The 125,165-nt window shown below is 35.2% G+C and overlaps 1 protein-coding gene across 1 annotated transcript; it reads left to right on the top strand.

Moving 5' to 3' along the window:
• Nucleotides 1-21,154: 21,154 nt before the first annotated feature.
• NCKAP1 (NCK associated protein 1) lies at nucleotides 21,155-117,955 on the top strand. The gene is made up of 31 exons (XM_082841330.1): nucleotides 21,155-21,505; nucleotides 37,371-37,481; nucleotides 56,461-56,553; nucleotides 56,754-56,810; nucleotides 57,539-57,681; nucleotides 57,769-57,859; nucleotides 60,427-60,564; nucleotides 61,388-61,436; nucleotides 65,475-65,631; nucleotides 68,274-68,330; nucleotides 70,760-70,856; nucleotides 71,238-71,344; nucleotides 72,087-72,219; nucleotides 74,643-74,724; nucleotides 76,693-76,751; nucleotides 83,015-83,160; nucleotides 85,233-85,365; nucleotides 89,804-89,923; nucleotides 90,568-90,707; nucleotides 91,578-91,709; nucleotides 94,020-94,238; nucleotides 94,429-94,559; nucleotides 94,792-94,889; nucleotides 102,490-102,583; nucleotides 108,395-108,477; nucleotides 108,931-109,011; nucleotides 111,229-111,322; nucleotides 113,794-113,910; nucleotides 114,504-114,613; nucleotides 115,699-115,788; nucleotides 116,822-117,955. Exons 1-31 carry the CDS (start codon nucleotides 21,398-21,400, stop codon nucleotides 116,936-116,938), a joined length of 3,387 nt encoding a protein of 1,128 aa, XP_082697456.1. The 5' UTR covers nucleotides 21,155-21,397; the 3' UTR covers nucleotides 116,939-117,955.
• Nucleotides 117,956-125,165: the final 7,210 nt, after the last annotated feature.

The following is a 125,165-nucleotide window of genomic DNA, read 5'->3' as shown; positions in this document are numbered from 1 at the left end:
AGCTAGCCTGAGTGCAGAAGAGTTGGAGTTCTGGCAGGAGAAAAAGAAGAAATAAACTGTTAGGAGACCCAGGCCAGAGGAAGAAGGTAGAAACCCACCCATGGGAGAGGCATTGCTTATCCTGGGACAGGTTTGGTAAAGGATTGTCCTGGAAGAGGGAGCACATCCTTACAAAGGACTAAGGGGTCTGGGGAAAAGGGGAACATGTGAATTGAATATATCCTGGAATTTGTTCCCATGCTCACCATATAATTTCTCTCTCCTAACAGATTTAAAGTGTCTATGCCAAATGTTATGCATTTTCCTAGTATTATCTCTAAGCATCACAAGAATCTCACTTTTGGATAAAGTACAGTTGACAGTTGAACAATACAGGTTTGAACTACAAGGGCCCCCTTATACACAGATTTTTGTCAATGAATACTGTACTATAGTACTACACAATGCAAAGTTGGTTGAATCCCCGGATATGGAACTATGGATACGGAGGGCCAACTGTAAAGTTACACTCAGATTATTGACTACTTGGTGGCTCAGTGCCCCCAACCTTGCATTGTTCAAGGGTCAACTGTAATTGAAATGCAAAGAGCTAGTAAGCAGTGACTCTTGTACTCAATCTCAGATCTGTTGGATCCCAAGGCCCACGTTCATCCCACTACATTTACACATTCTGACATATCACATAATAAAATCACCATGGAAATATTTAATCTTTATCATCTCAGATATGATTTATATGGGTAAAAAATATAGTTATAAATAATCAAAAATCCATTTTGCATTACAATTTTTGGCTGAGTTAATAGTCTCAATTCTGCATTTCACTGAGAACACAGACACAGCCTGAAATGAATACAGAAATATACAAAATTCCTTGCATGGTTATAACACTGCTCCCTTTGCAATCTTTTTAAAGACATTTTTTAAAAAAATTAGTTCAGTTAAAACAAGTTTGAATGCAAATTTTCTTTATGAATACAATGCCTCATATGAATTTGTTACTGGAGCATTTTGATTACAAAACATAGTTTGCTTATATATGCATGGTTATAGTAATAATACAAAAGAAGCAACAAAACAGAAGCAGGAACTTTCTGTATTTCCTTCCAAATATTAATTATTTATATGTCTGTGGTGATATTTAAGGATCTCATATAGCCCAAAACAAGTGAGGTCTTTTCCAAAGTCTGGAGCAAAAGAGCTTAGGATATAATTCAGAAATTCAAAGTTCAATCTTTTGTGATATACATTTTTTAAAAGGTAGGTGCCACACACTTGTCTAATTCCTTTTTACATTTTCTACCTCCACTCCAAAAAAAAAACTATTTTTGCTTTCATTTTTGAAATTAGTAACATGCTGGATATGCAGGTTATCTTTATTGCAGCCACGTCTGTGGTTCAAAACCATATAACCAGGAACTAAATTAACCAACAACCATTTATGGAGTATCTGCAATGAGCTTAATACTTCACCAACGGCTGTGAAGTTACCAAAAAATGGTATTTCATTAAATTTAAGATACCATTGATTATAAGACACACCATTATTTTATGTAACACCAGGAAAGAGGAAGTACTGCCAATTACATTGTTACAATGTTTGACATCATTGATGTTAATTAAGATGCATCTTGACTTCAGGGAAGTTAATAGTGTGAAAAAATGTGCATTTTGGAATAGATAAAATTCAATAACAATTAAAAATAGATCCTGATTTCTAAGAGCTTATAGTTCCATTTGGGAGGGGAAAAACATCAACAGAGAAAAAAATAAATCACAGAATAAGAAAACCAGTATTAGCAAAAACATAGAAGTGAAAATAATACATGTCTGGGGGGAAACTTTCTGGCTGTTTAAGAAAAGTGCTACTTGGGAATACAATTTACACGGTATGCTAGGTCTAGATTATGTAAGCCTCAAAAACCAGGTGGAGATGTTTGGGCTTGTAATGTTTATGAACAGTAAGAGTGATGCAGTAAGAAATATTACTGTACAAGCTGAAGAAAATAGGGGACCAATTAGGAAGCAAAGATAATAACCAAGGTATAAGGGACATGGCAACTTGGATTATGTTGAAGTCTGTAAGAAAAACTGATCGCTCAAAAGGTACTTTTTAAAAATAAATGAAAGTTAATGAAAGAATGAATATAGGATTGAAGAAAGAGGTTCATCAAAAATAACTTCACAGTTTCTAGCTAGTCTTCTAGCTAGTCACAGTTTCTAGTTAGTCTCATAACCTCTCTAGAGGGTTATGAGTTGTATTTTTACAGTGTTGAGGAACACAATTTATTTACTTAGTGCCTGCCACAATGTAAGAATTTAATAAATATTTCACAGATGGATGAGTGAGTGAGTGAGTGAAGCCAGAATATCTGAGTTGAGTTGAGATCATTCATGTAGAGGTGATGGCTTAAAGAGAAGAAATGAATTTCTCAAAGGAGTCACTTTAGGAGAAAACCCAGCCAAGGACAACATCATGGGGGACAAATCTTGGGGACCGAAAAAGCAAGTGAAACATGAAAAAAAAAAACACATAAGGAGAAGCTATAGGAGCCTGTAGAAAACCTGGGCCATATAATCAAAGGCTAAATAGAGTTTTAAAACAAAAAGTTGTATAAAAATCACAGAGAAGTCAGGATACAGAGAACCAAGAAGAGATAAGTTGACACAATAAAATGAAATCAACTGATGATTTTACATAGAAGAGCCTCAGTAAAGTGGTAGGGACAGCTGTCCAATTAGAGAGATTAAAGGGATTTAATAGATTGGAAGTGGGGGCAGACAGAGGTCATATTCAGAAAGTGCTAGATTGTCAATGACAGAAAATTCCATTCCAGGGTGTAAACTCAAGGAATGTTGACCTCCTCACTTTCTGTCAGGAAGTTATTCTTCTTTAAACATCTTTAACTACATTAATTATAAAAAAGGGAAAAAATAAAATATATGTGGTATTTTATTTAAAATGATAAAAAACTGAGAAGAAACATGACCAAATTATTTTAAATCAGGAATAATATGGATCATGTCAACTAAGTTAATAAAATCCTAGAACATTTAAAATACTAAAGGGACTTCCCTGGTGGTCCAGTGGCTGAGACTCTGCACTTCCAATGTAGGGGGCCCGGGTTCCATCTCTGGTTGGGGAGCTAGATTCCGCCTGCATGCCACAACTAAGAGCCCGTGTGCTGCAACTAAGACCCAGAGCACCCTAAAGAAATAAATAATAAAATAAATAAATATTTACAAAAATAAAAATACTAAAGAGTGTATCTTGAAATTTAAAAGAAGTAACTTTGAGAACTCCCTGGTGGTCCAGTGGTTAGGACTTGGAGCTTTCACTGCCAGGGCTGGGTTTGATCCCTGGTAGGGGAACTAAGATCCCACAAGCCACATAGCGTGGCCAAAAAAGTAAATAAATAAAATAAAATGAAATAAGTAATTTTATGTCAACCAAAAAAACATGATCAGTGGTAAAGCTAACTGAATATGTTGTCTAAAGCACTGGAATAAGCCAACAACAGAAAAATGGTCAAGAAGTTTATAAAACATTTGGATCTTACGTTACATGATCAAGTTTATTAAGGAAACCATCTATTTTCCTGGATTTTTAGATGGATGAATTAGAAAGCCATAGTACTTCCCCTCAAAATGTATCTTAGTGTCAACATTTAGCTGGATGACGAATTGGTCCAAAGCAAAATGACGTGTCATATTTTTATCTTCAATCCTCTCTCAATCGAGTCAGGAGTTCCACATAACATTTTTTCCCCTAGAAATGCTCCTAAAGAATATTTCTCTGGGGACTTCCCTGGTGGCGCAGTGGTTAAGAATCCACCTGCCAATGCAGGGGACACAGGTTCAAGCCCTGGTCCAGGATGATCCCACATTCCGCAGAGCAAATAAGCCCACGTGCTACAACTACTGAGCCCAGGTACCACAACTACTGAAGCCCATGCGCGTAGAGTCCGTGCTCCACAAGAAGAGAAGCTGCCGCAATGAGAAGCCTGAGCACCGCAACCAAGAGTAGCCCCTGCTCACCGTTAATCAATTAGCCCGCGTGCAGCAACGAAGACCCAATACAGCCAAAAATCAATCAATAAATTTATATTAAAAAAAGAATAAATATTTCTCTGGGAATATCCCTATAGATATTCTATGATGATGAATAGAAACTAGAATCACTACACCTATACATATAGGAGAAAGCGCTCATTCTTTGTAAACAATGTGTATTCAAAACTATATTAATTACTTTAGGATGAGACTACATAGAGTGAAAGGATTTTTTTCTCATCTTGTAGAGGTATCTCATTCTATGATAGTTAAGTCCTGTTACTTTTTGGTTTAAAAGGTCAAGATGTAAAGGCTTTAGATTTTTAAAGATTTGGATTTAAAATAATACATTATAAATAAGTATTTAACATGAACAATAAAGCATATTCAATTGATGAATTTGAGGGGAAAATACAAATTTCACAAATCTTTCAGTACTGAAATTCAAGAAAGCAGTGTGAGAAGAGCACTAAAGTGAAAGTCAGGGAATAAAGATTATATTACCAACTTTTTTGCTGATATCGGTTTTTGATTTTGTTGCTTTTCAGCTGAAGAATTTATCCCAGCTGTAAAACTACATGACGCTTCAGTTGGAAAATGGCAGCATTTTTTAAAAAAAACATTAAGAAGCTTTACATGACTATTTTTATGAAAAGACTGTGAAGGATGATGTGCTGTTTTATAGTTGTATTTTTTCGGTACTTTTTAGCAATTATAGAGTGTTTGTTTACAAATCAAATATGTTAAAATAGCTGTCTTGGGGGAAAAAAGCAAAAACATGTACTGATTTTGTTTATTTGATGTACATTTCTTATGTTTCTATAAAACAAGTCAAGGTGCATGGCTTCCTTTAAATATACTTCTAAATACATATGCACTAATTAGCCTTGAAAAAAATTAACTCTGTTATAAGAAAAGAAACACAAATGATGCTGTGTAACTTCAAAGCTAAATGTGGCTAAATCATCAGTGTATTAAATTCCTTGAATGGTTGAGGAAACAAGATTATTATTGTTATTATTCTAGCTCTAGTCATTATTACACTACTGAATTTAGTGCTTCATGTTGCACCCTATACACAATGAAACCTTTGAAATTTCCAAGAAAAGTAGAAAAAAATCCAAATTATGGAGGAAACAAAGGTTTTTTATTGGCTACTGTAATTATTCAAAATAATCTCTATCATGATGTTTTGGATTAGATTTAAAATGATGGGAGAAGGCAGGTAACCAACAGAACTGGCCTAATGGTTACAGGTATTGAAGCTGGGTGATGGGTACATGGGGGGGGTGTTTGAAAATTTGAAAATGTCCACTAAAAAAATAAACAAAAAAGTAAAATAAAAAAAAAAACTTTTAATCAAAAGTGCCTTTGTAATCCCCTGAAAGTGGTCAGTCTCTCAGGAATTTAAGCATCTTAAAAAATATATTTATTGGGCTTCCCTGGTGGCACAGTGGTTGAGAATCTGCCTGCCAATACAGGGGACACGGGTTCAAGCCCTGGTCCAGGAAGATCCCACATGCGACGGAGCAACTAAGTCCATGTGCCACAACTGCTGAGCCTGTGTTCTAGAGCCTGCGAGCTACAACTACTGAGCCTGCGTGCCACAACTACTGAAGCCCACGTGCCTAGAGCCTGTGCTCTGTAACAAGAGAAGCCACCACAATGAGAAGCCCGCGCACCACAACAAAGAGTAGCCCCTGCTCACCACAACTAGAGAAAGCCTGCGTGCAGCAACGAAAACCCAACGCAGCCAAAAATAAATAAATAAATAATTTATATATATATATATATATATATATAGAAGGAAAAGAAAAGGCAAAAAAAGGAAAGGAAACAAAAGAAAAAAAAAAAAAAGAAATGACATAGCCAACAAGATGGAGACAGAAAATCACTAGGCAAATAATTTTGCCTAGTATTATTGAAAGCTTTGGGAAAGTAACTCAGGAAACTTTCTGTAATATACTCTGGGTTTTTTTTAATGTTCTTATTTTTATATTTCCACTTGAAAGAGCAGTGACATCTAAGAAGTATATTCACACTGTTTATTTTACAAGTTATATATGTTATTAGTTTTTAAGCTTGGTTTAGACTACAATGTTCTTAAAAAGTAATTTTTATATCATTATACAATATTACTTTTTAAAATGTCTAGAATTTACAGGTTCTTCCATCACTAGAGATCAGCACTGCATGGAATTTTATTATTATTATATTACAAAAAGAGAGGAACAATGTAACTTCAGTGTGCATGTGTGCCTGGGCTCATGTGCATCTATGTGTATATATGACTATTTATGTCTTAGTAGCATAGAAGACTCTAACTGGAAAGCTATAGAGTCATACAACATGTGCTCATCTCCATGGTAACCATTTCTAAGACAAATGCACTTCTGAACAATGGTCCCGAAATAGTCTATTACCCATTTTTGTAGATTTCCATCGTAGCAGCAAAAAATAATTTTGGAAAACTTTGTTCCATTTCTAACCAACAAAAAGAGAGACAACAAACATATACCCAAAATTGCAGAGAAAATATGTTTAAATGTAATGACAATTTCTGCCGGGAAGTTATTCTTTCTGCCAGGAAGTTACTCAAGATTTCATTTGGTCTGATTTTCATTTTATGGATTATCTATACTTACTGCTTCTCTTGCAACTTTTTGGCTTCCTACATTTGAGCCATTTATCCTCTCTGAAATTTCTGTGCTATAAAATGAAAAGGAAGAACTGATTTCTCAGGTCTATTTAGCTCTCAAATTTTATGATTTTCTGATATCTCTACTCAATTTGAACCATTATGAGAACATGAGCTCAGGAAATAAAAATAATTGAAACTTAAGTCAGGCGATCTTTTCCCCTTACTAGGTTAGATAAAGGAGAGTTTTTAAACTACCATAATGACTGGATTGCCATTCCTACAAATCCTAAATATTTCAGTCTTGCTTTTCCTATGAAAATTGGCTACATTTTCTTTGCATTAGAATACCTTAACTTTCTAAAATGAGGACAGATTGAAAGGGGTTCTTACATGGGGGAAAACAACTTCTGTAGCTTTAAATATACTCATTTTGCACTCACACCTCCACATCTCCTCTGATGGAGTTTCAGAGTCAAAGCCCTCCAAGGAATTGGAAGAGTCATGATGATCCTCAGATGGGCTGGGCCAGAGCCTGTGCCAATGGAGAGAACGGTAGAAAGCAGGAGTTGGTTCTACCCAACCCTTTTCAGTTCCAGGGAAATGGAAAGCTGACTCCCTGGGTTTTGGTATCTCTACTACTTTCCCTCCCATCACAACCTCCAGTGACATTAAATTCTCTATGCTCCAAGATTTAGAGGAAGAGGGAGGAGGCAGGTGTCCTAAACCGTTATTCAAGCAGCTTTAGGCAGAATTATGGCACCATAAATTTCCTTTGAGAGCAGGCCTTACTTTAAGCCCAACTCTACAGGTAAATTCCTTTTAAATTGCTTCCTGCCTTTGGAGTTCCACATCTACTCCTACAGCATTCTTGAATGCTGACTCTTTAGCGAAGGGAAACGTCCTCTTCTTATCAGGGAAGACAGACTCCTTACACCACAATGTGGCCAGACCACTATGAGTATCACTGTCATTTTTCCCCTTAGTAAATATACTAAGTTCTCTTCTGTCTTACCCTCAGTATGAAGCTGCCTCCTGACCTAATCCATGCTTCACAAAGGAAAAAGAGGGACTGGAGAATTTGCATTTACCTTTTGACATAAGTACATTTTGAAAGCAGATCTTTGTGGTCAATGCGGCTACATTTTTGGGCTAAACTAAAGGATGATGGGGATTTTAAAAGGGTAGAGCAACATCATGGAATGCCTATGAAAGGGAGAGTTTTGACAATTGCCTTTTCAGTCTATGAAAGGGATGGTTTTGGCATTGGTTAACCATAGAAGATACAAAGAATCCAGAGTGCAAACTTCATTTTGGTCCCCAGAGGTTAGTGGATTTTAGGTTTCAAAATTCCAACTCTATCAGCCATTGTCCAAAGTCCAAGTGGCTCTTAAAGCTGCTGTGCCTGCCTTGTCCTGACCCCTTGTTAGACTACCAAGGTTTCAGGTTCCCTTATTTGAAGGCCTATTTGTCTGAATCACTTAATCTTGGATTACGACCTTTAAAGGGGACTGAAAGATAGTTTAGTATTTCACTCACTTTCTCCCTTCTGCTGTAGAATCTGAGCTGAGGAAAAGTATCACTATAATACCTTGAGTACCAAGAGCTTATTGTGTTACTCATATCACATCCAGTTGGTGATGTACTTGGTTTCAGTATAGGGCCTACTCTACCTATAAAGACATAACTTTTAGTTCTCAAAAGCTAATAGAAGACCAAGAACTTTTATCAAAAGCCCCAGCTAGCAGGAGATATACAACAGGTTTTGGTTAAGACATGGATATCCATGTTTTCTTTCATTGACATGGAATTGCTTAGAATTTTCTTGGTGTGGATGTTCTATAACTCCTGTAACTATTCCTTACCATGAGAATTTAGGTTGTGTCTCATCTAAGTTATTATAAAAATATCCTTGTGCAGAATTTTTTTTTATTTAGGATTTTTTTTCCTTAGGGAATATTTCAGGAGCTGAATATATTAGTATGTATTCATATTTAGAAGGCATGGGTATTTTGAATGTTCTTTATACATATGCCCAAATTAATCTTCAAAGGGGTTACAGCGCTGTATGAAAGTGCTCTTTTCACTACAAAAGCAGTTTCATTTTAAACTTAGTTTTTCTTCTTTTCCAAAGCATGGAGTCTTGCTGCTCTAAATTTTAGAGATTTCTTTTTTTCCCACATTGTAAATTCATGAAGAAAATACAGTTTGGACTTTTGTATGTTATAGAGAGAAAAAGGCACTTGATATCACAAACAATACAAAATTATAAAAACTAATATTTCTCTATTTTATTATAGCTTTTTTTCTTACAATGGATCTTAGGCTTAGTTTAAAATTTAATAAACAAAAATTAAATGAAGAGTATATTAATCAAGCTTATCAATATAATAAGTTAAATATCCCAAAGCTATAGCCAATACTGCCAGCAAAAATGCTCTTCTATGATTCTTTGAAAATAAAAAAAGGATAAACTATTCTTAGACAGAATCAATCAAAATGATTTTGTAATTTTTCTTGTCAATTAGTGCAAATATCTAGTAAATGTTTAATACTAGCTGAAAAAGGTTTTAATAAATAAAACACTATGATTCTGAAAATTATCTAATCTTTTAAAAATTGTTTCTGTTTACACCTACATACCAGTCAGAGAGCTTTTTACGTAATCAAATTCCCATAATCAAACTTGCCTGAGAGCAAAATATATGAAACAAGCACTGGGTGAGTATTACTGTAGACAGGACAGGTAGCACAATGCCTGGTGGCTTCATGCCTGCCAGTCTTCAAAGAATTGTGAATCACCTAGAAGAAAAAAATGTGATTGTTCAGTAGGTGGTTTATCTTTCTCTCTTTCAATCCAGTGACTCAGCACAATGAATGCACTGACTGCATTCTTCATTTGCTTCTCGAAGAAATCAAGATTTAGGAAGCCCAGCTCACACAGTGGTGTATCACATGCTATAAGCTTAGCTTCAGTTTGATAGACAGATATGTATTTAACTGATCTTAATAAGTTTGACCACTTGGTTTGGCTATTGCTAAGCATGTCACCTTGATATTTATTCTTACAGTCTCCTCTTTTAAAAATGTTTCTAAAAATTACCATCAAGCACCATGAAAATAAAATTAACTTCTGTTAAGAATTCTGTTAATAAGTCCAGTTCCTTTCTGAAGGAACAATAGTTGTCTTTATAAAATAATTCAAAATGATCTCTTCCAAGAGTTTCTAATTATTTATCATTTATATTATTTATATTCTAATTATATATTATTTATTGCATAAATAAAATAATTCTAGTTTTGATTACAGACATATTAAAACCCTTTACAGTCAAGTTTGGGTAAGTGTCAAAGCTGAGTAATGAGTACATGAGAGGTCATTATACTCTTTATTCTTTTTATGTTTGAAACAATTTGTAACAAAAGGTTAAAATAAAAAAATCTTCCCACTAAAGGTAGGAACACCTCTTGAAATAAAAGAGACATAAAAGAAAAAGAAATCTTTCACATAAATTAATCTGTCTCCCATGGAGGGAAGAAAAAAAAAACCCCTTAATCTTAATTTTTTGTTTTTGGTTTTTTTTTGCGGTACGCGCGCCTCTCACTGTTGTGGGCCTCTCCCGCTGCGGAGCACAGTCGCCATGGCTCACAGGCCTAGCCGCTCCGCGGCATGTGGGATCTTCCCGGACAGGGACATGAACCCGCGTCCCCTGCATCGGCAGGCGGACTCTCAACCACTGCACCACCATGGAAGCCCAATCTTAGTTTTTTGATTATCTTTTTCACATGATCTCATTCCACAAAGAATTTAAGCCACCTCACCTAACTCTGATAATTGTAGTCAAGTCCACTGTTTTGTGTCAAACAGTTATTTAATGTTAAATGATGGTGGTGGTATTTACTATATATTTACTTTTTGCCTACCTGAAAAAGCAATAGCAGTATGAAACTTAAGGCATATCGTACAGTGTAAAGGGAGAAGTTGCCACCAGGCATCGAGGTCAAGAGAGGGGACATTTCACTAACAAGAGTACCTTGTCAACATTCAAAGACATATAAATGTCTAGGTATTTGAAAACCTAACCAATACTGGATTTTCTTAGAATTTATTGCTTTTTGCATTTTTGTGATCCTTTCATATATCCTATGTCCCTTTCTTCTTCATGTTAAGTTTTACTTGTTATAAGTCCAGTATGAATAGAGTGTACCAGCAACAGATTTCCAAATGTGCTTCTTTATACAAAGCAGCTTTGAAAGCTGAAAAGCTGGCTGGCTCTGCTTTAGCACCAGACTTCTGAGACTAAATTTACAATTTTTCTGCAGTCATCCTGAGGCAGACTAACTATGGCTCATGTAATGTGCAGAAGCCATAGAATCCCTTTAAGTACTGTATGTTTCATTAAGGAGGCAGCCAACCCTGAATTATACATAGCAGAAAGAGAAAGGGCTACGTAGGCAAATGATAACTTGCAAGTAATTCAAAAATTTAGTGCTAAATAGCAGTTTCCTTTGCACTAAACTGTTTAGTCAAGGTATTCAATTGAAAATAAAACAACTTGGGTTGCGTGCTTTCGGTTCTCCTTCCTACCTTCTGTTGGAGGTGACAAAGGTCTGGCAGCCAGACGGAGGCAGATAAAGAGGGAACTTGAGTAATCTAACTATGGTGGGATATTTTGTCCTGATAGCATGTAGATTACAAAGTCTACCCTATCACTTCTGTGGAAAGATTTCCATAGAGTCGGTTTTAATGCATTGAACTGATCAGGAAAGAGATACTTTTTGCATCTTTGGATGATGGTCTAAAATTTTGTTTTTCAACATTTATGTCAGGTTAAACCTGGACATTTAACACATGATTACTTTGGGTATACAATTGCCCTTACTGTACCTTTTTGGATGGACGCATTACAATCCAGAATGGTTCTGAATCTTGTGTCCATGGGTCTTTATATTGGCTTTAGTGAGACAATGAACACTTTAAAATTGCACTAAAATTTTGTATATTTTTATGGATAGGATGCCTAGTTTTACTAGACTTATATAAGGTCCATGAGCCAAAGCTAATTAGGAGCCTTAGTTAGAACCAAGAATTAATTTGGCCTATAAAGACCAACATGTAAGGAAAAAATGATTGCAGCTTTGCTTTTGTTTCTGCTTCAACTCCTTGGGGGAAATGAGTAAAGATGAGTTGTTCGCTTCATTCCTTTCTTCTGATTCAATTCATGAGCTTTAAGTCTATCACACCCTCTCTTAAAACAAGAGCGTGAGCTAGGCTAACTTTGTTATTTCCAGAACTGATTGACTACCAACCTTCCCTTCTGGTGTTTGGAAGTACTGTAGTTTGTAAACTAGTGGTTGCATTTTTAGCTAATCTATTACATAACAGAATGACTACCATTTTTAAATCTAATATATTAGATAACATAAATATTTTTTATTTAAATCGACTTACAAATATCAAACCATTCTATAATTAAAAGCTGACACAAGAAATTATTTATACGTATATGCTAAAGTTTGTGGGGTTTTTTGTTTTTTTTTTTTCCGGTACGCGGTCCTCTCACTGTTGTAGCCTCTCCCGTTGCAGAGCACAGGCTCCGGACACGCAGGCTCAGTGGCCATGGCTCACGGGCCCAGCCGTTCCGCGGCATGTGGGATCTTCCCAGACCGGGGCCCGAACCCGTGTCCCCTGCATCGGCAGGTGGACTCTCAACCACTGCGCCACCAGGGAAGCCTTAAAATTTGTTTTAACATGCTCCTAATATTGTAAATGTGGAATCTATGATATGAAATAATTTAAAAATTTGATACTAGCTGGGAAACATGGCTTTCCTCTCTTCACAAACTGAAAGTTAACTGTTCATCCTATCATTTCAAATACAGCACAAATAAAGACCATTGGGAATGGGAGAAATACACAAAGTAATTGTGGAAAGTTTGAATAAATTCTGATTCTAAAGTTTTGTTGGGTAAAGAGTAACCAGTTGAACGAATTAGAAATAATGGAAGAAATGGTAAAAATGTAACATGCAAATAATCTGGGTGGGACAGTGAATGTTCATAGTTTTAAAGCAGAGAAACAGTAGCAGTTTTGTATGATGGTGGTTAAGTAACACTGGATTTGAATTTAAGTGGGAATAGAAAGTTGAATTTAAGTATCAGTGAACACTTGACTTATTGTAAACATTTAGACTTCAGTGATGTTTTAATGGAGGGAAATCATCTTATAATGCGTTTATAATATTTTAGCATAATGTATATTTTATAATAAGAAATTATTTAGTGTCCCTAACATTTGCACATAATCAACACTTAGAAGCTTAATGATTATGCTGTGTGTCTAACATGAAATAGAGAAAATGTCATTTTCAAAAATTATTACTTTGAAATAGAATTTGTCAAGCAAAGCAATGTTAATATAATTAGGTAGGTTTTAAAATTTTTTTGGTTAAGTGCTAAAATACAGAGTTAGCTATATTGTTCCCTAACCACTACTCTCAACTCCTTTGCCACTCTCTCTCTCCATGGCACTCAACTAAAAAAAAGAAAAATCTACAACCCTCCATCTCTTTTGTGCCATGTACCAATGTAGAAAATCACACAACTGGGCAGACTGAGGCAGTAATAATAATCACCATAATAGTAGTAACAACAAATATTTATACTCACTGAATTACACAAGGTACAGTCCTAAAAATTACCCCATACATTCCTCAAACAATCCAGTGAGGTAAGTACAATCATTTCCATTTAAGGTGAAAATCTGAGGTTTAGAGTGCTTTGGTCACATATCCAATGTCGACTGTACGTGGCAAAACCAGGATTCAGACCCTGTCAGTCTGACCCCAGAGCCTAGGCTTTTTTCTGTTAGACATTTAAATATATGACATCAAACTCAAATGAACATTCAACAGTTTCTGACACATCATCTCCTGTTTAGGCTGATGCACTATTTCTAATTTATTGAGAAAATACAAGATATGAGAAAACTTTCTGATCTTCCACAAACCAATTCTATTGACCTACATCAGTGTACACATCAAGTGGTTAATAGCCTGAGCTCCTCCCCTTACCAGTTGTGACCTTAGGTACAACTTCCTCATCTTTTTAATAGGAATGATATAGTGTTCCTATTTCAGAGTTTGTTATGAAGATAAAAACACATTAATACATGTAAGACACTTGGAACAGAGCATGACACATTGCAAGTACTCAACAAATGTTAGCAAGTATCATTATCCTGTCTTTTCCCGAAACACCTGGTCAACATTAGTTTGGCTGTTTATCATCAGCTTCCCCTTCATCTCTTTCCTTCCTGTTCTGTCAAGGCTTCTGTACCTTTGATTATGCTTTCTCTCTGTACTGAGTTATAATTCTCTCCCTCTCTACAGGATAATCTGACAACTACTACTGAAAATAGATGAAGAACCCTCCCTTGACCCCTCCAGCTATTGCCCTAGTCTCTGGTTCCCTTCACACTCCTGTTCAGTCTTATTTGCTGACTACTCTTCTTGTATCTGATTCCTAAAATTCAGAGTTCTTCAGGGCTTTGGACTAGGCCCTAGTTTCCTTTTTAAAATACTCTCTCCTGTGGGCTTCCCTGGTGGCGCAGTGGTTGAGAGTCCGCCTGCCGATGCAGGGGACACGGGTTCGGGCCCCGGTCCGGGAAGATCCCACATGCCAAGAGCGGCTGAGCCCGTGAGCCATGGCCGCTGAGCCTGCGCGTCCGGAGCCTGCGCGTCCGGAGCCTGCGCGTCCGGAGCCTGTGCTCCGCAACGGGAGAGACCACAACAGTGAGAGGCCTGCGTACCACCAAAAAAAAAAAAAAAAAAAAAATACTCTCCAAAACTGATCTCATCTATTGCCATGATTCCAAATACCACCCACGTTCTGATGATCCTAAATTTACATCTCTAGTCTAGAGCTCTCCTTGGAGGTCCAGTTCAGTATGTTCAACATCCTTCCCAATTTTTGAAAAACTGTTCATCTTTAAGGTAGACTAAATGTAAAATATAAATGGATTTTATGTTCAGCTGGAAGTTGGTTATCATCGTAGGCTTAGCCTGTATTGTAACTCAAGTTTTGTTCTACCATTGTTTTTACCAATTTTACATGTAGCATTCTAATATTTTAAAAATACTTAAGACCAAACTCCAAAGATCAACCAATAAGTGTATGTATACACTGATACGTCATCTACTATTTAGGTATAAGTCTAAGCACAATAAATTTCTTTAGAAAGACCCCAAAACTCACAAGTCCTTTGTACTGAGAAAAGAACCAAGAAAGTTTAAAACCAATCATAAACTGAAATTGTTCATTACATTAGAGTTTTTCCACAGAAAAAACTGAAGTTCTTTGAGTGAATTTAAAAGGAAAGATAAATCTATCTTCAGTTTGCAGAACAGAAGCGAATAAACATGTGTGAAGTGCATTATCAAGATCTGGCAGGCTGTAAGATGAATTTCATTGGATGTGAATGGTCAAGATCAAGGCTGTAATGAATTTTTCATTGTTTTCTTTTTGAACTTTTTGGATCAGTTCTATTTCTGGCATGTCTTCTGCTGACTACTGGAGACATCTTATGTTTCATTTAGACCTGTCTTGGTTACTCCTTTGCAATACCAAGTTGCAATCTCTGGCTAAGCCTTAACTCCTTATTCATTTACTACAGATACTGGGATACTGTTGCTCCATCTTTTCCCTATTCATTTTCTTAATCATTTTTAGTTGAGTAAATTTTCATACCCTGTGGTCTTTGGATATGTAGGAGAACAGAAGTTTAAGTATGGATTTAGCATATATCTTACTGTCTATCCTTTTTATGACCACAGTTAAACCACAGTGAAATCTCCTATTATCCTTTTCCACAGTTCTTCACCCAAAGTCGGTTCCTCTGTCTTTGGTATGGTCCAAATATATGCAGTCTTTATTTATTTATTTATTCATTTATTTTTGGCTGCATTGGGTCTTCATTTCTGTGCGTGGGCTTTCTCTAGTCGCCGCAAGTGGGGGCTACTCTCCGTTGCGGTGTGTGGGCTTCTCACTGCAGTGGCTTCTCTTGTTGCTGAGCACAGGCTCTAGTTGCGCAGACTTCAGTAGTTGTCGCACGTGGACTCAGTAGCTGTGGCTCACGGGCTCTAGAGTGCAGAATCAGTAGTTGTGGCGCATGGGCTTAGTTGCTCTGTGGCATGTGGGATCTTCCCAGACCAGGGATCAAACCCATGTCCCCTGCATTGGCAGGTGGATTCTTAACCACTGCACCACCAGGGAAGTCCATGCAGTCTTTAAAACAATTTAAAAAGTAAAAATTCCTTGCAACACTCCATTAATTTCTTGTTTACATATGCCTGATTGTTTTCCCCACAGCCTGACTCATTTTTTGCTTTCTGCACTCAATTTTGTCAGAAGGTAGCAGTTTCACAATAGGAAGGGATGGAAGACAGACAAAACCAATATATGTCTACTATGATATTTCTAGGCTATTTCTCAGAGAAATTTCATCATACTTTTCTAGTCATACATAGCTACCTGGTTTGAAGTCTGATGTGAGGAAAAATGTTGCATTTGTCTTTAAGAATTAGTGGAGAGAAAGAGGAAAAAAAATAAGTGGAACATTAACTTTGTCAGGAGATATCCTAATCAAAGGGCTTTACCCTAAGAACCCAGGAAGAAGCTCTTCCTCAATTTTTCTTTCTTTTTGTCTTCAATAGGGAAGGGACAGAAGGCTGGGTGATTTAAAAAGGCAAACTGAAATATACTTCATGATTAGCAAAAAGTGTTACAGAAATAATTCCCATTCTAGTTTCTGGAGGAGGCAAAGCTAAAGAAAACCACCTAAAAGACTGGTGTACCAATCTGGGAAAAATATGGCAGAGTCTAGCTGTTAACTGAAGAAACTTTAATGAAGGGACTGTTTATGAAGGTCTGGGCAGAGTTAAGGAACTCTAGCAGAAACTACAGAATCATGTTCACTGATGCATGCCAAATTTATGCCATCCAACTTGTTGTCAGTTACATCACAGTGGTTAAGAATATGCATGAACTTTGGAGTTAGACTGATAAAGAATCTAGTACCAGATTTATCACATTCTATGAGTGTGACCTTCAGTAGTTAAAAACAAAAAAACTTTCTGTATTTCAGTTTCCTCACCTATAAAATGAGGATAATAATAGCTCAAAGTATTGCTGAGAGAGGTGATGAGAAAATGTAACTCAAATAGTAGCACCTGACACAGTACAAAATCACTTAGTCAATATTAAATCTGATTATTACTCCTTGTTTTATTCCTAGTAGTGATACTATAATGTTGACCTCAAAAACTGTTATCATTTAGTATAAGGTTGGGCTGTGAGTAATTTTTTAAAGAAGTCCCAGATAAAAGAAGCTTAAATAAAACTTTCTCTTTCAAACAAAATCCAGATGTAGAAAGGGCAGGTTTAGTATGGTAGTTCTGCTCTAAGAAGCCCACTTGTACCTTCTATTTCTATGTTCTGCCATCCTTAGTGAGTGGCCATTGTCTTCATGGCCTAAGATAGTGGTCATTGCATCCTTGTTTCATGTGGAAGAACGAAGTAAGAAGGGAAGACTGGCAAAAAGAGATCACAGCAGTCTCTTAAGGAAGGTTCCTGAAAGCTTACAACCTAATGGCCAGAACATTAGTCATATGGCCATACTAGGCTGCAAGGGAGACTGGGAGATGTAGTCTTTATTCTAAGGAAGAAAGAGAAATATACTGAAGGATAATTAGGAATCCTTGTCACAGTCAGCAACTATTTCAAATTTTCTTTATTAACCTCAAATGCCCAAGAGTTACCTTTAGTTCTCCCATTTTTTTTTGGATATTTCTTCTTCTCCATTGAATTTTTTTCTCCTGCTTTAGCAATCATAGGCCTACATATTTTCTGTTCTACCTCCAGCTTTATTTCCCATTGTTTCTTTCATGTACGTAATGAGCATTCCTATTATTTTCCTGCACTTTTTAAAAATCATTTTGCATTTATTAAAGTTGCACCTTCTGCTTAGAGTGTCCTTTTCTCTAAGTTTTTTTTTTTTTTTTTTCCGGTACGCGGGCCTTTCACTGCTGTGGCCTCTCCCGTTGCGGAGTAACAGGCTCCGGACGCTCAGGCTCAGCGGCCATGGCGGACGCGCCTAGCCGCTCCGCGGCATGTGGGATCTTCCCGGACTGGGGCACGAACCCGTGTCCCTTGCATCGGCAGGCGGACTCTCAACCACTACGCCACCAGGGAAACCCTTTTTCTATAAGTTTTTAAGTCCAAGACTTACTTCTCGTTCAAAGCCCAAATGTAAGTTTTAGAATAACTCTTAGGAACTTCAGGAACTTCAGGTTGGAACTCTTCTCCCTAGGTTTCCCTTGTAGCCCTGTATCTCAGGCCTTATGTATATTTCTATTCTCACCGAGAATGTGAGCTCAAGGAGATTAAAATCTATATCTTATACAGCTTTATATCTCCTCCTAGAACAACAGCAATTTGCACAATTTAAGTATTTATTGTTCAATCAAACACATGTTTGATTATTATATAGAATAGAAAAATATTCTTTAAATCCATCCAGGATTGTTACTATGAATGATTGAACGTTTTCCTATTAGGATTTTCAAATGTTTACTTTCCTTAGAGTGGGTACCATTATACTTCTCTCAGTAAAAAAATAAAATTTCTAACATAGATATATAACTTTTAGTCAGATTTATTAAGATATACTTTATGTACAGTAAAATTCACATTTTTTAAGGTATACTGGTCTATGCTAGCTAACTTTCTATGATTACTACAAATATGAAGCTGTCTTCTACTTTCTAAATCTCGCTGAAGGCTTATGTTCTGAGCCAAACCGTGGAAATCTCTTAACTGAAGAGAAACTATTTGAAAATCTTTAGTACGAAGGGAACTGTGAAGAGCATGCTTGATATGATGAGGGAAATAAAATCTTCAATCATGCTTTTTATTTTTATTTTTTTTGCGGTACGCGGGCCTCTCACTGTTGTGCCTCTCCCATTGCGGAGCACAGGCTCCGGACGCACAGGCTCAGCGGCCATGGCTCACGGGCCCAGCCGCTCCGCGGCACGTGGGATCTTCCCGGACCCGGGCACGAACCCGTGTCCCCTGCATCAGCAGGCAGACTCTCACCCACTGCACCACCAGGGAAGCCCAATCATGCTTTTTAAAACTTACTTTCCTAATGTCTTTTTTTAACTTTCCTAATCACTCTTAAAATGTTATGCTTTTCCAGAAAACTATAGCAGGAAAAAAATCTACAAGAGGGGCAATTCTTTTAATAACTTTATAGACTGATTCACATGGTATGAAAACTGAGAGGAAATATAAAATGACACATACTAATTACACTTGCCATAAAATCATACATGCATGGCAAAATATATGATTATTACCTTAGCACTGACAGTATAGTTTATACTACACATACAGTCAAACTTCCAAAGGGTTGGCTCTTAATAACAAAATGCTTTTTGATGGAAAATGTAGAGAAATGCAAGAATTGTGAATACTTCATGTAGACCTAATATCTTTTACTCGAATAGACATGTTCCATTCAATCTAGGGCCAATATGTCTAAAAGTTGTTTATAATAAAAATTCAATAATGAGACCAGAATCCAGAGTTCTCCCTCTATTGGGTACTCTGAGTTATAAGCAGCTACAAATGTTCAAGTTCATATGGAAACATGACAGTGGCTTTTCTTGAGTGATAGTTTTAATATGGCACCATTTTCTTGTTCTCTCTATACAGGAGTTTTGAAAAAGTAGAAAATGATATAACCTTTCTTTGGTGTGATTCTGTAATTCTGCCTCTGGTTAAATTTGTCTGTGGTCCCTGAAAAGAGCACATCTTTACTCTCCAAGCCCCTCCCTGGACCTCTCCTTCCCAGGTCTGCTCTCACTATCTCAGGCTCCAGACTCTTACCTCCTCTAAATTAATATTTAAACTATCAGGTTGGAATGTAACCAGATAAATTAAATCCCCCCAACGTGCTAATGACTAATAATAGCTCAATAGGGGATCTCTCTGAGGTGTTTGCATTAAAAACCTTCATTCAAGTTAAGTTCTGTGTATAGGATTCCAAGCACAAAGGCAGGTAGGACTTTTTGGTGGACTTAGGACTCTATTTAAAGCTTCTTAAATCAAATTCAGTCCGTCTACTGCCTTTCTCTCCTTGGCATATTAAAACGAAGATTTCTGTAGGAACTGTACGTATACTAGCTTAAAAAATGTTTCAAAAGATATTCGTCAAAATTTCCTTTCCCTAAAGTGTTTTGATGAATGAAATGATATTTACTCTTACAATGTCGTTTACTGAAGGTGGCAGAATATTTTGTCATTCACTTAAAATTAATGAATATAATATAAAAGATTAATATATCAGAGGAAATTAGGGCAAAAAAAACCCATCAGAACAGCTTGACTCCTCTTTGCTGGAATTCCTCACCCCAGTCAATGACATAAATCCTTAATTTTGCTCACTTTTGGAACCACATCTAATATATTTGACCAGAGGGAGTAGCCTTCGGGTGTGACTGGGAGGAAATTGATCAGGAAAAAAGAAAAGAGAGATGGAAAAGTAGAATGCTCTCAAGAAGGGGTGGGATTTGGGGTGGAGGCCAGAAAAAAAAAAAGGGACCGTTCCTTCATTCATTGAACAAACATTTATTTCTGCCTCCCACATGCCAGGGCCTCTTCTATTGGCGTCTTCTCCGGAAGGGTGATCCTCGTCGACAAATTCCAGATTCCGATTATCTCAGGAACTTGAGCTGCCCTCACTTCCGACCTCCTCTCTCACGAACTGCCTTGAGGCAGGAGAGTCAGGATGGGATGGGGAGGGAAAGAGAGGCGAGGCCCGCCTCGCAGAGCACATCTGCTGTGTTCAGCCGGGAACGTCTGTCAAGCAGTGGGAGGGAGAAGCGCATGGAGCCACCAGCCCACTCTCGGGAGAAACTCGCCAGAAAAACACCCGCCCTGCCCCCGCCCCACTCCTCCCCGCGGGCTTCTGGTGGTTTCTTTAGGGAGGTGGTGTGGAAAGGCAACTTTTGGGAACTTGAAGGAGAGGGGTGTGTGGCGAACAGAGAAACGAGACCTCATCAGGTTCCGGCTTAGTCTCCCCTGCCGGGATCAGGGGCAGTGGGCGGGCCAGGCCGGGTCGAGACGGGTGTGGGGCCGAGGCCGCGTCCCGAGCGGCGGTAGCAGCGGAGCCGGGCGGGGAGGGCGAGGGCCCCCAGGCGCAGTTCTCTGTCCGGCCTCGCGGGGGCGCCGGCGCGGCCGATCAGGTGACCGAGCGCTCGTCCCGGGCTGCGGGAAGCGGCCTCGTTCTCAGCCGCTGGAGACGCCGCCGCCGCCGCCACACCTAGTGGAGGAGCCCGGGAAGGCGGCGCGGTGGGGGCTGGGGCGGAGAGCGCCGGGGGTGGGGACGGAAGGGCGGCGGGCGGAAGGCAGGAGGTTGCCGGGGCGCGGGCTGCTGAGGGGAAAGGGACCCCGAGGCGTCCGCCGCGGCTCGCTCTGTCACCGGCGCGGGTTAAAGGCGCGAGGGCCATGGGCGCGCTCCCCTGAGGCGGAGGTCGCGGGCGGGAGGGGAGGAGGCCCGACAGAGGTAGCTGCGGAGGCCGCGGTCCGGTGACTGGGCGCGAGGCGGCCGGCGGCGGCGGCGGCACCACCACCACCACCACCACCATGTCGCGCTCCGTGCTGCAGCCCAGTCAGCAGAAGCTGGCGGAGAAGCTCACCATCCTCAACGACCGGGGCGTCGGCATGCTCACCCGCCTCTACAACATCAAGAAGGTGCGCACGGGCCGGCGAGGCCGCGGCGGGGGCGGCGGGTGGGCTGAGGAGGGTTGGAGAGCGGGGGAGGCCCGGGCGGTGGGGGCGGCGGGCGGCTCCCGGGACAGAAATCACCGCCTCGCGGCTGCAGGCCCGGCCAGGGTCGCCGGGATGCGCCGCGGCCTATTGCGGAGTCCCGGCGCCTCTCCTGCTGGCTCGCGGGCCGGCCAGGGGCGGAGAGGAGCCATTTCCCCGCTCCCAGCGGCCAGATCCGGCCGGCCCGGCGCGGGGTGAGGGGCGCCGCCGCCGCTCTCGCCCCCTCCTCGGCGCCCCGGCTCCCGGAACGGGCTCTACGGGAAAGAGAGGAGGGTGGGTGGGCGAGAGTCTAAGAGGGGGATAAGAAAACTTGGGTGTTCAATAACTGAGGTCGGATGGTAGGAACCTGGCGGAGATGGAAGCAGTTGTTTTCTGTTTTGGGTTTGTTAAGTGTGGGAATGTGGGAAGGGAATGGCTAATCAGGATGAATCCCGCATCCCCTCCACTTTTGCCATTTTATTTTAGATTGCCAAATAAAAGCCATTAGAGAGCGTGTTGACGATTTGGAATTATTTCATTTTGAAGGTGGAGAGGAGGGGGAAGTGAGGGTGGAACCAGTTTTCTCCTGAAATACTTCTGGGTTGTGAGTCACTAGAACAGGAATAACAACCTTCTCTCCCTTCCCTCTTTACTCCTCCTCATCTTAGTTTTTCCAACTATGTCTGATAATACCAAAACATCATTTCTTAAAGTTCGGCGTCTATACAAAATAAAAACTGTGAATATGTTGCTATTACTGCTGATTTTGTAGCGTATTCTGATAATTTGAGTAGATCTAGCTAATAGGCCCATTGAAAGTCTTTACGTGGCTTCAGCAGATTAAGGAATGACGGGCTGAGTTGGAGTTAAGAAAAATAGATGTAAAGATAGAACAAATATTAATTTATCTTAGGAAAGAAAGACCAAAATCCTCTTTCTTTTAAGACAAAGTTAAAGTTTTAAATAATTTGATAAAGAGAAAGTTAAGATTTTTTGTGGCAATCTAGATCCTGACAGTTTCCAATGTGTATTTGATGTTATATCTTCGTAATTATTTTTGTTGGCTTTTTATTGCATCCTGAAGGTTTCTTTTTGGTTTAATCATAGCAGTAGAGTTGTAGCCCTTGTGAATTAGGACTCCTGAAGAAAGAATATTTTAAAAAAATTCATACATGGGGTTGTGTAAAACTGACTTATTTGAACAATTTGATGTAGACACTGAATTCTAAAGGAGGAAAAACTGTCCTGGCTTAATAGTGGTAAATTTTGTGTAAAGATAGCTATGTTCCAGTCGCTTACCTGGACGTGAGGGTTGGTTGACTTTAAACGCAGTGCAATCGGGATAGTGTAGCCTGTTCACTTTGTTACATTTTATGTGGCAGGAGCTCAGGGTCATTATAAAGAAGCCCTCTGCATTTACCAATGAGCCTTGGTTGTAAATTTATGTAAATTAGGAATAATTTAATTTTAGATAGTATTACTTATAGGTTGTATTGACCAGAACTTTTTTGTGAAATTATGCTCCTTAACAAACTTGGAAATTGGTTCCTATATGCCCTTTGTGCAAAAAACGAGCAAGTCAAACATTACTAAAAGTTTCTAGACATGTGGTATTGTGGTTAAAGGAAATGGTTATGATGGTTTCCAGAAGAGGAAGTGAGAGTAACATCAAAAGTGATTTGGGTATTTGGGCAAAATACCTTTTTTTAAAGCATTCATTGAACATTTTTATGGCATAAATACAATCAAACTTTACATATTTCATCTTCATAAATGAAATAAGGTTGGACTAAATTCTAAGCATTTGAATGCTTATAATTCCAGTTCACTGCCTTTTCTCAAAAGCATATTTTTTTTTCACTTCCTGTTTTGAGAAACTCCAGGCTCTTGTATTATTAAACTAGTAAAATTTAAAATGAGTTGAATGTGATCATTATATCCAAGTGGCTAATATTTTGAATTATTGAAATGTTATATTTCAGCACTTAACGCATTTATAATTTCTTGAGAAATATTTTTCTACCTTGCTTGATTGTGAGTTCTCTCTGGGTGGGGACAGTGTTACTTATTTTTGAATTACTGGTACTTAGGGTCCTACCTGGTCCATGAGGCCTTCAGTTAGGACTTGTTGAAAAGGATGAATACATTATGTATAGTATATTTTATATATATGCAACATATATATGAATATGTGTATAATCTTGCTCTAGTTTTAATAGTAATAGCTTTTGCTCTGCTCTCCTTGTGTGATTTTGCATACACATACATCAGATGGATTTTGAATCTTTTGCCCTGTATAGAGTTGTCTGTAAAGGCTGGCATAGCTTCCTGGCTGGCTAGGATTGAAACATTTGTTCAAAAATCTTGCCAAAAAAGTGAGTGAGATCTGTTTACCATGTGTTTATAAGGTTCCTGCTGTTTACATTTTTATGACAGTATAAACCACATAATCTTTTCAATCTCTATCTCTTATACCTCAAAAAAAACTTCTACCGCGTAATACGTGCCTGCCAGTCAATTATCACATTTTTATTAATGCATGTGTGCATTAGATTGTCTATCAGATCTGATTGCTCTGTTTCAATTGAAAGTCTGCAATGGCAATATTTTAGTGAGCATACACAGTGAAAAATACTTCAGTGACCTAAGTAAAATAACTTTTTAAGTTACTGTAATCAAGAGTAATAGGCTTTAATGCTTATTAGGGGAATGTAACATGGTTTCTGGAAAATGTTTTGCTTTTTTAAATAAAATTTCATCAATTGAAGATTTTTTGAGATCCTTATATGTACAGGTTATGAAAATTTTAAGGAATTTGTAGTCCAATCAGGGATGGAAGAACACGTAAAGGAGGATTTTAGGAAAAAAAGGTGAAGGTGGTAGATAGTTTCACATTTAAATTTATTTGCATAATTCCTTAATTTTTTTAAAATTAAAAATATGTCTTCCCTTTTCTGGACCTAATAATGCTACTCACTTATATAGTGATTTTTAACATTTTCAGGCTACTTTTATATCTGCTACTATGGCATGGCAGGCAGTGTGGTGGTGGAAATAAAGTGTACTGGGCCAGAAGTTAGGAGACCTGCCTTCCAATGTTTCAGTCTGTCTCTGAGAGATTTGTAATACTGGGTAGGTGTCTTGACTTCCCTGAGCTTCATTTTTCCTCATCTGTAAAATGGGGGGAAATTAACTGTGAAAGGAACACTAAAGTCTGTTCCAGCTCTGATTATGTTATCTTTCAAGTAGACATTAAGGCCTATTTTAAACAGGAACTGAGCTCAGTTTAGTTTTCCTTAATATAGGGATGGTAATGTGTGTGCTCTGCCTACTTTACAGAATTGTTTTTGTGAAGATAAAAGATAATAACAATGTGAAAACAGTTTAAAACTTCTCTGAATCTAAGATAGTATTTGTTTAGGAGTTTCAGTAACTTTTTGGGGCAACATTTGTTTCTCTGAAATAATTTACTACTGCTTAGCAAACACATATGCCGAAATTCCAACAGAAGACATTTTAGCTAACCTTAAAAATGTTTTTTTCTTGTTTACTCTTTCTTGTTTTTTCTATTTTTTCCTACACCATCACCAACATGAACTTGATAACAACGGATAACAAAAGGTATCAGTTAATACTTTCATATTTTTCATCTTGTTAAATTATTGCTTCAATTTTAAAGGATAGAAAAGGAGAAAAGACCTACCCAACTATTGCAAACTTCTTTTTAATGGTGTATTTTTGCAGGTTTCAATGTACTTTTACTTCTTTATTTGAGGAGTACTTTTTTCCCACAGTCTTCTCCCCGTGATTTTGGATGAATTTATTTCATGAGGAAAGAAATTAATAGAATAGCAGTGTAAAATTGCAAGTCTTTAGCTGGTATCTGCTTATCTAATGGAGGAAAAAAAATGTATGTGAAGGATGCAGTCGAGGTAAATTGAGGGGAATCAGATTTAGTCTTCCCTTTCAGTGTTACGTTTCTCTTCATTTAGGGCCTTATTTTCTGTGTTGGTTGATCAGGAGCAGAAACATGTTCCAAAGATTGGGATTCTGGCAAGTTGTAGACTAATAAACATTGTTAGTATGCATAAGATTTTTTTCCCCAGGGAGATTTCATTATCAAGATCCTTAAACGTGTTAAGAAGAAAACAGTCTCTTCATAAATCTGTATTTAAATAATATATATATTTACATAAACAAATCCTACTACATCTGTAACTTTCAAGGAAGCTGCTTGTAAAAAATGAAGATTTGATAATTCTGTTTCTTGTTATGCTGGATGGTAGGCTGAGGAGATTAAGGTCACTGAAAAATTGCGTAGGAAAAAAAATTATTTTTTTAAGTGGCAGGGGTAGATTATCCATCTTGTGTTTCCTTTGTGGAATTGTTAGATAACTTAAATATTAATTTTTTTAATGATTATAAAAGGAATACAGGTTTATTGTCAAAAACTCAAACATGACTTCAAAAATTCTCTGCCTGCTCATCTCCCACTTTTAAAAATAAGCTGTATATAGTTAAACAATTTTCTGTACAAATGCTGACATATGTGCATGCATATTTTGTATTATGATTCAATTAGGTTCTTTCCAAAAATAAAATTGAGGAAGCAGCATGGTACAGTTTATATATCAATGAAATTAGGGTTCTTAATCTATTGCTAGTATACTTATATTTTAAGAAAATTACAGGGATGGACATGTTTATCTAGCTACATCCAATGTGTTAAAAATGAGTGGAGCCAGATGAGAAAGTATGTCAGTGTTGAAAATTCTTGTCCTTAACTGGCTAGGATGATTAAAAATTTAATTTGTATTCTTTGATAATTTACTAGCAGTGTTACTGTTAAGTAAAATTCTAACAATAATTTCAGATCACGTTCAGTAGATGTACATTTTATGTGTTAGAACTAAATAGTTTTATCTCTTTATTGTTCAACAAAAATAAGGTGTAATAAAAGTAATGCTAGCTGCTATTTATTGAGACTCTATTATATGCTAAATTAAAAAAATTTTTTTCTTCATAGATCTGTGATGTAGGTACCTATTCTATAGATAAAGCAATTGAATTTGGAGAATTAAATTTGCCCAATTCTTACTTTAAAAAATAAGAATTGGATTGGCACCTTTCTTTCTTAACCCCTAAGTCTGAGCTCTTAATTTATTTTTGCCATTAGATTTATAGTCATTAGTGAAATTTTCGTGGTAGACATAATTAGATTTTGAACACACAGTAACTTTAAAGAAATATGCAGTTATATTACAGAAATAATTTTCCTCTTAGACTACTTTTGTATGAACTTTGTACGGATTTGTTATGAAAAGATCATTGAGATCATAATTATCAGTATACCAGTGATTATTAAAGACTTCTGTTTAGCTTCGTAATGTATTAAAATGAGAAATAGTTTAGAATTAGGAAATTTAAAATTCAGTTTATTAGCATTTTTGAGGACATGTATTTTGTATTTACATTTCATATTATATGCATTTTTCCTTTGTGATTATTTCTAATATTTAGTTCATGACATATTAAAATATACAAACTGAAAGGACTGACCATACAAGTAATACTAAGAAAACTAACAGGAAATTTTGCTTTAAACTGGGGGTAGAATATATATAAAGCAGGAAGGAAGCTGTAAGCTCAGAGAAACAGTGAAATAGCATTTATCTTCCTTAATTTTAAGGACGCATACAATCATTTCCTCATTGAAGATATTCTATCTTTAATTTTGAGATTTTAAATATACTTTTTCATTTTACATTTTGATTTCTGAAGTCAAATGGTAACAGTTTTTTCATTGAAAACCCCTGCATGAATTATAAGAAATGCAATTAAGAAAGTGTAACCAGTAAGTGTGTTTCTTTCTGTCTTGGAGTTTACCAAAATAGCAGTATTCTTTTCTATTCCCAAGGCATGTTTTTCTGTTGACTGTTTTTAATATTGTCTTTATTAGTAAATGTAGTAAAATCTTAACTTTGATCCTATTAAAAATTTGCAGTACTGTAATTATTAGATTTTGATTTACTTAATCTGACAGTGATGAGAGAATCTCCTACTTAATCATTTCGTCACATACTATTGTACTGACATGTTTTACTTAAATAAGTTAATAAGCTCTTGAATTGTTAGTTTGTCTATGTTGTTCAATTCCACTTGCAGTGACATAAACATCTTCTTGAGAATTGAATGGTAATTAGTAACTTTTATTTGAATCTTTAACATTTTTAATAATGAATTTTGAAATATATAATGGGTTAAAGGTTTCAAAGGAATCTCTTGTTTTAAGTAAAAGAGCCTGTACTGGAAAAACTTTCTTACTGCACAGTTGATTATTTTAGATATTTGACAGTAATAAACCTGTGTCTTTAAAACTATTTTATAAGTCACATGAACTATTCTTTTAGTCAGTACCAAAAACTGGGAGTTTCCTTTTCATTCATTCATTTACTCTTCATTTATTGAATGTCTTCCTGGACACTAGGGAAACAGATAAATTAAGATACAGTTTCCAATGCCAAGAAATTCATATTGTAGTGGGTGAGAGAGATGTATAGATAACTAACTAAAAAGCAGTGTTTAAGTGTGATTGTGGGTGTCTTGAAAAGTGAGTTAAAGATTCCTGTCTGGGAGAGATGGGAACAAGAGTTAGTGACTTTTGTGCTTGGTTTTGAAGTATCAATAGAAACTTTAGCTGGGCAGTGACAAGGAGTAGCCAGCCAGTCATTATTCAAGATTTCAGACATTTTTTCAGTGGAGTATATAAAGATACAAAATATAAAGTTATAAAATCCCCTAGTAATATCTAATGTCCTTCTTGCTGGCATGTAGCCTCTAAACTTCTCTGTTATTTTCCCATACTTGTAGCATATTCTGTGGGTTGAGAGGGCTAGATTCTAGGTAAAGCTCTGATCCTTTTTTTTTTTTTTAACTTTGGACAAGTTGTTTAGTCTTTCTGAATTAGGGTTTCTTTATTTAGAAATTGAGGGGACCAGTGGTTCTTAGTCAGGGATACACAATATAATCATTTTAGAAGGTTTTTAAAAATACATATATCTGGGTCATGACCCAAACCTACTGAATAAGAAAAAGCCCCTGAAGTGGTTTTGATGTTAAGAACCACTAAAATAAGTAAAGTGTAACTTCTTAATACTTCTGATTTCTTTTTCTGATAATCGTTCGCTATAATGATTTAATTTTGTTTTTTGGGGATAACTAAATTTCTGTAATGCTAAGCTGCACATAGACCCTATACTAGCAAAACCATCTATAGGGTACTTATTTGCTCTCAGCTTCTCTTATGCTTCAAGTTATATTTTTTGGTTTTCTAAGCCGTATTAGTTTTATTGATTCTAATTCTTGCAATCTTAGATATTCCAGTTTTCCCACATTTGTGGAATACTCTTTAATTAGCCTTATAAGGTTGAGAATTAAATGAATTAATTCACATAAAGTGCTAGTGTAGTGCCTGGCACAAGAGTAAGAAGTGAATAAATGTTAGCTATTAGTTCTACTTCTGGGGCTTGAAACATAGTGGACATTTACTAAGTGTTCATTTTTTTTCTATTAACGCAGCTCAAGACCACCTTTAGGAAACATTTCTTAATTATTCCTTTTTACTGTCTGATATTATAGTTTGATATCTACTTACTGCTAATACAAAATAACTATTTGTACTTCAGAAGTATGTTTCTCAGCAGTCCTTTAAAGAGCAACTTCTTTAGAGTAGTAGAAATGTGGCCAGATATAACACTTTTAAAAAACTATAACAGAATGCCTTTGTTTATAAACTGAAATGTTTCTGTATATGAGAAGCTGAAAAATGTTTGAGAACAAGGACATAGACATCTTCTTGAGAATTGAATGGTAATTAGTAACTTTTATTTGAGTCATTAAAATGTTTAACAGTGAATTTTGAAATATATAATGCATTGAAATATTTCTTAAGTTTATGGTTTTCCCAGAACCTGTGCTTAGGAAACAGTAATCATAATTTATATACCTTTAAATCTGCTACTGTTGACTCTAATTAAGAGGTAATGTATAAAATTACATTAATTCTAAAGCATTTCTAATAATTTCAGTATACTTTCCTATCAAGCTTCTTAATCCAAACTGTAGAAGTGGGTTACTTCTTTTTCCTTCCTTTTTTTTTTCACCTACCCCAGCTCAAGGGGGAAATTGAAAGCAGATTGGTTGGGCAAAATATAGGTGATACAAACGAGGGGAAAAAATGGAAAATTAATCAGTAATAATAGAATTTGAAGCTTGTTTTGGTCTTGATAGATTTTCCAATACTTACTGGAAAATTTCACACCGTATTTCATTATTTTTAAAATTAGAAAATAAAAGAATTATACGCAAGTTCCTTTTATGGTCCATGATCTTATTGGGTCCATTTTTCCTCTAGGCATTAATTTCAGTTTGCTGAAGACAAGGGAGAATCTTTGTCCCTTTATGCCTTCAATTTTGCAAAGCCTGCTTTAAAACAGGTTTATTATTTCTTGTTTATTGAGTAAAAGTTAAATTCCTCTTTCTAGCATAAATTGGTTACATTTTGTATTTTTCTCCTCTTTCCTGATATGATTCAGATGAGGTTAATTTCTTTCCTATGCTCTCAAAAATAGCAGTCTCACTCTGATCCCTGGGATTTTGTTCATGGTCTTTTCAATTAAGTTATTATATTAAAAGAAATCGTTTTGTTCTGTAGTATTTTGGCAAAGGAATGTGTTTTATTGCTGAGTTAGACTAGAAATTAAAAAATAAAACTTATTGAAATCATAGGAATTTTCCTTTAATAGTGATTACTCCAATAAAAGTTTTGAGCAGCTGAGGTATTGAAAGAAGGGAACTTTTTTTTTTTTTTTTTTTTTTGCTGTACGCGGGCCTTTCACTGCTGTTGCCTCTCCCGTTGCGGAGTACAGGCTCCGGACGCGCAGGCTCGGCGGCCATGGCCCACGGGCCTAGCTGCTCCGCGGCATGTGGGATCTTCCCGGAGCGGGGCACGAACCCGTGTCCCCTGCATCGGCAGGCGGACTCTCAACCACTGCGCCACCAGGGAAGCCCTGGAACTATTTTTGTATACATTTTTGGGAGCATATATTTTTATTTTTTAAATTTATGTATTTTTAATTAATTTTTTGGAGTATAGTTGATTTACAATATTGTGTTAGTTTCTGCTGTAGAGCAAAGTGAATCAGTTTTACATACACATATATCCACTCTTTTTTAGATTCTTTTCCCGTATAGGTTATTACAGAGTATTGAGTAAAGTTCCCTGTGCTATACAGTAGGTTCTTTTTAGTTATTTATTTTTTATATAGTAGTGTGTATATGTCAATCCCAGTCTCCCAATTTATCCCTCCCTCCTTTCCCCCTTGGTAACCATAACTTTGTTTTCTACATCTGTGACTTTCTGTTTTGTAAATAGGTTCATTTGTACCATTTTTTTAGATTCCACATATAAGCAATATATCTTTGATATCATATGATATGATATCATATCTTTGTCTTACTTCACTCAGTATGACAGTCTCTGGGTCCATCCATGTCACTGCAAATGGCATTATTTTGTTCATTTTATGACTGAGTAATATTCCATCGTATATATGTACCACTTCTTTATCCATTCCTCTGTTGATGGACACTTAGGTTGCTTCTATGTTCTGGCTATGGTGAGTAGTGCTGCAGTGAACATTGCAGTGCATGTATCTTTTTGAATTATGGTTTTCTCCAGATATATGTGCAGGAGTGGGATTGCTAGATCGTATGGTAGCTCTGTTTTTAGTTTTTCAAGGAACCTCCATAGTGTATGTACCAATTGACATTCCCACCAACAGTGTAGGAGGGTTCCCTTTTCTCCACACCCTCTCTAGCATTTATTGTTTGTAGATTTTTTGATGATGGCCATTCTGACTGGTGTGAGGTGATACCTCATTGTAGTTTTGATTTGCATTTCTCTAATAATTAGTGATGTACAGCATCTTTTCCTGTGCTTTTTGGCCATCTGTATGTCTTCTTTGGAGAAATGTCTGTTTCGATCTTCTGCCCATTTTTTGATTGGGTTTTGTGTTTTTGATATTGAGCTGGGAGCATATGTTTTTATTTTTATTTATTTTTTTAAAAAATTATTTATATATCTATTTATATCTTTGGCCGTGTTGGGTCTTTGTTACTGCACGTGGGCTTTCTCTTGTTGCGACAAGCAGAGATTACTCTTCATTGCTCTGCGCAGGCTTCTCATTGCAGTGACTTCTCTTGTTGCGGAGCATGGGCTCTAGGCACGCAGGCTTCAGTAGTTGCAGCACGCAGGCTCAGCAGTCGCAGCATGTGGGCTTCAGTAGTTGCAGCGTGCAGGCTCAGTAGTTGTGGTGCACGGGCTTAGTTGCTCCGCAGCATGTGGGATCTTCCTGGACCAGGACTCAAACCTGTGTCCCCTGCATTGGCAGGCAGATCCTTAACCACTGTGCCACGAGGGAAGTCCATGGGAGCATGTTTTTATTTATTTATTTATATTATTATTATTATTTAAATTTATTTTATTTTTTGGCCGTGTTGGGTCTTCGTTGCTGTGCATGGGCTTTCTCTAGTTGCGGCGAGCAGGGACTGCTCTTCGTTGCGGTGCGTGGGCTTCTTGTTGTGGTGGCTTCCCTGGTTGCGGAGCACGGGCTCTAGGTGCATGGCTTCAGTAGTTGTGGCGCGTGGGCTCAGTAGTTGTGGTGCACGGGCTTAGTTGCTCTGCGGCATGTGGGATCTTCCTGGACCAGGGCTTGAACCTGTGTCCCCTGCATTGGCAGGTGGATTCTTAACCACTGTGCCACCAGGGAAGTTGGAGCATATGTTTTTAAATAAGTGTTTTTAGTGTTTTGGAATCTTTGGGTACTCAGAGTAACTGTAAAACCCTGAGCAAGTCACTGAATTTCAGATGCTCCTTTCCTCTCTGTTGAGTGATGGTTTAGATAATTTCTAAACCAAGGTGTTTTGCACGCAACAGCTACCCAGTAAATGTTCCTTTTACTCTCTACTCTTGTGTCTTTATTGTTTTCCTTTTTAATGATTGTTGCTTAATCTCTTATGAATAGAGAGAGGACTATCTCTATCTATATATTTTTTTAACATTGTGGTAAGGCAGTTTTTGAAAAACTACGTAACATTAACCATATGAAGTTAAGCTGTGGTACGTAATCTATATTGAGACAATCTGAGGAAAGGCCTTGGGAAGGAATTTTGGTGGTAGATTGGCAGAAAGATTTGTTTTAAAGTCATATTTAAAATTACATAAAGTCTGATCTTGAGGTTTCTAATCAAAGATGTTTATTTTGTGCCCCTAATAGAATATTATGTGGTTCTTTGAAACATCTTTGTTCTTTATTTTGGGTAATAACGTTATATTTGTGTTTTGTGAAAAAACGAATTAGGAAATACTGAATTGACAATACTGATATTGAATTGGTTACATGGAAAATCTTATTTTGATAATTGGGAACTCACTATAGATATCCAGGTGTTTTGAAAAGTTTTACTTAAAAAAATAGAATTGTTTAAAAGTTATAAGTACTTGTGGGCCAGGCACCTGAAATAAGTACTTTATGTGCATTTTGTCTTTAAAAAATCTGAACAGTCTACCCTATGAAGTAGGTAATAATAGTATCCTCAGTTTATGGGTTAGAGTACTGAGGCTTAGGTTAAGCAACTTGCCTAAGGTCATATGGGTTGTGATCCACTTAGAGACAAGAGTTGTTAATTATTATGTTTAACAGTATTTCCTTTAACACTTATGTAATTTTATCTGCCACATTAGTCTTAACTTTGTTGAATTTAAAGATAATTAGAATATTCATGGGAAATAAAGTTCCAATTCTGAAAACTGGAAATTTAAGTATATAAATATTTAAATTTGCTTTAGATCTTCTGGGATTTTAAATTATAGTATTTTATGCATTATGAAATCATGCTGAGTCAAGATAAAGTAAAACATAAGGTTTTAGTGTGGTGCTTTTTAAAAAAATTCTGTAGTTCAGATATAGTTTCCTTTTTGTCTGGTGAAATAGCCCTTTTAGCCAGTTATGCAAAAAACTTTTTATTGTAGGGCTATTAAGATTCAGGGGTTTAGACACAGTTTTGCCCTCTACTCATCTTTTCTTTTTTTGGGGGTGGGGGGCAGGGGCGGCGGTTTGCAGGTTAGAAGTACTCAAGAGTTTTATTTAATTGAATTGGTAATTTATTAAACCTTTTGATTCAATCTTTTTGGTAGCGTTTCTGGAATGTATTAGTCTAAAATGAGTTGATAACTAAATATACTAGTCTATATCATTTTCTTAAATCTATTTCAAAGGGCGTTACTTTTAAGAATGAAAGATTAATTTTGTGTAATATTGTTATTGCAGTAAGATAGGGTTTTAGGTGTATCAAGTACAGGCTGTGTTCTTAAAATATAAGTTGTTATCTTATGATTCCTTTGTCCTCAATGTCATCAAAATGAAATTTTTGAGTTAGAGTGGGAAAGAAGATTAATCTTTATAAAACAAGACATCTGGTTAGTTGGAATTTTGCTGTACTCTTTCAGTATAGTAGGACATTCTTCTTAACTAAATTATTCAGTATGGCTCTTTGCCGAGATGTACTTACCTAGATGACCTTGGGCAAGTTACTTAACCTAAGCCTCAGTATTCTAACCCATAAACTGAGGATACTGTTATTACCTAGGTACTTTTAGTAGGGTTTTATTTTTTTCTTGCACTTTTTTTGGCCGGAGTATTTGCAAGTGTCTGTATGGGTGTTAAGTAAATAAATCAAGTAGGTTGATTTCAGAAAAAAATAAAATGTGCCTAGTACTTCCGTATAGTGTCTATTAATCTTATATTTTTTATTGGCCTTTTTTGAGTGCTTGTGGTATACCAGATACCTTTAAGAATTCTGCTCATGTACACACATACAGACACTCATGTAATGGGCTTAAAACCTTTTTGGGTACATTGTAATTATTATCACGTAATTAACAGATGAAGAACCTGAGGCACAGAAAATCACTTGGTTATATTACAGTTAGGAGCCAGGATTTGAACATGGACAGCCTATATCCATGTTTTTAACTACTAGGCTAATCTTTTTCTATAAGTAAAACAAATTTAGTATGTTTAGACTTGAAGTAAATAAAGAAATAAATGATTGGGGGAAGGAGTTGTAGTCATTATTACTAGTTCTGTATACTCTGATAAAGACTATTCTGTGGTTACTATTCATATGAGACTTTTACTTAGGTAATTATAATTATAGCTATTATTAACAACAGTTAACATTTTTAGAGCACTATGTGCCAGTCCTTTTGCTAAATACTGTACATAGCTTATCTGTCTTTTAATCCTCATAATTAACTCTATGAGGTAAGTACTGATGTCCCCATTTACACGTGAAGAAACTGAGATTAGGAGATGTTATGTAATATAGTCAAGGTTCGATGGATAGTAAGTGATGAAAATTGAAATTCAGCCAGTCTTATTCCAGAGTCTGTATTCTTAATCTTTATGGCATACTGCCTCCCAGTGTAGTTTGTTTAGTTATGGCTCACTGAGTAGTGTGGAAAAAGATAAATTAATTCCAAGGAAAGACTATATAACCATTTATTTTTCCATGAAATTCCATTCTTTATGTTTTCAGTGTAATAAGGAAGAGCCATTCATATATAGATATATGTTTAATTACTTGATTAAATTCTTACATAATTTGTGATCATTGGAAATGGGTGTGATAGTCTATCATATTTTCATTTGTTGATTGCACTAATATTGTTAGGATGGATAACTGAATTTTTAAGTAATTAGAGTATGAAAGATAATACATATCATTTAAAAAGAATTTGGAATCACTTTGGGATTCTTCACTGCCTCAGGCATGTTTATGAAACTTGCTTTTCATTTTATCATTGATATAAGGAAATGCTAATATGTAACTATTTCTATTGGGACAAATTCTTAGTTATGTGGTTCCTAGTTATTCTTTATAGTATAATATTTTGGGGGGAAGTAGATTAATTGGAAGATTAATTTATGAGAAATAATATTTTAAGCAAATGATAGTCTGAGGAAAAGTCAGATATATTTTAATATTTATGATGTTGAAATGGAATTTACAAAATAGCCTCTTATTGGTGTGGTTAAGGATTACAAAGTTCTAAATTTCTTATCTAATTATGTTTGAGAATTAAGATAATTCTTATTGCATTCCTATTTCCATTTGGAAAATATAGGAATGTTTGCATTGATTTTTATACTTTGGCTTGGAAAGGAGTTAGTTGATATTTGAAAAATAGTTTTAATTTGAGCTGAAGTGCAAAAGTCATCCAATAACGATTTATTTTCATTCTTGGCTACCGTTTCTTTTTAAGGTATGTAAAATTTCACTGATGGTTTTGTTCCTGTTTTTATAGTTGCATGTAGTCTTTATTTTTCCTTCTAGTATTATTTTAAGTTGATTTAGAAAGAGCACCAAGAAAGTGACATGGTTGTACACCTACACAGTAGTATTTAAATATATATAAATAATATAAACTCTATAAATCTATTGTATACTAAAACTTGCTACTTAAAATACCTTTAAAATTATAGCACCATATAGTTCTCATCTTGTTTTGTTATTCATAGTCTGCAGTGCATAAGTTCTCTACTGAAACGTGTGTCATAGTTTGACAATCATTGTTTACAAGTAATTTTCTCTCTTTTTATTACAATGCTTCCCCAGCAAGGACAAGTTTGGAAGGTTTGCAAAGCTTTTCACCTTCCCTCTGCCCGCTTGCCCGCTTTCAGATCAGTTTCATGTTTCATAACTCCTCTTTCTGCAATCCACAACATAGCCATAGTGAATGATGAAAAAACATTAAATTGCAAAACTGTATTTCTTCACACATAATAGTTAACTTTTCAAAGGACACATCCTCTTTAAAATGCAATAAAAAGAAGTTAAGTAAGAATGTTATAATTTTAGTAATTCCCTAAGAAATAGCATCTCACTAGAAAGCAGTTAATTAAATGTCACAGAATGAAACTGAACAGTATTGAAGATTATTCTGTATTGCTCATAGTTCAGATAAAAAGTTCTTTCTAATAATAATACCTTACATTTGTACAATGATTTACAGTTTACTAGAGAGAATGCTGTACTGCTGATGTGGTCAAAATGTAAACATTTCCATTTGTTCTGTGTTTAAGAGATATAGAATAGGTATAGATTTCATTGTTTGAAGTGCTGCTGGTATGATGGAAACCAATGTTGTAACTCAGATGTTCAGAGGAACAGGCAACACAGCTTTAGTGCTGTAAAGACAATTTTAGCAGCTTCCAGTTCTTTTGAACTAGGGCTCTTGTATTAAAATGTTTAAAGTGAATGAGGAAAACATTTTGGAAGAGACATTTAAACATAAGCTTTTATTATATAACACGTAGAAAGAAACATTTCCAGTACTCTACTGAATATTTAATTTTGTAATATTTTAATAGCTTCAAATGAATACAATCCTACCTCAAACCAAGAATTTCTTTTTCTTTTTCTTTTTTTTTAGGTTTGAGCTTTTTCCTTCACTGCTGTTCTGCGCTAACTGCTTTGAAACTTTCCATGCATTTTTTTCAGTAGAAGAACATCTCTGTACTGTCTCCCATTGCATATTTCAGCTGTGACAATCCCTGCACTTTGCCTATTCATTTTGTCACCTGCTCACCAAAAACAAATATCTCCTTAATTTCTGATTACAGATTTGCTATTATTCCTTGGTTTTAGAAGAAGGATGCATTTCACTTTTATTACTGTTGTTTTATAGGCTTGTGGAGACCCCAAGGCAAAACCATCCTACCTTATTGACAAAAACCTGGAATCTGCTGTGAAATTCATAGTCAGAAAATTCCCTGCTGTAGAAACCCGCAACAACAATGTAAGTCATTTAAATTTTTATATTACTTGATTTTAGCCATCTGTATTGGAAGTAGTGGTCAGTATAATGCTTGAAGTAGCTGTTATTTATCTACTTTATATTTAGACATACAAATTGCATACATTGATTAAGGGCTTTTAGAGATAATATTCTTATCTCTAAACTGGAAAAAAAATGAGCTACATTGCCATTTTATTATAGAAAACATATGATCTTAATTTCTTATATACACTTATTACCTTTCAAATTGCAACAAAGAGTAAGGTAATAGATACATGTGTATTTCAAATATTTGCATGACTAGTTGGGGAGTGTTTTCTTATAGTCATAGACTTAACTGTCTTGAAGTTAGAAAATGTCTTCATAGGGCTTGTATTGTTTTTAGTAATTAGCTGTGTTTAGCTTTAAAATGTATTTGTTTCTCTAGTTTTTTTATAATTGAGAAAAACATTTTTGAAAAATAATATAACAAGCTGATGGTGTTAGGATCTTTATTATCCCATATTACTTTTCTCTGATGGGAAAATTTTTCATAGTACTCTATTGAAATATTTAGTCTTCCCAATATGTTCACATATCTTTTGGTAATTACTTATAATAACTGCTATGAATAACTAATTTTAGGAAATTGGAGTTATTTTTCACCTTGCTTTGGCCTTTTCATTTAAATTTTGTTGACTTGGAGTCTTTCTGCATGTCTTCTCTTTTTCCTTTATTTTTTTCTTTGATAGTCTTATGTTATAATTCTTGCTATCTCTTTTTCTTAATGTACAAACTTAGTCTAGAAATTTCCTCTTACATGTGATTTCCCTACTTCTAAGAAGCTCTGCTTAAGAAATATTTTGTCATCTTTTGGTTTCCTCAAATCATGTATGTTCATTGAAGATTTGTATTAGCCTGTTGATTCATCTTTCACTTAAAAATATTTTAATATAGAGGAAAAATACCAGTCACAATTAACAAAATACATCTGATAAAGTGCTTTTTAAAGAATTAATTTTAAAAAGTTTTTATGTTTTTTGTGAGTATGGGTTAATAGAAGTCTTTCTTTGTTTCACAGAAGATTGTGTTTTATCATTGGTATATTAAGGTATCACAATTAGTTCCTGATTACAAGTGAGTGATTCAAAGCACATATCCTTAAGAACACTGTTATTTGTGTGGAGAACTCTTTTTTAGTTATTGACATTAATTAGCTAACTCATCTGAGAGATTATGTACTCACTCTAAATTAAAGAGATTTTATAATAAAATCTGTCTTATGTTTAATTTCATATACACTTCTCTTTTTCATGGCTCAAAATCTCTGTGATATGAGCTCTTCAGAGAATCTTTTCAATTTAATTTATATACATATATATGTAAATTTCTGTGTGAGAATGAGCATTTTCTTAAAAAATTAGCAAGATCTGATTAAATATATATTCAGTGTTTCATAACAGTAAAATTTTTTGTTAAAGAATAAATAGAGAATCTTTGTTCTTGATTTGCTGGGCAAGCTGTTTACAATAATGCTGTTGGGGGTTTTTTTTTTGCTTGTTTGTTTTTTAATACTTTTACTTACCTTTTTAACTTTTGCAGTACAAAATTGATTTTTTAAATAACAGCTTTATTGCAATATGATTTACATAGCATGCAGTTCACCCATTTAAAGTATACAATTCAGTGGGTTTTAGTATCTCCACACAGTTGTGCATCCAATGCCACAATCAATTTTAGAACATTTTCATCATCCCCCTAAGAAAGTCCAGACCCAGTAGCAGTCACTCCTGCCAACATCCACCCTCCCCTGCCCCCAACCCTAGGCAAACATGAATCTGCTTTCTGTATGCCTGCCTATCCTAGAGATTTTATATAAAGTCAAATAACATGTCTTTTTTGACTGGCTTCTTTCACTTAGTGTAATGTTTTCAGTCTATTCAAGTTGTAGTATGTATCAGTACTTCATTTCTTTTTATTGCCAAAAAATATTACATTGTGTGGGTATATCACATTTTATTTATCCATTCATCAGTTGATGGATGCTTGAGTTGTTTCTGCTTGACTATTATGAATAATGCTGCTACGAATATTTGTGTAAAAGTTATGTGGACATATGTTTTTTATTTCTCTTGGATATATACCTAGGAGTGGAATTGCTGGGTCATGTGATAATTCTATGTTTAACCTATAAAATCAATTATACAACGTTGTTGAATGTTATGACTACTTGTAGAATGTACTCTGGTTGTTTTGTTTGCAAAGTCTGAGTTCTGTCATATGGTCTTTACAACTATTCTATGTAATGCTATTCTTTTTTTTTTTTTAACCTCCTGAAGCACTGCGTAGTTTTTGAGTATTTGTGAAGTTTTGTGATCTTATTTTGATTTGGGCCTGCTAAAATCCTTTGAGAAGTTCCTAGCCAGTTTAGGTTAGGAAATGAGAAGTGAGGAGTTTAGTTTTATTGTTATATTTAATTCTAGAGAAATAGTTAATAGAAGCTTAAGGACAGGGAATGACAGTAGCATCTCGTATTGATAGGAGCTTGCAGATTTCTGGCTACTAAAGCACACTGAAGAAATAATATTGATATCACAGTTGGTTTTTTCTTTCTTATTCCTTACTCTTTTCTTATTCTTTGGGCCATTGTATAAATATGTGCTTCAGAACATGCTTACTTTATCTCAGGGATCAAGAAGATTACTGGTTAGCACTTTTTTGTTTTGATTTATGTTATACAAGCACCACTTGTCCCCAATTTCAGAAAAGGCAGTCACGAAAATTAAGATTTTTTCAGTGAAAAATTCAGTAAAATTTTTGCTTTCAAGTTTCTAAAATAGATCCTTACAAAAAAGCCAGTCTTGGGCTTCCCTGGTGGTGCAGTGGTTGAGAGTCCGCCTGCCGATGCAGGGGACATGGGTTCGTGCCCCAGTCTGGGAAGATCCTACATGCCGCAGAGTGGCTGGGCCCGTGAGCCATGTTCGCTGAGCCTGTGCTCCGCAGCGGGAGAGGCCACAACAGTGAGAGGCCCGCGTGCCGCAAAAAAAAAAAAAAAAAATGTTGATTTTTGATTGTTTCTTTAGTAACTGCGCCTGCTTCCAGCTCCTATACTTTGAAATCCAGTAGAAGCTGGGAGCACATAGATATCTAGTATACAATGAAGGAAGGCAGTGCCGACTAATAGCAGAATTGGTTCCTAACATGGCTTCAATAAGTGATGATGTTGCACTCTGTCGAGTCACTTTTACTGTCTTGCTTAGGCCCCTTTGTAACCAGTTATAAACTTACAAACTTTCCCCCCCAATTCTGGACTTAGGGAGAGTCTGTACCAAGGAATGTGATTCTGCTTTTTTCCTGGGTCATGGTGTTGAACTAAATGCCCTATACGCTTCAAAGCAGGTTGATTAAGTAAAATTCATATGAATAAAAGCCATCCAGTTTTATAATTATAACAGACACTTAATTGAGTGTCTAATATGTGCCAGGCTATATATTTTAATAGACTTTATAGACTTTCTTATTTAGTTTAGATTAAGGAAAGCGGTTCTGAGTTGAGAGATTATCTAATTTGCCTATAACATGATATCTTCCATTATTTTGAAAGTGTAACTGTCAAATGGATTTATGATTTGTTTCTCATAGGTTTCTTATGAGCATATAGAGGGAAATCTGTTATTTCCCTGGATGGAGAAAATAGTAGAAACTCCTTATTTTATCAGCAGGTAAAAATTGTTTTGCCCAAGAAATCCTAAAAGCTAATATTCAGGTGTATGTTAAAACTTTTCTTAAGAAATTTTTTTTTCTAAAAGTTAAAAAACTTAATTTCCCTTCCCCTTTCTTCCTACGCAGTAAAAGTATCTGGCACAAAAGTGTCATTATGGGATTTTCCTCTTTATTGTCCATTTTAGTACAAAATTTTGGACTTGATTCCCAAATTAAGGGGGAAATGATATAAATTACTGTCCTGTATATGTTAAATTAGATCTTAATGCCCTAAGAATGAAGACATTGTGAGTAGAGTGGCACAATAATAATATAGGGATTCTGGACTTAGATACAGGCCATTATTGAAATAATTTGAAATTAAGCTTTCAGACTTAGAGGAATATTTTGTGTTATAGATATTGTTTATTTCCTCTTTCAAGGAGCACAGTATTACAAATACTATGCAATTATATTTTTTATTTAAGTAGCTTACAACTGTCACTCAAGGCAAGACAAAATAAAGCAACTCTAAAGGTGTCGTCATTGCAGTAAGGTTTGTTCAGAGATACAGCATTAGAGTCTGTTTTTAGACACCATTTTATCCCTAGTGCTTGGCAGATAAGAGGCACTAAATAATGATGAGTGAATGAACCTAACTGATATGATTTAATTTAGCTAACTTTCATTTATTCAAACATTGTCTTAGAACTATGTCAGGATTCAAACTTACCAACACTTTTTAAAAAAACTTCATTATGTTATTAGCTATAAAAATAACTGTACTTTTTATTTTTAGTGGAGTCCCAGCTTCCTGAAAACGTAAATGTGTTCTGGGGGTGGGGTGGTGGTATTGGGGATGGGGATGGGGAGGCTCTTGACACATGCACTGTGGTTTAGTCAGGAGTCAGAAAGAAAGGGTAAGAAAACTTACTCATTCCTAGTCTCTAAATGGGCATTACTTGTCTTATCATGGCTTCCATTATGATGGTAGTATACTGGTTAAGAGGATGGACAACAAACCAGAATTTGAATTTTGGTCTTTCCACTTGGCTGAATAATATTGGACAGATCATTCAACATCTTAAGGTCTCTTTGTGCTTATCTCTAAAGTGGTGATAGGAACTTTCCTGGTGGACAGTGGTTAAGAATCCGCCTGCCAATGCAGGGAACACGGGTTCGAGTCCTGGTACAAGAAGATCCCATATGCTGCAGAGCAACTAAGCCCATGCGCCAGAATGACTGACCTTGCGCTCTAGAGCCTGTGAGCCACAACTGCTGAGCCCGCATGCCATAACTACTGAAGCCCGTGCACCTAGAGCCTGTGCTCTGCAACAAGAGAAGCCACCGCAATGAGAAGCCTGCGCACCACAACGAAGAGTAGCCCCTGCTTGCCGCAACTAGAGAAAGCCCGCGCGCAGCAACGAAGACCCAGCACTGCCAGAAATTAAATAAATTGATTAATTAATTTAATTAAAAATAGATTAAAAATAAATAAATGGTGATAATTCCAATCTTAAGAAGCAGTTTAATATCTCCTAAAGCACTTAGCAGATTTGTGTAACAAATTGCTTTTGAAAAATGGAAGCTGTTATTTATATTACTTCTCTGACTTTTTGGTCTACTTTACTGGCTTTTCTTCTAGCAGCTCTTTCAATGTGGGTATTTCTAAATGACCTTTTTTTCCACACCCTGCAGTATATATGTATGAAAACATTTTACTTCCATGGCTTCAACTAAGTAATATACTATCAACTAAGTAATATACTAGATAGTATACTATCTAGTAATATACTATCTGTAGTTACCCTTTGGATAGCTCCACAAGCTAAATATCAAACATTGTATCCAGTGTTGAATACATGATTATCCTCCATTTTGTTTCTCTTCTGTGTTCTCTGTTTTGAGCCATTACCATTCACTTGGTTACCTAAACTGGAACCTTTGGAAACCCCTTTAACTTTTTTTATATAAATTTATTTTATTTTATTTATGTATTTTTGGCTGCATTGGGTCTTCGTTGCTGCGCCTGGGCTTTCTCTAGTTGCGGCAAGTGGGGGTTACTCTTCATTGCAGTGCGTGGGCTTCTCATTGCAGTGGCTTCTCTTGTTGCAGAGCAGGGGCTCTAGGCACGCGGCCTCAGTAGTTGTGGCATGTGGGCTTAGTTGCTCCTCAGCATGTGGGATCTTCCCGGACCAGGGCTTGAACTTGTGTCTCCTGCATTGGCAGGTGGATTCTTAACCACTGCACCGCCAGTGAAGCCCTGTAACAGAGTTTTGTGGGGTTTTTCTGCGGTACGCGGGCCTCTCACTGTTGTGGCCTCTCCCGTTGCGGAGCACAGGCTCCGGACGCGCAGGCTCAGCGGCCATGGCTCACGGGCCCAACCGCTCCGCGGCATGTGGGATCTTCCCGGATCGGGGCACGAACCCGTGTCCCCTGCATTGGCAGGCGGACTCTCAACCACTGCGCCACCAGGGAAGCCCTGTAACAGTTTTGATGATGTACTTTTGTGAAGAAGTATGTGTGTGTATCCTAATGGCAACTTAAAGAAATATTGGTTTTGACCAATTAAACTTTACCAAAATTCAAAGAATTTTAATACAGTGAGAACTAACTTGTGTCAATATTCTTTTAAAAATGTATCTTCAACATTTAGTTAATATCTCTTCTACATGTAATAGTCTTTAATTCTGCCTTGAATAAAGAAAGTAAATATAAGAATGAACCCCTCATTAGAAGAAACAACTAAGCCTTTAATATATTTGAAAAGTATTTGAAATAGGTCAAGTGATGGCAGGGAATTGCATCAGCCCTAATGACCTACCTAAACGTTTAAATCTTTTTATTTTTATTTTTAATTTTTACCATGCTAACATGAATACATGATAATGAATTGAATAGTCTAGAAGAATTAAGGATGAAAAGTGAGTGTATGTAATCCTACCCCACTCTCTCCCACCCTGGTCATATTTCTCAGGGGGAACTTCTGCTTTTAGTGTATCTGGAGGTTACCTCCAGAACTATAAGGAATATGCTGATTCTTTTATATGTTCATTTGCCAACTTTAGACAGGATCTATTAATTCTTTGCTACAAAATATGAAGATTTAGCTCATTAGGTTTCCTCCCCTCATTTACCCTCTCCCCTCTTCCTGATGTTTGATAGTTTTTTTGCTAACATTTTTGGATCATTGGTTACTTCTTTTTAAACTTTAAATAGTATATAGTTCTTTATATTTGTACCCTTACCCTTGGTCATTTATACTTTCATGTTGTCAAAATTGTTAATGCTTTCCTTTGGTTCTGTAATCATAAAGTGTTCTGAGATTGAATTATATGCTGATTCTAAAAATTAAAATTAATAAAGACCTGAGTGTTAGGTTTGCATTGCTGCACTCCATTATCACACTTTGCACTTATTCTTATAAGTCCAAATATATAATATGTTTACATTATATGTATTTTTATATACATAATATCATATATTTATTATCAAAGTGAAATGGATTCTCTCTTCCAGAATATTTCACAGTTAAATTTGTTACATAGATATATTGACTTTCTTGAATTAGTTAAGTGCCTTTATAGAATTTTAAAATTTATCCAGTCTAATAATCATACCACCTTTCTGTAAGCTTTTTTTTTTTCTGGAGCCCACTTTCCTATAATCCTCTGTCTTCTAACTTCCCTCTGGATAATTTGCATAAGCCTGCTGCATAGCTCTCATCCTGGGACATATTTCTCTTTATTGTCCTGAGTGTAATGGTTTTCACCTGAACTTTCACACTGAGTTTCATAGTTTGGAAATCCCCTGAAATTGTGTACAGAGTTCTTGTGTGAATGTATTTTTCAGCTTTTGTCATGTTCCCAAGGGTGGTTCTTATGATCCCAAAACACATCTGTTTTAAAATCACCTTATGTTGTGAATCTTGCCCACTCTATATTCTAATCATACTAAACTGCAGTAATACCTTCTTTAGCTCAAGGATGCTGTCAGTTTTTCTGCAAATGAAATGGCCAATGAGCATTATACTGGGGTATCATAGCATAGTCCCCAAGGAGATGCATTCCTGCCATTTGCAATCATTTATCCATTTTCTTCAAATTTCCTGAAGTTATATCTTGCCAGTTTTTCAGCTATCTTCCAAACGTTGTTAGCCAATCCCTTTGGCTGCAATGGTGATAATGATTTCCTTCATAATAGCAAAGGATGTTACCAGTACCTAATCACCTGTTGATCTTTAGCTTTTGTTTTCTTGGTCATTTGTTTGAAGGGGTCTTTAGCCACTTTTAACCTGCTATCCTTTGAGTACCTTTGACATGGTATCTTATTGTTTTTCATGGCCAGTCCGGTTTTACCTGTTGTCAAATGAAAAGTTATTTGCCAAGATCCAAAATTGAAGACAGCAAAAGAAACTATAAGGGAATGAATAACAGATGTTGTAAAATACTTATTTTCTTTTGTTCTTCCTAGCACTCACTCATCTTGGCTAAAAATGTTTTAAATATGTACAGTAATGGTCTTTGGCCAAGAACATATAGGATAGTATACTGTGTTAGTCCTCATTGTCTGGTGTAGAATAGATGTAGAAAATGGGGAAGTAGATTTAATTGCTTTATTTTTTAAAGAAATATTTTATTTTGGGAGAGTATACACTTTCATGGCACAAATGGCCATTCTTTCTCTTGCCTCTGGGTCTTTTGTTTATGCTGTTTTTCCTATCTAGAACAATCTTTCTCTCCCATATTCTTTCACTAGGATAATTTCTACTTGTCTTTCAGGTCTATCCTTAGATGTCACCATTCCAGAGAAGCTTTTTCTAACTCTTTCAAATTAGGTTAAGTGCTGCTTGTGTATGTTCTCACAGTCCTCTCTATTATTCATTTATTTATTTAAAACATTTACTGGGTGCCTTCTATTAGCTAAGTCCTGTTCTGGGAGAGGGAATCCAGCAGTAAATAAACAAGTCACTGGGCTTTGTAGAGCTTACATTCTGCTGGGCAGAGATAGACCAAAAAAAAAAAAACCCAAACAAACGAAAAAACACATAGTGCCACATAGAGTTGAGTTCTAAAGAGAACAAAGTGATAGTGGGAAGATGCCAATTTACTTGACCTGGGGAAAGCCTTACTGAGGAGGAGGCAATATAGCAAAAGATTTAAAGATAGGAGGGAGTGAGGTGAGCTGGGGGAGGAGCCTTCTGTGCTGAGGGAGCAGCAGTGGCAAAGGCTCAGGCGGGAGTGTGCCTGTCTTGTTCATGGAACAGGAAGTAGGCCATTATGAATAGACCAGAGTGATTGGGGAAAGGGTCTGGGAGATAGTGGTAGGAGATGAGGACAGTGATTGAAGGGGTCGGCAGATGAGATATGGCTTTCTAGGACATAGTAAGGACTTTGGCTAATTACTCTTGAGTAGAGATGCTATTGGATAAGAGTGGTAGAGGAATGAAATGATATACCTATGATCACTGTGGTTGCTGGGTTGAGAAATAGTCTGCAGGGGAACAGAAGTAAAAACAAACTGGTTAGGAAATTTGCAGTCATTGAGAGGAGAGCTGATAGTCGCTTGGTCTAGGGTGGTACAGGTGAGAAATGTTCAGATTTTGGATGTTTTGAAGACAGAGCCTATGGTATTTGCCAATGTATTGGGTATGGGGTATATGAGACAGTGAGAAATGTAAGACCCCAAGGTTTTTGGATTGAGGAAATATCAAGATTTACTGGAGTGAAGAAGCAAGAGGAACTGGTTTGGGGTGGGAGTATAGAAGGGATGGTACTCAGTAGCTTGATATTAGCTATGTTAAGTTTGAGAGACCTGCTAGAAGTCTGAGTGGAGATGCTGAGTAGCCAATTGTATATATAAGCCTAGGGCTCAGGCTAGCATTAAGCTGAGAATCAAGTTGAAGAGGAATTATTGAGAGAGAGGAGAAGGAGTGGAATAATCACTGAGGAGAGTGTGAGAGTGAATTGATGGTGAAAATGGCATAATGTTGCTACTCAGTTATATTTAATGATTGTGAATTCAGGTTGAGATGGAGTCAGCATAGACATAGGCTTTCTCCTGCTGTGGGTTTTATCAGGTAATTATGATAGGGGGACAAGGGAGTAATATAATGAAGGACCATTATATTACAAGGGAGTAATATAATGATGGGCCAAAAGAGGAAACCGAACATGAGAGGTTGTATTTCAATAAAAAGATAGTAGGGTGAATGAATAGGAGCTCCCTCCAAGCTCAAAGAATTGATGAAGGTAGGGTATTAAGAGGGTATTAGAGATATCAAGTGGGAAGTATTCTTCCACTGATGCCACTTCACCTTATCTCCAAATCTCCCAAGAACAACAGATGTCCAAAAAGACCAGAAAGAAGTCAAGACAGCCTAAGCATAAACTTTATTCCTCTTTACAGGCCTACTGATTGAGGTAATTTAATATGAGCCACCACTCTCTGTTAGTATGTAATCAATTAACAAAAATAATCCCTGAGTGCTCTCTTGAGTTTTAGGCCCTCCTTTAATTTTCCCTGTCTTGTTTCTCATCTTCACCACCCTTAGAAGCTCTGACCTTTCTTGTTATGGTCTTTCTCATACTATTTTGTGTGTGGGTTTTTTTTGTTGTTGTTGTTGTTTTTATAAACCTCTTTCATGTTATTACAAATTGGTGAGGGTCTTTGTCTTGAAGGGAAGGTGGGAATTAATCATTGTAGTTTTTCACCATCTTTGAACCTTATACTTAGAAGTTAGTGTGGTGTAACCAGATTCTAAAACTGGATAGTTATCTAAAAAAAGTGAGAATTACCTGTATATCTAGATATACAGTCCTCACTAGATTGTATGCTCATTTAGGGGCAGGGTCATCATTTTATTCATAGTTTTATCCCCAGCTCTTCCAACAGTGTCTGACAATATAATATCATGTTGGGGTATTTGTTGACTAAATGAATAATATAATTGTTAACTAAATAATTGTTAACTAAATGAATAATAATATTATTACAGTAATTTGTCTCTTTTTAGAGGTTACTTTTCATATCACAAGCCTCTCTGAATCACATCTGGGAACTAGGAAGCAATACCACTTGTAGGAATCTGCTCAAGAAAAATGGAAGTACATTACATGTCCACATATAGATATGTTTATAGCAGCATTCATTGTTCATAAGAGCTTAAAACTGGAAATAATTCAAATGCCCATCAACTGATGAATAAAGTAAATTGGTAGTATATGCAGTTAATGGAGTACTATTTAGCAATTAAAAGAAACAAGCTACCAATACATGTTATAGCATGGATGAACTCCAGAAACATTAGGCTAAATGAAAGAAGCTAGATGTAGAAAGCTTATATATTATTTGATTTCATTTTATAGAGAGTGTCTGGAAAAAGCAAATTTATCGAGGCAGAAAGCAGATCAGTAATTATTAGGGATGTGGGTAAGAATGGGATTAACTGTAAATAGGCACAAGGGAACTTTTTGGGATAATGGAAATGTTCTAAAACTGGGTAGGGTTGGTGGTTGCACAACTCTGTAGATTTACTAAAATAATTTAATTGTTCACTTCTGATGGATGAATTTTATGGTATATAAATTATACCTCAGTAAACCTGTAAAAAACAAATGATTTTGAGCAACCAGAAATGGTAGTTTATAAAAAATGAAGTTTATTTAGAAGTAAGCTTTTTGGTTCTCACTGTGCCCAAGCTTGTTGAGTTTGCTTAGGTAAAATTGTTAACACGTATATTTTCTAATGCATTGTACCTTAAAGGGTATTCTCATCAGGAGCAAATGGTAATTGATAGGAAGAGAAATAAAAACTTTAAAAAGTAAAAAGTATAGCCAGCAAGGACTGTTTAATGTTGGCATGTTACCTTGCACATGTCAGTAGCACCTGAGGCCATCTTGACATAATTAGCTCAGTATAATTGATTACAGTTACGATATCTAATCAGTAAGAAAAGCCTGACTTATTTCGCTGTACCCAGGTTGTGAAAGCAAGCTAATCACATATCTGAAAGACTTTTAAAAAATATTATTAAAATTGAGTGTAAAGGGGCTAGCTTCATTTACATTTTCATTCATAATGGAAAATGGTACCATTATATGAGGTAAATTGTATTTTCGTTAATACAGTGCGATATCTTTCATACAAAGATGTTAGATCTGACTGACCACACTATACTGGGGCATATATTTAGTGCTTTTCTAGTACTAATGATAAAATTAGTTTCATTAGTTTGCATTAATTTAACCATCTTGTGACCAGAAATCTTAAACTTCCAAGATTTTTCCTGGTGCAAGTTAATGTGCTCAGGTGGTGAAATAGAGATTATTTTAATTTCTTTTATTGAACTTTTTATTAATCTTTGTTTCAGTTACCGAGTGCTGCCTAACAGACCACCCCAAATCTTAATGGACTTAAAACAACAACAACTCATTTCATATTCTGGGGTTGATTGGGCAGTTCCTCTGCTGGTCTCACCAGCCTTAGGTCACAGCTGCGTTCATCTGGTGGGTGGTTGGGGCATGCGGCCTGTTGGGATAGAGGATGTGGAACCTTCCTTTCTGTGGGATATGTTAGCTTTCTCACACATGACACTTTAGGACAGTGTTCCAAAAAAGAACAAAATGTGAAGTTATAAGGCCTTGTAAGTTAAGAGTATCATTTCCGCTGCTTTCTCTTGGTCAAAGCAAGTCACAAGGCCAGCTGGGATTGTAAGGGTGGAAAAATAAACTACATCTCTTGATGAGAGGAACAGTAAAGTCCTATTGCAAAGAGGCATGCATAAAACCTTTAAATTTTTTTTGCCTTTCTGTTCTTTAAAAAACAAAACTCTTTGCTTTTCAGAATTAATTTAAACAGATGACAGCAATATAAACTTGAAAAAGATCACTTTAGTATATAAAATGAAGAGGTTGAATTAGAGTTCTTAGAAGCTTCAATCTGTGAGATTGATGAAGCTACAATTAAATAAAAGTATTTTCTGAGCAGAAAATAGCCTTAGCTTTGCTTATCCCTGTACTACTTTTGTCATGGTGTGGCAACTTGAATTTTAAAGTGTATTGAAGAGGTGTTTTGAACTTTGAAATCTGATTGACCTGGATTAACATCTTAACCCTTTTCTAGTCTGTTTCTGTATCTGGAAAATGAGGATAAAAATATACCATGACTGGGAAGATGAAAAAAATTCTGGAGATAGGCGGGGTGATGGTTGCACAGCAATGCGGATATATTTGTACGTGTGAACTGCACACTTATAAAATATGGCTATATTGGTAGACTTTGTTATGTTTTACCACAATTTAAAAAATGAACCTTGCAAAGTTGTGGTGAGGATTTAGTTTAGTAACAAATATTAAACATTCAGTAATGCTTATTTACTAGGCAAGTGTTAGGATAACTTTCCCTAAAATTTATTTACTACCTTTTGCTCAGAAAAATGCATTTATGAAATATTGAATGCCAGTAGAATCATTTGTATATAATAAAATGAAAGTTCAACAAGGTCCCATGAACCTTTTTTAAAATGACTAATCTTTGTGTTAATTTGGATTTTCATATAATCTTAGGAGATTTGCTTATATTTGATATGAATATGTCATTTTCTTTAAATGTTTCTCATTTCTTATCCTGTAAGGACATAATGAAGTATTTTATCCAACAGGGATTTATTCAAGGGATTAAATTACCACTCCGTGTTAGGATACATAAACTCATTTGAGACATGAATTGATACCTGATATTGCATTCATTGATAATTAGTACAATTTAAAAGTTGATTCTATGCCTTATGTTGAGAAACTTGAAGATCATTTATTTATTCATTTAAAGTGCATCTACTGTGTGCTAGTATTCTAGACCTTGGATACAAGAGCATGAAATAATACAAACCTCCTTTCCTCTGTGGAATCTCAATTCAAGTTAGGATGTTAGACAACAAACAACTAAAGTGAATAAATACGTACTTTTATTTGGAGATAAGTGGTAGGAAGAAATAGAAAGCAGGATGAGGAGTAAGAGAGTAACGTGGGTGAGAAGACTATTTTAGGTAAGTGCACAACAATGGCTTCTCTGAAGAGAAGTGAAGTGAAGGATTGAGCTATGTGAAGAAGTAGAGAAGAGCATTCCAGACATGATAAAGAGCAAGTGCAAAGGCTCAGAGGTGGGACCAACCTTGGTGAATTTATTTGATGAACATAGCACGCAGACCAGTATGACAACTACTGTGAGAGGCTGGAGGAGCATGAGGGGAGATGAAGTTGTAGAGACAGGCAGGGGTCCTATTCAGATTTTATTCTGAGACATTGGTAAGAGACTTTGTATTTTAAGTGTGATGGGAAACTTATTAAAATTTTTTTAAAACCCTTTATTTTGAAATAATATTAGACTAAAACAAAAATAATACAGTGAGTTCACGTATACTCTTCATCCAGTGTTAATATCTTGTATAACCTTCATTGGAATCATCTCTTCAGGGTAGTGTGTTACCTTATAATGTCCACTCTCCTGCCACTATATGGAGAAGACTGAAGAGGCAAGAGCAGAAGTACAGAGATCAGTTAGTAGTTAGTAGTCCACATGAGTGTTGATGAGTAGAGTGGTGGCTGGACAGTTCCTTAAAAGAGGTTTATGGGCTTCCCTGGTGCCGCAGTGGTTGAGAGTCCTCCTGTCGATGCAGGGGACACGGGTTCGTGCCCCGGTCCGGGAAGATCCCACATGCCGCGGAGTGGCTAGGCCCGTGAGCCATGGCCGCTGAGCCTGCGCATCCGGAGCCTGTGCTCCGCAACGGGAGAGGCCACAACAGTGGGAGGCCCGCGTACCGCAAAAAAAAAAAAAAAAAAAAAAAAAAAAAAGAGGTTTACACAAATAGCCTCTCAGCACTCTTATTTTAAAAAGCCTGGTTTAGGGACTTCCCTGGTGGCACAGTGGTTGGGAATCCGCCTGCCAATGCAGGGGACACGGGTTCAAGCCCTGGTCCGGGAGGATCCCACATGCCATGGAGCAACTAAGCCCATGTGCCACAACTACTGAGCCTGCGCTCTAGAGCATGCAAGGCACAAGTACTGAGCCCTTGCACTGCAACTACTGAAGCCCCCGGGCCTAGAGCCCATGCTCCGCACAAGAGAAGCCACCACAATGAGAAGCCCGTGCACCGCAACAAAGAGTAGCCCCTGCTCACTGCAACTAGGGATAGCCTGCATGCAGCAATGAAGACCCAACTTAGCCCCCCCAAAATAAATAATAATAAAATTAAATAAAAAAGAAAGAAAAGACTGATTTAGAATATCATACTAAGAAATTGAACAAAGCCTTCCCTGAACCAAATTTCTGTACTTGGTTGTTTTTTAAGAGGAACAAAATACTAGCATAGTTTAGGTCAAGAAAAATAATTTATTATGCATAAGCAGTTTCGATGATGAAAGAATATTTGAAATGGGTGAATAAAGGACTTCAGTCACTTTCCTTTATGTTGAAAATCTGAGTTAGCTCTCTTAGTCATTGCTTCCTTATTGTAATTTGCTAGTATCTTTTCTTTGAAAGAATGAAAGCTAGTAAATACTAAATTTCAATCATTTAGATACTTATATTTTGTGTAGAAAATGCTTCTTAATTGTACAAAGATTAATTACCAAGATTTTTCATTGCAAAGATATGATCTTATTTTGTGATCTGCATGGCTATTTATCCTGTTTATTTTGTTTCTACACATTTTACTTAAATTTTAAGAATAATGTTCCACAGTCAGAAGCTTTAATGAAAGCATTGTACATGTATTTTGCTCATATAGTTAACCCATGTATCCATTATATGCTTTTAAAGTGTTAGCGAATATTGATAGAATCATTTCTCAAAATTGTACTTTTCTAATGTTCTGTTCTGTAGCATCAAACAATCTGTTACTGATCTATATTCTTAAACCATTTCCTACTTTTTATTTACTATAAAACAAAGAGATAATGGGAAAAAAACTTGTTCTGGATGTTGAACCTAGAAGTTAAATACTTTTTGATAGTGTCTACTCTACTTCACTTTAAAAACTAAAATAGGAGCATTTTTTTTCAGTTGAAGCCCAGGAGTTGTAGACACTTTTATTCTTTGTTGTTATAGTTGAACTTTCATGCAGAGCTTTATGGAATTTATTTTCATTAAATAAGGAACATAATTGTAACTATATGTAGAGACATTGAGGGTATTTTGTGAAATACTTGTATGTTGTTTGGAACACTGCCTGGCAAAGAGAGCATGCTCAGTTAAATATCAGGTCTTATTAGAAGTACTATGAGTAGTATTGGGATTATTTAAAACAGCTTTATTCTTGCTTATTTTGGAGAAGTGGTCTGTGAGCATCTTCTGTTATTCACTTAATATTTAATGAGCAGCTTCTGGGTGCCAGGCACTGTAAAGTGTTCTCATGTATATTATCTTGGCTAAACTGCCCACATCAGCTCCCATTTTGATAATGGGGGTATTAGACTCTGAGAGGTTAAGTCATTTAGCTGTGATTTCACAGTAAGAGGTGGGTGTCACTTGCTAAAACATGTCATCTGACGCTGACATATAAAGGTTTTTTAATATTGTCCTAATCACTCATCTGATAGATGTTTATATTGTGTACTTCTTTATGTGCAGAGCTGTTTGATATGGGCTGTGGAGTTTGATACACTGTCTCATAGTGTTGCAGGTAACTGATATAAGGTAGAAAGTGATATTATTAGAAATTATACACATTTAGAGTAGGGAGATGTTATTTGCATTGAGGGAAAAAGTTCAATCAGGGATGTTTTCTTGAAAGTCAACATTTAAATTGAGTAGTTTAGGAGTAGTAGGATTTGGACATACGTGAGTGGTGGAATTTGGACATCTCAAGAGAGAAAACAGTAAAGAAAACATGAGATGTGTGTAGAAAATAGTGAATAGTTTGTTTTGGCTACTGTGTATAGTGTGTGAATGGATGTAGGGGAAATTTAGATTGGAAAGGTAAATTAGGACGAAATTATGTAGGGTCTTAAAAACTTGAGTAGTTATTTTGAATTTAGATATCCTTTAGTTCAGTAAATTTGTTTTAGCCAGTGTAGAGGCTAGTTACATACAATTTGGGGGGAAATAAAATTGAATGAGAAATTGAGACCATAATGAGATTTTACTATTAAAAAGGAAGATGGGGGGGCATGTGGAATGGTAGAAAGAACACTATCAGGAGCATGGATATGAAATTATTAATCCTGGCCTTGTCATATTAAGTAGTTATATAACCTTGGGAAGATTCTTTTAAGTTCTGTGAGCATTAGCTTCTTAATATGCAAAATGAGAATTTGTATAAAAGATCCTTAAGGCCCATAATAAGATGGTGACTGTGTCATTTTTTGTCCAAAGTAGGACACTGAAATTGAAAGGAGGCCCTGTTAATAATTAACCCAATAGCAACCAAATTATACTTTTGCTTTTTATCCTATTATATTATGAGTTTACTTTCACCTGTTACCTTGCAAAGTTCAAATTTAAAGTACTGAAAAGTAGGGGAAAGGATTAAGACGTCAATTGTAAATGTTATTGAACAAGGTAAAGGTAGTATAATCTGAGGAAACAGAGTCATTTAAAAAGGTGTCTGCTTGATGTTGTGAGTGGTAATGATTAAAAGTGTGCTTATAAACATAGAATTGTTTTGAAACATATATTCAAAATAAAGTCAACTACTACCACAGATAAAGCTAGAACGGTTACATACATCACTATAAGTATATATCTCAGTTTGCCTGGCATATAGGGGAAGTAGAGATACTTCGTTTACACTTTTTTACATGTCCTCAGGGACTGCCGTGTCTAGGGCACTTTATAATAGTTGGGTTTACCAGAATGCTGTGCTTGCTGTTTTTTGTTTTTGTTTTGTTTTGGTTTGGTTTGGTTTGGTTTTTGCTGTACGTGGGCCTCTCACTGTTGTGGCCTCTCCCATTACGGAGCACAGGCTCAGGACGCGCAGGCTCAGCGGCCATGGCTCACGGGCCCAGCCCCTCTGCGGCATGTGGGATCTTCCCAGACTGGGGCACGAACCTGCGTCCCCTGCATCGGCAGGTGGACTCTCAACCACTGTGCCACCAGGGAAGCCCCTGTGCTTGCTGCTTTTTAAATAGTCTTTTAATAGTTTTTTTAATCTCCTGATGTTATGCTCACTATTGTAAATTTTCTGACTTATCATAATGGTTCAATACAATTATGTGTAGAGGCACCTCTCCCCCAACACTCCTGTGTAGGTGTAAGTTTAAGAACTGATTGAGGGCCTCAAAACTGTATGGGCTTTGATAGCAAGTTTGATATTTTGAAGCACTTTCTCATATTTTCTGGTTTTCTCATGTTCTAGGTGAATTATTTTATATTTAATGTGCATTCAGATCACCTGGGTATCTTGTTAAATGGCAGATTCTGATTTGGTAGGTTTTAGGTGGGCCTGAGATTCTGCTCTTCTAACAGAAGTGGAAGATGTGGAAGTTTCTATTCTGTAGACTACATTCAGAGTATCAGATAGGTTCTAGATGTTTTTCCGGAATTCTGGCAGACTTATGATATATGATGTTAAATATGGCTGGATTCTTTCAGAAATTATATTAATAGTTGTTTTAAAGAGAAAACTTAGGACTTTTGTAAATTTAATAATACAGTTGATTGAAATAATATTTGTCTTTTGTATTCACATTTCCTTCTTCATATGTTTACCAGTGTCTTAACTCTAGTTTTGCTTCTTTCTCATATCTTTTTTGTTGTTTGGTTTTTGCTTTTCTTTAATGTATTATTGTGTTTTGTGGATCTGGTCAGGGAACCGTTACTGTATTTTATGTTTGTATCTACATTTTATTTTGCATGCGTAACGTGGCTTTGCCTGGATGTTCTTTTTGGTAAGTTCCAAATTTATAAAGCATATTGTTTTTTGTAGTGTAAGTTATAATGTTTTTCACCTTCTTTTCTCCCACTTCTAGTAATGTGGTCATGCTCATGAGTTGTTTTTAGTTTTTTTAAAGAGTTCATTTGATAATTATTTTTTCCTAACACTTTCCAATTTTCCTTAATAGTAGTGCAGTTTGGTACTAATCTGCTTTGATTCGTTTTATAGCCTCACAATGTCAGTTGCTGGTCACTATTAGCAGTTGCTGTCTCAAGTATTTTGGTTTTTTAAAAGAGCCTTAATCATCTAGAAATATTGTCCTAAAAGCTTGTGCTTCCATTTAGCAATCATAAAAGAAGATAGTTTGTAGTAAAACTAAATAATTTTGTTCTCAGTAAACAATGCATTCTAATTTTGTTTTCACAGCAACAGCTTGCACAACTACAGAAAGAAAAATCAGAGATTCTGAAAAATCTGGCATTATATTACTTCACATTTGTAGATGTTATGGAATTTAAGGTATGTATTTTAATGTATAGAATTTAACATTTCAGAGATAGATTGATATTTGTTAATCATATAAATTGTTCTGTCACTTGTAGATAATAAAATTAGAATTCTTCTAGAACAAAAATTCAAAATACATTTTATTTGTGTGTGTTTTCTGAATTTAGTAGTATTCATATAGGTAAAAGGTTTAAATAAACTTTTATTTTCAGGACCATGTTTGTGAATTGCTGAATACTATTGATGTTTGCCAAGTCTTCTTTGATATTGTAAGTATTATTTTCAGAAAAATTTCCAATTCTTCTGTCTGTTTCTAGTAGAACTAAGGGGATCAAATGCTTTTCTTTAGAGAAAATGTAAATGATTAGTATATAAAGTTTCAGCATTGTTAATTTGGCTTGTATTTTTTAAGGTAAGGAGTTATACTGTATTTTCACTTGTTTATTTGATTGTCATTGAATATAAATCTTGTACATATTCGGAAATAGTTGTTAATTTTAGTATTTTAATAGGCCCAATTTTAAAAGGTTACACAAATAATCCTTTTCTCTATAAAAAGCATACTTGATAAAAATCTTTCTTGATAAGTCAATTTCTAGATATAGGAAGTCAAAGTGAAAAACGTCTCCACTGACTTAATGGTGAACCTATTTATTTATTTAATACTCCTTTTTTCTTGCTTAGTGAGATTTGCTTTCATGTTTATTATTTTTCTGGTTTTGGTTATTCTTTTAAACTGTTAGCAGTTTGAATAGGGTGATCACAGACTCTGTTTCAGCCATAAAATTGTGTCACAAGCACAAAACTGTTATCTATAACTCCAAAATTATAGGCATGTTTTTGGTGAAAGGAATTAGATAGAATTTCAGAAATGGGGATAAAACAAATAACTATAGAAAATTATTAGCTTTCAGTAGCTGCCATGAAGATTTTTGTGTGTGTGCTTAAAAGTTTGTGAAATAGGAAGGAGTTGAACTTAATGGTTTTTTTCCCCTAGACTGTAAACTTTGATTTAACGAAGAACTACTTAGATTTGATCATAACGTATACAACACTAATGATACTGCTGTCTCGAATTGAAGAAAGGAAGGCAATCATTGGATTATACAACTATGCGCATGAAATGACCCATGGAGCAAGGTAAACCTGCATTATAAAAATCTGTGTGAAATTCCCAATTAATTTTATGGCTTACAACTCAGTGATATTTGATATGTCTGTTTTAAGTGACCGAGAATACCCACGTCTTGGTCAGATGATTGTGGATTATGAAAACCCTTTAAAGAAGATGATGGAAGAATTTGTACCCCATAGCAAGGTAAGAGCTGGTTTTTAGGGGTGCTTCAATAGGCATATGAGATAGCTTAAGGGTGGATAGTTAGAGTGATAAACTACTTTTAAGAAAGAAAATTATAATGAGATGTGAATAATAGTTATGCATGGTTTTATCTAATTGTGAACCAGAGAACTCATTAATTAGATTCAGAATAGTGAATAGAGATTCAGGAATATATTGATCCATTGTAGTTTTTAGGTTCAATATAGTGTATATAGTGAAGTTTAGTATTTGAGAATGTCTGTATTTGTATCAGATTGCTTGGGTTCTAATCCCAACTCTGCCAATTACAGTGTAATATTGGGCAAGTTACTTAACCAACTTCAGTGTACCTCAGTTTTCTTACCTGTAAAAGTGCAGTATTAAATGAGTTACTTTGTAAAGAGTATTTAGGTACATAGTATTTAATAAATTTTAGCTATATTATTATAATATAGCCTCTTAATGAGAGAAATACTACAGGAGTTTTGTGATAATTTGGCATGTCTGTCTTTTATGGTATATTAAAAAACTAGTTCTTAATGAAATAGTTTTGGTTTAGAGTCTTGCCTTTATGGCTTCTCTGAGGGAGGGCTAGTTCCTAAGCACATCAAGGAAATTTACAGGTATCCTCATTATTTATAGATAAGGAAATTGAGGCTGGAGAAGTGATATGATGAAGTAAGCCATTTGGTAGCAATAGTGGCAAAACTAGAGCTAAAACCCAGGATATTAGAATCTTGGCCCATTGTTCTCTTTGAACGATGAGAGTTAGAATTTTTTTTTAATTTATTTATTTTATTTTTGGCTTTGTTGGGTCTTTGTTGCTGTGCGCGGGCTTTCTCTAGTTGTGGCGAGTGGGGGCTACTCTTCGTTGCGGTGCATGGGCTTCTCATTGCAGTGGCTTCTCGTTGCGGAGCACAAGCTCTAGGCACGCAGGCTTCAGTAGTTGTGACACATGGACTCACTAGTTGTGGCTTGTGGGCTCTAGAGCGCAGGCTCAGTAGTTGTGGTGCACGGGCTTAGTTGTTCCACGGCATGTGGGATCTTCCCAGACCAGGGCTCGAACCCATGTCGCCTGCCTTGGCAGGAGGATTCTTAACCATGGTGCCACCAGGGAAGCCCGGAGTTAGACTTCTTAGTAATACAGTATTTTGTATGAATCTATGCTTTTTTTTTGACATACAGTTGACAGCAAGAATTTTCCTTCAGTTTTCTTACTCCCATGAAAATTCTGAAGATGCATTTCCAGTTTAATTTCTTTGCATAGCTGTATTATATCTACAAATTTATGTAGGTTTAATGTCTTGGAGTTAGTTGAATCATTAGTTTGAAAGAGGCTAGTAGATGACATTAGTTTTGAAGTAAAAATCAGCATTGTAGATGAAAGTGCCAGGATTCCTCAAAGTGCTGAGCAGATCATTGTTGTCTGTCTCTCTGATTTTGATAGTCCTTTTTCCTCACCTAGAAATGTCTTCCCTACTCCTTTCCTGTTTTTTCTCTGGATCTGTTTCTAACTTCTTGCCAATCATGTATGGCCTTGTTTTTAGTTAGCCACTTCAAATTTGGTTTTTTTCCCAGTTAGTTGATGAAAATTTCTTTTAAAGGCTGTTGGATCTCTAAGTTCTCCATAGCCATTAGCTTATATTAGACAATTAATAATTACTTGAGGAGAATTGTCCATTTAAATTAGACCAGTTTTTTCCTAATCTTGAGTTTTCCGATGTTCTGTGATATCTCAGGGTTTTGATAGAAAGACCATCATGTATTTGCTAGGATTTGTTAAAATTCAGTTAATTTAATTTAAAAAGCTATTCTGAATCACTTGGTGGAGTGTGATAAGAACAGATTCCTGGGCTTTACTCCCAGAGGTTCTGGTTCAGGCAGAGCCCTGGATTCTCTTTTTCTGAACAGACTTCCCTGGCAATTTATGTGCAGCCAGATTAAAGAACCACTCGTACAGAATTTTTAGGAAGGAGGAGTGAATAGCAAAGAATAGTTAAAAGCAAGCAAGAGTCAGATGAGATGAAAAATTAAATACCTAGATAGTAAAGCTGTAATTAATAGACCAAATGGCAAATAGAAGTTAAGTAATTTATTAAGATAAAGTACAGTGGGTTATTTTTAGAAGGCATTCTTTGAAGAAATATGAAACATGTTGAGCTCTATTAACACTTAGTCATGTAACCTTAATGTCTTTTTCTTTCAGTGAGAGCTATTGAGTAGAAAGTGATGCACAAAATGATTACCCTAGACTCTCTACCCTTTTTGAAATAAAGATCTCAAGATTGCCAAACATTTTCACCTGAAGAAAGTAACATGATTTCTTGAGCTAAGCTTTTGCTGAGGAATGCAGAATCTATGTAGCTTCATGAAGTTAAAAAAAAAAAAATCTAGAGGAGGATAACTGGAACCCACCTCAAATATTATATGGAGTGTAGTTGTAATTATACCCTTGTTGTTTTACGATGATACAGTTAGAAACACACAGCAGTTGTAGCTGGAATTTAAATGGAAATTGAAAAAAAACCCGTTTTATTCCTCAACTTTCTTTTTTTCTATTTAATTAGTCTCTTTCAGATGCACTGATTTCTCTTCAGATGGTGTATCCACGAAGGAATCTTTCAGCTGACCAGTGGAGAAATGCTCAATTATTGAGTCTTATCAGTGCACCCAGTACAATGCTTAACCCTGCACAGTCTGACACTGTATGGTTCTGTATTTTCTTTTTTGAATGAAAATAGTAAAGTTGATTTTTTTAAAAAAATATCAGTTAAGCAGTGCTATTGCAGTTTTTCTTCTAGTAAGTATTAGCCTGTCAGTGAAGTTTATTTATTGTAAAATGCTCAGTATTTAAATCATACCATTTAGTTTTTGTATTTCTAGATTCTGATGCTAAGTTAGTAAAATTAGTAGTATGAGTATTTTCTTCTAAGGTTTAAAAATTTGCTTAGCCTTATTATGGTAGAAAATTTGGAAGATTCAGAAAATTATAAAGAAGAAAACAAAAATCATCCCAAATCTCACCAACTAGAGAAAATCGCTGTTGTATTCTGTTACATTTCTTTTCAAGCTTTTTTCTGTGTATATGAACATAGATGTTACGCATATGGAGAATACACACACATAATTACTGATTTGGGTGAGACAGTGAACATCGAGGTACATAAATCTTTTCTTTAACTTGACTAAAATTTTATCCTTTGGAATACTGCAAACTCTGCGATAGACTTGGGAAATTTGTAAGTAGTCATTTCCCAGATTGAAAACAATTTAGCAACAGTATTTTTTAAAGAGAAGTTTCAGGGTGTGTAAATGTGAAAGAGGCACAGCTTTCATTGTCCTTTATGGACTGCAAGTATAAATATAGGTTATAAAACTTGCATCCAACTTTTCAAATATGTTGTGGTGGTATTTGAACCAAGAGTTGAGTAGTCAGACTTCTCAGGAGGAAGAGGAGGAGTGACTCAGTACAGAATATTTTTTTTAAGAATTTCTTTAAGCCACAAATTTATATTTTCTCTTTTTAAGATGCCTTGCGAATATCTCTCTTTGGATGCCATGGAAAAATGGATTATCTGTAAGTAAAATTGGTTAGTTTTTGATTACCCCCTCAGGTTTAAGTTTTAGAGAAAAATAACAGGTAACATGTATTACTTTTGTGCCAAGCACTGTACTAAGACTTCTATGTACATTACCTCATTCAATCCTTATACTCACCCTGTTAGGATAGATGGTCTATTTTATAGATGAGGAATCTAAAGTTTCGTCCACACAGCTAGTAAGTGACAAAGACAGAGAACCCACACTAAATCCAAGGCTGATGGTCTACATTATATTTCCTCTCAACACGGCCATCCAAACTAAATTTTTATTTTATTTTTAATGATTTTCTTCATATTGCATTTATTCAGTTAAAGTTTTTGGTCTTAATTACTTTAATATATGTAATAGATGACTCATATGTTTGCATGGGAGATAAAATTACTTGTTTGCACTCCTAGGAAGTTCACAAACTATGGGAGAAATAGACACACAGATATAATATAAATGAGAAATGCTATAATTTTTTCTACCACCCCAGGTCCACTGGCAGAGGGGAATAATTTTGAGCAGTTTGTGCTTTTTAGTTCTTATAGTTCTTGTTTCTTAATTTATTAACATTTAGGTACTATTTGATGACTTTTTATTATACTGTTTCTAAAACTGGTGAAGGACCAGTTTTTCTTTTTTAGTGATTTTTAGATTGATACTTTTATAAAATACAGTGGAACTGAATTACTGGAATTATCAGAAATAAAGTAATAAGCAAAGACAAAATAAAAGCCCACATTTTAATTATTAGATTCAATTTAATCTAACAATTTGATTGTTGTTAGGTTTCTACTTATAAATTGCTGTCAGTGAAAAGTTTTCTAAATGATAGTTTCTAAATACTCTCAGTTCTCTACTTAATCTCAGTATGCACTGGCAGTTTGAGTAGCACTGTTATTAGTAAGAAAGAGGAAGAATTTAGCACACACCCCCTGCCCTTAGCCATTTTTATTAATTATAATTTTTATGTTGATCAGGTTTGGATGTTTATATTTTCTTTTATAATGGTAGTTAAGGTTTTCGTGCTTTGTTGATTTAAAAACACAACTTTCAGAGTATTGATTTTGCTCAAAAGTATGGTGATCCTTGACTGTTTTATGTTTATGGATGTGTGGATAAAGAACTAGTGTGATTAGTAGAGTTAGGTGGCATGAGTTAGGTGACCTCTAGCATTAAATAGGACTGTTTCCCCGCAGTCTTTACCTTAAAAGGGAATGCTGAATGCAGGCTTTGTGTAATGAGCCAGGAATGTGAGTCAGAAGACAGACTACCCTAAGGGGAGGATACCTGGGCATGGAAAAGGCAAACAGATTTGGGATAACCACAATTGCCCAAAGTAAGGAATGTTTACTCAGTTTTGCTGCTTTCATTTATTTGAGCCTTGAGTAGAATTAATAGAATTAGGTCAAACTGTGCACTTCTCTTTTTGACATCAATTCCCACTCTAGGACTTTCTATAGAAGATGGTCTACTTTCTTTAGAGCTTTGCTCTAGATTAGTTCAAAGGCTAGCAGTATCATCTAGGAACTTGTTAGATATGCAGAATACTGATCTCTACCCTAGACCTACTGAATGAGAAACTCTGAATGGATCCCAGCAACCTGTGATTTAATATGCCTTCCCAGTGATCCTGCTAGAAAGCTAAAGTTTCAGAGTCACTGATCTAGATTATAGCCTAGGACCAAGCATTGTTGAGGGTCTGCAATGTTGAGGACCCTGCTCTTTTGAATGCAGTTACACCATAACTTATCCTGATATTCTTTTCAGGGTCTGTTCTTACTCTATTAATTACACTAAGAGGACTCCTTGGGAAAGACCTCTTTTTAAATTGATAGTACAGTCTTTCTTTCTTCAAAGATTTTCTCCAACTTTCTTGTCTAGTATTGGTCTTCTATCTTGTTTTCTAATATTTTTATGGCTTAAAAAAATTTTTTTTCCTGTCCTTTTATTGGGACCTTAGTGGGGAAAGGAGGTTAATGTGTGCTTCAATTAATAAATTGTCTTCCTAATCTTGGGCTATTTTAAATTAATTTACCTTTTATTGATCTTATCATAAACAAATGAATATATCTTAATGTATAATGTGACTCATATCTTAAAAAAGTAAAATATACCGTAACCCATAATGAAACTGATAATATTCTCAGAGAAATTTTATTATCAACAGCAATCTTGTGAATCTAAGTATACATTGAGGTACAAGGCACTAAGTGAAATTTCATTGTACTAAGGGGATTAGAGTATAAAATGTCAGTATATGGGACTTCCCTGGTAGTACAGTGGTTAAGAATCCGCCTGCTAAAAAAAAAAAAAAAAAAAGAATCCGCCTGCTAATGCAGGGGACATGGTTTCGAGCCCTGGTCCGGGAAGATCCCACATGCCACGGAGCAACTAAGCCCGTGCACCACAACTACTGAGCCTGCTCTCTAGAGCCCGCGTGCTGCAACTACTGAAGCCTGTGTGCCTAGAGTCCATGCTCCGCAATAAGAGAAGCCACTGCAGTGAGAAGCCCATGCACCACAACGAAGAGTAGCCCCCCCACTCGCTGCAACTAGAGAATGCCCGTGCACAACAATGAAGACCCAATGCAGCCAAAAATAAATAAATAAATTTATTTTTTAAAAACAGTCAGTACATGAGGCAAAAATTTTTACAAAACTTCTCAAGGATTTTTAAAATTTTCATACAGTATGTTCTATTTCTTTGGTTACGTACTAGATCAAATAATTAGGCTTGCATTTAGGGGCCCTGTTGTATGAAAAACATCTTAATATATTTCAGGAAATTAAAGGAAGTTCAATGTACTTTTGTTTTTGTTTTTGTTTTTTTTGCGGTACGCGGGCCTCTCACTGTTGTGGCCTCTCCCGTTGCGGAGCACAGGCTCCGGACGCGCAGGCTCAGCGGCCATGGCTCACGGGCCCAGCCGCTCCGCGGCATGTGGGATTTTCCCGGACTGGGGCATGAACCCGTGTCCCCTGTATCGGCAGGTGGACTCTTGACCACTGCGCCACCAGGGAAGCCCCAATGTACTTCTGTATGTATGACTTCTCAATATATGCTTAACAGTTAGCTTGCTTGTATAGTGACCCTTTAAAAGGAAGGTTGAGCTAAGAATAAAAGACAAATGGCAAGTTAAATGTTAACGATTCAGGAGTTTAAAGATGGGAGTGACTATTGAGAGTCAGAGGGAAATCTCAGAAAATAGGATTGAATTTGTAACTGGCCAGTACGGTACCTAGTTTATAATACGCACTCAGTAATGTTGAAAGAATGAAAGATGAGGTTCTATGGCCTAGAATAGAGCGCTAGGGAGGACATCAACAAACATACAGCATTACACATTTGTGTAGGATTTCTAAATTAGATGACAGAAGGTAAAAGATACTCAAATTCATATGATAGAGAACAGCGTAATATATTGAAAGAATATTGGACTTTAATGGTAACTGCTTGAGGCAAAGTCTAGCTCTAATACTTTATTAGTATAACTTTAGTCAAGTCATTGACCTTCATTTCTTCAATTATAAGAAAAGGATACCACTGGTTCTTTCTACACTATAGGATAATCATGTCAAAGGACTTATTTAGTAACTATAATTTGCTATGAAAATGTGAGATGCTATTTAATTTCTTCTGGAGATTTAGAAGAGTAGATTAGCTTTTTCAGTTTTTGTAAAAACTGTAGTGATTACTGTATTATGTGTAAATTGGTAGCTTCTGATCTCTGGCTTAAAGTATCTTTTAATCATTTTTTAAAACCACTTCCTTCTCAACCCAGAAGTGACATTTTTTCCCATTTCATCAGTGTAGGTTCAAAGCACTGGTTTTGCAGAGTACAGAAAATTATATTTGAAAAAGAGAAATATTGCTGGTATCTTGTATGTATATGTATTATTAACTGTCACTTAAAAGCCTCAGTTTAGTGATGTTAATGTTTCTTTACTTTTAAAAAGCTACCCTGTAACTGAAATAATCTAACTTTGGAATACTTTTATATTTGCACTTCTTTTTCATTTGTTTAAAGTTGGATTTATTTTGTGCCATGGGATCCTAAATACTGATGCAACAGCACTGAACCTTTGGAAGCTAGCTCTTCAAAGTAGCTCTTGCCTCTCTCTCTTTCGGGATGAAGTTTTCCACATTCACAAAGCTGCAGAAGACTTATTCGTAAACATACGAGGGTATGGCATTTTCAGTATTTTTGTCTTTTTTGGAGAAGAGTAGTGAGTGGAATATCTATTAAAGTTTTGGAGATAGAGAAGGATCATATTACACAAGAAGATATAGCCTATACCAACTTACCAGTCACACCAAGTTGTTTTTAGCAATGATCCTGATATTTTTTACAGGTAATTTCACAGGTTAAAAAATCTAGTGTTCCTGCCCTTTCAAAATGTACATTCTAGGAGAAAGAAGATATGTACTGTTTTGCATATTGTAATATGGTTTTAGACATAAATATTACTAAAAGCACAATGTACATTTTAAGAGTTGAAATTTTTAAAAGTGCTATTTTACAAGTGTATTTTAGAATATCTTGCATTTAGAAAAGTATATGAATCAATCAAAAACACTTCATTAAATTAATTATAACAAGTACAGAAGTCAGACACTGCAAAAAGGAAATCATGTTTCCTTATAATAAGGAAGTATTCTAAGTGATTCATTCCCTGTAACACAAATGATCCTCAAATTTGTTTTCTTGGAATTTTTAATGCCTGCATTTGTTGAATTCAGGCTTGGTTTTAAAATGTTTTGAAATTAGGAGCATCTAAAATATCCTGGGGGTCCCCCGAACCTGAAAATATTGAATAATTGTGTTGGGTTTGTCAGCTTCATAGAAGTGAAATTTACCTTCATTTGTTTCATATCCAATTCAGTAATGTCGTAAAGAAATTGAGATTTTAAAAAATCTATTAGTTATTAAAACGTAAAGCTATGTCTAGTACTGACAGTTTAAGCCACTATACTATCTCAAATTTTAGTGTGCATGTGAAGTACCCTGGGATGCAGATTAAAATCCAGGTTCCTGGGCATCACCTCTAACCTTCTGTATCTCCTTTATCTGTATCTTAGAGAGATTAAAGAAATCTGCCCTTCCCCCCCCAGTAGTTTATTGAGGTAAATTTACAAACAGAAGAATGCATAAATTTTAGGTGTACAGCTCAACAAGTTTGCATATGAATACTCTTGGTGACCACGTAGATGAAGATACAGAATATTTCCGTTATCCCCAGAAAATTCTCTTGTGCCTCTTTCTGATCAGTACTGCCACCCCTGATCCCTCTCGCTCTAGCCTTCTCAAGTGACCACTGTTTTGATTTTGTCACCATAAGTGATTCTGATATTCTCATGCAGGTAGTCTCTCAGTCATAGTACGAGAAACAGTACCCTCTGTATTTTTCAACTCTTAGTTCACCTTCTATTATATAGGGTGGAGTACCTGGAAATATCCTGTGTCGTTGTGGGCTTTGTCATTTTCTGATTGATTCAGTTCAAAAATCCTGAAACTTATGTGATGTCTTAGCATACTGACATCCTGTCTGTGGAATTATATTTAAATATATGTAAACATTTAGAACCAGACAGTCTCCATATATCGAGTGAGCATATGGTACATATGGTACAGATAAGTTTAATGGCATCATGAAACTGATTGTCTTTTTGTTACGCCTTTTTTTTTTGTCTGTGCCACACGGCTTGCAAGATCTTAGTTCCCTGACCAGGGATTGAACCTGGGCCCACAGCAGTGAAAGCCCTGCATCCTAACCACTGGACTGCCCGGGAATTCCCTTGTTATGCAAATTTTTGTTAAATTTACCATTTAAGAATCTCTGTATTTAAAGTTGAAAAGTTTTAATTTTTTATTAAATCGTGAGTGATTGATCCAACTTAAAATGTGAATTATTATAGTAATTACAAGTCAGACCACAAGTATAAGAGCTCATTATTTATACAGGTCAGTGATTACAGAATTAGTGTATTTTGGACATTTCCCTAAAGAACACAAAAATCTTAGCGTACTTAATTTAGAAGTTGAAGTTCTTGGTCTAAGTGGTTTTAGCCAGGTTGTCAGGAAGATAATTTTTCTTTAACATTTTAGGAATTTTGAGTTTTTGCGTTTAGTAGTAAGGAAATTAACATATATTTATTAGCTTTTATTTTTTAGATGGTACCTTCAAACTGTTTGATGTTGGTGTTCAGTTTCTTTTATTTAAATGTTTTTAATTCGGAAAAAAAAGTGTTTTTTTAAAAATGGTGAGTAAAAATCACCCATAATTCTGTTCCTTAAAATGATTTAAAGTAGCCAGATGCTTTCCTGCCCCAGTTTTCTCCACCACAAAAGCCGTATTCCCAAACAGTCACTAGTATTGATCACTAGTATGTGTCCTTTGAGAAATTTTTTTATGCTTACGAGATAGCATAAAAAGTCAAGTGATAAAAAGCCAGAAGTAATAGCTTTGTCAGCACTTCCAATTTTTGGAAATCACTGCTAATTATATTAGAAGTATAATTTTAATATCTCTATTGGGGGTTTAAGGAAGTGTATTTAATAAAATAAAAATCTACTTGGTAAATTTTAATTTTATTACTGGATTTTAATATAATATGAGATTTATTTTTCTAAGAATAGTTGATTGGATACTTAAGGTGCTAGAAAAGGATGTGGATAGACTTCTTCCATGTATTTCCAGTTTGAAGGCCAGTTTTTCTTGTTGATAATAAGACATTTTTAATTGACTAGTATTTGACTAACTTATTTTTACTGTTATTGACCAAATTAAGATTAACATATTTCCTTTTTTTTTCTTTTTGCTCATAGCTATAATAAGCGTATTAATGACATAAGAGAATGCAAAGAGGCAGCTGTGTCACATGCGTAAGTAGTTCTAACTTACCTGTGGAACTTTTAATCAAGAATTCCTTTCTTAAAGCATTATTTTGTTGAAGTGAGTGCAGATTAATGGTGTGTAAGATATGGTCGTAGAAGTGAAAGACTTTCAACCAACGAGGAATAAGTTTATAACGTCTGTATCTGTACCAGAGTACAGTGTATTAACACCAACATCTCTGTATTGGTGCTAATGCAGACAGATTTTAAGTATTTTTGAATTGTTTTTAAAAATGCTCTAAGGAATACTATACAGAGGACTTTATTTTGGTATCATTCAGTTCTCTTATTGCCACTATGCTTTGGTGCCAATACTTTGCAAGTTATGATGATTTTTATGATACTTCATGAAAATTGACATATCTTTACACTCTCCCAAATGATATTTACTTTTCAAAGTATGTTAATCCCATACCTTTCCCAAATTTTAGTAAATATATTTTATTAGTAAATATATAAATTAGTGTATTTAAGATGTTTGAACAACTTTTCAATTTTCTCATGAATAATTTGATATTTCATTTAATTGTTATGTATGATATACTTGTATAGAATAGTTTCTCCAGTAAGTCTAGGTAATGTAGAGATAACATTATCTGATCCATCAGTATTTCTATAAGGCAGAGAAAGATAAGCACCATTGTCACAGGTAAAAATATAAAACCACAAGAAGTTTTAGAATTTAGGTTTAGGCTGTAAAATGGATATTGGGAATTTAAATCATCTTTATTCATTGCTAACTGTAGTATATTATTTCCCATGCATTTTTTCACTTGAATAAAGTACTTATATTATTATAAAATCATTCTCTAGTACAAATAACATACTTTGGAATGTGTTAGAATTTCTTTCCTGACCTACAGAAATACATATGATTATGACTTATTCATGTGTTAGACCCTAGGCAGATATATGGTGTCTCAGCTATCTTTTATAAAGATCTTTTAAAAGTAAGGCATTTTTATTCCCTTTATTTATTATATAAAACAGGTATAAATAGTGAGGAGTAGTAATTCTTATCCTTCATTAACACGTGCCATAGTACTCCATATTTTCTCTCGATGTTAATATTCCTTGCAGCGACCCTGAGTAGCAAAATAATCAAAACATTTGCCCACTTTCTTCTTAGATATTACACCAGATGTGTTTATTATTGTCAGTTAAAAGAGAGCTTGTCATTAGAATTATACTGACATTGTAAAGGTACTATATATTAGGCATCATGAAAGATGTATTTTTTTGAGTCAGATGTCATCATCCCTGCTTTATAGATGAGAGGCTGAAGCTTAGAGAGATGGAACCTGAGGTCACATAGGCAAAGATTGGGTTTTAATGTGTCTTCTAAAATTAATCTGTTGTGTCACAGCTTAATTTCTGGTGTTGCATATTTCTTCTATCAATACTTAGTTTTTTGGCATATGGTGTGTGTGGTGTGTGTGTGGCCGTTTATTTTTTGCAACTATCTAAATTTTAAAACTTTTTTGGAATGGTGTATGTTTTGAATAGTATGAGGAGTTGGAATTTATAGAATATTCTGTGATTTTTTTTCCTTGTTAATGTGTGAGAATAAATTTTTCTAATTTGTATTTTATTTTTAAGATACCTAGTACATGAATATCTATGATTATCCTTTCCTCATCTTTCTGTTTTTGAACAGTAGCACCAAATAGATTTCATCCCAGTACCTTATTGAATATAGCTTTTATTTAGTCAGTTTCTTTTTTGTTGTTTTGTTTGGGTTTTTTGCGGTACGCGGGCCTCTCACTGTTGTGGCCTCTCCCGTTGCGGAGCACAGGCTCAGCGGCCATGGCTCACGGGCCCAGCTCCTCTGCGGCATGTGGGATCTTCCCGGACCGGGGCACGAACCCGTGTCCCCTGCATCGGCAGGCGGACTCTCAACCACTGCACCACCAGGGAAGCCCCTATTTAGTCAGTTTTATATATTTGATAGGAATATACTTAATAAAGGAGGATATAGATTATCAGATATTTATTAAGTTATATTTATTGATTCTATGTGGGGGTGACAAGTATACAATAGAACAGTGCTTACTTTTGAGGATTTCACAGTATAGTTTATAGAGTGCTAGTCTATATGGTACTAAACTGGCAGAAATTATTCAGAAATAGACATCTGTATATTGGGAAATACTTCTTGAAGGATTGGTCTTGAAGTTTGGGTAGGATTTTTATAGCTAGAGAGAAGAAAATAAGCGTGGTTAAAAACAGCACAAGAAAGGCAGGGATAAAGATGAGATTGGAAAGTCACTTAATGACAAACACATAGAAGATATTTGTAAGGGCTTCTGTTTCCTAAGAAAACTTTGGAAGTTGACCCTGAAATGATGTTATTTAATTGCCAATAATAAGTTTACTAGAAACAGATAAACTGTAATGGTGGGTGTCTTTCCCTATAGCGGTTCAATGCACAGAGAAAGACGCAAGTTTTTAAGGTCTGCACTGAAAGAATTGGCTACTGTCCTCTCTGATCAACCTGGCTTGCTAGGTCCCAAGGTAATTGATTTAATCCTTATTTCAACTACAATCAGTGTGTCATATTAAAATTTAAAAAAATTTTTTCTTCTCTCTCTGTGAAATTTTACAAAACTTTGAGTCAGGGACTACATAAGTGTATTTTATATTTAGCTGAGAGTGAATTTGCTGACTTGGCACTCGTAAATCAGACCTTCCTGCATTTTCCTCACATCTTGCTTATGTGCATGCTTTCCCTGATACATTGAAGTTTTCCTCTGTTTTCTCATTTCTGTCTTTTAAAGTTGGTATTATCAGTTTTGCTAATGACTTTTCACTTGGAGAAAGATTATGAATACGTTTTGTTTTTAATCTTTGCATGAGAGTAAATAATGTTATTATTATTTTTTTAATATCTATCAGGCACTTTTTGTTTTTATGGCATTATCCTTTGCCCGTGATGAAATTATCTGGCTACTTCGTCATGCAGATAACATGCCAAAGAAGAGTGCAGATGACTTTATAGATAAGTAAGTTTAGCAACATTTAAAAAGTATAATTTTTGTATATTTTGATTTATGGGCTATGGAATTTGGGGACTAAAATAATATTATTTTTAAAAACTTTTTTTAAGGCTTTTATATTTGTCGTAATGGAGGGAGTATTTATAATATATCATTAGGTGATATGAATTACAATGCAAAGTCAACTTTAGCTTAGAATTAGGGCTTTAAATGTTTTCTCTTTAGTACTCTAGGTGGTCATAGAATTCTTGTTTGTTTTCTTGCTATAGTATAGTATTTCTTACGGAATTCATGTTTCAAAACTATGTACTACACAAAAATTTGAATAAGAATCCTAATGGAGTTGCAACTGTGTCATTTGTAATATCTTTCTCTCATTTTAGTCCACGGTCCCTCAATACAAGTTAGGTAAATGAATCAGAGAAATAAGAGCATACAGAAAAATCTTACTTCTCCCTAATACTGTAATCTTCTTTCATTTATGATTTTTTAATGATGTATTTATGAGATGTCCTCATTTTATTTTTATTTTGTATTTTCCTTTATCAGTCTTTTATTCTTAGCTTTTTTTTGCTTTCCATGATTTATTTATATGAAATAATATAAAAAGAAATTAGTTGACATTAAATATTTAACAGTGCTTTTCTAAGGAAAAAACTTAATGTAGCAATATCAAAGGCATTTCATATTTTCCTTGAGAACAGTGAATTTAATTTTTGAAATATTTTTCTTGAATTTTTTTAAAAAGGCACATTGCTGAATTAATATTTTACATGGAAGAGCTTAGAGCACATGTGAGGAAATACGGACCTGTAATGCAGAGGTATTACGTGCAGTACCTTTCTGGCTTTGATGCTGTTGTCCTCAATGAACTTGTGCAGGTAAAAAATTATGTCATATTCTCCCTTTTGTTCCTTATTTCCCTCCTCTCTAATAACTGATTTATTTGCTCAGTAAACATTTACGAAAGTAATCTTTTGCCAAGTGGTGAAGATACAAATGTAAGTAAGTCATGGTCATATTTTGTTAAGGGGATCATCATCTAGAAGGGCAAAAACATTTTGTTGTAGTTCAGTGTGATGGGCATTATGCTTACGTGTGTATAAAACTCATAGTGAACACATGCAGGGAATAATTCTTTATCTTGGGGGTGGAGAGGTACAGTAACCAAATTATAGAGGGTCTTGCAAAAGAGGAGGTTAGTCATAAATCAGATTTAATACTTAGGAAGATCACCCTGACTCAGTGTTGGTGATAGATTGCCTGGGGCCAAGTGAGGATGCAGAGAGATCAGAAGAAAAATTACTGTAGTAGGCTAAGTGAGAGCTGCTGAGAGCCTGAACTTGGGCAGTGGCTATGGAGATCAAGAAGAGTTCATGGAGACATTATAATTGATAATTAAGTATTAGAGGAAAACAGAAGATAAATCTTTTTGCATAGTGTGTTAGAGAATGGCGAGTAAAAAAAAAAATTCATCTAGATGTCGTAGTTTAATAAAATGTCCTAATTTTATTTTCAGTTTGCATTTTCTTCTATTGATTTTTAGTCTTAGCTTTTTTCATTTTTTTGCTTTCCATAGTTTCTTGATTCAGTCTTTTTAATCTTAATATAGATTTATTTTTATGCCAAATAAATTGACTTTAAGGAAAATAATATTTCAGTGTTTTCATTTTAAAAAATCAGATGTCTATAAACTACTATAAGCTAACATGGTACAGAGGAAGAGCATCACGAATTATCTTTATATTAAGACTACTCTAAAACTACTCGTTTTCCACATAAATAACCATACTTTGATATCCGAATTTTCTTTCAAACCTACCTAAAAATGCAAATTAAAAAAAAATTGTTCATGTAATTGTTTACCCTGGATTATATACAGTTTATAGTTTACTATCCTAAACTAGTTTATTTCTTTTATCCACTAGATGGAGCTCATATGCTTCCTTTAATAATGTCTATTAAAAGGGGGGATAGAAAAGCTGATTTTATGCTTAGAGTGTTATTGCTTTGCTGCAGTTTTTTTTGGAATAGTTATTACTTACCAGATAAACCAAAGTCTACTGTGCTATCACAATCTAAAAAAGTAAACCAGACTCTTGGTTTCATGGCATTTTGAAACTTACTGTGACTAGTTGGATATTTATTAATACATTTTACAGATTTATGTTAAAGTGTTAGAATTTTTAAGTCACTCCATGTCTTTTGGTGTCTTTTATATAAATTGGATTTTAACAATACTGAGAAAATTAATTTTTTATTTTTTCTGGGATTATAGTAATAGTAGTAGCAGCAGCAATAATAATACTAATATTAATAATTGGCAAATTTATTGATAGTATATTACTTCTCTACAACAACTTTGTGACGGTAGGTATAGTGAAGAAAAAAGACCTTATGTAACTTGATCAGTATTGCACAGTTCATGAGTAATAGAGCCACTATTTGAACTCAAGTCTTAACTCAAATGTCTGAGCTTTTTACCACCCACTTCTGTTGTAAAGTATATGCATAGTGTTTTTAACCATTTGTTAGGATTTAAATTTAGAACTAAGATTAACCTGTTAAAATAGTTCATTGTAATAGGTATTAAATTTTTTTAAATTGTGGTAAAATATACATAACATAAAAGTTACCATTTTAACCATTTTTAAGTGTATAGTGTAGGACATTGTGTACATTTATATTGTTGTATAAGTCTAAATATTTTGAAAATTATTTATGCTTTTTGTGAGCTAAGCATCCACTTTTTAAAAAGTTAATCATTTAGCATCTACTTTACATGCAGTTATCAAATATTCACTTTTTTTAGCCAGTTTGAGAGGGATTTTTTTTTGGCCGTAATTTTGTTGAGGTAAAATTTATATATGATAAAAATCATCCATTTTTAGTGTACTGTTTGAATTTGGGCAACTGTGTACATTCATGTAACATCACCAGTCAAGATGTAGAGCATTTCCAACACTAAAAGTTTTCTTCTGCACCTTTGTAGTTGATTCCCTCTCTAGACCCCCAGCAACCCCTTGTCTGCTCTTTGTCACCTTTTGCCTTGTAAAAAAGTTTTTCCTATAAATGAAATTGTCATGATATGATTTCTTATTTTTCATTTCTTTCAATTAGCATAATGTTTCTGAGATTCATCCATGTTATTGTGTGTATCAACCTTCCATTCCAGAAAGGAATGTTTATTGCAGAAAAATATTCCATACTATGGATATGCAAGTTTGTTTATCCATCTACCAGTTGATGGACCTATGAGTTTTTTCCCAGCTAGATGTTTTTATCATTATTTTTTGATTTTCAGAATCTTTCTGTTTGCCCTGAAGATGAATCAATCATCATGTCCTCTTTTGTGAACACTATGACTTCTCTAAGTGTAAAACAAGGTAATAAGTCTTTTAAATAAAAACATTTTCTTGTAATCAGGTTTCAAATTAGATTATTAAGGAGAGGATTTAGCAGTTAGTTTTTACAGAATTACTTATCTTATTTTGGGACATATTTAACCTGTTCTCTTTTGTTTTAACTTTGTTCATTCTGAAGCAAAGGTTTCCAAAATGGATGTGTGATGATTATAAAATCATAAGAAGTATAGCTTAACATTTCTTATTATTCAGCAGGGGGAAGAAAGCATTTTGTAATATAAAAAAATAATAAAGAAAAATGAGCACTCCACATCGTAACAAAGTGCATATTTGGTCCAAGCATTACCTATGACAGTAATGGATACCACTAATAAAATGGTTAATCTGGGCAGGCACTTTATATGTATTATCCTATTTAATCCTCATCAGTGTTAAAAAGCTGTTACTACTTTTATTTGACAGATTTGGAAACTTAAGGTTTAAGGGTTAACCTCCCAATTATTTAACATGGTTTGCCCACACTCTAACAGATGTTAACTACTACAGTAGGATCTTAAGTTCAGGTCTGTCCATCTCAAAAGTTGATGTCATATAATAGACTGCCTCTCCATTAGTTGAATACTCTATTCCAGTAGACTGATATGATGTTCTAGTTTTATAATCTTTAAGTAAAAGGTAACAGAAACCTTGAAAATTTCTGAGTAATAAATTTATTTAGTTTTATTAACCTTTATAGTTATCACACTTAAGTAATGAATCTACTGTAACCTTGCCTGGTTGTGTTTGGTTTATATAAAGTTATTTTGTGGGACTTCAGCATGCTATCCAAAGTTTCTATTTGCAGGATTCCTCATGCTCTATTTTAGGTCCTTTAAATTGACATGTAAGCAAACTGAGAGTCACAGGGTTTAGGAGAGAAGTCTGTACTTTACACTTCTCTTAGCATAACTGCCTCCTTTATCATCATCTTTATAGGATATGAGAATTATTTCACTCTTACCTATTAAATTATTTTTAAATTGCAAAATAAACATAATATGAAATTTACTATCTTATCATTTTTAAGTGTACAGTTCAGTAGTGTTAAGTATACTCACATAGTTGTGTAATAAATATTCAGAACCTTTCATCTTGTAAAACTAAAACTCTAAAAAATAACAATTCCCCATTTTCCTTTCCCTCCAGCCCCTGGATCCACTATTCTACTTTATGTTTCTATGAGTTCGACTATTCTAGATACTTCACATAACTGAATTGTACAGTATTTGTCTTTTTTGTCACTAACTTATTTTACTTAGCATAATGTCCTCAACATTTGATCCATGTTGTAGTATGTGGCAGAATTTATTCCCTTTTTAAGGCTAAATAATGTGCCATTGTGTGTTTGTATCACATTTTGTTTATCCATTCATCTGTTGATGGACTTTTTTTTTTTTTTAAGATGTTGGGGGTAGGAGTTTATTAATTTATTTATTTATTTTTGCTGTGTTGGGTCTTTGTTTCTGTGCGAGGGCTTTCTCTAGTTGTGGCAAGCGGGGGCCACTTCTCATCATGGTGCGTGGGCCTCTCACTATTGCGGCCTCTCTCATTGTGGAGCACAGACTCCAGATGCACAGGCTCAGCAGTTGTGGCTCATGGGCCTAGTTGCTCCGCGGCATGTGGGATCCTCCCAGACCAGGGTGCGAACCTGTGTCCCCTGCATTAACAGGCAGATTCTCAACCACTGCGCCACCAGGGAAGCCCCTGTTGATGGACTTTTTGGTACTTCCACCTTTTGACTGTTGTGAATAATGCTGCTATAAACATTCGTGTACACATATCTTCAAGACCTTGCTTTATTCTTTTGTATATATGTCCAGAAGTGGAATTGTCTTAGCTCTTAAATTTTAAAATGTGATTATAGGTTTGTATAATTACATTATTACAAATTATATTAATTACAACTTAATTACATTAATTTGGTTTGTAATCTTTTTTCTATTATTGTAGTTGAAGACGGGGAAGTATTTGATTTCAGAGGAATGAGATTAGATTGGTTTAGATTACAGGTAAGAATAATTTTCATTGTCATTCTGTTTTGTTATTGAATACCTTAGTTAACATGAAAACATAACTTAATATGAAAAAAATATTCATTATATACCTATTGAAAAGACTCCTTTTGTATAACTAACATAGTCTACTTCATGAAAGAAACTTTTTTTTATTGAGGTATAATTAACATGAAAGGTTCTGTTAGTTTCAGGTATACAACATAATGATTCAATATATAAGTATATTTTGAAATGATCACAGTAAGTCTAGTTAATATCCGTTACCACATGTAGTTACAAAGTTTATTTTTTCTTGTGATGAGAACTTTTAGGATTTACTCTTCTAGCAACTTTCAAATATATAATACAGTGTTATTAACTATAGCCACCATCCTGTACATTACATACCCAGGACTTACTTATTTTGTAACTGGAAATTTATATCTTTTGACTACCTTCACCCATTTCACCTACCCCTGACTCCCTGCCTCTGGCAACCACCAATCTGTTGTCTGTACCTGCAAGTTTGGTTTTTTCTTTTGTTCATTTTGTTTTGTTTTTTTGTTATTTTATATTCCACATATAAGTAAGATCATATGGTATTTGTCTTTCTCTGTCTGACTTCTTTCACGTAGCACAATGCCTTCAAGGTCCATCCATGTTGTCACAAATAGCAGGATTTCCTGCCTTTTTCATGGCTGAATAATATTCCTGTGTGTGTGTGTCCCACAACTTTTTTTATCCATTCATCCATCAGTGGACACTTAGGGTGTTTCCATGTTGTGGATATTGTAAATGATGCTTCAGTGAACAAAGGGGTGTAGATATCTTTTTGCATTAGTGTTCTCATTTTCTTCAGGTAAATACCCAGACATGGAATTGTTAGATCATATGTTCTATTTTCAATTTTTTCAGGAACTTCCATACTGTTTTCCATAATGGCTGCACCCATTCCCATTCCCACCAATGATGCACATGGATTTCCTTTTCTCCACATCCTCACCAACACTTGTTATTTATTGTCTTTTTGATAATAACCATTGTAACAGGTGTGAGTTGATGATTAGTAATGTTGAGCATCTTTTTATGTACCTGTTGGCCATCTGTACGTCTTCTTTGGGAAAAGACCTATTCAGATCCTCTGCACTTTTTTAATTGATTTGTTTTGTTTTTTTGCTATTGAGTTGTATATATAGAAGACATAATTTGTATTAGTTGTTAAATTTGGATAAATATATTTCTCACTTATACCAATATAAAAGTTTTGATTACAGTATCATATTTTTTACATAACTAGGTTTTTGGGCCACGTAGTCTTTGTTATAACTACTCTGCCATTGTAGTGTGAGAGCAGCTTTATTTAATATGTAAACAAATGGGCATAGTTGTGTTTCAATAAAACTATTTATAAAAGCAGGCAGCTGGCTCACAGACCATAGTTTACCATCCCCTGATCTAGTGCTAAAAGCTTCATTTTTCTGAAATGCAGAAATAAATATTAGACTTAAAAAGTTTTTATTCAATATATAACCATCACATAAATAGTTTTTAAGGACTTTTTAAAATTCGAGCCTGAAATTTTTGTATGTACTGTAAATTTAATGATAGAATTTAATTGCCCCTTAAATATTTCTCGTAATTATGGGGAAACTGTGGCATGGTATTTTCAATAACTGTATATTTAAAAATAATAATAATATGTTCTCATTATAAAAAGTCAAAGTATCCAGAGGTAAAGTAGAAAAGGAAAATTCGCACTTTTCCCAGTTTCATTCCCCAGAAATATTAACTCTTAATAATTGGCCTATGCAGTATCCTTTTAGATGTTCAAACCTATAAATGAGGTTATACTGTATACTGTTCTGCAACATAAAAAAATTTTACAGTGTTTTAATTAAAAGTGAAAATATAAGCACCATGTGTTTGAGGAAGAGATTTTTAGATGAATACAGTCTCAGGAAGCACTCATAGAAAGAGCATAGTTTTCTGGCAGTCTGCTTAGTTCCCTGAGGTGCTTTTGCTTTTGTTAGGTTCTTTCCTTCCAGTGTCAAAATATATAGGTACTTTTCTGTCTGTTGATCTGTGTTCTACAACAGCATATTTTTAGAAATTAAGATTTTATAAATTAAGCCACAGTTTTAAGTAACTTGCCTGAGATTACAGAGCTGGTTAGTGGGAGATCAGGGGAAGAATACTTGAGATACCACCATCCCCAAATGTTTAATGTGTATATATTATAGGTTATTTTCTTCCAGTTAAAAATAAAGTTTAGAAATTAACATTTTCTTGTTTTAAAAAATGCTCTGGGGCTTCCCTGGTGGCGCAGTGGTAGAGAGTCTGCCTGCCGGTGCAGGGGACACGGGTTCATGCCCCGGTCCGGGAAGATCCCACATGCCGTGGAGCGGCTGGGCCCGTGAGCCATGGCCACTGAGCCTGTGCGTCCGGAGCCTGTGCTCCACAATGGGAGAGGCCACAACAGTGAGAGGCCCATGTACCGCAAAAAAAAACCCCCCCAAAAAAAAAACTCTGAAACAATACATAAGCAGTGCTTATAAAATGAATGAAAATAGAAGTTGAATTACTCTGCCAAAGGATATATACATCAAAAATTTTAAAAGTCATTGTCACAAAGTTTGAACTGCTTTCAGTCTCTTACTCTTAGTTTGTGGGAGTGCCTAAACCAACGTTTAGGTTCAGAGAATTTTAGAGATTTAGATGCATTTCAAATATACCCTTATTAAATACTTCCAGGATTCTTAAACTTATTCATTTGAAAAATTTACTTGAGAATTTTACCTTTGTCCAGTGCAGTCATACAGCAGAATATAAAGCATCTGAGTGAGCATTAGAGATATAGAATTGATATATCCCTCTGTGAGATTTTTTAATTTTACTTAGCTTATAAATGCAACACTGTAATGACATTGCTATCTCTCTTCACATAGTCTTCCTTCTTTGTTTATCTGTGTATCCAAATTTCTTCTTTTTTTTTTTTTTTTTTTTTGTGGTACGCGGTTCTCTCACTGTTGTGGCCTCTCCCGCTGCGGCGCACAGGCTCCAGACGCGCAGGCTCAGCGGCCACGGCCCACAGGCCTAGCCGCTCCACGGCATGTGGGACCTTCCCGGACCGGGGCACGAACCCGTGTCCCCTGCATTGGCAGGTGGAGTCTCAACCACTGAGGCACCAGGGAAGCCCAAATTTCTTCTTTTTATAAGGACGCTGATCATATTGGATTAGGGTCCACTTTAATGACCTCATTTTAACTTGATTACCTCTCTAAAGACTCTTTACATTCTATGGTATTAGAGATTATAATTTTGGGGGACATAATTTAACCCGTAACATTGCTCTTAACCAGGATTGTGACATACAGTCACTCAACCCCTTTCTATTGCATAATAGGTTCTTATTGTTTAGTGATAATAGGTCAGAACATACCAAGGAAGAAATAATGGGACATAAAACTGAGCCAGAGAAGTCTTAACTAGGAAAAGGGGGCAGAAGTGCGAGGTGGGTGGCAGTGTCCAGAATCTAGGAGGTTTGCAGAGATTATTAAGAGCAGGTCAACAATGAGGGTTCTAAGACTACAGACTAGACCACAGGATGCAGGATATAAAATATTGACAGTAGTATTATGTAATCTGTAGAAGAGTACAAATCCTCTTTTGGGTATTTTATAAATCTGGCTATGAAGACAAGGCATAAAACATGAAAAATTAAATAGCAGTTTAAAAATCTAAAAGCTTAAGTTGAAATATGCCACCAACAGAGTATGATTAACAATTAATTATAGTTTTCTTAGGAAGGAGAAAGTTTTATTCAAGTTGGAATTGCTAGTAATGGCTTTATAGAGAAAGCAACGTTTTAACCCAGACATTGAAAGATAGGTAGAATTTGAATAGGAACATAGCTTACACAGGAAAGGGCAAGTAAAGAAACTTTTTAGTGTAAAGTATTACTACAAGAAGGAAAATATCAATATCTTCACAAAAGATATGAATGATCTGCATTTGATCAGTGATCTGGTAGAAGGACAAGAGTTATTAGGTATAAGCATATGGCCAGAGAGAGATGTCCTGAGCTCTATAGATATCACTTCTTGAGTAGAGCAGGGCTAGAAGGATAAGCATTTGGGGGAATGTTATAATATGCTTTGTGCCTTCACTGGAGTCTTTGTAGTCTTAAAAGAAGAGTTCTCCTCCTCTACATGTATTCTCTGCCATTTTTTTCTGCTTCCTAAGGCACCTCATTCCACTGTGTCTCATTAGTCCCTTAAGCATCTTCAGTCACTCTTTCTTTTAGCTTCTTCTCTTCTGCCTTCTAATTTACGTGGGTTGTTCAAATCTTAGACTTTTATTTAAACCAATTCTTTTTTAGTAATGTATGTTTCTTCTTCCATTGTTGTCAGGCATTTCAAATGAGTGTTTTAAATCAAATTATCTCATTTTGTCACCATCTATTTCATCTGAATTTATTTTCACAGTGATATTTTAATTCAGAATTTTTAAAATGAGGCTCAGTTAATGGAAGTCTTTATTGAACTCATGGCCACTACTGGTTTCTCTTTATACTTTAAATCTGATGAAAGGTAAATTAAACTTCCGTTAGACTGAGTTTGTGATGAATGTCCAGAATATATCTTGCCATTAGAGTACTGCCATCATATTCCTCATTCTCTCCCCTTTACTGGCAGACACAAACAACAAATATAAAACTCTGCTTTGTGATGTGTCTGCCTCAGTGAATGGTAATTTCCTCCATGTAGAAGCTGAGATTTCCCATTGTAGAAGCTGCGGTTTGATTTTTATCCTACTTAAAAGGCAGTAATTATTTAGTCTCTTAATATTTCATGTGTACTAGCAGAAGACATGGGGGTCTTGGATCAGAGACAAAGGACTTAATTCACTGCACAGGAAGTGGCATGAACATCAGTATATATACATCATTTTTCCCTTGCTTCCGTGTCTCATGTGGGTAGTACAGGGAGACCCAGATGAATGCTATGCATTGGTCATGTCTTGCAGCTAAGGAGGACTGAGTTTGAGGAACCCTCTGTTTTGTCATCAACAGTAAGCATACTTGCTCTTTGTTCCAGAGGGACACATTTCTTTATTTCTCAAGTTTGGTAGATGCAAATATAATCCCCAGAAATGGCCTGGATAGTGAGTGGTCTGGGCCTTGCGTTTTTGGCATATCCAGCAGGGTGTGTAGGCACACATATGAGATTTATGAAGGAATGTCTCCCTAAAGCCAGAACCCTGGCCATCATCCATAATTCTCTGTTGCCTCTCACATCTAGTCATTCCCAGATTAAACACTTTTGAATTGTACGACCCTAGACCATAGCATAATCCTGTCTGGATTATTGCCACCACTTCATCCTAACAGATCTCTGCCTCCTGTTCCCTTTCTGCCCACCCCTCTCTGTTTCCCCTTCCACAAAGAATAATCTTTCTAAACAATAATTAGCTATCACACAGAACCTTCGGTGGTTCACCAAAAAGTTTAAATTCTTTAACATGATTTTCAAGGATCTGCAGGATCTGGTTGAATCTTTTCTTTTACCATTTCCTTTCTCTTCTTTGCACTCTAACCACAGCCATAGTGAGCAGTGTTTTGTTCTGTAGGCACCCCTCCTATTCTTGTTCTCCACCCTTCTGAAATGTCCGCCATCTGTGGGCAGGTTTCGCTTTCTGTGAGTTGGTACCTCTTTAGGTTTCCCTCACAACCTATCCTGATGGTTTCAGTTAAGACCTATTGCCTTTTTGGTCAACGTACACTAATTTTACCATCTTCACAGTGGTTTTCTGGAATCCATCAGTTAATACAATGTGTTATGTTATCCAGTTTTTAATGATTCAGTATAATCTAAAACCTCCCTGAATCAACATGTGCAATACCTACTTTCATCTTATTGTTTCCTATATATGTTTTCTCTTGAAATAGATTGAAAACCTCTTTTGGTAGGGACACTGTGACAATTCATTGTTTTATACTTTTGATGTTGTAACTTCACTTATTTTGGGCATTCAGGATGAATGACCCATGTATTAGATTCTGTTTTATGGACAGTATTTCAGTTTATTTAAAGAAATTCTTGATAGGAATTTCAAGTTTGGGTCACTGTAGACAATTTTTAAAAGGTGATGTTGCTCATAATAAACTTTAAGTATTTTTCAGTAGTGGATGTTTTTCTTTTTTCTTTCCCCCCTGTAGACTTGGTCTATACCTAAAGTCATTACCTAAACTACTTTTGTTTTTTGCTTTACTTTTACAGGCATATACTAGTGTCTCTAAGGCTTCACTTAGTCTTTCAGATCACAGAGAACTTGGAAAGATGATGAATACAATAATTTTTCACACAAAAATGGTAGATTCCCTGGTGGAAATGTTGGTGGAAACATCAGATCTCTCCATATTTTGGTATGTTGTAATTTTCTTTAAATCAGAATTTGAAATTTTTATTATCCAAAGGTATATTTCTTGATTATTTATGTTAGTGTGGTGCTTAATACAGTTCAGTAATAGACTCTTAAGAATAAATGGAATAGTGGACAACTTGCCAATAAAATGAAGTTTACCAAGTTGGGATTTTATATCTATTTTTCTCTGTAAGAGCAACTCTTACTGATGTGAATTTATTTTTTACACTTTCTTTGAGGAGGTGAAAACAGTCACTTCAGATTGTGTCATTAGACTAAAGGAAAAAAGTTTTGGGTCAGGGTTAAATAGAGCAAACATTGGAAATTAAATAGCACATAATTTCACTCTGCAGTATTAAGTTAGACATTAATATTATGATGATGTGGTGACTATTCCCTCCATTGTGCTCCACTCTCCTTTGCTTCTATCATATAGCTCTTTTGTTATACTTAGTACTTTACAACTCTTCTTCTCCCCCACATAATATGGTTCTTTTTAAAATTTATTTATTTATTTTTGGCTGCATTGGGTCTTTGTTGCTGTGCGTGGGCTTTCTCTAGTTGGGGCGAGCAGGGGCTACTCCTCGTTATGGTGCGTGGGCTTTCCATTGCGGTGGCTTCTCTCGTTATGGAGCATGTGCTCTAGGTGCGCGGGCTTCAGTAGTTGTGACACATGGGCTCAGTAGTTGTGGCGCATGGGCTTAGTTGCTCCACAGCATGTGGGATCCTCCCAGACCAGGGCTTGAACCCGTGTCTGCAGCATTGACAGGCGGATTCTTAACCACTGCGCCACCAGGGAAGCACCATAATATGGTTCTTGAAGAAGGTCATGTTTTTGTTTCCTTAATGTCTAATATAGTAGGTACTTAATAAATATCTAAATGAATAAGTGAGCTTGATTGTAATAAAATTAATAGACAGTGGTGTCAGGACTCAAACTTAAGTATTCTTACACCAGAGCTGTACAATAACAACTCTGTTTCTGCTTCCTGACCTTTTTTCCTTTAGGGAAGCTGATGAGAATAGTCTAGTAGATCCCTTTAATTCTAAAATGCTGAGATAGTCTCAGTGGATAGTGATAGTAGTTTCTTTGTATTGAATAGAGATCATTATGAAAAGTGTCTCGTTGCTTTTATTTTTGGGGGAAAAAACCAATCTACACTGATTTTTGCAGTTTGTAGTATGGCTTTAATTAGCAGTGTTACAGAAGAAATCCAAATCGCCAGGTGGGGAAGACATAGGGATCTCTTAATGCAAGTCATGAAACACAGTTATCACATAACAAGTTTGTAAGAATTTTAAGGATTATTTGGAACCCTATCCTATTGTCTGACCCAAAGGCTACCTTGGAAAGAAAATGGAACATTTTACGTTTAGGTGTTTTTGAGCTACAGAAAGGTTCCTATTGCAAAAGAAGGATACAGCAATCAGAAATTCCTCTTCTCTTTCTTGGAAATAAAGGCACTTTGAATAATGTTTAAAATTTGCAAATTTTCAGTCATTTAATTAATTTTTATCCATATTTTCTCTTAACCACAGTCTTACTTTGTCATATCCAAGATAAAGACATGTTTACGACTTCTGTTTGTCTTCATTATTCCAAGATATACTATATTTTATCACCTCACATTCTTTTAGATTTAACATCTCTTAAATCCGGAAGTAATTTAAAATTGATGGTGTGTCATTGTTTAATTGACAATGTTTTTCTTTCTTAGTGGTACATAAAATAATGGTGTTTCTTAAAATTGATAGTGACTTAGCTTTGATAAAATTTGATGATGTAAGATTTGAATGTCATATATTCATATGCCATAGATATGGTTTATCTTCTCTTTAATTTTTTTATTTAAAAATGTGTTAATGTTATATAAATAATATTTTTATTACTCTGAAATGATTATTGGTGTGTAAGAGATAACTCTTTGGAAAAATAACTTTGCTTTTCCTAAGAGAATAAATGCTACAGTTGGTAATTTTTACTCACTTGAATCAAATTAAATTAATTATAAGGTACTGTTTCATAAAATTTTAACTATAAAAATTGTGATTCTAATTTTTGTTTCCTTATAGTTTTTATAGTCGTGCTTTTGAGAAGATGTTTCAACAATGTTTGGAGTTACCCTCTCAGTCAAGATACTCAATTGCATTCCCACTACTTTGCACTCATTTTATGAGTTGCACACATGAACTGTGTCCAGAAGAGGTAATTTCAGAGTAGTATTGTGATTTATATGGTATGCAGAAAAAACTACTCCAAACATAAAGCTGACCGAATGTTCACAAAGACTCACAAAGTCCTAATTATCTAATCTAGCTGCCCACTTAATGCATCTCTGTGTAGAATCAGAAGAATGCTTGAATAGATATATGATATAGACATAATATATATCTGAATAATCAGATAAATATACATACATGTTTGTAAGAACATATAAAGTCACTTGGAATTACCTTTATTAAAATAGTGAGTCAGGTATTAATATTTATGGTAAAGTTATATAGTGATTGATTTTTGAATGCTTAGTTTTCCTCTGAAACGCTCATTGAAAAGACTTGAAAATTGGAGAGATTGCTGACTAAACATAAACATTTCAAAGAGGAATTTCACTGACTCGTCAATATAATAGATACAGTAAGCAAAATCCAGATTTGCTGGTATTTGTAATATATTCACATACAGGCACACACAGTTACTGAGTAATTGAACTACTCAAGTTTTACAGATACCAAGTATCTATCAAAAATGTACTCAGTATTTCTTCTAATCTTTCAAGAAGAAATATCACTTTGTGAGTATGGTAAGAATATATATTAAAATTAAATAGTATTTTAAAAAATAATTTAACTTAGTGTTGAATCCCTTTACTTAGAGCTGCAGAACTTGTCAAAAAAAACCTTACAAATAGCAGCATTATTATTATCTTTAAGCATTAGGTAGTGTCTGTTGTAGATTGTTTTTCAGCATTCCATTGGAAGCAGACTCAGACAGAAATTAGCCTGCAGGAAGTTTATTAGGGAGTGCTTTTAGGATTAATACCTGTGAGGATATAATACCACCAATTTTAATAGATTTGTAGATTTTTTACAATTAAAAGATTTTTTTCCCCCAATCGTGACACCTAAGATATATTGTCAGTTTTTCCTCACCATCATCCTTCCCATTAATTACCCATCAAGTCCTCTTCATTTTATTTGTATGGTATATTGTAGTTCAGCTTTTCAGTGTTTTTCATCTGTACTGCTAAATAATTTTTCTTCCTTCAATATCTGCCTTAAAGACTAACACAATGCCACCAGAGTGCCTCTTTCCTTCTTAAAGAACCATCAGTGGTTCTCCATTGCATATGGAGAAAGTAAAAATTTCTTAGGCATTTAAAATCCTCAACAATTTGATCTCTACCCCCATTCTTTTTTTTCTTTTGTTTTATGTCTTTAAGAAAAAATATATATAAACATAAAAATGTAATTTTAAGTATTTTAAAATGTATAGTTCAGTGACATTAATTACTTTTACAGTGTTGTGCAACCTCACCACTGTTCATTTCTAAAACTTTCATCACCCCAACCAGAGACTCTGTATACCTTTAAGCAATAACTCCCCATCCTTCAGCATTCCATTGGAATGGTATACTCCAGTCTGCTTTCTGTCTATGAATTTGCCTCTTCTAGAGAGTTCATATAAGTGGAATCATACAATGTTTGTCCCTTTGTGTCTGGCCTGTTTCGTTTAACATACTGTTTCAAGGCTCATCCGTGTTATAGATATATCAGAACTTTCATTTTATGAATGATAATAATCCATTGTATGTATATATCACATTTTGTTTATCCACTATATACTCACAGTCTTCTACTTTCCACTCCCTACTGTAACTATGCCACCTTAGGTAAACTGTACTCATTTACTAGTCTACTTTTTGGCATCTTAGAGGCTTTTTCCTCATACATAAAATTCATTTCACTACACCTCTACCTGTCGTACTCTTACTTTTTCTTCAGTGATCAGCTTGAATCCACCTCCTCCAAAAAGATTTTCAGCATTCCTCCAGTTAAAATTTGTCCCTCCTTAACCATATTTTCATAACACTTTCATCATTTTATCTATCATCATCTAACCTGTATCATTTATTTTAACGTTTCTACCTCATTTTGTTGGTAAAGTTATGGTTCCTTAATGGGGTAAGACTCAATTCTTACCAAATAATTGCAACAGGTAATTAATAGTGTGTTTATATTTATGTAGAACCATAAAATTTATACAGCATTTCTCATCTTTTGTTGCATTTGATTATTACAACAAAGTAACAGCATAGTCAGAACTACTGATAATTTCTGGTGGACTGATGGTTTTTTTCTCCCTATATTCATATAGCTAGTAAGTGGTACTATTCTGTTTTTCATTTAGCAAACTTGTTAAAGCCTGTTATATTCCAGCTGTGCCTTCTTAAACCTGTGATTGAAAGGATGCAAAGACACAGTCTTTGCCCTAGACAAATCCGTGATCTGATGATCTGTGTTGTGGTAGAAATATACATGGGGCACTCTGGGAACATTGAGGGAATTCACTTAAGGGTGATGAGGGAATTCACCTAAGGGTGAGGATAGAGTAAGTTGGTGTGCACAGTTAATAGTTCTCAGTGCAGTCTTGCTTTGTTATTTTAGTTTTAGCCATTCATCTCATTTAGATCAGAAAGGTTATAGAAAAGGCCTCTAGAACAACTTCTTAATGCTGAGGCTTTAGTTTAAGCTGTAGTACTTACAGTGAATTTGAAGAAAGATGGTACCTTTTGAACTAGATTTGAAATTCACACCCTCCTGGGTCAGCAGGATTCCCAGATAATGGTAGCCAGTACTAATGAGAAACTAATTATCATGTTGCTATAACTGTACCATCCAGTAGAGTAGTTCACTCATCTTTTCCAGTTTCCAGTTTCATTGTTTAAAAATCTTCCATATGCTAATGTCTCCTAAATCTATATCTGCAGCCCACACCTTTCCCTTCGAGTTAGATTTTCTCTATATCCTGCTGCAACTTAGGTATTTTTAGCCATCTGAAGTGTAACATGTCCAGAATAGAATTATTGATTTTCCACATCCACCCCAACTTGGAGCCTTTCTGTTTTGAGCTCTGCCTTTATATATGTATATATATATATTCAAACTCCTGCCTCTTCTCACCCTTGAACAAGCCACATCATCTTTTGCCTGGTTGATTGTTATTGTCTCCTAAGTGGTCTCTTTGCTTCTGCCATTATCCTCTGTTCTCAGCACAGAGCCAGAGTTAAGAAATCTTAGTTGTTTTCCTTCCAGTCTTAGCATTTTTGAGCCATTGAAGAGAAGTAGTGAAATCAGATCTGTATTTTAAATAAGTTAGTCTAGTAAGTTTGAAGCAATGCTAGTTCAGAGTTCTTTTTTTCAGGAAGAAGGGATAGCAAGGGATATGTTTTATCTTTCAGGAGTCAGAATTTGGTTAAATAAAACGCAAATGTTTATAATTTGAAATTTTTCCTTAAATAAAGTGAACCATTATTTAATTGTATCTGGTCTGTAGATCCCTTTAGGTTTTGCTTCCTATTCAAGTTTTAAAGGGCATTTAAAATACATTATAAGGTAGCATGGTACATCTAGGAACAGTTATTTTACATGTTTAAGTATTTTTATATTCTTTTATATTATCTTATATTTATTTCAGCATAGAAATAATGTTTGTAATGTCTGCATATGTTTGTTATATAATTATGGAAGATCAGGGAAGGAAAACTTATAAATCTGTCTCCAGAAACTAACACAACATTTTAAATCAACTATACTCCAATAAAATTTTTTTAAAAAGCTGCCTCTTTGTAAGTATTGCAAATGTATAGTGCAAAGTTATACAGCATTATATACTCAACATTCCAGTTACCATTGATAAGAAAAACCCATTAAACTGTTGCAACACCCACCAAAACTAAAATGATACAGAATTCTGTAGCTAGAGATAGATTGATTTGAGTGAGTGTATGTATCTACATATACGTATGTAATCTCCCAAACATTAGATATAATGTTCTTTTTTCCCCTGTTGTGTTCAGAAAATGCATTTGTGGTCAGCCTTTTTTTTCTCTTCTGGGATGGGGAGTTTGATTTTAGAGAGTTGAATGCCTTGTGCATTTGTTTGTTTTACTGAGTTGATACCTAATGATTTTATTTAAATATTTTAACATTTCTGTTTATACACTACAAAATTCTGTGTTTTCAAGATTTTTGTATATAATCAGGTGAGATCAGAAAACATAACTCTTAAGTCTGATCTTTCGTATTGTGTGTTTGATATTCTAGTATTTAAGAACTGGATATAGGACATTGGAATTTGAAAATTAATAGTTTTTCATGTTAAGGAAGACACTGATCCTTTCAGATTCTTTGCAATCATAATTGTATAATCACCAGGTACTTACTTTATGTCGGTTGTGTGCAAATACAGTATGGTAGGTTAGTTGTTAAAAGAGATAAAAGAAATCTATAACATCTCCCATCCTCACTCCTTATTGTAGAATAGACTTGAACCTTATTTTCCATGTTTATTTAAAAAGTGTTTTAATTCAAACTACTTTCTTATAATTTTTATTATTGTTGTTGTTACTATTTTGCTTTAACAGAGACATCATATTGGAGATCGCAGTCTTTCCTTATGTAATATGTTCCTCGATGAAATGGCCAAACAAGCTAGAAATCTCATCACTGATATTTGCACGGAACAGTGTACTCTTAGTGACCAGGTGATAATTTAAATGTTCCCTTACAGATAGGAAAATTGTGTAGGAAGGCAAGAAAATGATCTCTTAGCTAGTTCTTTTCCATTTTTTAATTTTATTCTCACACTATCAGTAAATCTCATTACCTCATGTTGTGAAACTCCATTATTAGGTTTTTTAAAAATTCCCTCTGTCCTTAGGATTACAGTTTAAAATTAAGCTTCTAGCTTGGCATTCAAGTCCCTTCCTAAGGTAGCTCAAACCACTCTAGCCTGTACTTTATACTCCACTACCTAGTCATTCTAACTAGATTCTGAACACATCATGTCCTATCATAGTCTTGGTCTTCATAGGCCATTTTCCTTTCAGTAAAATGTTCTTTCTTATTCCTCATTTGCCTGGTATTTTTTAACTTGTCCTTTAACTGTAGCTTTGATATAACTACCTCTATGAAGTGTTTCTTCAAACAAGATTACCTGTTTCTGTTTTTCACCAAGCTGAGTGGGCTCTCCAAGCTGGCTAGGTAAACTCTACATCTCACCTATTGCCTCTCTTTTTAGTGCTAGCATGATATTTGCCACATAGTCTGGATTTAGCTAAGGTTTGTTTCAGTAGTCAATGTTTTCAAAGTAATTGGTTTGTATGATTTCATTTCTTTTTAAATTTAGTTGCTGCCCAAGCATTGTGCCAAAACCATCAGTCAAGCAGTGAATAAGAAGTCAAAAAAACAGACTGGTAAGAAAGGGGAACCTGAAAGGGAAAAACCAGGAGTTGAGAGCATGAGGAAAAACAGGCTGGTAGTGACCAAGTAAGCCATCCACTATTATTGTATCTTTTTGTTACAGGTAGAGGAGTTTTTTTTTCATTTTTTGTATGGCATTAGTACTGAGGAAATGCTGGTAATTGTAAATTCTTCATTTCCCAGTTGTTAATTTTTTTGACCTTTTTGAACTTGATTAGCCAGTAAGTGCTTATTTCATCTCAAAATACATATTTTGGATTTTTGAAGAAAATACATGTAATAGATGTCATTTGTCTTTATATGTTGAATATTGAAGGCCAAGAATCTGTCTAAAAATTTGGGGGGGTATACTATAAGCAGTCTATAATTTTCAGTTTATTTAAAGTCAGATGTCTGACACTATTTTGGCATCTTGTCATATATTAGAAAATACTTGATGTCCTTTTTTTTTAATGGGTATATTAGACTAGATAGCATTCAGTGCTGTTTGTTTGTTTGTAGGGGAGGTATAGATGAGCAATAATAGGTGAGTATTTTTTGTTTAAAGTAAATTTCCTACTTCCTTGCTTCCTGTGTTGAGCAAGCTATTGGCCATTTTGTAGACAGCTTTCTTCCTCCAGAACAGAAAATACAGCAGGAGTTGGAAATAATTCTTTATGAGTGCAGAATAAGCTCTTTCTTATATATTAAGTCAGTATAGTCATCATCTGAATGAAGAAACAAATGAATGATGCTGTCTTTAGAAAATTGCTCTCAAAGGTTAGTGATACCCTTAGAGATTTTGAACTTGTCAGTTCAGATCTTAAGAGAGAAAAAATCGATTTTGCAGTTATTATTCCCAAATAAAGTCTGATATATTTATAAAATTAATTTTGTATTGCTGTGATGAAATGCTAAAAAAATTTTTTAATTTACTGTTTAATAATATTTTTTCAGCCTTGATAAATTGCACACTGCACTTTCTGAGTTGTGTTTCTCTATAAATTATGTACCAAACATGGTGGTTTGGGAACATACCTTTACCCCACGAGAATATTTGACTTCTCATCTGGAAATCCGCTTTACTAAGTAAGAAAGAGTATAAACTGTTTTTGTTTGTTGGTTTAGTTAATGAGTTTGTTATATTTATTCTTCTTATCTATGCAATGTTTACTTTTATGAGGGAAAGCATTAGTAGAAATGGTATATAAATAATATATAAATTAGTAGAAACGGTAGTATAAAAAATAATGAACTGGGAAGTATAAAGAATAATGAAGTGGGAATTACTTAAATTATCCAGATTCTTATCCCATATTTATTAACTAGTTGTAACACTGGACAAGCCAGTTAATCTCTGTGAGTCTTAACTTCCTTGTAAGAAAAAGGGAGAAGATTAGAGCAAATCAGTGTACTTCAGTGGACAGGTGGCAACCCAGTAGGATCATGAACTCAGTTTAGAAGGCTGTAGTCAATATTTAAAGGAAGAAAGAAGAGGGAGGGAAGTAAAGAAGGAAGAAGAAATAGGAAAAAAACCAGTGCATTGCATGTAGTAAGTAGAAATACTGCTTCATGAAACTGTTTATGTATGTGTGTACTGTGTTGTGATGCTAGATACATATCTTATAGTGGATCACAGTCAAATGTGTGAAAACCTCAGGACTAGATGAACACTTAAGTCTTGTGAATTCCAACGTATGCTGTTATGCCAGTAGAATTCTAGACTCTTGAGGTGCTCGATTCTAATTTTATAAGTTATATATATGTTTCTTGCAATGATATTTTATGTAACAAGTCAGAAATCTTTTAATTTTGTAAACATTGCTTCAGCCTTTTTCTAAAATTACACACTTATTTATTAAAGAAAATATTGATTCAACATGTTTTTCTTGAAGGCCTTAAGGCAATTTATGAAACAAAATTTTGCCAAAGGTTTTTCAAAAACTTTAGCAAAAGGTTGTAGTCACTAACAAGTGTTTGTGCCATATGCATAACATTGTGTTTGTTAAGTACTATGAGTAGTAATGAAACGGTATAAAGCTTAGAGCTTTGACAATTATAGAACAAAGTAGAATATTTAAATAGGCAGTAAATTGAGTGTTAAGTCATCAGCTGAGAAGAGTCCAGTGTTGAGCAAAGACTATCTTTTGCTCTTCTTTAGTAAGGAAGGCATCCTGAAAGTGAAACCCAGACTGCTCCAGTATTTAGACCAAAGGGACATTACGCCTTCTGGTATTTATTGCTCTCAACTGGGTGGGGTAGGGAGTGGTGGGTGGAAGGTAGGGTTCAGTTTACAACTCCCTTGTTTTCCTTCTGTAAACAGTCTGGTCCGTTAATCCACGGAGAAGCAGATGTTCTTTTTACCAAACATCTACTTAGTGATCAGGATCAAGGCAAGGCTATATAAACTTGTTTACCTGGGAAAGATTTTTATGCCAGGACAAATAGCTTGTGAGTATTAGTTTGTTGATTTTTGCTGATCACTTGAGCACAGTCTTAGGACTTAGGGGCTGTGTACAAGGATAGCAGTTTTTGTCTTGAGTTGTTCTTCTGGGACTGATACTAGTGATGGGGTTTGTCTGGTGTCTTTATGGATTTATCCTTACAAATACAAGTCTAAGATCTTTGTAAATCTAATGCTCAGGGAGTTTTAAAGAAGGTGGCTAATGTGGGAAAAGATAGTTTAGGAAAGTATTTTCAACATTTGTTTCCTTTTAGGCTTATACAGTTTCTTGGGGTATAAACCAAAGAGATCTGTGTTTTATGTGGTGTGAGTGATTATTGTACAATAAATCTTTTGTTGTTGCCATGCTTTGATTGTCATGCATTTTGTTGAGAGGTAGCCCTAAGTCAGGCAGGTGTGGGGTCAAATCCTAGACCCACCACTTCCAAACAAAGTGACCTTGAGCAGTTTACTTGAATTCTGCACCTTAGTTGTTTTTTTTCCCCCTCTATGCAATGGTGGTGGTAACTGCATAGTAGGGTTATTAAATATGAAGATTGTAGGTAATATATATAAAGCCTAAAAAACTACTGGCACATAACAGTGCCAAAGGAGTTCAGGCTATGGACTAAATAGTCCACTGTACTTGCTGGAGACAGCATATCGTGTTAAAGGAATTTTTTAAACCTCTTTATTCTTAAATAATTTTTATTACTGATGCCCTTAGTATTTTTTTTAATCACTTGCATTCCCATTTCATTATACCTTTTAGGTGTATATTCTTTTTTAAAGTTGTTTCTTTGGAAGATAAACATAGTAGTAATTTCATGAACTTGTAACAAAGTGTATTTAAAATTTCATTGCCTATTTAATATTAGAGATCAGTAGATTGAATGGCCTGTTTATATAGATACAACAATTAGGACTTTTTAATTATTTTTTTACCCCCCCACCAGGTCTATTGTTGGAATGACTATGTATAATCAAGCCACACAGGAAATTGCAAAACCGTCAGAGCTTCTGACAAGTGTAAGAGCATACATGACTGTACTCCAGTCAATAGAAAACTATGTGCAAATTGATATTACAAGAGTATTTAATAATGTGCTTCTTCAACAAACACAACATTTAGACAGTCATGGAGAGCCAACCATTACAAGTCTGTACACAAATTGGTAAGGAACGTATTTAGAAATTTGGAGTGATATGAAGTTTCTTTGTAATGAATGCCTTCTGAAAGTTTTTTTTTTTAATGGATAATTGCTCATTCATGTTATTAGTCAACTTTAAAATTATATGCAGTAATGTATACCATAATAAATTTTGAATTAATTTCTCCATTTGTAAATTTACTTTTCGCCTTAGGTATCTGGAAACTTTGTTAAGACAAGTCAGCAATGGTCATATAGCTTATTTCCCTGCAATGAAAGCATTTGTGAACTTACCTACGGAAAATGAATTAACATTTAACGCAGAGGAATATTCTGACATATCAGGTGAATAATACTCTGACATGTTTTAGAGAATGAAGAAGGCTTGATTCTTTTGGTTTTGATTCTGTTGTGACTATTTTTATTCAATTATATGGATAATCATACATTGTATCTTAGACTTAGCTTTGCATTTGTGTTCTTATTTATTCTACTGATTTTTCTTCGGGTTTTCCATTAATAATTTGTTTCTTAAAATATTTGCTCTGTCAAAGTATAAAATTTCATTTCCTTTCAGAAATGAGGTCGTTATCAGAACTGCTAGGCCCATATGGTATGAAGTTCCTAAGTGAAAGCCTTATGTGGCATATTTCATCACAAGTTGCTGAACTTAAGGTAATATAGTCTTTATTGATTTTAGCTTTAAAACATTTCAAGAATATGAGCAGCAAGCCTAGAAGCCTCAGGGAACAAATTTCTCATCTTTAATTTCTTGTGTTCTTTTCAGTATGAAATAATAGAAGAATTATGGTCCAGTAATTTAGCTTTTGCCAACTATTTTTTATTTCAGACTGAATAAGCAGATTCTTCTAGAACTGTTTTTGTTTTTAGTGCTTCTTTGCCATTTAATGTGGTGGGTTGAGTACTATGATGTGATAATAAAAACTATTCATATCTATGAGAATTCAAGGTATCTGATATCCTTAACAGTGCTGCAAGGCCCCTAGAGGATCTGGCCTTCCACTTTTTCTCACCTTTTACACTCCTCCATCCTGGCTGGCCTACTTGCTATTGTGTCATCTCAAAATACTCTTCACTAAGATACTGTCTCAGCTTGTCTTCTCATAACATTCATGTATTTTCAATTATCAGAATATCCCTCCTTGAACACACTTTTAAAAATCGCAACCATTACTTTTTATTCTTTTTATCCAGCTTTATTTGTATTTTACTTGTGACCTTTCATGTCATGCATCTTATGTCACTCACTAGAATAAAAACTCAATTATAAACTCTCTTAAAACCTTAGTGCTAGGGCTTCCCTGGTGGTGCAGTGGTTGCGAATCTACCTGACAATGCAGGGGACACGGGTTCGAGCCCTGGTCTGGGAAGATCCTACATGCCACGGAGCAACTAGGCCCGTGAGCCACAACTACTGAGCCTGTGCGTCTGGAGCCTGTGCTCCGCAACAAGAGAGGCCGTGATAGTGAGAGGCCCGCGCACCATAATGAAGAGTGGCCCCTGCTTGCCACAACTAGAGAAAGCCCTCGCACAGAAACGAAGACCCAACACAGCCAAAAATTAATTAATTAGTTAATTAATTAATTAAAAAAAAAAACCTTGGTGCTAAATTAGTGTCCAGCACATAGTAGTGCTTGGTAAATATCTGTTGGATTCAAAAATAAAAACAGGTAGCTTTCCTTACCCTTTACTTTGTTCTAGGACTTTTCTAAGCTCTTTATATATTTTTTATTAACTCCTTTAAATTTTTAAAACTGCTATTGTCCCTATTTTACAAATTAGAAAAGTAAGACCAAGAAAGATTAAGTAACTTGTCCAGGCTCACATGCTAATAAGTGGTGAAACTTTTAATTTGAATCTATATAGTCTATCTGGCTCCAGAGTTTATACTAGTACCCTACTACACTGTCTTGAGAAATGCAAGAGATCTTAGCAGTCAGCTAACCCACCCTTATCTGATGCCGGAATATACATTTTTCTGGGTGGATGATTTGGTCTTGTTGAAAATGAGGCAGTCTTATCAATTACTGCATATCTCTAGTTATGTTAATATCTAAGTAGTAATTTTTGATTGGTCCTCATTCTTACATCAAGAGGTAGAGACTGCCTCTAACAACATGACCCTTCACATATTTAGAAACTTTTGTTGGTATTTCTCTTCCCTAGGTGAAGTATATTCATATTTAGTCTCACTCTCTTCTATTACAAATTCTATCTTATTGGTGTCACTTTTAGAGGCTGGTGCCCTGAACTGAGAATAAACTTCAGCTAGAGATCTGAGTAGTGAGGGTGCACCTACTTACCCTGGACACCATACTTACTGATACAGTTTAAGATAGCATCAGCACTTTACATAGCTATACCATCCTGTTTTCAACTTGGAATCAGGTACCTTTTTTTCCCTTCTCCCTTCCTTCTTCTCCTTTCCTCCTTTCCCTTGTCCCCCTCCCCTTTTGTTTTCATATACAGACTCGAACCAGGCTTTCTACATCTTGTATTTTGTGTGATTTCGTTTTTTAGACCTTTATTTTTGTTCCTTTAATAATTTATCTTGTTAGATATTGTTCATTATTTCTGGATATTTTTTTAGTTCAGATTTTGTCATAGTCTTTCAGTAATCCTTTTATAAACTTAACTGTCTTAGCTATGTCCTTAAGTATCAATGTTATCAAATACATTCCTATTCTTTAAAAGAAATGGAAGGAGCTTATGTTTTAACATTTCTCTTTTGTATCTTGGAATGACCATATTTTCTTTCTCAGATATTAAAATTTAATTTAAAGTTGATGTCATAATAGTATAGTGTTGACTTCTTTTTTAATACTCTGAGTTTTCTGACTCACGAGTGTTATTTCTTGGCTGGATTCTTTTTCAAATATTTGGTAATATTAAACCTGAGTTAAAAAGCTAGACAAGAGAAACTTTTTGTGTAAGAGCTTAGATTTATTATCTTTGGAGATACGTGGGTGTGAATTAGCTTGGGTTTCTCATTAAATGTAGTATACCCCAAAACCAAGATGGTTTAGGATACTAAAACATTTTTTTCTCTAAAACTTGATTTTAGTAATCTATGTGATTTTCCTTAACTTTTCTTTTTACCTTCATAAAAACTTGCCTATTTTATTAATGATTTAATGTTAGTTGTAAGACTTTTAGAAAATCACATAATTATGTTTTGGTATTTAGGGGCTTTTTATTTTTATTTTTTTGCTTCTCAAACACTAAATCCTGATTTAATTGAGTATTTTTCAGACGTCTTCTTCATGTGGTCAACTGTAAATATGAAAGCTTTACATTTCTAGCATTGTGCCCATTATCATTTAGATTTCTGCAAAACAAAGCTAGTCCTGAGGATTTAGTTTTCTGGAATTGCACAGTGCTTTACAGTGGTTTTCTTAGAGATCCTTCTTAATAATCCCAAATTGTAATTCAGATTTCTCTGAATTTATTATATTTTTTAATTTATTTATTTATTTATTTTGGCTGCGTTGGATCTTCGTTGCTACACGTGGGCTTTCTCTAGTTGTGGCGAGCGGGGGCTACTCTTCATTGCAGTGCACAGGCTACTCTTTGTTGCAGTGCACGGGCTACTCTTTTTTGCAGTGCACAGGCTTCTCATTGTGGTGACTTCTCTTATTGTGGAGTATGGGCTCTAGGCACGTGGGCTTCAGTAGCTGTGGCTCGCGGGCTTAGTTGCTCCGTGGCATGTGGGATCTTTCCCGACCAGGGATCGAACCCATGTCCCCTGCATTGGCAGGTGGATTCTTAACCACTGAGCCACCAGGGAAGTCCCTCTGAATTTAACTACTTGTATATTATTAAGAACTGGAGGTGTTATTTATGACTTTGTATTCTCAGCCTCTGTGTACTGAGGCATACTTCAATGTGTATTCTTATAATTTATTCCATAAGAAATCTTATGATCATAATATAATGGTGTTTCATATAGACAAGTTCAGTGTGTTTTATATCTCATTGAGATAAATCTCCAAAAGTACTTGTCTTTCAGTGCTGATTCTAATTGCTTTGCATTTTTCAGTGTCCTATAAAATTACTTTCCTTAGAATAATCAAATTTATGAAATTACAGAAGTAAAATAACATACAGATTGCTGTTTCCAATACTGGTAGGCTAGGTTATTTAGATCAACTTTTCCCTTAAGGACAATTTTTTTGAAATGTATATATACACATATATATATGTATATAAAGAAAACATTTTCTAAAAAAGAGCTAAAAGGTCAGTGAGGTGTTTATTTCTAGGCTAAAATCAAGGAAAGCACTGGAAGCCACTGTGCTGATGTGAGGACATTCGCTGATCCAGAAGTAACATTTGTTAAGATTCAGCTGAGTCTTGGTGGTCTTGTGGAGCAAGGGGCTCCATAATCAAAACCCAAAGACTGCCCAGAGTGGGCGTGGAAAGGAATTCTGCTTAAATTCCCTTTCACCCTCTTTACATAGATACCCCAAAGAGTTATACCTTCAGGGTAACAGTGAACTGGAAATGATTCACACACACCCCCGTCCCCCCAGGATTTTCAGCCCTGTTTGTGTTACTCTTTTTGTTTTGAATCTCAAGTCTTGAATGTGGATTAAAAGCGGTCCTAGATTAGTAGTGCCCCAAGGTGCTTGGCAGACGCTAATAAAAATCCTCTCTGGAGAAAGGTATCTTCATCCTAGGATTCAAATGATTCCTGCAAATAATTTTTCACATGCAGTCACCTCCAGCTGAAGAGTGGAAGTCCGTTGGAGATTAAGGGAGGGAGGAGGGAGGAGGTCTAATACATCTGGCTGGCTATCTTGATTCTTAGGTCGTTCTCCCTTTCTCTCTGGCTACCTTCTGTTCCTGATGTTCCTGAATATAGAGTCCTCCTTGTCAGCATCACTTCTTAAGACGGTGAGAAGTTGGGTGTGTAACGACCCCCTCCCCCTTACAGACATGTAATAACCCTCTTGTTATCAAGCCCAAGTCTTCCTTTCTATGACACTGCCTACAATTTCTGAGTCCTACCTAGGCCCTGAGGCTTCCATTAGCGTGCCTTCTGCATAGTATCTCCCCTACAGGAACTTAACTGCTCAAATTTCTCATCTCCACTTATTCTTTGCTCCGGTTTTCATCTTCTAGAATTTTGTTGGTGTCTCTCATTCTTCTTTTATCTCCTTTGTTACCAAAGATTTATGCCTTTTTATTTTTTTCCTATCACTTCAGTGTATTTCTGGAAGAAGCAGAGTTTAGACATAGATATAGAGTTCTCTACATTTAGCCAGCATGTAGTCTACATACTTGTTTGAACATTTCTATACGACAAATTTCTGAAAGTGGATCATTTTTTTCTGATATTGTCAAATATCCCTCAGAAAAGATTGTAACTCACACTCTCCATATTAGAGCATGATGATGCCGAAATAGCATTTTAATCTTTATGAAATTAGTGAATACAGTGTTTTGGGGGGAATTATAATATTTTTAAGATAGTTCTGTAACATCTTAGCTTTTAATTTTCTCTATTTTTATTTTTTATATTTAATCTAAACTGACATAAACTAAATATTATGTGGCTGCATCTTCTTTTTATCTTAAAGATTACCTTGATTGTTTCAGTTCCTGTTTTAGCTGAGGACCTTTTTTATTTCAGAGTAAATTTGTGGGCCAATTAAAAAAAAAGGAACGCTTCTTTATACTTAATGGTTGTGAGTAAATCGTGTGTCAGACATAGTCAACACTATGCACATGTACTAATGATAAAACGTGTTTATTACTTTCTGGAGAAGAAAACAACCAGTGTCTCCATTCCTACTAAAATTCTTGGGGTGTTTCATTTGGAGTTGTGCCCATCGAGTCAACTTCTTCGAGTCTTGCCAGTTCTTTCAGTTCTTCTAGTTCTTCAGAGTCCTAGAAGGATGAAGTAAGAAATTTAAATATGAATTGTGCCAAGAATTTAACACTTTCTAACAGAAAACCAACATTTTTTTTAGTAGTCTTGATTCTTTTCACTTGATTAGTCTCAGTTTGTTCCAAACCATTTAGTTATAATTCCTAGTTACAGCTTTTGGGCCATTTGTCAGAGATATTAATCAATGGCTTTAAATGTATAGAAAGCTTTGTTTCAGGGTGCAATCGAGGGGGAAAAGAAATTTATATAAACTATACTTTTAAGAGGAGACATCATTAACTTTTTTTTAGGAGTAATGTGCAAACAAATAATTCGGGGTAATCGTTCTTAAACCATGGTCCCCAGATAGCAGTGGCAGCCTTGCCTTGGATCTTAATAAAAATGCACAAGTTTTGGTTCTACCTAAGATCTGCTAAATCAGAACCTGTGGAGCTAGAACCCAACAAGTCCTCCAGATCATTCTGATGCACACTGAAGATTAACAACCATTTCTTTGGGGATTAAGAGCATGGATTTTAAAATCAGGCATACCTGAATTTAAATTCCAAATTCCACTGTTTAATATCTATAACTTTGGGTAAGTTATCTAACTTCTCTGAGCCTTAGTTTTCTCAGTTGTGAAATTGGACTGTCACCTCCCTCATTTGGATGAGGGTAAATGGGATTGTTTGTAAATTGCCTAGTAGAGGAGCTTAAAAATGATTACAGAATCTTACTATTAAATATATACAATAATTTATTGATTCTAAAACAATTATCCTATATTAGCATTTCTGAAATTATACATGTCTTATAGTCATATGATTAGAAAACATTGTGTCAGTTTAATTGGTAGAGGTTTTTTTTTAATTTATTTATTTTTGGCTACATTGGGTCTTTGTTGCTGTGAGTGGGCTTTCTCTAGTTGCGGCGAGCGGGGGCTACTCTTCATCGCGGTGCGTGGGCTTCTCATTGCGGTAGTTTCTCTTGTTGCGGAGTACAGGCTCTATGTGCGTGGGCTTCAGTAGTTGCAGCATGCGGGCTTCAGTAGTTGCGACACGCAGGCTCAGTAGTTGTGGCTCGCGGGCTCTAGAGTGCAGGCTCAGTAGTTGTGGTGCACTGGCTTAGTTGCTCCGTGGCATGTGGGATTTTCCCAGACCATATCCCCTGCATTGGCAGGCAGATTCTTAACCACTGCGCCACCAGGGAAGCCGAGTTTTTTTCTTAATGGCACATTAGATAATGGTGCATTTAATATTCATTGCTGTCTTTGATTCACTGATACATGATATTATGTTCAAGGTGCGTGAGCACAGTCAAGGTTGGGCATATATTTGAGTGTATACTGATTGATGGGACAAGTATTGAATAGGCCTCAGAGAGAGCAGGTAGTCTAATTGACAATGTAGAGGTTGAATTTAGCAAATAAATGTTACTGGAGCTGAACATCTGAATGAGAGCATAAACAGAAATGATCTCAAGTGGAACATAAGCAAAATTCATACTAGTATGGGAAAAATTACTTTTATAGATTTTCCATGGAGTTTTTCATGCTCCCCTTAAATCAGTTGTCATCAGCCTTTGGCTTGTAACACAACCACTATGGCACTTCAACAATATGCTTGCTACATACATCTCCACACCCAGACCTGCTGAATTGAGATATCCAGGCTTTCCAAATACATATACCCACTATCTCTGCCAGAATAAAATTAATTGTATTTGTTTGAGTTATAACTTTTAAATGAAATTACTTTTCCAGTACTCCTTTTAAGAAAAGAATTGTTTAATGAGTTATACTTTTCTTAATTAGCTATCCTTCACTCTCTTCCCTCTCTTCTCTTCCCTTTTCTCAGTGATCCCTGAAAGAGGAGGTAGATAGTTGACATTTCCTTTTTGTGCTAGGAAACATTGCTCTGTTCTCTGTGAAGTGGTACCATACCCCTACAAGTTTTTCTCCCTCTGATTATATATATATCCAATGATGAACTCTAGGCTATCTTTAGCCAGCTTTAACTTTAGCAAGTTCTTTTTGTTTTAGTTGGAATTTATTGCTCTCTATATCCACTTCAGTGTCTGCTTTTTATTATTGGTGCTGTTCTGTGTCTAAGCAGAAGATAATCCTTTATACTACTACTTATCTTTATTGCTTTTTCCTGAACTCCTCCCTTCTTGAATTTGCAAACTGAAGGAAAACATTAATTTTATGTAAATAATTTTAAAATTCTTTTATGAAAACAATAACAGAAACATAGCATAGAGCATCTAGATTTCATGTATTATTTATCCTACTTGCTAGATTGTAATTTCCAAGCATGTTCTTATCTCATCAACATAAGGAGGTCTATGCCTGACCTAGGATCTTCCTTTTCCTTTCTTTAGAAACTTGTGGTGGAAAATGTTGATGTGCTAACACAAATGAGGACCAGCTTTGACAAACCCGACCAGATGGCTGCACTCTTTAAAAGATTATCGTGTGAGTAAATCATGATACTTTTTATAAGCATTAAGAACACCTTGACACTCAGTATTTAGCTTTTGCTCAAATTTTATAAATATAAATAGTAAGTTATGAAAAGTACTCTTCAGTAATGAGGAGAACTAGAAAATTTTTGCAGTCAAAGGAACTTTTAAGTGAATGGCTTACCTGTTTCATATTTTTTTTTTCTTTACAATACTCTTAGTACCATGTGTCGGATATTTGATATCATTATCAATTAGTTCATGAACCCATTAAATTAAATACAATAAATCTATATTAATTTAGACTGAAGGAGATTTAACTTTAGAGTCTGTAATTTTCTGAAAATCAACTTTATCGAGGTATTGCTTATGTAAGTAAAATGCACACATTTAAGTGAACGGTGTGATGGATTTTGACAAATGTTGTGTACATCCACATAACCATTACCACAGTCAAGATGTAGAGCAGTCCATTCACCTCAGAAAGCTTCTCATGACTCTTTGTAGTCAGTTTCACACCGTTAGACAGTGACTGATCTGATTTCTATCACTGTAGATTAAATTTGCCTGTTCCAAAACGTCATATAAACAGAATCACACAGTATATACTCTTTCATATATATTGTTGAGATTCACCCCTCTGTGTTAAGTGGATCAGTACTTTGTTCCTTTTATTGCTAACTAGTATTCATTGCATGAGAACCTGAGCCTACAACTTAAAAAAATATCTTCTTGATACTGATTCTTTGTGGGAGATATGTGAAATAGCAGTGAATCTTAAGTGTTTATTAAAGTATGTTTAGCCAAGTACCTATTTTAGATGTACTTGAATTAATTTCATTTGATTTTTGTCCTTGAACTCAAAGTTATACTTAAAAATTATTTTAAAGTCATACTTCTTACTAATTCATTCAAAAGCCTTTACAACATTAAAAATTTAGTGAAATCCTAAATAAAATATTCTCCGTATATGAGAAAACCAGAGAGTTTATTTTCCCAAGTAAAAAATAACCCTGAAGTAAATTAAAGATGCATATATTTTATATACTTCCCCTTTGATGTTTTTCTTTTAAATGTTTTGCAGCTATATCAAATTTTATAAAACTATAAAATGATTTAGAGAATCACTTTATTAGGCTATCTTATCCTGCTTTTAAAAATAGAAACTTTGGAGCTTCCCTGGTGGCACAGTGGTTAAGAATCTGCCTGCCAATGCAGAGGACACGGGTTTGAGCCCTGGTCCGGGAAGATTCCACATGACGTGGAGCAAGTTTGTGTGCCACGACTACTGAGCCTGCACTCTAGAGCCCATGGGCCACAACTACTGAGCCCTTGTGCCACAACTACTGAAGCCTGCGCGCCTAGAGCCCGTGCGCCGCAAATAGAGAAAGCCCACACGCAGCAACAATGACCCAACGCAGCCAAAAAATAAATGAATAAAAAATACAAAATTATTTAATAAAAGTTAATATAAGACTATACTACAGGGGCTTCCCTGGTGGCGCAGTGGTTGGGAGTCCACCTGCCGATGCAGGGAACACAGGTTTGTGCCCCGGTCTGGGAGGATCCCACATGCCACGGAGTGGCTGGGCCCATGAGCCATGGCCGCTGAGCCTGTGTGTCCAGAGCCTGTGCTCCGCAACAGGAGAGGCCACAACAGTGAAAGGCCCGCGTACCACAAAAAAAAAACAAAAAAACAAAAACTATACTACAGGTTGCCTTTTAGAACAGATCAGTGGTTGCCAGAACTGTAAAGGGAAAGCAGCAAAGGAGTTTTTTGGGGTGATGAAGTTGGTCACCACTGTGGTGATGGTGGTAACACAGATCTACACATGTTAAATTTTTCCTAGAGCTGTACACTGAAAGGGGGAAAAGTCAAGTTTACTGTATGGAACTTTAAAAAATGAAATGAAAAAAAGGAAAGATTGACTTGGTAGCATTATAGGGAGGAGGAGTGTGAATAAATACTTAGTAAGGGGACTTCCCTGGTGGCACTTCGGAATCCACCTGCCAATACAGGGAACCCAGGTTCGATCTCTGGTCCAGGAAGATCCCACATGCTGCGGAGCAACTAAGCCCATGCACCACAACTACTGAGCCTGCACGCCACAACTACTGAAGCCCATGTGCTGCAATTGCCGAGCCCGTGTGCTGCAACTACTGAAGCCTGGGTGCCTAGAGCCCATGCTCTGCAACAAGAGAAGCCACCGCAACGAGAAGCCTGTGCACCACAACTAGAAAAAGCCCATGCATGGCAATGAAGACCCAACACAGCCAAAAATAAAAAATTTTTTAAAAAAATCTTAGTAGGATATTATTTTTTAAATCCCTATCTGATCTCTTTTGTTCATTGTTTTTTTTTAACGTCTTTATTGGAATATAATTGCTTTACAATAGTGTGTTAGTTTCTGCTTTATAACAAAGTAAATCAGCTATACATACATACACATATATCCCCATATACCCTCCCTCTTGTGTCTCCTTCCCACCCTCCCTATCCCACCCCTCTAGGTGGTCGCAAAGCACCGAGCTGATCTCCCTATGCTCTATGGCTGCTTCCCACTAGCTATCTGTTTTACATTTGGTAGTGTATATATGTCCATGCCACTCTCTCACTTCTTCCTAGCTTACTCTTACCCCTCCCCATGTCCTCGAGTCCATTCTCTACGTCTGCGTCTTTATTCCTGTCCTGCCCCTAGGTTCTTCAGAACCATTTTTTTTCTTTTTTTTTAGATTCCATATATATGTGTTAGCTTATGGTATTTGTTTTTCTCTTTCTGACTTACTTCACTCTGTTTGACAGACTCTAGGTCCATCCCCCTCACAACGAATAACGCAATTTTGTTTCTTTTTATGGCTGAGTAATATTCCATTGTGTATATGTGCCATATCTTCTTTATCCATTCTTCTGTCATTGGACTCTTAGGTTGCTTACATGTCCTGGCTATTGTAAATAGAGCTGCAGTGAACATTGTGCTACATGACTCTTTTTGAATTATGGTTTTCTCAAGGTATGTGCCCAGTAGTGGGATCACTGGGTGTATGGTAGTTCTATTTTTAGTTTTTTAAGGAACCTCCATACTCTTCTCCATAGTGGCTGTATCAATTTACATTCCCACCAGCAGTGCAAGAGGGTTCCCTTTTCTCCACACCCTCTCCAGCATTTATTGTTTGTAGACTTTTTGATGATGGCCATTCTGACTGGTGTGAGGTGATACCTCATTGTAGTTTTGATTTGCATTTCTCTAATGATTAGTGATTTTGAGCATCGTTTCTTGTGTTTGCTGGCAATCTTTTGTTCATTGTTATACTATATACTTATATTTTCTAGTATGTTTTACTTTATTTTTTTTTTCACATTTCTTTAATTTTTAAATACTCATTTGATCACCCAGCTGGCCTTAACCCTACTTAATTTCATGCTAATAAACAACGTTTTGACTGTGTCATCTGGTTAGAAGCAGCTAATCCACTGCAGTGTTCAATGCATGTTTACTGTTACTTTAACTCTTCTATTCATGGATTTGAAACAAAATCTTTTTTGTGATTTGGAAAAAGAAAAGATCTGCTTGAGAGTGACTTATTTAGGGGAATAGAGAAAGCTACGCTTTGAGTTGAACTGTTTTCCAGAATACTCTCTTTTGTCTCTGATCTCTTCTTTACCTTTGTGCTGCCTTTATCCCATATACAGAAATTGATTTACTTTTGTAGCAGTTTGATTTTCATAGTCAACAAACACATTCTTTTAAATACCCTAAAAAAGAGAAAGCAATATAATTTATTAAAAGTAGCTCTGGGGAATTCCCTGGAGGTCCAGTAGTTAGGTACTTGCACTGCCATGGCCCGGATTCAATCCCTGGTTGGGGAAGTAAGATCTTGCAAGGCACGTGGTGCGGCCAAAAAAAAAAAAGTAGCTCTGAATTGGGAGACAACCTGAAATTAACTTTTAGTTTTTTGGAATTTCTGACTATGTGACTTGACCACATTTATTTTATTTATTAAAACAATAAGTTAAACAAGATTTCTTAATGTGAAGTTTCTCAGAACTTTTAATGTTATTGTGCATATTCAAGAGGAGGTTATAGCTATAGTCTTTGCAAACTTCATTAAATTCTGGGTAACATCGAAGTATATGATTATATCACAGTACTTATTTTCTGATTGTTCACCTTATTCTCTGCATTCTTTTTTCTGGGTTTGCTGTCTTGTTTTTTGGACTGGAATGCCCTTTTGTTCTCACTCCTTTATGCCCATAAATTGGATGACATATTCTCAGAGAAATATTTTCTCTTACCGTCATTTCTTCTCTCCTTATCTGGATAGTAACAACTTTCTAGTCTCATTTCTTGAATAACCATTTTATTGAACATCTTCTAGTCTTGTGGGTCTTAAGCACTCTGCTGAGTGCTATAGATAGATAAAAAGATACGACTTTGCTCCTGTGGAATTTATATTTGTGCCTTACATGATTTTGTTAACACTTTTAATTCTCATCACATTTTGGCTTCTATTATGCCTTTCCATGTGTATTAATAAAAGATGCTTATGGTAAAGGTTTAAACAAACCACACAGGAGGTAGAAAGTCAAAACAAAATTCTCTCCAGTCCTACTTCTCAAAGGTTTAACTACAGTTAACAGTTTTCTGTACATCTGTCAAGAAATTTATTATGTATATACAAATATGTGTGTGTATATATGTATATACATATATATCTTCTCTCATATAAATAGGATCACATTTTCTTAGTTTTCTTGACAGTCCATTTAGACTGTTATTAAGGTCTAGATTATTATTTTGTTTATATTTGTTTCTTATATAGTACAATGACTTGTGTATGGGGAGTAATTCAATAAATTTTGGTTTTTTAAAATATGAAGGTATTGATCCTTCTAATTCTAATATCTCCTGGTTTTATTTAACCAAGTTTTGATATTGAATATAATAGCAATAAATTTCAGAATAATGTTCTCTAACCAAAATGTAAGTGATCAAATCCATTCATAGTCTTCAGAAACCTGGTCTTACTGCTTATGATCTCAATAGTCATTTTTTGTTTCTGGACTCTCTAGATCTCAACTACTTAATTTAGCATCTCCAAGTTCCAGGGCCAGTTGATATTTTCTCTTTTTGTTTTGGCTGTGTCGGGTCTTAGTTGCAGCACACAGGATCTTCATTGAGCCATGCGGCATCTTTTGTTGCGGTGCGCTGGCTCCTCATTGTGTCACGTGGGCTTCTCTCTAGTTGTGGTGTACAGGTTTTTTTCTCTGTAGTTGTGGCACGTGGTCTGCAGAGCACGCGGGCTCTTTCATTGAGGTGTGTGAGCTCAGTAGTTGTGGTGCATGGGCTTAGTTGCCCGGAGGCGTGTGGGATCTTAGTTCCCCGACCAAGGATTGAACCCTCATCCCCTGCATTGGAAGGTGGTGGATTCTCTACCACTGGACCACCAGGGAAGTCCCGCCAGTTGATTTTTGAGGATCCACTCTGATCAACTTCTTCTTTTTCCCCTAGTCTCTCTCTCCTTCCTCCTATCACTACCATTAATGTGATAGGATTATACAGGTGGCTACTTGCATGATTGTTTCAGGATTCTGATGAACCATCTAAACCATTTTAAAGAACAGAGTGTACTCCACTGGAAGTAAACTATAATTTCCTAATTTTAACATCGGTTTTCAGTACCCTTGCCTCTTTAATCATTGGTTGTAATCAAATTGTTTTTAATTGTGCCTTTTATCATGGGGATTTTATGACTAAGAGTTTTCTCCATGGTTAAGAAAGAATCCAATTCACTCTCTTCTTTTCTCCCCTTCCTTCAAATTTAGCTGTTGACAGTGTCTTGAAGAGGATGACAATAATTGGTGTAATTTTATCCTTCCGATCATTGGCACAAGAAGCACTTAGAGATGTAAGAAACCATTACGAGTACATATCCTATAGCCAAATAATCCTTTTTAATTTCCCAGAAATTTAAAAGTAACTTTAAAAATTTATAGTTGGCAGTAATATAATTAAAATTCCAGTTTTCATAGTTTATATGAAATAAAGCATATAAAAATTATAGTTACTTAAACTCATTTTTTGTTTTGGTATTGAAATTTAGGGGATATAACTTGCCTGAATATTGTGCTACTTTTTCAACTTTTTTCTTCATTAGAGCATTTTCCATTTTGACTATACTTGGTTTGGCATCAAATACATTCCGTTTATGTGTATTGTAGTACTTCAGAAAATCACTTGAAAATAGACAAAGTAAAACAATTTTTATGCAAACTAGAAGTAATTGAATGGTAATATCTCATAAGTTTAGAGGTTGCTTTTTAAAAATAATTCTGCATTCTTAATTTGTTTTCCTGCCTAGGTCTTGTCCTACCACATTCCTTTTCTTGTCAGTTCAATTGAAGATTTCAAGGATCACATTCCAAGGGAAACTGATATGAAGGTAATAAAATTTCTATTTGGATTTTACAGTTTCTAAAATGACATATTTAACTTACATATGAAGTAAAATTAAGTAAATCCTAAGCTACTATAAAGTTTATATTTTAGAGTGATGGGTTAGCATGCTTGCCTTTGAAAATGCATCTTAGAGAGCTCAGCACCAAAATACTATATAGGCATTTTGAAAGTCAATCTTCCTTGATCACCTATAGCAATGTAAAATGGGTTAATATCAATCACCTTTTCCTTAAACTGATAGCTGTTTATACATGGTCATAAGCAGAATGAAAAAGATAAGCCAGAGCTTCCCTGGTGGCACAGTGGTTGAGAGTCCGCCTGCCGATGCAGGGGACACGGGTTCATGCCCCGGTCCGGGAAGATCCCACATGCCGCGGAGCGGCTGGGCCCGTGAGCCATGGCCGCTGAGCCTGCGCGTCTGGAGCCTGTGCTCCACAACGGGAGAGGCCACAACAGTGAGAGGCCCGCGTACTGCAAAAAAAAAAAAGATAAGCCAGTGAAATGAGAGTTGTTTTGTTTTAAATAAAGCTAATTTCAGTTTTTAAAAATTGATGTTAAAAAAATCTTATAAAAGGATGTTAATTATAGGCTATAATTTTTTAAATTAGTATCCTGTTTTAAATAAATATAAGAAGGTTGGTAGCCTTACCAGAGTCCACAGGTTTTGTTTGTTTTGTAAATTTATTGATCATTTATTTATTAAATCAGCCACTGATTTAATCCCAGCAGATTTACCAGTGGTTACACATCTAATAAGTGACCTGTCATATCTATATTTTCTAAACTTTAATGTTTCTTGGAGAGATTATTTTCTGTTTTGCATATTTTGAAAAGCTCTGACTTGAAAAAGTTATTTCTAAACTTTTTGTATGGCGTTCAAGTCTCAAATTTATTTTTGAGGCTTATCTTCCATTACTTGTTCCATCCTTCTCTCTCTCTCTTTACTTTCTTACTCTATCCCTCTCTTCCATTGGGTCCTGTAAGATGACCAAATCTTGTTGTGTGCATTCTCACATTTTCTACTTTGTTCTCTAACTTATTCTTCCTGAAGATCCTGGCTGCTTCTATTTTTGCCTTTTGAAATGCTGCTCATCTTTTAATGCCTGATTCAGTTGCCATCTTCTAAGAAATATCGCTGGATCCCCAAGTGATCATTTCATCTCTTCTTTCTTTTTTTTTTTAGTATTACAGAGAACTTTTTGTTTGTTCATTGTAGAATTAAATATATTCTGCCCTGTATTATAGTTATGTTTTAACACTTAAATTTATACTAGATTGTAAACATTTGTTGTTATAATATCAGGGCTAACCAATTATGTAGGTAGTTTTGTTTTTTTTTAAGTTTTGGCTGCGTTGGGTCTTCGTTGCTGTGTGCTGGCTTTCTCTGATTGCGGTGAGCAGGGGCTACTCTTCGTTGCGTTGCACGAGCTTCTCATTGCAGTGGCTTCTCTTATTGCGGAGCACAGGGTCTAGGCGCACGGGCTTCAGTAGTTGTGGCACACCGGCTTAGTTGCTCTGCGGCATGTGGGATCTTCCCAGACCAGGGATCGAACCTGTATCCCCTGCATTGGCAGGTGAATTCTTAACCACTGTGGCACCAGGGAAGTCCCATGTAGGTAGTTTTTAACTGAGTTATTGAGCGGAGTATCCTTGAAATCCTTATGTGATACCAAAAGAAATTAGTCATTTGAAATTGCTTTATCAGGTTTTAAATTAGTACTCCTTTAAAAATCTATTATAGTAAGTAATTTACTGTATTTATAGATACAATATGATTAGGCATTGAGCCACTATAATTTTAAATTAGACAAGTATGGACATAAAACGTAAGGCCGGTAATTTTGATTCACTTTTGTTCTTTTTTTCATATCTGTTGGTTTGATCTTGGTCTTACACTTATGCTTCCAAGAAAAATAATAGCTTTAGAATGATTCTGTTGGAATTGCCACAGAAAGTATACAAGTTTTGTTTGGCTTAGTAGTGTCAAGTTATAATCAGCAGTGCACACACACAAAATACTAAATCAGCTTGTTCAGTTTAGTTAGTTGTGCTGTAGTTCCTTCTATAGCCAAGTTTCTGAAATTCTCTAGTGTTCTTGTAGGCAGACTCTAATTTAAACACTATCCTTTTTCTTACTAAAGTGAGATTTCTCAGAAATTTGTTAGAATATTTCTTACTCTATAATTCTTGTATTTTTTAGGTTGCAATGAATGTATATGAATTGTCATCAGCTGCTGGATTACCGTGTGAGATTGATCCTGCCTTGGTGGTAGCTCTTTCATCACAAAAATCAGGTAAAATGCATTAGTAATTATGTAGTAGTCTTAGTAAATAACCAGGACAACACAGATATAGCTGTGATACTTATCTATTTGTTCAACTGCCTGCTTTATATCAAGGTTTTTTTTTGTTTGTTGTACATACAGATTAGATATTTAAGTCATAAGACTGTATGAGGTTATTAAGCCCATTTAGTGTGCAGAAATGAAGAGGATCAGAGTCTGAGTCCTGGTACACTCTCAAGTTTAAGAGTTCAGGGAGAAGGAAGAACTACTAAAAGATAAATTTGAGAAGGAAGGGTCTGTGAAGGAGAAGAAAAACCAGGAAAGAATCGCTTCGAGGAGGGTGGAAAGGGAATGATCAGCTATGTAGAATTAATACGTGTGACAAGAGCAATGTCAGTGAAGTCTTAGAGGCAAAAGGCTCATTAAAGAGGGCTTGGGAGAAAACAAATTAGAGATAATGAGTATAAAACAACTCTTTCACAGAGTTTTACTGTAAAAAGGGGAGCAAAGAAGTAAAATTATAGTAGCAGGAGGCAAGAGTAAAATCAAGAGAAGGATATTTTTCACATGGGGAAATAATAGCATTTGTGTGCTGATGGAGATGGTCTAATAGATAGAAGCATTGTTATCTAGAAAAGGGTGTCTTGGGAATTCCCTGGCAGTCTAGTGGTTAGGACTCAGCTGTTTCACTGCCAGGGCCAGGGTTCAATCCCTGCTTGGGAAACTAAGATCCCACAAGCTCCTGTGCAGCCAAACAAACAAATAGATAAAATGTATAGAAAAATAGAAAAGGGTGTCCTATATTAATTGGACTAGAGCTACTTACCATAAAGAGTCTGTGCATTATTATGTAATATTAAACGTTCAGAATATTTTAAAATTAGCCCTTCGAAATGTGGTACACAGAATTCTCTAGATATTTCTAGATTTTTCTACAAAGTAAAAACATTTCATCTGCTTCTGGCACTAAAATACCTTCCCCTACTTCCTTGGATGTAACATGGTGTTTGACTGAGTTCATGAGTTCTTTTTTGATTTGACATTACTTTTGTTTCATCATTCATGCAGTATGTTAATTATAGTTACATGGATAATTACTATAATTACTTGATTTGCCACAGCTATATTTTTCATAATCAGCCAGATTTTTTTTTCCCTGAAATATAGTTGATTTATAGTGTTGTGCCAATCTCTGCTGTACAGCAAAATGACTCAGTTATACACATACATTCTTTTTTTTATATTCTTTTCCATATGGTTTATCACAGGACATTGAATATAGTTCCCTGTGTTATACAGTAGGACCTTGTTGTTCATCCATCCTGTATATAATAGTTCACATCTGCTAATCCCACACTCCCAGTCCTTCCCTCCTCCACCCACCTCCCCCTTGGCAACCAGAAGTCTGTTTTCTATGTCTGTGAGTCTATTTCTGTTTTGTGGATAGGTTGATTTGTGCCATATTTTAGATTCCAAATATAAGGGATATCATAAGGTATTTATCTTTCTCTTCCTGACTGACTTCACTTAGTTTAATAATCTCTAGTTACATCCGTGTTGCTGCAAGTGGCATTAATTTGTTCTTTTTTATGGCTGAGTAGTATTCCATTGTATATATGTACCACATCTTCTTTATCTATTATCTGTCGATGGACATTTAGGTTGTTTCCATGTTTTAGCTATTGTGAATAGTCATGACCAGCCAGATTTTTAAAATATATTCTGGCTCTTTTCTTATGTTCAATTCTTAGTTATATGTGTTGATAAATAGTAAGGTGACTAGAAGTTCCCAGGTACCCGATAAGTGAAGTACCTAGATAACCCACAGTTTTAGTATATGGATACAATAAATATTTTAGATAAATTATTTTACAATAAATATTTAAAACCTTAGGACAATACTAGTTGTATTCATTTATGACTGGTTTCTCCTGTCTTCTAAAACGGAGAAATTAGAAATCCAGTCTACTTTCCACATTTATCTCTTTTTAATAGTACATTTCACTTATATCTATTTTAGAAAAAAAACTTAAGAGTTTTCTGGATGATTTTGCAGAGTAAGTTATGACATAATTTTCTATACTGAAACATAGAATTTTCCTATAAAGTAAGTTATTATTAGTTTTCAATTAGGAAATTTTAGGATTCCAGTAATTCTAAACATATTTTTAGTCCTGTAACTAAAACTGTATTTAGTTACAGGACTAATATTTTTAAATCTTACAGTTTAAAAACATTTTTTTTTGCTTTATTGTTTTATTAGAGGTCCTTGAAATATGCCTAAGGACTTGATAATAGCCAATAGTAATGTGTTTTATTTCTATTCATTCTATATGTCTTGTAACAAAATTGTAATCAGTTCTATAGAGACTCAGTAAAATACACAAGAATTAAAATATGCTTTTTCTGGTTTAGGTGATCAACTCTTAACTAATCTTGACAGAAATACCTTGACTTTATTTTTAATTTTTATCCCTTAGAAAACATAAGTCCAGAAGAAGAATATAAAATTGCCTGCCTCCTCATGGTCTTTGTGGCAGTTTCTTTGCCAACACTGGCCAGTAATGTGATGTCTCAGTATAGCCCTGCTATAGAAGGTAATAGTGGTTTAAAATTGTTTTGGCACTGGAAAAGTTATGAGTTTTGACATAGTAGGTACTTTTCAAGTAATTGATTTTTTTTTATAATAAAAAGTGGGTTAAGTTCTGCCGCTTACTAGTTGTATAACCTTGGATAGTCAGTTTTTCTTTTTCTAAGCCCCAGTTTCGTATACACATATGAAATGTGTATATGTGAGCCTGTGGGTGCCTGAATGTGTGTGTGGCAGGGGATGGTGAAGGGAGTATCCAACTCTTAGGATTATTTTAAGGATTGAATGAGGAAATATTTTTAAAGCAGCTAAGCACTTATTTTTTAAGTTTCCAAGACAATATAAAACTGATATATGGTTTCTTTTAGGGGTTTTTGAAAATGTGCCTGTTTAATATAGATATAATTATTTGTTGTTCTCTTCTACACTGTTCTTAAAAGCACTAGTTCTCATGAAAGTGAAGGGAGAGCAAGCAAGGCAGGTTATGATGCTTCAGCTCTGTTTTTAATCATGCCACTATTTATGTAGATTATGAAGTCATTAAAGATTTGATATTTTGGGGTCACACAGAAACCACAAACCCTATTTGCGCTTTCTCAGGGCACTGCAACAACATACACTGCTTGGCCAAAGCCATCAACCAGATCGCTGCAGCTTTGTTTACAATTCACAAGGGAAGCATTGAAGATCGGCTTAAAGAATTTCTGGCGGTGTGTATAATCAAACAAAACTCATGACAATTTTTAGAGAAAATTAAAAATCATAACTATGAAGTGTAACAGTAAATTCTCTTAATTAATTAATTAATTTTTGGAATAAGGAATAAGTAAAGACAGGGCATTGAAGTCAAGGAGCAGTTAGTTTAGCATTTTTTCCTTTGACTTAGAAGTCTCTCATTTCTAGAGCTCTGCAATGTGACTTTTTTTTCTAAGCTGATGTTTGGACTGCCCTAGAATTTTGCCTAGAGTTTGAAAGAGGAAAAAACAAAACAAAGGAAAATTGAGGCAAAAGATGAATGTATCCCTCTAAAAGGATGTATTTTACTTATTTCCATTTATTTGGAGAAAGACTGTTAATGGAATCAAACTCAAAAGTAAGAATACTATTCACTGCCAAAAGAGGGTAGTAGTGCTAACTCTAGCCTCATGAAGTATAGCTTTTAGTTTCTATGGTAGTGTAGCTCTTCCTTCCCTTTATCAACTTAACCTTTTTCATATTTTAATTAAAAGAAAGATGCAGTGTGGTATAAAGAACACTAGAATATTTGCTTCTTTTTAAGTTATAAATCCTGTTAGCTTTAAAAAATTTTTTTTTTATTTTTAAAGTAAACGTAGCAAACTAACTTGAGGACAAAATAACATCTATTTCAAAGAAAACGGTATTAAGAGTTAAAATTTTTCTTTTCATTTTCTTTATTTCCTTTATTTAAGACTTAATGTCTTAATCTCATTGTGGTCCTATTAACTCAAACTCAATGTGAAATTTTCTTCTTATTTGGGAATTAAGAAATATAGTTAATACAGTTACTGGGAAGAGAAAAAGCAATTTAAATCGTTTTTTAAAAAAAGACTTGTTCTGAAAAAAATCAGTTTTAAAAACCAATAAGAATATTTGATTACATTTATTACCTTTGTATCTGTTTATACCTTAATAGCTCTTAAATTGTTGCTTGATTGTAAAGAGCCTAAGCTCACTTTATGATTGAAATGTGTTGCAAGTTGAAGCATACTGAAAATAAGTGGTGAACATTTATTTTAAAAAACTTATTTATTTAAAATGTATGTACACTTTTAAGCTTGCATCCTCCAGTCTACTGAAAATTGGCCAGGAGACAGATAAAACAACAACAAGAAATAGAGAATCTGTTTATTTACTGCTAGATATGGTAAGTCTTATTTTAATTTTTGCTAACAACAAATAAGTTCCAATCATTCCTGATAGTCTTTTCTTGATACTTCAGTCATTAAATTATAATAAGAGCTGATGTATTTTTTTTAAAACATCTTTATTGGAGTATAATTGCTTTACAATGGTGTGTTAGTTTCTGGTTTATAACAGTGGTGTATTTTTTTGACCATTTATATTCACTCCACCCAAGCCACACACTTTCTAATAATTGCTAAATAGACTGATACCGCTTGTACTTTACCATATGGTAATCGCATCAGAAAACAACAGAATAAAAGATCACCATCACCTGTAGAGTATTCTTTTATGAATAGTTTTTCAACCTATTGGGAAACACTCAGGCTTTATATTTTCCTAGTGTAGCAGTTTGAACTCTTTTCCGAATTTTCTGTTTTTTTACTTCATCCCACCTATCTAATAACATTTCCTGTAATTTTCTGTGCCTCGTCAGTTCCTTTTCTTTACTGCCATGAAACCACCTGTGCTTGTTTCTACCATGTGATTCTTTCCTCACTTAGAATAATTTCCTTTATCTGCAGAGGTCTGTGTCTATCCTAATAATGATTCGGCATACCTCGTACTCGAATCTTTTTTCAGATAGACTTTCTTGATTACTTTGGCCTATGTTAACTTTTCTACTCTTTTGAACTCTCTGGAACTTAACAGCTTTCCACTTAATCATAGATGGTCTCATGTTTGATTTGGCTTTTTAGCTTAATGTTGGGTTCCAGTTAGACTTGATGATATGGACCACATTTTAAATGTGATATATTGTTGAGGGCAATGCAAGTGCTCAGTATTTCCTGTTGATTAATTGATTTAATTGAAAAGTAGTGATTTAAAATGTTTTGATAGCATACACTGTGGCACATTCGCATTTCAGATTTTAAAGTGAAAGGAAAACTTATGTCTGTTCCCAATAACGGCAATATAAAATTGTGCTTTACTAGTTGTCAGTAAATGTTCCTATTATAAATAAGTTGAATTGATGCATTTTTGGGATTTTTCAGATTGTGCAGGAATCCCCATTCCTGACAATGGATCTTTTGGAATCTTGTTTTCCTTATGTCTTGCTGAGAAATGCATACCATGCTGTCTACAAGCAAAGTGTTACATCTTCTGCATAAAATACCTACTTATTGAAGACAAGCACGCATTTTTGTTGCCTCGGTTTTACCTGTAAACTGTGGAACTATTTTACCTTAAGGCCTGAGAAACAGTTTCGTGGATTATAAATTTCTTTCATACAGTTGTGTTTTCTGATCATTGGTTTCTTAATATCGTTGTACTTCAGTATACTTGGTTGATTTAGGTTGCACATTCACTGAATTCACTGAAATTATTTCAATAATTTTAGAGTATCATTTGTTTGAAAAACATGCATTCTCTATGTTTTTGATATTTGATATGGAAGAAAAAACCTTTGCTTGTTTATTTCCAAAAAAGAATTGTATTTAGTGATTATTTTAGATAGTGATATTATAGCATTCATCTGTGTGTAAATTATTTCATATAGGGAAGAGTTCTGACCTGTACCTATTATGGTTCTTATTGAAAACAAAACTGGATGTGCATTTCTGTGATGTTATGAATACATTTCTACTTTATTTTGAAACATTTGCCAAACTAATTACTATAACACTGTATAACATTAAAAATGTTAAAGGACTGCTTAGCATTAGAAGCAGGCTGTGTCCCAAAATTCTAAAACAGCAGCAAATGTTGTTGCTTGTATAAAGCCTAATGATAATTTTTAGACTAATTTCCATGGTGCCCTGTTGGCATTAGCACTACCATTGAACCCTGCTGTATAATAAACAATCTTAGACATTTATCAACTGTTGATACAAATGTTAGTCCCTAACCACTTTTTATATGTTTTAAATTTTTGAAATTCAAGTGTACCTGCCATAACATAAAATAAACACTAGACTGTATCACATTTTGAATGATTTCTTTAATTTGGGATCCTCAGAAATTTACTCAGTAATATGAAAGTTTTCATTTAAACTTAGTTTAAAGTAAACTTTAATTTATTCTAGGAATGTCTAAGTAGCATGTTGATACCAGGTCACCTATTATAAGATTTGTTTAAATATTTTGAAAAACATTCCGCTAGAAAAAATATTAAAACTAGAAAATAAAATTCCATAGCTTTTTTTTTGGGGGGGGTGCACTCCCCAGATCTTAGTTCTCTGACCAGGGATCAAACCCGCGCCCCCTGCAGTGGAAGTGTGGAGTCCCAACCACTGGACTGCCAGGGAAGTCCCTCCATAACATTTTTTTAAAATTAAGAGCTAAAATGAATCTTGTGTGCCATCAACTTGCTAATTTTATCTGTGAGCAAGTGGACAGATACATTTGAAAGATTGGGGGAAAAAATGGAATGATCATAGAATTAGTGAAAATGTTGAGAACTACTGCATCAGTCAGTAATGAATGGGAAAGACATAAAGGGCCTATTGCTTGGCAGTTGTCACGGAGGGCAGAGCAGCTCATTTAGTTTGAAAACTAACCAGATGTTTTGCTCTTTGATTGGCATTGTAAAGACTTTCTCAACAGCTGTGTATCTGGATATCTTATAGAGCTTCTGTTGTTCACAGCTTCTTATGTATACACCCTGGTAACTCATGTTAAGATAAAAGAAAGCTCCTGTGAACTTAGTTACAATTTTTTGTTGTTCAGATACTGGGATGAAATTGAAGTGCCACAAGATTATCATATTTCTATTTTGTGTATGATTTCTCCAGTCTGTATTTAAAGCAGGGAAATAGTTGTCACTATCTGTTGAAAATTTCCAGTGGTTCCATGAGGATTTTCTAAAAGGGAAGGAATTTTTAAATGGAATATTTTAAACTTGAAATAGCCTAAATACACAGGTAACAGTTGAAACTAAGATTAAGTGCTGTTTGCTTTGAAATATTAGGATCCTAGAGTGGTAATAACTTGTCGATAATGATATCCTCGGAGGTACAGTAGGCATTTGAGTATATACACTTTGACTGGGGTGATATGTTGAAGGGTATAAGGATGTACATAAGACATAATTTACCCCTCTTCAGGCCAAGAAAAAAATCGCTCTTTTATAGTCGTGTGAAGTTTACCTTGCCCCAATTTTTTCTCATATATTCAAACTGACTGACTGACTGGTGTCCTGTGTGATTGCTTTTTGCAGAGTCTTTCTACCTCCAGAAAATAAATAAATTTAACATTTTTTAAAATAAAGTTAAAAGTAAATTGACTACTATTTTTAACATCTTGTTTTTCTTAACTTTCTTATTTTCTTCTGAATTTATACTACAACATACTGTTTTTATTTTCTCAACAGTGATGTCATCATACCATGTATGCTTGCCTGTAATCTACTTATTTCACTCAAGTAGAAAAGGGTCTTTGATATTTATATTCTTTTTAAAGCCTTCATATATACCATAACTAGTTTAAAAGATTCATCTGGATGAACATTTAGACAGATTTCTTCTTTTTCACTACAGGCGTACCTTGGAGATATTGTGGATTCAGTTCCAGACCACTACAATAAAAGTGCATACCACAATAAAGCAAGTCACACGAATTTTTTGTTTTCCCGGTACATATAAAAGTTATGTTTACACTGCACTGTAGTACGTTAACTGTGAAATAGTATTATGTCTTAAAAAATGTACATACCTAAATTTAAAATGTTTCATTGCTAAAATAATGCTAACCATCATCTGATAATGCAGGGTTGCTACCAGCATTCATTATACAAAAAACACAGTATTTGTGAAGTGTAGTACAGCGAAGCGCAATAAAATGAAGTATTCTTGTATTACAAATATATTGTATCTTAGTGAACTTGGACTGTTATCTCCTTAGGATAATTTCTCACCGGTAAAATTGCTTGGTGGAAGGGTATATACATTTTAAACTTTGATACCTATTAAATTTCCCTCCAATAAGATTATATCAGTTTTAGTCCTGCAATTGTGTGAGGATAATTTCCTCCTATAAGTAAACTATATACCAATTTTACTATTGTTGATGCATCTTTTCCTCCTTAAAAGATGAAACATAAATCTTGTTTTAATTTGCATACATTTGCTTATTAGTAAAGTGGAATATCTTTTTTTATGTTTACTGGTTTTTATTTAGTGAATTATTCATTTTCATTCTTTTTGTTGTTTTCAAGTGGAGTGGTCAAAAGATTTTCTCTTAAAATACTAATTGAACACATTTGCATGTATAAGATTTTTTAGTGCATGTATTTAGGATTGAAAACACCCCCATACAATGTTGAGTATAGTGATATGACTATTAAAATATACTAACAGTGCATAGTAATTAAAGTTAGTATACAGCTACTTTGATTACTGAATTTTAATTGACTTTTAGAGGTAGAAAACATTTATTTCCAAATCCAAGTTAAGAACAGCATTGATATAAAAAGGGTATATACCTGTTAAAGACTGAAAAGATGTCCAGTTTAAATATATGAACTACAGAGTAGATTGAAATTATACCAAACTCTAATTCCTTAATTGTAAATTTATACTATTAAATAGGTGTTGTAAATGACATAATAAGCTAATTCCAAAAGCTGCTCTTTGTGTGTTTAGATACTGTATGTAGGAAACTATATACCAATTTTAACCTCATTTCTCAGAGATGTCATTTTGAAAGCTTTATCTTTCTCAAGTAAAAACATCTACCAATCAGAAAGTAAAAAGTTGTAAGGCTTTCCTTGCCTTTCATACTAATAGCCTGGTATACCTAATTTTCAAAAAAGAAAAAAATATTTTCCCCCTAAATTGATGTAATTAATACTAACCTTTTAAATTAGCAATAAAATAGCCAGGTAAAATAACACCCTCTAAAGTTAATTTGTAAAACTCTTTATATTTTAATGTGCTTGCTAAAATTACACTTGTATTACTCATTCCAGCCCAGACTTCATTTTTTGGAAAGTTTTCCCATTTTACAAAATGTTTTGGAACCTAGGTAAAGTGGCCTTTTTGTTATTAAATATACAGAGGAAATAGAAATCTATACGATATATTATTTTAAATGTAATTAAGAAAGGAAATCACTGCCCTACCGGTCATTAATCCATCTTTATTTACTGTAATCATTACCTATTTAATAGATTGAACTAATGCAGGATCTCTGGTCACAAAATGTCCTCTGTTCAGTCAGTTTGAGAGCAGATGTCTGAACTGTTGGAGATGAAAAAGATGTGTAAGATCTTGCCCCTGCCTTCCAGGAGCTTAGAGTGAACTTTGTACTGTTTTAAGTCATAATTTAGTCAGCTATTTATTCTGTTGTGCCAGTGTTGCCAGTTTCTTAAACTACCCCACCTCGCCCGCACCCCCGATAGGAAAATATTAGAAGTTCACTGCCGTAGGACGAGGGCTCTGGTATCTATTCAGGAGAAAAGACAGTTGGGAACTTAGAGGCAAGAGAAGGTTGGGTCCAGAAAAAAAACTCAAGAGCCTGGCTTTATGGGTTATAATTGGCACAGTGCTGTGCTGATAGCTGTGAGATGCAGTTGTGCGAGTGTTGGCTGGGTGAGATCAATTTAGTTTAAGCTAGCAATACCCCTACCAAATCTTTGTGTTTCCCCAGTTATTAAAACAGTACCTCAAGAGTTAAAAATGAGTTGTTCCTTCCTTTCTGCTAGACTCTCATGCCTTTTGTTTCTCCAGCTTATCTCTTAATTTTTCCATCCTCTTTTCCAGAGGTAACCATGGAACTTGACACACGTGCTTCCCATGACTGCCATTCTGGATCTTCGAGTTATAGTCATTGTCACTCTTACTAATCATTTTCTTCTTTTCCGTTCATTCATTGATTCAGCAAATACTTATAGATGCTTGGGTGTAAGGGTGAGCAAAATAAAGAAGGTTCCCCTTTACACTTAAGTTCACATTTTAATGATGGTAGACAGTAAAGGAGCAAACTTCTGATAGTGATGGGAAAATATCCAGGATGATGAACTGAGGAGTGGAAGAGAGAGTTGCTTGGGGGCAGTACTTTAGAAAGTGTCATCTGGGAAGGCCTCTGTAAGAGAAACATGAAGGATGAGAAGGAACCAGAAATGGACAGAACAGTGAAGGTAAAGGCCCAGAAGACAAGAACAAACTTGGCATATATGAGAAGTAGAAGTACACAAATTAGCATTTCTGTCAGAAGGAGCACTTGACAGAGCCTCATTTGGCTAGCTAGCGCTTTTCCTTTTTCTGGTTTACCTGTCTTCCTTTGTTCTTTGATTGTATATTAAGAGTTCACAGATCCAGTCAAGGTAGGTTGGTTGTAAAGAAGGAAATGAACTGAATTCACTGGTGCTGTGGCATTGATCTGAGAATGGTAAGGTCTATTACACACCACCAGGTTTTCTAAACCAAGCCCAAGTTCTGTCAGGCAGTGAACCTTAACGTTCCAGTTAATTTATATGAAATCATTCCCACCCTTCTATTACAATGACTTGCCTTTGGGAGATTTCAGCTGTGCTATTTGTAAAGACTTGTGAATGAATAATCCTTAAAGTAGTGTAACTCCTTATATCTGTTCTTCATCTCTTTTATAGCCACTTGAGCATGAAGCATCATTTCATTTGATGGTCTTGGCCTGAATTTCCAAATAGACAACTTGCCCTCTTTTTCTAAAGGTATACCATGACTTCTGACTTTGGGGAAAAGAATCGGTTTGAAATTTTAAATGCTTTAATCTTTAATGAGAAATGATTTTTGAGTTATTTGGTCCTGTTGAATGAAAAGGAAAAATATTTATCGACTCTGCTCTGGTGTTATTTTCAGAGTGGAAAGTTGCTTTAAATGTATTAAAATTGCATTCTTCCTTGTATGAACCAAACTTTCCATACACGTTGCTGTAGTTAACATTTCAAGCATGCCTAACTGAAATGTTTCATTTCCAAGAAAAGTTTTCATTTCATTTTGACCTGAAAATAACAAAATAAGATAAATTAGCAATCTAAAGTCAGGATCCTAGCCATAGAGGGCCATATCTCATTTCTGATTAAGTGCACCCACTTGACCCTTAGCTTTCTACTTCTTTCTCTTCGGAAGTAAGATGGATGGACAAGTCTTGGTGTAGGCTCTGGTCAACCTCTTACATGAGGTTCACAAACCTGGAAAGTGGGTAAGCTGGAGATAGGGTATGCAACCTTGCTGACTGCCATGTCTTAACTGTGCTATATGGCTGAGTCACATTTATAGTGCACATATTGACCAAATGCTCAATGGTTGATTCTTGAAATTAATATTTGGCCAAGGCCTAAGTTGAAAAGTACCATCATAGTATACAAGTTCTAAAATACATGAATTAATTTTATTCAAAAATTATAATTTTATTACATCAATTATATTTTAAAATTTTAGTGTAGTTCAGAATCATTAATTTCTCACTTTTTTCAACTGCTCAATTGCTCCCACGCTCAATGTTAAACTACTTATTTAAGGTATTAAGTAGTTACTTTCAAGTGTAGAGCAGAGACCGACTCATGATGAAGTTTCTATCAAATCATTTGCTTTTTCTCCATTAGTAAGTTAAAAGGTATTTCCTCTTTAACTCCTGGATTTAAAGTTTTGGGGGTCAGTGGTGATGATACAGTTTTATTAAAGTATTCTCACTAACTGAAACTTTATGCACAATTGGATAAAGTTTTCAGAAACCTAAGATATGTTGCCCTTATTTTTTTTTCTAATGTTTTTGTAGGGATTTACTGCATCACACATTTGCTTGAGAAAACAATTGTCAGTAAATGTTGGTTCTAGAAATCTGGCACTGGAGTGATGTGACTGGCTCTCAAGATAAAAATATTGCTTCTGAATTTCAAGTTGCATATCATTTTTAGTTGCATGTATGCACACCAATTTCAGCATCTTCCCTGCAGTAGAAGGAGAATCTTTACAGCAAGCATCATGTAAGAAATACTTGCATTCTAAAGGCACATTCACACTTAAACTGGCGGATAGAATTCAACATGTAAAGCACATAGGGAGATTTTCACTCCCAAGTTACATCTAAAATGTTTATTTGAAAGTGAACATTCAATGATTAATTATAAATCAAGATGCCATACTAATTAGGTATGACCATAACCTATGTAATCACATAGTCATTGATTACACACAAGCTGTGTGTGCCAGAAAGCAATCTGAAGTAGGCATTCAACTGTTAAACCTTGCAAAGGCTGAAGTTGAGGAGCAGATAATGTACAAATTCCCAGGCTGAAGCTGAGCTTCAGTTCACTCCTAGTTCTTACCTTCAGCCAAAACGTACAAGGATCCTTGTATGCAGCATGAAGCAAGGCCCAGCTGGCAGAACTTGAGGTGGCAATGAAGAGAAAATTTGACCTTGACTTTTTTTTTTTTTTACATCTTTATTGGAGTATAATTGCTTTACAATGGTGTGTTAGTTTCTGCTTATAACAAAGTGAATCAGTTATACATATACATATGTTCCCATATCTCTTCCCTCTTGCGTCTCCCTCCCTCCCACCCTCCCTATCCCACCCCTCTAGGTGGTCACAAAGCACCGAGCTGATCTCCCTGTGCTATGCGGCTGCTTCCTGCTAGCTATCTATTTTACGTTTGGTAGTGTATGTCCATGCCTCTCTCTCGCTTTGTCACAGCTTACCCTTCCCCCTCCCCATATCCTCAAGTCCATTCTCTAGTAGGTCTGTGTCTTTATTCCTGTCTTACCCCTAGGTTCTTCATGACATTTTTTTTTAATTCCATATATATGTGTTAGCATACGGTATTTGTCTTTCCCTTTCTGACTTACTTCACTCTGTATGACAGACTCTAGGTCTATCCACCTCATTACAAATAGCTCAATTTCGTTTCTTTTTATGGCTGAGTAATATTCCATTGTATATATGTGCCACATCTTCTTCATTCATTCGATGAGGGACACTTAGGTTGTTTCCATCTCCAGGCTATTGTAAATAGAGCTGCAATGAACATTTTGGTACATGACTCTTTTTGAAGACCTTGACTGTTAATAGGGGGTTTGTCCAAACTGAAAATGTTGGCTAGAGTAATAATGAGAACTAATGTTTATTGAGAATTCATTATGTACTAGACACTGTGGTATAAGGTAAGTTTTATCTAATTTAATTCTCTATTGCTCGTTTCGTTCTCACAATAACTGTGTTTGATGGTTATCCTCATTCCAATGTGGAAACAGAAACTCAGGGAAGGTAAGTAAGCTGTTCAGACTCACACTGCAAGGAAGTAGCAGGGTCAAGATTTAAATCTGGCCCAGAACTGTACTTTTATCAGCACTTTGTCTCTCAGATATGAATGTGGGCTTTTTTTTTAATCCAGTAGTGTTTAAAGCTGCTTTGCACTA

The sequence above is a fragment of the Leucopleurus acutus genome (assembly GCF_964270905.1).
Source record: "Leucopleurus acutus genome assembly, chromosome: 6".
NCBI classification, from domain to species: Eukaryota; Metazoa; Chordata; class Mammalia; order Artiodactyla; family Delphinidae; genus Leucopleurus; species Leucopleurus acutus.
This window is presented reverse-complemented; position numbering and strand designations above follow the sequence as displayed.

Coding starts and splice junctions, on each gene's coding strand:
- NCKAP1 (XM_082841330.1), top strand. CDS start 21,398: ATGTCGCGCTCCGTGCTGCAGCCCAGTCAGCAGAAGCTGGCGGAGAAG. Junction 68,331..70,759: donor GAGGCAGCTGTGTCACATGC/GTAAGTAGTTCT, acceptor CTTTCCCTATAG/CGGTTCAATGCACAGAGAAA. Junction 85,366..89,803: donor ATGAACTGTGTCCAGAAGAG/GTAATTTCAGAG, acceptor TTGCTTTAACAG/AGACATCATATTGGAGATCG.